Source organism: Mauremys reevesii, linkage group 10, assembly GCF_016161935.1.
Source record: "Mauremys reevesii isolate NIE-2019 linkage group 10, ASM1616193v1, whole genome shotgun sequence".
Classification (NCBI taxonomy): Eukaryota; Metazoa; Chordata; order Testudines; family Geoemydidae; genus Mauremys; species Mauremys reevesii.
The window spans coordinates 69,112,884-69,216,154 of NC_052632.1; the positions used below are offsets into that span (position 1 = coordinate 69,112,884).

The 103,271-nt window shown below is 42.8% G+C and overlaps 4 protein-coding genes and 1 long non-coding RNA gene across 17 annotated transcripts; 2 read left to right on the forward strand and 3 right to left on the reverse strand.

Moving 5' to 3' along the window:
- Positions 1–14,176: 14,176 nt before the first annotated feature.
- LOC120373864 lies at positions 14,177–19,178 on the reverse strand. The gene is made up of 3 exons (XR_005585763.1): positions 19,062–19,178; positions 15,634–15,681; positions 14,177–14,276 (listed from the first exon to the last, which is right to left on the reverse strand). It is a non-coding gene; the product is annotated as an uncharacterized LOC120373864 (long non-coding RNA).
- A 13,915-nt stretch (positions 19,179–33,093) lies between these two features.
- On the reverse strand, positions 33,094–38,678 carry THUMPD1 (THUMP domain containing 1). 2 transcript variants are annotated; one of them, XM_039490926.1, is made up of 4 exons: positions 38,366–38,678; positions 36,931–37,105; positions 36,033–36,281; positions 33,094–34,745 (listed from the first exon to the last, which is right to left on the reverse strand). In XM_039490926.1, the coding sequence occupies exons 1-4, from the start codon at positions 38,588–38,590 to the stop codon at positions 34,426–34,428; spliced, it is 969 nt and encodes a 322-aa protein (XP_039346860.1). In that variant the 5' UTR covers positions 38,591–38,678; the 3' UTR covers positions 33,094–34,425. The 2 variants fall into 2 exon arrangements, with proteins under 2 accessions (XP_039346860.1, XP_039346859.1); XM_039490925.1 differs by having other exon boundaries at positions 36,931–37,108.
- Positions 38,679–39,016: 338 nt separating this feature from the next.
- On the forward strand, positions 39,017–64,145 carry ACSM3 (acyl-CoA synthetase medium chain family member 3). Of its 5 annotated transcripts, none has more exons than XM_039490919.1 (14): positions 43,246–43,303; positions 47,311–47,586; positions 50,616–50,826; positions 52,183–52,390; positions 53,625–53,768; positions 54,648–54,804; positions 55,632–55,711; positions 57,158–57,281; positions 57,815–57,895; positions 58,996–59,097; positions 60,381–60,508; positions 60,646–60,745; positions 61,320–61,439; positions 63,456–64,145. In XM_039490919.1, exons 2-14 carry the CDS (start codon positions 47,365–47,367, stop codon positions 63,540–63,542), a joined length of 1,764 nt encoding a protein of 587 aa, XP_039346853.1. In that variant the 5' UTR covers positions 43,246–43,303; positions 47,311–47,364; the 3' UTR covers positions 63,543–64,145. The 5 variants fall into 5 exon arrangements, with proteins under 5 accessions (XP_039346856.1, XP_039346853.1, XP_039346855.1 ...); XM_039490920.1 differs by lacking the exon at positions 43,246–43,303 and adding an exon at positions 44,182–44,264; XM_039490922.1 differs by lacking the exons at positions 43,246–43,303; positions 47,311–47,586 and adding an exon at positions 39,017–39,125.
- Positions 64,146–64,686: 541 nt separating this feature from the next.
- Positions 64,687–72,635, reverse strand: ERI2 (ERI1 exoribonuclease family member 2). 5 transcript variants are annotated; one of them, XM_039490917.1, is made up of 9 exons: positions 72,506–72,635; positions 71,518–71,595; positions 71,355–71,438; positions 70,619–70,746; positions 70,263–70,419; positions 68,396–68,496; positions 67,515–67,596; positions 66,814–66,902; positions 64,687–66,605 (listed from the first exon to the last, which is right to left on the reverse strand). In XM_039490917.1, the coding sequence occupies exons 2-9, from the start codon at positions 71,552–71,554 to the stop codon at positions 65,244–65,246; spliced, it is 2,040 nt and encodes a 679-aa protein (XP_039346851.1). In that variant the 5' UTR covers positions 71,555–71,595; positions 72,506–72,635; the 3' UTR covers positions 64,687–65,243. The 5 variants fall into 5 exon arrangements, with proteins under 5 accessions (XP_039346851.1, XP_039346849.1, XP_039346848.1 ...); XM_039490915.1 differs by having other exon boundaries at positions 71,525–71,595; positions 72,506–72,564; XM_039490914.1 differs by lacking the exon at positions 72,506–72,635 and adding an exon at positions 72,276–72,322 and having other exon boundaries at positions 71,525–71,595.
- REXO5 (RNA exonuclease 5) lies at positions 72,622–99,969 on the forward strand. Of its 4 annotated transcripts, none has more exons than XM_039490911.1 (22): positions 72,622–72,792; positions 73,217–73,390; positions 74,586–74,692; positions 79,481–79,646; positions 81,773–81,894; positions 82,331–82,457; positions 83,936–84,023; positions 85,790–85,939; positions 86,154–86,242; positions 87,139–87,254; positions 87,874–88,012; positions 88,786–88,880; positions 90,241–90,343; positions 91,027–91,166; positions 91,552–91,660; positions 91,992–92,102; positions 92,214–92,351; positions 92,874–92,966; positions 94,169–94,388; positions 95,067–95,269; positions 96,054–96,163; positions 99,784–99,969. In XM_039490911.1, the coding sequence occupies exons 4-22, from the start codon at positions 79,500–79,502 to the stop codon at positions 99,851–99,853; spliced, it is 2,370 nt and encodes a 789-aa protein (XP_039346845.1). In that variant the 5' UTR covers positions 72,622–72,792; positions 73,217–73,390; positions 74,586–74,692; positions 79,481–79,499; the 3' UTR covers positions 99,854–99,969. The 4 variants fall into 4 exon arrangements, with proteins under 4 accessions (XP_039346845.1, XP_039346844.1, XP_039346846.1 ...); XM_039490910.1 differs by having other exon boundaries at positions 73,220–73,390; XM_039490912.1 differs by lacking the exon at positions 73,217–73,390.
- Positions 99,970–103,271: the final 3,302 nt, after the last annotated feature.

The window sequence follows — 103,271 nt, forward strand, 5'->3', positions numbered from 1 at the left end:
GCTGTTGATTACCTTTCAGTAGAATTAATTCAGTTACTAAGGGTATGGCTACACTGGCGATTTGCAGCGCTGGAAAGCCTCCACCAGCGCTGCAATTAGTAAGTGGCCACACCTGCAAGGCACTTCCAGCGCTGCAACTCCCTGGCTGCAGCGCTGGCCGAACACCCCTCTCGGCATGGGGAATAAGGATTCCAGCGCTGGTGCTGCAGCGCTGGTCATCAAGTGTGGCCACACACCAGCGCTGTGATTGGCCTCCAGGGTATAAGGTGTATCCCAGAATGCCTGTTCAGCCACTCTGCTCATCAGGTCAGACTCTACTTCCCTGGCCTCAGGTGACCCGCCCTTTAAATGCCCCGGGAATTTTAAAAATCCCCTTCCTGTTTGCTCAGCCAGGTATGGAATGCAATCAGTGAATCTTTACAGGTGACCATGCCTCCACGTGGCAAACGAGCCCCAGCATGGAGCAATGGCGAGCTGATAGACCTCATCAGTGTTTGGGGTGAGGAATCTGTGCAGGCACAGCTGCGCTCTAGCCGTAGAATTATGATACCTTTGCCCAGGTATCGAGAGCCATGATGGAAAGGGGCCATGGCGTGACGCGGTGCAGTGCAGGGTAAAAATAAAGGAGCTGCGGAGTGTCTATTGCAAAGCACGCGAGAAACCGCAGATCGGCGCAGCCCCACGACCTGCCGGTTTTACAATGAGATGGATGCGATTTATGGGGTGACCCTCTGTAAATCCAAGGACCACAATGGACAGTTCAGAGCCGGTAGAGGAGGGGAGGGGAGGCAGACAGTGAGGCTACTGTGGTGGGGAAGCCAGCCCGGAGGAGGCATGCAGTCAGGAGCTCTTCTCAAGCCAGGAGGAAGCTAGCCAGTCGCAGCCCCTGGAACTTGCTGCAGAAGAATCACAGGAGCAGGTCCCAGGTAAGCAGCTTTTTATTGCAATGCAAAGGTTTTGGGAGAGGAGGGGGATGGTATGGCTGCATGCCTAGACATGGAATATCCCATTGATGTGGTCTATCACGTCGCAGTAATCTGCCTCTGTAATCTCTTCAAAAGTTTCTGCAAGAGCATAGGCAATTCGCGTGACCAAGTTTAAAGGGAGAGCCATTGTGGTCCCTGTCCCATTCAGGCTAACGCGTCCGCGCCACTGTTCCAGGAGGGGTGGGGGAACCATGCTTGCACAGAGGCACGCTGCATACGGACCCGGGCGGAATCCGCATTGTTGTAGGAGACCCTCCCTTGCTTCTTTGGTAACCCGCAGAAGGGAGATATCTTCCAGTATTAACTCCTGTGGGAAATGGAGGGAGTGTTTCAGTGCTGGTTTCCCCAACTGCATAGCGCGGCAGGCAGTAACCCCAGGGTTAACAAAGCCCCGAAACAGGCAGCCTAGCCATGAAGCAAGAAGCACCCTGCTCGAGCACACCGCGGAAGGCAACCCCAGGGTTAATTCCTGAGGGAGATGGAGGTGCTGCATTTAACAAATCAGCAGCGCCCTGCTCGAGCACACCGCGGAAGGCAACCCCAGGGTTAATTCCTGAGGGAGATGGAGGTGCTGCATTTAACAAATCAGCAGCGCCCTGCTCGAGCACACCGCGGAAGGCAACCCCACGGTTAATTCCAGAGGGAGATGGAGGTGCTGCATTTAACAAATCAGCAGCACCCTGCTCGAGCACACCGCGGAAGGCAACCCCAGGGTTAATTCCTGAGGGAGATGGAGGTGCTGCATTTAACAAATCAGCAGCGCCCTGCTCGAGCACACCGCGGAAGGCAACCCCAGGGTTAATTCCTGAGGGAGATGGAGGTGCTGCATTTAACAAATCAGCAGCGCCCTGCTCGAGCACACCGCGGAAGGCAACCCCAGGGTTAATTCCTGAGGGAGATGGAGGTGCTGCATTTAACAAATCAGCAGCACCCTGCTCGAGCACACCGCGGAAGGCAACCCCACGGTTAATTCCTGAGGGAGAAAACCCCAGGGTTAATTACCATTACCATTTCTGGGAGGCTGTGAATTCTCTAGCAGTTGCTGAAATGTGTGAGGAATGCTTGTGAGACTTTAAAATAACTTCAGATTATACACAATGGAAGCTCTCTTAAAATGTATCGTTTGCTGCATTTTTACAGTGACCTTGAGTAGTCCTGGGCCAGTCTTATCAGTGACTGAAAGAAAGCTGCAAAACCTGAGGAGGAAACCTAACAAGAGCAAAGAAGAACTGTTGAAGTCAGTAATGAACCAGTGTGCAACAGAGAATAAAAATGCGCAGGAATGGAGAGAAAAGATGCATCACTGGAGGCAAACAGAAAGCAGGAGAAAGGCGTTGACGCTGAAGAAAACCACGAGGCAGCTTATAAACCTCATTGCGCGCCAAACAGACTGTATGCAGTCAATGGTAGCAATGCAGGCAGAGCACTACCGTGCCAAACCCCCAACCTCCCAAACCTCTTTCCCCTATGCACCAATGTCAGCTCCAAGTCCCGTTCCCCAGCATCCAGGTTCTTACCTACACCATCACCAGCTGCCCCTGACACCTGTACGGTCACCTATGAGCCCAGAGAACTACGACCCTTACCCTCTGCACTCAACCCCCATCACCATGCAACAGTACAATCCTGAGGTGCACAGCACTCCTGGCAGTACATATGAAAAACTATGAATGTACAGTTCAACAACCAACCCCCCTGCCCGTGTACTTCCTTTTTTTTAAATAAATGATTTCTTTGATTATGAATCAGTTTTTATTATTGCATAAAGTGAAAGATAACAAACCCCAATGAAAACACAGGTAACAAACATCAAGGAAAACACAGCCACTTAAAAGCACTGTAACCAGTGCACGTCACTCCTGGTCAAGGCAAAAAAACATTACTGTTGGCTTTCAGCCTCAAATTTCTCCCTCAAGGCGTCCCTAATCCTTGTTGCCCTGTGGTGGGCGTCTCTAGTAGCCCTGCTGTCTGGCTGTGCAAATTCAGCCTCCAGGAGTTGCACCTCGTTGGTCCATGCCTGGCTGAATGCTTCACCCTTCCCTTCACAAATATTATGGAGGGTACAGCACGCGGATAGAACCGCAGGGATGCTGCTTTCCCCCAAATCTAGCTTCCCATACAAACATCTCCAGCGAGCTTTTAAACGGCCAAAAGCACACTCCACAGTCATTCGGCATCGGCTCAGCCTGTAGTTGAAACGGTCCTGGCTCCTGTTCAGCTTCCCTGTATATGGTTTCATGAGCCAAGGCATTAATGGGTAAGCAGGGTCCCCAAGGATCACAATGGGCATTTCAACGTCCCTTACTGTTATCTTTCGGTCTGGGAAAAATGTACCTTCCTGCATCTTCCTGAACAGGCCACTGTTCCGAAAGATGCGTGCATCATGCACTTTTCCAGGCCAGCCTGTGTAAATATCAATGAAACGCCCACGGTGATCCACAAGCGCCTGGAGAACCATAGAGAAATACCCCTGCGATTAATGTACTCGTAGGCTAGGTGGGGTGGTGCCAGAATAGGAATATCGTCCCATCTATTGCCCCTCCACAGTTAGGAAACCCATTTCTGAAAAGCCATCCACAATGTCCTGCACGTTCCCCACAGTCACGGTTCTCCTCAGCAGGATGCGATTAATGGCCCTGCAAACTTGCATCAACACGATTCCAACGGTCGACTTTCCCACCCCAAACTGGTTCCCGACAGACCGGTAGCTGTCTGGAGTTGCCAGCTTCCAGATTGCAATAGCCACCCGCTTTTCCACCGTCAGGGCAGCTCTCAATCTTGTGTCCTTGCGCCGCAGAGTGGGGGCGAGCTCAGCACACAGTCCCATGAAAGTGGCTTTTCTCATACAAAAGTTCTGCAGCCACTGCTCGTCATCCCAGACTTCCATGACAATGTGATCCCACCACTCACTGCTTGTCTCACGAGCCCAAAAGCGGCGTTCCACAGTGCTGAGCATTTCCGTTACCGCCACAAGCATTTTCATGTCACCCGCTTTAGGAAAATCCATATCATCATCAGACTCCTCACTGTCACTTTGGAGCTGAAGGAGGAATAGCTCAACTGCCAAACGTGATGTGCTGGCGACAGTCAGCAGCAAATTCCTCAGCAGCTCAGGCTCCATTTCACAGCGTGCTGAACTGACAATGGCAAGAAACGTGGACGGCGAAACTGAGACTGCTGGGAAGTGAAGCGATGCACCACGGGGCGTTGGAACAGGAAGCGGAATGACCCACACACTTCCTTCCCCTTCCCACAATACTCAGCGCCAAAACGGCGCCAAAACGGGATGAGGTGCTCTGTGGGATAGCTGCCCACAATGCACCTCTCAGTACAGCGCTGGAAATGCTGCCAATGTGGCCACACTGCAGCGCTGGTAGCTGTCAGTGTGGCCACACTGCAGCGCTGGCCCTGCACAGCTGGACAACCAGCGCTGCAAACTACCAGCGCTGCAAACTACCAGCGCTGCAAACCGTAAGTGTAGCCATACCCTAATTGGCAAAGAAACACCGATCCCAGCATAGTCTGTGCCAAGAGGTTTTCTGCAGGTGGAGCTAACCACTTAAACATCCTCAGGCTTTCAAATGTATATTGCTTTGCTTTACTACTACTAAGTACTTAATTACCACTGGTGGAATACAAAGGACTATTCTCCCCTCACTATATCGGTGTAGATATACACTCTAATGAAGGGCCTGATGCTGCATGATTGAAGCCAATGGGAGCAAAATCAGACAGCAAATGAAGACAGACTTGCAAAATATTTACATGCTGTAATCACTACAGTTGTTACAGAAATGGGGGTGAAGCATTTCTGGCAGAGACTGACAAGGAAAGGGGGCTTTCTTTATTAATGAGTCCCTTGGAGTTGTTACATACTCCCCAGATAAGGTGTTTGCTGCCTAGCCTGCCACTTATCCAAAGACACTGTATTTTAAGTAAGCAACACAAATGACAGATTTGGAAGCTTCAGCTGCATGGGGCTGTAATATGCACTCAATAGCAGCCCTGTAAAATCCTACTTACCAAGGTCAATAATTATGTTTCAATGAGCAAATTAAAAAAACTGTTTCATTATCACAATCATGTCAATAGAGTCTCTGCATGTGCCAGCAAATATTGATGGCAGTTTTACAAAGCTGATGTAGAATGCTCAGTCCAACACCAGGATCATGTTTTTGGTTTTAACTCTTTGGAACAGTGACTGTCTCTTCCTATATGTGTCTGCAGCACATAGCACATTTTGCACTATTGTACTAGTCAGTGAATAAGCATTAATATTTCCTAAATATCACAGCTAGGGTGTGTGTCTCAAAATTTACTTGTCCAATGAAGTGAGGGTCACACAGGTTCTGGTCAATGGACCTTCATGCAACCCCCTGAAAATTATTACAAATCTAACCAATGCCACTCTGGGGATGGAGGCAGGGCAAAGACATAGCTTCCTAAATCCATACTCACGATTTTCAAACACTCCAAGCTGGTTTTGATTCCTGATTTCCACACTATTGCATTTTTATATGTTAGGTATTTCAAGTGGCATGTGAGTGTTTGTGTTACAGCTCAGAATTCACTTAAAGCAACCACTGGGAAGACCCGCTGCAACACACAGTGTGTAGTCTGAAGCAAGTAGGGGACAGAAGAGCAAGAAGATGTGTTTACCCTTTTATGTGGGCATGCAATTCCAGGGGAAGTTTCTCTACCTTATTGTATTGAGCTAGCCCCTTGAGATCAGCTCCATCTGGATCTCAGAGCACCCTCTCTCCTAATCCAGGCAGGAAACAGAGTCTTTGCATTTAAAGAGCTGTTGCTCATACAATATATTGTTCCAGGCTTTAATTGAATCACAATATCATCATCTAATATATTTTAATTTCTTTGAAGTCTGTGCCCAAGGACCTTTAAGCACCTTAACCAAAGTGCTAAAACATAATTAACCTAACTAGGCATCTTGCCCAAATAATGTCAAGAGCAAAAGCAGAACCAATAAAATACACCAGTCAAGCCAACCAATGGGATAATTCACCTTTTCCTTAAGCCAGTTTAACACCAATATAACTCCAGTGATGCAGCAGAGGTGATTGTGATTTGAACCAGTTTAAGTGAGAGGAGAGTCAGACCTGATATCTTTAGATATGATGAGTCTATAGTTTACTGTACTATTGGATGTACGGAGTTCTCAGAATAAGAGAATAGGTATGTCTCATTGGTACTGGCTTTGTGATGAGTTAAAGGGCATAGGAAGAATCCAGGAGTCATGCCTTACTTGTGCACTTACCTCCTGACATTTTTCAGGTAACATTGTCAAAAGCTTTCATGCATAAGGGGGCTTGGCTACACTTGAAAGTTGCAGCGCTGGGAGTTACAGCGCTGGTCGTGCAGCTGTGTAGGGACAGCGCTGGTGTGTGGCCACACTGACAGCTAACAGCGCTGCAGTGTGGCCACACTTGCAGCATTTGCAGCGCTGTATTGAGAGCTGCATTGTGGGCAGCTATCTCACAGAGCACCTCGTCCCATTTTGGTGCCGTGGGTTGTGGGAAGGGGACGGAAGGGTGCGGGTCATTCCGCTTCCTGTCCCAACGCCCCGTGGTGCATCGCCTCAGATCCCAGCAGTCACAGTTTTTCCGGCCACGTTTGGCGCCATTGTGGGTCTCTTGCTGTGTTTTACGCTTTCTCTGTGAATCGCGATTTCTGTGGGAAATGGAGCCCGAGCTGCTGAGGACTGTGCTGATGAGTGTCGCCAGCACAACACGTTTGGCAGTTGAGCTCTTCCTTCAGCTCCAAAGTGACCGTGAGGAGTCCGACGATGATATTGAGTCGCCTGCCGCGTGTGACACTACATTGCTTGTGGCATTCACGGAAATGCTCAGCACTGTGGAACGCCGCTTTTGGGCTCGGGAAACAAGCACTGAGTGGTGGGATCACATCGTCATGGAAGTCTGGGATGACGAGCAGTGGCTGCAGAACTTTCGCATGACAAAAGCCACTTTCATGGGACTGTGTGCTGAGCTCGCCCCCACCCTGCGGCGCAAGGACACAAGATTGAGAGCTGCCCTGATGGTGGAAAAGTGGGTGGTTATTGCAATCTGGAAGCTGGCAACTCCAGACAGCTACCGGTCGGTCAGGAACCAGTTTGGAGTGGAAAAGTCGACCGTTGGCATCGTGTTGATGCAAGTTTGCAGGACCATTAATCGCATCCTGCTAAGAAGAACCGTGACTCTGGGGAACATGCAGGACATTGTGGATGGCTTTGCACAAATGGGTTTCCCTAACTGTGGAGGGGCGATAGATGGGACACATATTCCTATTCTGGCACCCCTCCACCTAGCATCCGAGTATGTTAATCGGAAGGGGTATTTCTCTATGGTTCTCCAGGCGCTTGTGGATCACCGTGGGCGTTTCATTGACATTTACACAGGCTGGCCTGGAAAGGTGCATGATGCACGCATCTTTTGGAACAGTGGCCTGTTCAGGAAGATGCAGGCAGGGACTTTTTTCCCAGACAGGAAGATCACAGTAGGGGATGTCAAAATGCCCATTGTGATCCTTGGAGACCCCGCTTACCCGTTACTGCCTTGGCTCATGAAACCCTATACAGGGAAGCTTGACAGGAGCAAGGACCGGTTCAACTACAGGCTGAGCCGATGCCGAATGACTGTGGAGTGTGCTTTTGGCCGTTTAAAAGCTCGCTGGAGATCTCTGCATGGGAAGCTAGACTTGGGGGAAAGCAGCATCCCCGCGGTTATATCCGCGTGCTGTACCCTCCATAATATTTATGAAGGGAAGGGTGAAACATTCAGTCAGGCATGGACCACTGAGGTTCAAGTCCTGGAGGCTGAATTTGCACAGCCAGAGAGCAGGGCTACTAGAGAGGCCCAGCACAGGGCTACAAGGATTAGGGATGCCTTGAGGGAAGAATTTCAGGCTGAAAGCCAACAGTAATGTTTGCTGCCTTGCATGGGAGTGAAGTGCAGTGGTTACACTGTTAGGATTCTATTATCCCTAAAATGATTTGCAGTGCCTGTTTCTTTACTGAGCTAAGGTATCTTTCACTATCTGCAATAATAAAGACTGTTTTCAAAGCCAAGAATTCTTTTATTGAAAATAAAAAAACTTCCTTGACAGACACACAACATTTCAGGAACCTAAAAAAGCAGGGGGGTGGTTTGGTGAACTGTACAGTCACAGGTTTGCATATGTCCTGTCTGGAGTGCTGTGCAATGACTGCTGCACTTCAGGGTGCATATACTGCATGGTGATGGGGCTTGAGTGCAGAGGGTAAGGGTTGTAGTTCTCAGGGCTGGTTGGTGAACGTACAGGTGTTGGAGGCAGCTGGTGGTGGTAAGAACCAGGATGCTGGGGAAGGGGGTTTTGAGCTGACATTGGGGCACAAGGGAAAAAGCTTTGGGGGGGGGGGTCGGGGGAGTAGCATGGTAGTGCTCTGCCTGCATGGCTACGAGTGACTGGATAGAGTCCGCTTGGTGCGCCAGGATGCATAGCAGCTGCTTTGTGCTTTTCCTCCTGGCCACTGCGTTTCTCTGGCGGATCCTGCTTTCCCTTTCTCTCCAGTCCTGCAGGTTTTTACTCTCTCTAGCAGAGTGATCAATAACTGTTTTCAGCATGTCTTCCTTGGTTTTTCGCGGCTTCTTCCTGAGATTTTGTAGTCTCTGTGCAGTGGTGGAGACGGGCAGTCCAGCAGTCAAGGTCGCTTTTGGAAAGGCAAAAATGGCAACAGTTAACAGGGGTAGCATTGTTCATTATCTCATCCAGACAGTAATTCCCACACACTGAAGGAGTTTACAGTCTTCACTTTAGCATACTTTTCCCATACCCAAACAGAGCACACATAACCCAACAGGAGCCACGAAATGGTGAGTAAAGGGGACGGATTGCTTCAGGGCTGTGCAGGGGTTTCTGTGCGTTGGGGACAGCAAACAGCTACAGGGGGGATCTGCACTGAACAGTCTCCCAACATTTTCCACAGGAGTTACTCCTGGAAGATATCTCGCTGCTGCGGGTCACCAGGGAAGAGCGGGAAGATCTTCTACAGCAATGTGGATTCTGCCCTGGCCCCTATGCAGCAATGGTCCCCCCACCCCTCGCGGCACAGTGGTGCGGACGCGTTAGCCTGACTGGGACAAGGACCACAGTGGCTCTCCCTATAAACCTGCGCAGACACATTGCCCACGCTCTGGCTGAAACTTTTGAGGAGATTACTGCAGCCGATTACCGCGATGTGATAGACCACATCAATGGGCTATTCCACATCTAGGCTGGCATGCATGCAGCCCTAACCCCCGCTCCTCTCCCGAAACATTTCCACCCTGAAAATAAAAGCCGCTTACCGGTAACCCGCTCCTCTGCTTGTCCTTCACCAAGTGCTGGCTGCTGCGATTGGCTACCTTCCTCCTGGCTTGAGAAGAGCTCCTGGCTGCATGCCTCCTGGGACTCTGGGGTGTCTTCCCCCATCCCAGTAGCTTCACTCGCGGTTTCCACCACCCCCGCCCCGCTGCCTCCTCCTCCTCCTCCTCCTGCTGCTCCTGTCCCCCACCCTGCTCAGAAGTGTCCATCGTGGTTGTCGGATTGGCAGTGGGGTCACCCCCAAGTATCGCGTCCATCTCCCTGTAAAAACGGCAGGTCGTGGGGGCAGTGCCGGAGTGGCGGTTTCCCTCGCGGGCTTTGTAATAGGCACTCCGCAGCTCCTTTACTTTAACCCTGCATTGCAGCGCGTCCCGGTCATGGCCCCTATCCAGCCTGGACTTTGATACCTGCCCAAAGTTGCAAGACCTCCTGGTCAACCTCCTCCTCGCCCTGGCTAAAATGGCCATCTATGTGACCAGGGAGAGGCGGTTGGCCAATGGAGACTCCTGCGACTGTGGGGCTTGTTTCCGATCCTTAGTCCGTTCACGTCTCCGGGCGGAGTTCCTCTGGGCGGCGTCCGCTGGCTCCCTTGACACCTTCGAGGCATAGTCACCTGGAAAGATTAACTGATTGCACTCCACACCTGGCTGAGCAAACAGGAAGGGGATTTTTAAAATTCCCGGGGCATTTAAAGGGCGGGTCACCTGAGGCCAGAGCAGTAGAGTGCAAACTGATGAGCAGAGTGGCTGAACAGGAATTCTGGGATATCTCCTAATACCCTGGAGGCCAATAACAGCACTGGTGTGTGTCCACACCTGACGAGCAGTGCTGGATCACCAGCGCTGCACTCGCTACACCCCAAGCAGACCAGGTGTTCAGCCAGCGCTGCAGCCAGGGCGTTGCAGCGCTGGATGTGCCTTGCAGGTGTGGACGGTTACTAAGTTGCAGCGCTGGAAAGCCTCCACCAGCGCTGCAACTCTCAAGTGTAGCCAAGCCTTAAGCACTTGGCTTACAAGGAAACCGAGGCTCCTACGTGTCTACATCATGTTTGCAAATGAGATTTCACCTCCTTAGGGGCTTTTCAGAATTTTTACCTAGGATCCTTTCAACTAACTATTGAATGAGCCAGTCATCCAGTGTCTAGATGCTGGATCTCACAAGAACTAGGTAATATATTTGGTTTTCCTAGGGAAATACAGCACTAAGGTCAAGTAGCAAGCCATTTCAGTGACTGCTAATCTTATTAAAAAAACACGAGTAATTGTGGCACCTTAGAGACTAACAAATTTATTTCAGCATAAGCTTTCGTGGGCTACAGCTCACTTCTTCGGATGCATAGAATGGAACACACAGACAGGAGATATTTATACATACAGAGAACATGAAAAGGTGGAAGTATGCATGCCAACTGTAAGAGTCCAATCAATTGAGATGAGCTATCATCAGCAGGACAAAAAAAACTTTTGAAATGATAATTGAGATGACCCATAGAAGGTGTGAGGAGAACTTAACATAGGGAAATAGATTCAATTAGTGTAATGACCCAACCATTCCCGGTCTCTGTTTAAACATAAGTTAATTGTATCTAATTTGCATATTAATTTGAGTTCAGCAGTCTCTCTTTGGAGTCTGTTTTTGAAGTTTTTTTGTTGCAAAATTGCCACCTTCAAGTCTGTCACTGAGTGGTTAGAGAGGTTGAAGTGTTCTCCCACTGGTTTTTGAATATTATGATTCCTGATGTCAGATTTGTGTCCATTTATTCTTTTGCGTAGAGACTGTCCGGTTTGGCCAATGTACATGGCAAAAGGGCATTGCTGGCACATGATGGCATATATCACATTGGTAAAATTGTTAGTCTCTAAGGTGCCACAAGTACTCCTGTTCTTTTTGCGGATACAGACTAACATGGCTGTTACTCTGAAACCTGCTAATATTATTGTGAGCACAATTGCAGCACCGTGCAAGTCATACGGGGTGGCTAGAGCAACATTATCTTTACTCAGGTAGTTTACAGTGCACGATAGACAATGCAAGATGTGGCTGTAAGAAAGCCAATCTCATATAGTGAGTCTTGCATTCTCAGTCAGCTCGTGTTAATATGTCTGAAACTCAAAACTGATCAAACTCAAGGGGCTGGTTCTTGGTTAAAAATAATCACAATCAGTAAATCTCAGACATTTACTGCTACTACTGGAAGGATCATAATTATCTTGGTGCCTGCTTTTCAGGAGAGACAGATCCCCTTAAGAATTAACCAAAGCTTGCGCCTCATTCACAAACTCCCTTAGATTTACAGTGCAATGAGGCTGCTGGGCTCACCAGATTAGTCACTGAAAGGCTTTTGGTATCTTAAAAATGTACCTAAATTGGCTTGATGAGTAGCATATTATCGAATTGTTGTTCTACTGTAAAGTAAGATGTCCCTGACAAATAGCAACTTACAGTACACTGGCACCCATCATGGTATATCTGTACTCGAAAAGACAGGCATCAGTTTAGCAACCATTTGCATAATCCTCAGACTCTGAATGCAGTCTCTTGCAAAGTAAACTGAATGCAAACAGGTTCCAGCTCTGCAAAGCATTTAAGTATATTCTTGAATTAAAAGTGCTATGTTGAGATGGTTTGCTGACTCATGACCACAGAGAAGAAGTCAGAATATTAAATAATGGAGCAATATTTTTAAGGTTAATATACAAACAATAGGCCAGGTTCTGATCTCACTTCCACCAGTGTAAATCTCATGCTGCTGAGGCATATGCTACCTACAGCAATCCTACACACCATTTGGCACATCCAACACCTCATTCAGGGCCTCAGTATGAATATAGGCCATTGATATCTTGTGTTGCTGTACTTGTTATACCAATATAATAAAAACCAGCAGGATCTTATTAAGAGGGATAAGGCAAAGATGCCACATTTATTGTAAATATAATAGTAAAGCAAAAGACAAAAGCAAACAACGTTGTTTTACTATTTATTTCTTATACACACACATTATATATATATATATATATATATATATATATATATATATTCATTTACACAATCATTCATTCAGGTTCTGTATAGGTGTTATAGTTACCAGCCTAGACGTTGCTCATGCCAAGTTACTGGCCAGGTATCTTGGTCATGAGGATGGAGCCGAGTCTGTGTCAGATGCATCTGACGCTCCTGGAGGCTGGCAGCAGAACCATAGACTCAAAGTCCTCAGTCTTCAGAGTCCAGTTTTATAGGAATTTATTCCTATGTCAGTCCATAAGAGTTGCTTCATTCTGCTGTTGCTAAATCAATCAGCAGGTGGCTGGCTCCATGTTATCAGATGTTTGTTTTTCCTTCCTTTGAGGTGTGGTGGGGTGGATTCCAGTTTGCCCTCCGGGGGGGTCATCTGGTTGATCCCACTTGACACCTTCTTCAGCCGACACTGAATTCTTCAGGCTGGTAACTCCCTAACCATTCATTCATTATTTAAACTAGGCACTCATTCACATACATTCTCTATCTTAATCACATCTATTTTACTATCTCTTTACCTTTTGGGGTGTTACCAATTTATGTGAGACTCCCTGTCTTTTAACAATTAAAAATAAGGTGAGATGAAAACTTACAGAGGGTGGGGGTCTCTATCTATATACTATAACAGACACTGTTTTGGCTTACTTAGATTTTAATTAATGTTTAACAAGTTTTATACAAAGTATTTCTTTGAGCAGGCTTCACACAGACACAGCTGGTGGCTTGCAGGTTAGAGGCTAAATCTTGGGAATCACATTTACTTCTAATATAAACCTTCAATTATAAAGTATCAATTAACAATACATCATTTCTAACAATAAATTATTTTTCATATAAGCCATGTCTAATATTAAACCTTCTTTAATATCCCTACATAATTATGTCCTCTAAATTCATATTCTGCAATTCTTAACACTGGTCTGCAAATTTCTCTCCCTCCAACCTCTCCCCCACCCTCAGGATCATTACACGATCGTGCCTTTCTCACTTACTTAAACACATAGAGAAATGAGCGCTTTTGGCATAATAGTTAGATTATTTAAGCTTCTCTGGAGTGAAAGAGCACTTCTTGCCTTCTGGTAACATACAAAAAAGTACCCTATAGAAACCATCCCCCTTCCTTATGACTTGGCACATTTATGAAGGATTTAGGGATACTGGGGAGACGCTGTAGTTTTATGTTTGATGAATAGAACACAAGTGGCTTCTCTACAGGTTAATCTAGTCTACGATGTGATGCTCAGCTCAATAGAGGAGGTTAAAAAAAATCAATTTTTAATGAGAATTTATGGTGTGGTCTGAAAGTGAGTTTTGCTGCCTGATTTGTGTGGAACTGAAATAAGAAGCAATATGTTAAGATGATCACACAATTACAAAAAAAGGATAGATTTTTTTTTAAACGGCTAAGGCTGAATGCATAATGTCGCCCATGATTTCATCCATAGTCACTGCTCTAATTCAATTCATTCTTTGCAAACTGCTTTGAGGAGAACTTGCGTATGAAAGATGACTTATGAAATCAAATTCACCTGTATATTTAGTGCTAAGTGCAGATGTGGCAAAAGCACTAATTCAGTAAGCAAAGAGAAGACATGGAAAAACACCCAAGAGTTATTCATGATGCCTTGTCATTGGACAAATAAAATACAGCAAGCATTCGAGGGTCACAGCCTTTTCTTCAGGCCATGCAAAAACAGTGCCAGGGAAAACATGAACTTCTAAATACATTCCCAATTATAACATAATTCACCTTTATAAATGATGCCAGTAACAATAATTATAAGATTCATTTAAATTATATTTATTATTTCTATTGCTGTAGTGCCCAAAGGCTCCAGTCAGGATCAGGGCTCCATTGTACAAAACACTGGACCACCACATAAGATCCAGTCCCTGTCCTGAAGAGTTTTCCACCTATTTAAAGACAAGAGACAATAAAGTAAGTGTAACAAACAATGGGAGGAGATGGGGGTCTGGGAGGTGTGGGAACAGTAACAAGACTATGGGGTTTCTCAGGCTAGCTAAGGCCTGGTCTACACCTAAAACTTAGGCTGACCTAGCTACATTGCCCAGGGCTGTGACTAATTCTGCACCTTGTGTGATGTGGTTAGGTCAACCTAACCACCACTGTAGACACAGCTTGGTAGATAGAAGAACTCTTGCCTCAACCCAGCTATGGCCTCTCGGCGAGGTGGATTACCTATGTCAATGGGAAAACTCCTTCCCTCAATGTGGGATGTGTCTACACTACAGTGCTATAGTGGCACCACTGCAGTGCTGTAGCCGTGCCACTGTAGCTGCTATAATGTAGACAGCCCCTAAGTTCACAACTAGATGGTTCCAGATCAATTGAACATTTTTTTCTCTTATGAATAATCAAATAGTTTGAGGGCAGTGACCATTTTTTGGTCCATCTTGGTACAGCACCTAGCACACTGAGGGCCAGTCCATGACCGGGGCTCCTAGGTGCTACCACAATACAAATAATAAATACTAAAATTAATAACTTAACGATACCAGCTCTTCCCACTGATGCTCAGTCTAGCTACTTTTTTGCCGCCATCACAGAAGCAGTGGGCTAGGTGGGGACATTTGAAGCAGGAGAGGGCAGTATCTATATGGACGAGCTCAGAGAAGGCATTCATGCCTAAGGGGCAGCATGAGAGGAAGCACTGGAACATTTGTGGAGGAAGCAGACAGATGTGAAAGCATTGTACAAATACTAGTAAATTATCTTCACAACCCTTCTGGGAAGCAGGTAAATATTATTATCCTTATTTTACAAATGGGGAAACTGAGACAGATTAAATGCCCTGATCTTGTGCATGTGCTTAATTTTATGCATGTGATGTCAGGGGGCCCACTCACATGTAAAATCAACATTTCAATGCATGTTTGTGCACTCAAGGGCTAAGCGAACTGTTCAAGTCAGTTAACAGAGGCAGGACTGGAATGCTGAACTCTGGGCTCTCAATCCTGTGTCTTTAACACAATTGCATCCTTCCTCCTCTCAAATCTTTGGAGAGACAGTCCTCCTGGAAGCAGATTGCTCTAAGAATCTTAGTTTTCTGTGCAGGGATTTGAAGCATTAGTGCCCATAACAAATTACGTTTCTTTACCTTGAAGTGAAAAGTTGCAGCCCTCGAATGTGCTGAGCTGTACTTCATATTGGTGCCTGTAATTTAAATGAGGGATAATGGCAATTTAGCCAATGCATGTCATCCTCCTTTTGTGGGAAGTGAATACAAAGTTTTCAGGAGAAGTTCATTACCTAGTTGGAGTGCAAATCTCTCATTTAAATCTCCTCCTTATTCATAACCTGAAAGCAAAAAATAATGAACAGCTGGACTTGTCTCAAGCGGAAAACTATTCTGATCTTAGAAATAGCAATATAACAATGTTGCTGCAGGCTTAGCTATTGGAATAACTGTTTTGTTAAACTTCAAAGAGGAAGGAAAGAAAAGTTCATGATTTATTGATGTGTTGTTCCTTCTGTTTTGGACTTAATGGTTTGGTACCAATCTTTGTATTGAAGATTTATTAGTACTAGGAAGAAGGAGAGTATAAGGGTTATGGATGGGGCTGCTCAAAGTGATTTAAAATATTCTGAGAAAATCTAAGTTTCTTTCAGAGTAATTTCAACTGAAAGACCATAACATGTGTAATAGAAAATACATGCAGCCAATGTGGTACATGGAGTTTCTGTTCTCATTATCAGTAGGAGCATTCACAGAAATCAGAGGATCTAAGGGGCTGACAATCCGATTGGAACAGAACTGTATTTCAGTTTAAATTGTTAACTCCTGCCCTTAACACATGGAACTGGGATTTCTCAACACGGACAGAAAATTAGAGGTGCAAATAGAAATCCAAAGCATAAACCCAATCTAAAACCACCAAACTCTTATTTAATAGCCATAGAAATATTCATCATTTTACCTAATCCTGTCTTTTTATGCTTCATTCTGTCCAGGGCAGCCAAGTTATTGAGACTTTTGCACCAATTCTCAGTTTTCTATATAAGGGAAGATTGCCACTCCTGGGCTATCCTTGTATGAGGAAGGGGAGCAGCTTTGGCCAGTTATTATCTGATCTTTTTTCAACAGGAAAATTTAACACACAACCTGCGGAACTCATTGCCACAATGTGTCATTGAATTTCATAGGATTCAACAAGGAATCATCCATTTATATGGATAATAAGGACATACATTAGATTACATAGACCATAAATCATTTTTCCCCTTAAGAAATTTATAACCCCTTACACTTCAGGGCATAAACCAATCACTACCAAGTGTGTATTAGGGAAAAGTTCCCCTATTGGCAAGTTATGAAATCATAATTGTCCATGGCTTTATTTCTTCCACCTTTCTCTGAAGCATCAGAGACAGGACACTGGTCTGATCTGAGGATGGCTGTTCCTGTGTTGTTATTAGTGCTGTGGCTACTTTGGATGTTTGTTTCTCACTTTTCAACTGCTGTTAGTACAGATTCTAACAGACTTTCAGGGATGATCTGTATAGAATTGAAAGGTCATCAGTGCATCAGAACACTTGTATTTCAATGTCTGTGTACAAACTGGCCTTAAAGCTTAACCATATATTAGGACAACTTTAAGCTTTTTAATGCACATCTGAATCATATCAGTTTTCTTCATGTGTAGCTCTCTTTTAGAACAGTCTCCATCTGCTATTACATTGTATCATAAAACAAGACATCAAAAGTAGCTCTGGAAATTAAAACTCCTTTGTCCCTTGAGTACCTGCCTCCAAGCCTGCTGCATGCCACCATAACCTTTAGTGTGCCCCCTCACTATCAGCAGTTACCTGTGACTGAGTGCTGTAAGAGAAGAGAAAAGGGCCGGTAGGAGTGAGGAATAAGATGGAAGATCAACAGCAGTGCTGGGCTGTGTCTGGGTAATGAGTTGAAGGATGCCATGCGGGAAAAGGAGTGGGAGAAGGAAAAAAAATGCAGAGGAAGGATAGGTACAGCAAAGATGAGGAAGATGCAAGCCCAGAGGGGGGGAGAAAGTGGGGCAATTTGCCCCAGGCCTCCACGAGAATATAGTATTCTATAGCATTGCAACCTTTTTTTATGGACGGGCCCCCCCACAAATTGCTTTGCCCCAGGCCCCCTGAATCCTCTGGGCGGCCCTGTGCAAGAAGGAAAAGTCTTTGCAAATCATAGATGCCAACTCCATGGGTGCTTCAGGGGGAAAAAATGGTAGGTGCTCAGCAACCACGGGAAGCCCTGCGGATCAGTGCCTTCCCCTCCCCCCACTGCCCAGCAGCCCTGCCAATCAGCTGCTCCCCCTCCCTCTCAGCACCTCCAGCCCACCGCAGATCAGCTGTTTAGTGGTGTGCAGGAGGCACTGGTGGGGAGGGGGAGGAGCAAGGGCCAGGCACATGCAGGGGAGGGGATGGAACTGGGAAAAGGCAGTGCGGGGCTTGTGGGAAGGGGTGAAGTGGGGGTGGGGTCTGGGGTGGAGCAGAGGGTTGAGTACCCCGCCCCCCCAGGAGTGCAGGAACTTGGTGCCTATGTTGCAAATAATGTAGCTTTGTACATCAAATACAGAGCAAAATCTTAGGAAGTGAGGTTTAATCAGAAGTTTCAGGTGATAAGGACCAAGAAAAAGATGGGATGGAGAAAATGGATTACAATGAAAAGTTTATGTGAATTATCAGAATACAATGTAGAGTTGACATAGTGACCACTTGACTTCCATGAGTTTATCCTTGAAACAGCAAACAAGTAGCAAAATTCAAATGCACAGATGCAAAGTTTATTAACATTCTTAACTTCAAAAATCTAAACTAACATTCTTTAACCTCTAGCTTGTGTTTGTAAGTCTCCATGTAATCTACAAAACAAGCCAAATTTGAATCTTCTAGTTCAAGTTTTTTTTTAATAATCCAACCGCAATATTACCAATCAAAATATTTGTGAAGTGTCCTTGTTTGGTGAAGGTGGTTTTCAGTGTGTTAAGGTGTACATCCCAGACTTTCTCCTCAGAGCACAGATATCCAGGGTTTAAATTCTCAAAGAGTATTTCCCAGAGCCGTGGGACTTGGGGCTTCAACCCTACGGGGAGCGCCGGGGCTCAGGGCTTCTTCCCCACAGGTTTGAAAATATTTACCAGCGTTCTGATCCGGACCGTTTGGGCTGAATGTAAGCCCAGGTGATATCGGAGCACCTGGTTGTAGCTAACAAATATCTTGGTGTGTTTGGGGTGGTTACTGAATGTATTAAGGTAGGTGTAGTGATCTGTGGATTTCTTGTATACAGTATACACACACACAACTATATATATATAGTGACAAAACTCCGACCTTCTCTCAGGGGCCCTGCGCTTCCTGTCGGATTACGCTAGCCTCAGGGCTCACTGTGACCCTCCACGTAGCCCTTCTCCCTCTAAAGACAATGGTCACAGCCTACTGCGTCATTTTCATCATAAGCCAGCAAGGGAGATAAGGAGAAGTTATCCTTCCTCACACAGTCTCTGTTGTCTCCCAGTCTCAGTGATTAGTCAGGGAGGGAAGGGGGGAGTCCAGGCCCACCCTCTACTCTGGGCTCCAGCCCAGGGACCCTGATAGTAGCAGCTCTTGGTAGCTGACTGTTTGGAAACAGGACGAGTACAATTTCCTGGGCCACTTCCCCACAGCAGCCCCCACTTCCTCAATATCTTCATCACCCTTACCTCAGGGCCTCCTTTCTTATGCCTGATAATGTTTGTACTGCTCCCTTTCTCCAGCAGCAGCATGGCTTCCTTCTACAGCTCCACGGACGGACGGACAGGTGGGGGCGCACGCACGCACGCACGCACGCACGCACGCACGCACACACACACACACACACACACACCCCACCTGACTAAGTGAGAGGCTTTTAACTAGTTTCAGCCAGCCCCTGATTGGCTTCAGGTGTCCCAATCAACTTAGCTGTCTCCACTGCTTTCTGGAAGGTTCTTATATTGGCCCCAGATGTCTTGATGAACCTGGAGCAACTGCCATTTGGTTACCATGGTAACGGGGATTTGTTTAACCTGGGGCTAACATACCTGTTTTTCACTACTTTCCTATAGCCGTCTGGCCTTGCCCCGTCACACTATATATTCACCAAACAAAGGACACTGTACTAGACAAGAAGGTCACATCATGTAATGGGCCATCCAAATACCCCAAGAGAACCTGCTTCAATACAGAAATAAAACCCTCTCTGACCACACACCCATGTTGTCACCTACCACACCACACTGGAACCCATATGGGATATTATCAAATAACTACAACCCATACTCGATGGGAATCCCACTCTGAAAGAAATCTTCCCTGAACCCTGACTTCTGGTCTTCAAACAACCCTCCAAGTGCATCATCAAACACAAGCTCTCTACAGACCAGGACACACCAACTCAAAGCAGCACCAGATCCTGCCAGAACAACAGGTGTAAAACCTGGAGACATATCTCCACTGCTACAGTGATCAGCCCCTCCTCCCCAAGTCCCACAAACACATCTTTGGAGACGTGTGGGTCCTACACATCCTATTACAACATGTGATGTACCTCATCCAGTGCACTAAATGCCCCAATAACAACTATGTGGGTGAAACCAGACAATCACTCGGCTCTTGAATGAACTCATGGAGGAAAATGATAAAAAACAAAAAACACCCTGTCGCCTGTGGGTGAACACTTTTCACAGAGGGAAAGGGTAAGTGGGGTCGCCAAGGATCACAATGGGCCTTTCGACTTCCCCTACAGTAATCATCTGGTCTGGGAAAAAAGTCCAGGCTTGCAGCTTCCTGAACAGGCCAATGTTCCAAAAGATGAGTGCGTCATGCACCTTTCCAAGCCAGCCTGCATTAATTTCAATGAAACACCCACGGTGCTCCACAAGCGCGTGATGAATCATAGCGAAATACCTCTTCCAATTAACATACCCTGAGGCTAGGTTGGCTGGTGCCAGAATTGGAATATGCGTCCCATCTGTTGCCGGCTCAAAGGGCCCGAGACGGAGCAACAGCAGGGTTCGTTGCCCGGTGTGCATCGCACTAATTAACACACCAGGGTGGAGAAGCAAACCACGTTTATTTGAGCCCAAATAAGGTGCCAGGGAGAAAAAGCATTCTCAAATCCTGCACACCCGCTCGCAGGCGGGGTCCCAGCATTTATACCCCCCTTGTTTGGTTTTCCCCCTCACCCCTCCCTTCCCAACAGCTGTTACTTTAAACATTACATCTCAGCATGTTAGAAAAGTTCCCATTCGCATGCTTATCTTTGGCCTTGTCAGCCCAGGCACATGTAGACTTTTCTCCCCCCTCTCACCCTCCTCCCCGCCGCTTTTGCTGTTTCAAATTCCTGCATCTGCAAGCTGAGACAGCTGACAGTTACACATTTTGCTTGCTGTCTGTTAGCATCTTAGGCTGGTTAAAGTTCACAGCATGGAAGACCTCTGGTTCACTCAGGCCTGCAGTCACAACTTTGGTTTAGTTAGGCCTAGTGACACCAACACATCTATCGCCCCTCCGCAGTTGGGGAAACCCATTTTTGCAAAGCCAGCCACAATGTCATGCACACTACCCAGAGTCACGGGTCTTCTGAGCAGGATGTGGTTAATGGCCCTGCAAACTTGCATCAACATGATTCCAACGGTTGACTTTCCCACTCCAAACTGGTTAGCGATTGATTGGTAGCTGTCTGGAGTTGCCAGCTTCCAGATTGCAATAGCCACCCGCTTCTCCACCGGCAGGGCAGCTCTGAATCTTGTGTCCTTGTGCCACAGGGTGGGGGCGAGCTCATCACACAGTTCCATAAAAGTGGCTTTTCTTATCCAAAAGTTCTGCAGCCACTGCTCGTCATCCAAGACTTGCATGACGCTGTGCTCCCCCCACTCAGTGCTTGTTTCTCGAGCCCAAAAGCGGTGTTCCACGGTGGTGAGCATGTCTGTGAATGCCATAAGCAATCTTGCGTTGTATGAGTTACTCGAATCGATATCGTCATCGGAGTCCTCACTGTCAGGTTGGATCTTAAGGAGTAACTCGACTGCCAAGCGTGACATGCTGGTGAGACTCGTCAGCATATTCCTCAGCAGTTCGGGCTTCATTCCCGCACCCAAAAGGGAAGCCAGAGTGCACAGTACAAAAACCATTGAAATGTGGATGGAAGCACAAGGATTGTTGGGATGCGAACCAATGCATCATGGGACATTGGGACAGAACCCCGAATGCCCTGCAGCCCCCACCCTCTTCCCACAAGCCACAGCGCCAGAATGGGAAGAGGTGCTCTGTGGGACATCTGCCCATAAGGCACCGCTCCCAATGTTGCTGCAAGTGCCGCAAATGTGGCCACGCCAGTGCGCTTGCAGCTGTCAGTGTGGACAGACTGCAGCACTTTCCCTACTGCGCGCTCCGAAGGCTGGTTTAACTGAAAGCACTCTACAACTGCAAGTGGAGCCATGCCCTTTGAGAGTTTCCCAGCCCTGAAGAAGAGCTCTGTCCAAGCTTGAAAGCTTGTCTCGCTCACCAACAGCGGTTGGGCCAATAAAAGGTATAATCTCACTCGCCTTCTCTCACTACTATCCTGAGTCCAGCATGGCTACAACAACATTGCATATAAATATTAATAAGCAAGTGAACGTTTCTGACACTCATGCAGCTATTCCATTGCTGGCTGACAGCTTTCCTTGGGTATTGTACTTTCTATTATAATGACTGATTTTATACTCATTTCTCTCCTGGCAGGAGAAGGAGCCAAAAAGAACATTTTTGCTTCATCTCCAAAAGCCTGATACACCTTTCTATGAGCTATGATGATTTTACTCAAATTTCAAATGCCAAGGTCCATTTGGAACCCCAAATCATTCTGCAGATTATTCCACAAAGATCACAGAGTTTTTTTCCCCTCTGAATCTTTCAGATTAATGGAAGTGAACAGGAATTGCCAGAGTACTTTAATTTTGCAAGTGACATGCTGGACATATGGCTTTAAAAGGAAAAGGTAGCTTTTCTTTCACTTTATAGACTAAATATTTTGGGTGAAATCATGGTCCCATTAAGTCAAAGGTAAAACTCTCATTGACTTCAGTGGGGTCAGGATGTCTCCCTTTCGTTTTTAAGTCATTTTCGCTTTAGCAATTGGCTGCAGCTTTGGATGTGCTGAGACATAGCAGAGAAGGCAGTTCTTGTCCTATTACCAGGCCGAACACAAGCAGGAAGCCCTAAGGACGTGGGTTCATTAGACTAATGTCCCTTTACAGCACGCTGGCAATGTAAAGGGCTCTTAGTGTAACTGCAAATGAGGCTCTAGGGAAAAAGCCAGATCTCAAAAGAGTTCAACCGTTTTGCAGAACTAGGAAATTTGCACAGATCAAAAAGTCCTCCAGATTCAGAGCCGTCCCTGGGTGGGGTGCAAGGCCTGGGACAAATCAGCCTGGATAGGGTCCCCTTAACATTTTTTATACAGGTGAAATCTGGTGTGGGGAGGGGACACCAGTGCTGTGGGGCGAGGGATGATGGAGCATCACAGGGTGGCTCCTGTGCTAGGGGGAAGGGGGTGCCCTGTGCTGGGGGTCCTGGAAAAGGGAGGGGTCCGGGGAGCAAGAAAAAGAAATACAACGCGCGCTTCCCACTGGTGAGAGCAGGATAACCACTGCTGCTGGCACCAGGTCCCCCACTAACCCCCAGGCCAGTCTGGCCCCCCAAACCTTCAGGTAGATGAAGGTTACTATCAAATCCCCCCTCACTCTTCTCTTTTGCAGACTAAATAAGCCCACATCCCTAGCCAAGTTCCCAGCCCTGTTTGTGGAAAAATACAGGTACTAAAATGGAGTTTAGTATCATGTGATCTGGTCACATGTCCTTGCATGCCCCCAATGAGTCATAGCAGGTGTAGCCACATTTGAAATACAGATAGTCAATAGTCATAATTTCAGATACAAAAATGATACATGAATACAAATAGGATAATCATATTCAGCAAATCATAACTTTTTCACATGACATATCTTGTAAAAGATGCATCATAATCAGACCACTATGATGAACATGGGGTGCAGTATTACAGTGGGATTATGAGCAACATTCCTTTGCATGTAAGTTGCAAGACCTCTTTTCAGGGTGCAGCTCGCTGGCTGGTGCATAGGGGCATGGAACCATGACTCCAGCTGTTCCTTGCCTTGCTCATTCACTTGCTTGTGGGAGGGAGTATTGGGTAAACAGTCCTTCCTTTCCCACTATGCCCCATCCATGAGTCAGGTAACCCTAATACAGACATGACAGGAGGTGGCAGGAGCTGCCTCAGGGCTAGTCAAAATCTAGCCCAAAAACTTTTATACATATTGAACGTAATGAGAAACACAAAGCATATCTCCTTCTGCAGCATAGCTTTATGTGTCTATACTCTACCAGCAAAAAGTAAATGACAAATAATGGTGGATGAACTAAACTAAATGACAAAGTTCATATCTGAATTTCCCCAAAGTCTGTGAATTGTTCAGATCTGGATTTTTGTCTATGCCCATCATTAATAATGAAAATCCCTGTCTTGAAATATTGAATTAAAAGTGTTTAGCGTGCAAAGGAGGGTGGAATGGGTAGAAGACAGCTATAACCTAATCCAGATTTCTATAACCTGAACTACGCCTCCGCCACTCAAAGAGGGTGTATTCACAAATACCACAATATGCAAGGCAAGAGGAGTGGCTGACTCAGGAGCCTGGTAACAGAATAATGACTTTTCCAACTCTAAATTGCCCGTTCAAATCCAACCCTTACACTGGGGGTAGTATGGCTGTAGAAATGGGAGATCCAGGAGCTGGGAAATGGGTTCTCTCCCTGCCTCTGCCAGTGACCTGCTGTGTGACTATGGATTCTATTCCTGGCTCTATTCATTTTCCCTCCCTGAAAAAAACAGAAATAAGCACTTACTGATCTTCAGATTTGAACTGATGGTTAAGTGCAAGTGGTGGTGTTTGATGAGCTGCGGATGCCTGTAGATCTATATCTGTGCCAGCTAGACAGTATGACTTTTCAAAGCCTAATACACTTTTATAACTAGTTAAGAAAAATAAGCTCACGTAAGAGACTAGTTGACTCAATATATGGATATCTTATTATGCAAGTTTTGTTTTGAAAAGCTTACATTTTGTTTCCCTATGATACATTTAACCAAGCTATAGGGGGATTAGATGTGACAATTCTGGAAACATTTATGTGAAATGAGTAGGTGGTCTCACTCCAGGCATCCATACCACTCTCCAGATCACCAATAGACACCAGCCAATTGGCACTTTAGTCTCCAGCCCCATTCATGGCTCTTTCCTTCACATGGGGATGGGACTTGGACCATGCTGGCACTATTAGTTCTGGTCCAAATGCACAAAACTATGGATGTGCTCACCAGGGGTGGCTCTAGACATTTCGCCGCCCCCAAGCACGGTGGCATGCCACAGGGGGCACTCTGCCGGTTGCCAGTCCCGTGGCTTCGGTGGACCTCCCCCGCAGGTGTGCCTGCGGAGGGTCCACTGGTCCCACAGCTTCGGTGGAGCCATGGGACCAGCGGACCCTCCATAGGCACGCCTGCGGGAGGTCCACCGGAACCGCGGGACCAGCGGACCCTCTGCAGGCATGCCGCTGAAGGCTGCCTGCCTGCCGCCCTCCTGGCGACCGGCAGAGCGCCCCCCCGTGGCATGCCACCCCAAGCACGTGCTTGGCGTGCTGGGGCCTGGAGCCACCCCTGGTGCTCACATGCTGGCGGTTTCATGCCACCAGTACTAAAACATCCTTAGATTTTTCTAAATATTACAGTTGACAACTTCCTAACTCACAAACCATTCCAACCAACACAGGGGAAGTCTATATTAGACCTAGTCCTTACAGATTAACAGGAACTGATCACAGAACTAACTTTAGGGTATAAGTGATCATGACGTATAATGTACAAACAGAGTCAAGTCCAGACCAGTAGTGTATATACAGGGTGCTTCACAAGGGCCAGTTTCACAAAGCTAAAAACAATTATGAGCTAAATCAGTTGGGAGGACAACTTTAATCAGACAAATGTAAATGCAATTGGGAATTGTTTAAGACCACTTTACTAGATGTCCAAAAAGCCACACTCAAAGAAGGCTGGATTGATTTAAAAACAAACAAACAACAACCTGGGTTTGAGGGGAAGTAGAGGCAGCTATAATATAAACACAAAAGGGGAACTTGGTAATATAAATCAAAAGCTAGGCATTATAGAAAATTGATAAGGAAAACAAAGGAACGCAAGGAGAAATCTAGGACTAGCAATGTTAACGACAATAAAGAGGAGGGTTTTTTTAAGTAAACAAAAAGAATCCTGACACTAAATCCCATATGAGATGGCAATGGTAGAGTTATCAACAATAATACAGAACAGACAGAAGAATTCAATAAATAAATCCGTTTTCTAATTGGGAAAAAAACAGATGTTGGCTCATGATAACACTTTTTTCCACTTCACCAGTCACTCGGGAGGCGCTTAATCAACAGCTACTAAAGTTAGACATTTTAAAAACAGCTAGTTCATATAACTTTCATCCAGGAGTTTTTAAAGAGCTAGTTGAGGAGCTTGCTGAACCGTTAATGTTGCGTTTCAATACGTCTCGGAGCACTGAGCACGCTAAGTTCAAGAACACTAGAAAAAAGCTAATGTGACAATTTTTTAAAAAAGTAAACAGGAGGATCCAGATAATGCTAGGTCTGTCAGTCTGACCTTGATCCTGGGCAAGATTATACAAGGCATTGGTGGGACCTCATCTGGAATATCTTGTGCGATTCTCCCATGTTTAAGAAAGCTGACTTTAAACTGGAACATGTGTAGAGAAGGGCTATTAGGATGATCAGAGGAATGGAAAAAATCTACCTTATGAAAAGAGCCTGAAAGCGTTTGGCTTGTTTCGCCTAACCAAACGAAGGCTAAGGGGAGCTATGCTTGCTCTCTGTAAATACATCAGCGGGATAAATGCAAGGGAGAGGAGTTATTTAAATTAGGCACCAATGGTGAGACAAGGACAAAGGGATCTAAACTGGCCAGCAACATGAAATTAGACAAAGGTTTGTAACTCTCAGAGGAGAGAGAGTCTGGCACAGCCTTCCAAGGGGAGCAGCGGGGGCAAAAAAATCCTAATTGGCGTCAAGACTGAGCTTAGTAAATTTATGGAGGGGATGGTACGATGAGACACTGGCATGTGGCCCATCTACAGCCACTAGTAGTGAATATCACCAATGGCTGGTGATGGGATGCTAGATCAGGAAGGGTCTGAGTTACTACAGAGGCTTCTTTCCCAGGTGTTTGGTTGGTGGGTCTTGCCCATATGCTGTCACACCCCAATGACCCCCTCCCTCAGGGAGTCCCTGGGGAAGGGAGATCAGTATTGTATGTGGTTAATGCTGTTGCAAGCATCGCAAAGCATTTTGGGGAGGGTCAAAGTTGTGTGAGTGGGGAATGGAAGATTCCTTTGCAGGAGTATGAGAAACCAAGAGATGGGGAGAAGAAAGCAGAGAACGGGTTAACTCAACACTGCAGCTAGCAAGCTCAGTCCGAAAATAAGATGCTGGCCCCCGCCCAAGAACACTGCTCACAGCCGAGACTTGGCTGACAGCTGAGAAAGACGGGGACTTGAATGTGCCCGAGCGGCCGTGAAAAGAACTAAGTGAAACACAGAGCTGCAAAGATAACAGTGACACCAGTGAAGGCCAAGACAGAAAAGAAAACAGTCTCTGGAGCCGGGATGTTTTGGGAAAGGGAAAGAGACGACAGAAAGCTGCTTGGACTGGCACAAAGAACACCAGGAACAGAGGTCGCGGAATGGAACACCCCACAAAGGAGCTCAGGACTTAAAACCCTCCTGAGAGCTGGAGCAATTTGGAGATTACAGCAGATCCCTGGATGACCTGGGACCAGGGCAAGAACTCCCTTCCACCCCTTCCCCTCGTCTTCTTACATTACACCCAGGCCTGGCCAGCTTTGGGTAGTGCATGTGTGAGTATGAAAGTGGGTTAGGGCTTGGGGCTCTAATGCTTTCTTTCTTCCCCTGAGTGACATGGGAGCATTCCCAGCCCTCTCTGCTGTATTTTTTAATTAATAAAGCTTTAAAATTTAAACACTTGGTGTGTTACGTCATCTCCTCACCAAACAATCCTGCAGCGTCAGCCTGATCCCCTGACACTCCAGGCAGATTAGTAACAAAAATCTGTCACAATGCTGAGTCTATAACTGATCACCATATTTGGGGGTCAGGAAGGAATTTTTCCACAAGTCAGATTGGCAGAGACCTTGGGGAACATTGGAAGTTGGAAACTCCAACAACTAGTTTATCAGGTACAGCAATGAAGAAGCTAGACAGTGCTAATGGCCCAGCAATAAGGACAATGGACCGTGGAAAAGGTTTGGCCTCACCTGGGAATGTTTCAGCCAGCCTATGAATAATGGCTGCTATGACTCAGCAAGGCACGCAAGGGCATGTGACAGCCCACACGATACTGACCTCCATTTTGGTACCTGTACTTTTCCACAAACTGGGCTGGGAGCCTGGCTTGGAACAAAGGGCTCCCCCATTTTGGAAAAACTATATAAGGGGGAAGTGACTTCATGACTGGAACTCACTCCCCTAGAACACCTGGAAACACCAGAGAAATAAAGACTGAACTGGGGAGAGGGTCCCAGGTAGGAAAGAAGCCCTGCCTGTGTAATGAAGCTAAAACTTGCTTGTATCATCAGTCAGGGTGAGCTATTGCTGATTCAAATCCTATGTAGTTTGTGTGAGACTGCGGGTCTGTCTACACTGGAAACTTTCAAAGTGCCTCCATGGAAACGCTCTCGCGGCAGCGCTTTGAAGTGTGAGTGTGGTTGCGCGCAAGCGCTGGGAGAGAGCTCTCCCAGTGCTCCTGGTATTCCACCTCCACGAGGGGATTAGCTCTGGGAGCGGTGCTCAGAGCCTGTCTATACTAGCGCTTTAAAGCGCTCAGACTTGCTGCACTCGGGGGTGATTTTTCACCCCCCTGAACCAGCAAGTTAGAGCATTATAAAATATAAGTGTAGAAAAGCCCCTAGATTGCAATTTTGTTTAATTTCCTAGGTAATCTGCTTTGATCTGTTTGCTATCACTTAAAATGTATCTGTCTGTAGTTAATAAACTTGTTTTATGTTTTATCTTAACCAAGAAGTTTAAGCTTTGTTGTAACGTGCGTTGTTTGCCTGGACTGCTCAAGCCCTGACTGCTTGTGTAGGAGGAACTCTTTGAGTTGGCTTCTTAAATACCTTCATGCTGTTTCACAGCTGATGCTCCTTGATGAAACATACGAGCCTTGTCTTATAACAGGCTCAGTCAAAGCGATACAAGCTACGAAAGTGAGATCTTGGAAGAGTGTTGCTGTTTTCATAATGTAATAAAAATACTGTAATGATAAATAAATAAATAGTGTGTAATAAGCATGTCGTAAAAACAAATTTCCAAGATCACTGCTTTTATCATTTATAGTCAGGTAAAGGAGACAATCCCTGGAAATATTCATTTTTAGGAGGGGGGGTTCATGAGATTTGACATTTTAGTGAAAGTTTGGGAACCACTGGTTTGGGGGCACAGTGGTTCCAATGGCTTCCAGACTTCCCTCCAGGGGTGACAACCCGTCACAGTCTGCATGGGTCATTTGCTGGCTTAATCTAGTGTATATGGTGGTTTCTCTGTAACCTGAAGTCTTTAAATCATGATTTGAGGACTTCAGTAACTCTGCTGGAGGTTATGGATCTATTACAGAAGTGGGTGGGGAGGTTCTGGCACTTGCCATGCCCACGTGGTCAGATTAGATGCTCACAATGGTCCCTTCTGGCCTTAAAGCTAATGCGTCTAAGATAATGAAGCAGCTGATACAGGATTCAATTAAAGGAGTATAATATAATTAATTCTGATCAACATGGATTTCTGCAAAATATATCCTGTCAAACTAATTTGATCTTTTTAATAAGATTACAAATTTGGTTGATAAAGGTAATCTCGTTGATATAATATACTTTGACTTTGTACTATGACATTTTGATTAAAAAAACTAGAATATAAAATCAACGTGGCACACATTTAAGTGGATTAAAAACTGGCTAATTGATAGGTATCATATTGTAAATGTCAACAGTGAATCAGTGTCAAGTGGGTGTTTCTAGCAAGGGATCCCTTCTAAGCCCTATGCTATTCAACAGTTTTATCAATGACCTGGAAGGAAACAAAATCATTACTGATAAAGTTCACAGCTGACACAAAAACTGGGGAAGTGGTAAGGAAGAGGGAGAAGTTACTAATACAGAGCCGTCTGGATCACTTGGTAAACTGAGTGTAAGCAATGTATATTTTAGTACAGCTAAATGTATGTTTATAGGAACAAAGCATGTAGAGCAGGCTAACAGGATGGATGGGGAGGCTCTATTCTGGAAAGCAGCAATTCTAGAAAAAGACTTGGGGGTGGGGAGGATGACACATAAATAATCAGCCTAACATGAGCTCCCAGTGGGAAACTGTGGTCAAAAGGACTAGTATGATCTATAGATGCATAAATTGGGGAATCTTAAGTAGGAGTGGAGAGGTTATTTTACCTCTGTATTTGGCATTGCTGTAACTGCTGCTGGAATACCGCGTCCTGTTCTGGTGTCATAGAGTATCAGGGTTGGAAGGGAGGTCATGTAGTCCAACCCCCTGCTCAAAGCAGGACCAAGCCCCAACTAAATCATCCCAGCCAGTGGATGGGAACCTGGTAGGCAAGGGTCAAGCCTGACCTTAAAAACCACTAAGGAGATTCCACCACTTCCCTAGGTAACCCATTCCAGTGCTTCACCACTCTCTGAGTGAAAAAGTTTTTCCTAATATCCAACCTAAACCTCCCCCACTGCAACTTGAGACCATTACTCCTTGTTCTGTCATCTTCTACCACTGAGAACAGTCTAGATCCATCCTCTTTGGAACCCTCTTTCAGGTAGTTGAAAACAGCTATCAAATCCCCCCTCATTCTTCACTTCTGCAGACTAAACAATCCCAGTTCCCTCAGCCTCTCCTCATAAGTCATGTGCTCCAGCCCCCTAATCATTTTTGTTGCCCTCTGCAACAAGGTCTGGGAGCTGACCTTGTTCGTGAAGACAGAGGCAAAAAAAGCATTGACTAAATTAGCTTTCTCCACATCCTCTGTCACTAGGTTGCCTCCCCTATTCAGTAAGGGGCCCACTTTCCTTGACCTTCTTCTTGTTGCTAAAATACCTGAAGAAACCCTTCTTGTTACTCTTAACATCCCTTGCTAGCTGCAACTCCAAGTGTGATTTGGCCTTCCTAATTTCACTCCTGCATGCCTGAGCAATATTTTTATACTACTCCCTGGTCATTTGTCCAGTCTTCCACTTCTTGTAAGCTTCTTTTTTGTGTTTAACATCAGCAAGGATTTCACTGTTAAGCCAAGCTGGTCGCCTGCCATATTTACTATTCTTTCTACACATTGGGATGGTTTGTTTCTGCAACCTCAATAAGGATTAAGAACATAAGAATGGCCATACTGGGTCAGACCAAAGGTCCAGCCAGGCCAGTATCCTGTCTGCCAACAGTTGGCAATGCCAGATGCCCCAGAGGGAGTGAACCTAACAGGTAATGATCAAGTGATCTCTCTCCTGCCATCCATCTCCACCCTCTGATAAACAGAGGCTAGGGACACCATTCCTTACCCATACTGGCTAATAGCCATTTATGAACTTAACCTCCATGAATTTATCTAATTCTCTTTTAAACCTTGTTATAGTTCTAGCCTTCACAATCTCCTCAGGCAAGGAGTTCCACAGGTTGACTGTGCGCTGTGTGAAGAACTTCCTTTTGTTTTAAACCTGCTGCCCATTATTTCGTTTGATGGCTCCTAGTTCTTATATTATGGGAACAAGTAAATAACTTTTCCGTATTCACTTTCTGTACAACACTGCTCTATAACAGTGGTCCCCAACCTTTTCATCTGGCGGGCGCCAGACGAAGGACCATGGCAGGGGTCGAGCATCCACCAAAATGCCGCCGATGCTCGACCGCTGGCCAGGATGTGGGGGGCGCCCACAGGCACCGCATTGGGGACCCCTGCTCTATCATATTTCCCCCCATCTCTTTTCCAAGCTGAAAAGTCTTAGCCTCTTTAATCTCCCCTCATATGGGACCCGTTCCAAACCCCTAATCATTTTAGTTGCCCTTCTCTGAACCTTTTCAGATTTCTTTAAAATCCAGTTCTCCTGGACTCCTTTCCCCCTCATGTTATTCTCTCAGGGGGATCCTGCCCATCAGTTCCCTGAGGGAGTCAGTCTGCTTTTCTGAAGTCCAGGGTCCGTATTCTGCTGCTCTCCTTTCTTCGTGTCAGAATCCTGAACTCAACCATCTCATGGTCACGGCTGCCCAGGTTCCCATCCACTTTTGCTTCCCCTACTAACTCTTCCCTGTTTGTGAGCAGCAGGTCAAGAAATGCTCTGCCCCTAGGTGGTTCCTCCAGCACTTGCACCAGGAAATTGTCCCCTACACTTTCCAAAAACTTCCTGGATTGTCTGTGCCCTGCGGAATTGCTCTCCCAGCAGATATCCGGCTGATTGAAGTCCCCCATGGCTACCAGGGCCTGATCTTGTAACTTCTTTTAGATGCCTGACGAAAGCCTCGTCCGCCTCATCCCACTGGTCTGGTGGTCTATAGCAGACTCTCCCCACTACATCACCCTTGTTGCTCACACTTCTAAACTTAATCCAGAGAGAGACAGGTTTTTCTGCAGTTTTATACTGGAGCTCTGAGCAGTCATACTGCTCTCTTACATACAATGCAACTCCTTGACCTTTTCTGCCCTGACTGTCCTTCCTGAACAGCTTATATCCATCCATGACACTACTCCAGTCATGTGAGTTATCCCACCAAGTCTCTGTTATTCCAATCACATCATAGTTCCTTGACTGTCCCAGGACTTCCAGTTCTCCCTGCTTGTTGCCCAGGCTTCTTGCATTTGTCCACAATTCAAGAAGGATTTTGATAAACTGGAGAGGGTTGTGTCACAAAAATGATTAAAGGTTTAGAAAACATGCCTTGTAGTGATAGACTCAAGCTCACTCTACGTAGCAAACAAAATATTAAGGGGTGACTTGACTGAAGTCTCTAAGTATCTAAATTGGGAACAAATATTTAATAATAGGCCTCCCACAATAAAACAATCCCCATTCAATCTATCAAAGAAAGATATAACACAATTCAATGGCTAGAAGTTGAAGCCTAGACCGGTTCAGACTGGAAATAAGGCATACAATTTGCAAAGTGAGAGCAATTAACCACTGGAACAATCTCCCAAGGGTCATGGTAGGTTCTCCACCATGTTAATTTTTTAAATCAAGATTGGAGGTTTTTCTAAAAGATTTGCTCTAGGAATTATTTTGGGGAAGTTCTATGGCCTATTATACAGGACGTCAGACTAGATGATCACAATGGTCCCTTCAGGCCTTGGAATCTATATTCACATATCAGAAGAACAGCACTGGCTGTGAGAAAGCAGAGCTTAAGTCAGTCAGGATGAGGTGGGGAAAGAAACACAGGACTAGGAAAGGATTTATTTTAATTTTCAAACTTAAAACAGTTTTACAAACACTAGAGATCATAAAACAAAACTCGTAAGAGGCTCACCCATGTCCTTTTTTATCAAATCACAATCAAGCCCACTGGTGTTATCTGGAGCAAATGCTTTTCCATTAGTGACACCAACAGGTTTAAGTTGTAAGTGCATCATGAAACACCTAAGCCATACACTTGTACAAAAAGTGTACAGGAACAATACTATTGGAAAACAAGCTATAGCCACACTATATTAAAATAGGGTTTTTTTTTAATCTGGGTTTCTAGTCTTTGTAAAAATGATACCATAACTTATCAGTGAGACGTACTCTTCAAATGTTATAGGAAGAGAAAAAATTCAGATGCTATTTTCAAACTGAGGCAGAACACTCATTTTGTAAAATTGAAACCATACAAAAAGTTAAACTTTTTCTATTAGATGTTGTGTAATACAGAGAGCCGCTTTCACATGAAGTTTAAAAACCAACTCAAACATGAGCACAGCTAATAAAAAACCAATGAATGAGACTATTTAATAAAAACATCAAACTTAAATAAAGGAGTGCCTTTGGAATAGGTATCCTTAGAAATGGGTTCTTCTCAGATAGTTAATAGATAACTATATATGCTCCTGTCCACTATGTACATTGCTCTTCTTGAGAGACATACCACAGGGTGCTTTTGCCAAGATTATACACGACTTCCACACTGGCATCTGTCTGTTCTAGAAAATTACAGGAATTTGAGGGAGAAGGGTGAGGGAGAGGTTTGCTCATAATACTGAGCTATTGATGGTGGCAATTCCTCTCCCCCCCCACACACACACATTTCAAAGACATGTTAATATGTTCTAAACTAGACTTTGTAGACATCTGAACAACATACAGAAAATCGGGTGCTTATGGCTCATTCTGTGTTTAATAAGACGAGGTTTACATAGTATGCAAAGTCATGTCACCAAAACAAAATGGCACAGTTTTTTTTTCCAAATAACCCGCCTTGCAAGATCCTGTCCTTTTCCAGACCTCTCAATCCTGCCTCTGCCATTGGCTTCTCAGAATGTCTAGAGGCAAAGGGGTTGAGTCAGCCCAGCACCCTATGGTAGTTATTTACATGTGGTAAGTGGGTGTAAAATGCTACCAGATCAGACTGGTAACAGTTTACCTACACGGTGCACAGATCTATGACCACACAAGATGGAAGGCATTGGAGAATCAGGCTGAAGAGTTAAGTGATAAATATCACCATTCTCTCTGACACTGCGTGCTGCAACACTGACTCCTATAGCAAAGACAGGATGGAGCATTACATTTTTTTTTTTTTAAATACTTGGATATTTTAAAAAGCAAATTTAAAATAAAAAATTAAGCTCTCCTTTAAATGCCCATTTCAAAACTCTAAGCCAGTCTATTTTTACAGTGATCTTTGTGTTTGTCTTCCCCTTCCATCACATTCTCTATGCCTGCTGACTGTCGCTCTCATTGGGCTTAGCTTCCTCTTCACTCTGACCTTTGTCTTCCGGTTTCACTTCTTTAGAGTCCTCTTCTGCCAGGTTTATTTCTTTCAACTTCTCCTCCTGTGAAGCACTCAACAGGTTTTGCTGTACCAGCTCTTCCTTGTTGCTCTTCACCACCTCTTGTAGATTATATTTTCTGAACAAAACATAGTCTCTCACCACACTCAAGCAACAGACATTTTTTATTATTTCTACCACAATGGTATACTGGGGGTTATTAAGATCCACTTTGTTTTCTGGATTTAGGCTGCCCACTATTCCTACAAAATAAAAGGAAACAGTCTTAGAATCAGTGGGGAAACTGGAGGAAATGTTTTTCATAGAAAAGAGTGTAAATGAGGTGTCACATTCATCAGTTGAGCCCTCACTTAAAGTGCAAGGACTTTTAATAAGATGGAAATACCGCAAATCAGATAGAGGGGATAAACTTACTGCCAAACAATGAGAGAAACCTGCTGTTGTTGTAGCAACACGCCAAAATAAGCACCAATTTCACAAGAAAACGGTTTCCAAAAATATTCTGAACACTCAGTTCTGGAAATAAAATCTCAAAGCACAAACTGCACCACAAAGCAGGGGAAAACAAGGCACCTTACTTTAGCTATGGCAACTGCAATCAAGAATTTTCAGTCACTGAATTGGTCAAAATAGCAAGACAGATTGGGACGCTTAGAAACACTCTCTCGAACCAAAGGACTATTCCACAGCAACTATCAAGGAGAAAGCTGCCAAGTGAATTTATAGTTATTTCATTAAGGCCACGTCTACACTACAAAACTAAGTTGACCTGATTTACGTTGGCATACAGCTGCCACCGTAATTACATCTCTTGTGCATGTCTACACTTCGCTCCTCGTTTCGGTGGCACATGTCCTTACCAGGCGTGCTTGTATCGATTGTACCGTCAGTTGGAGGCATTGTGGGACACCAGTACAGTACAGTCAACATAAGCAAAGCAGTGTCTACACTGACACTGCATCCACTTACCTACATCAACCTTGACTCTGCACACCTTGACTCTTATGAAGGTGCAGTTATTAAGTCAGTGTAGTAGGGCAATCACCTTAACGGGAGTGAAATTCAAGCGTAGGCATTTCCATAGTTAGGTAGACGAAACAGTCTTGCATTGACCTAACTGTAGTGCAGACCAGACCTAAGTCATAGTCTAGGGACACATCGACAAGCCATTGCCCAATATAATGTTCAGTATTCAAAGGATTTTTAATACAATCCTGGAAGTTTGCAGGAATGGTATTGTCACAGTGAGTTATACCCAACGAAGTTGGACCACACACTCTTCTGGTTTATGATTTGTTAAGATGAAAACCTCTGATAGCAAAAAGGAGTGTTGTTCGTGTCAGGTTACTTTCACAGAGCTTAAGAGAAAAAAATTGAAAGACTTTTCATAATTCAATATACTTGAGTTTTCTATAACGCAACATTTATGTCTACTAAAAAAATTTTTGCTTGAATAATTTGCTTACACATGCAGTCTTAGGTAGCTTATACACTTGTCTACAATCATGCTAGGTCAGATATGTACATACCTGCCAATTCTTTGATTACTTCTTCCCTACTCATGTGACTGTTATTACGAGCTTTGTAAACAATCTGAAAAGTACCCTTATTAGGGGCTTTAAACCAAGGCTCAAAGAAGGTCTCTGAATACTTTTTCATATCTTCCACAAAAGCCTTGCAGGTTCCAGAAATGGGCAACATACGCAGAATCACTCTTGTTTTCTTCTTTTTAGTAGTGTGCAAGTCCTTTAATATATGATGCACGAGGTTCTCAGGTTCTACAAGACAAGACAACAGAGTAAGAGCAACAAACAGAAAGAATTTCCTTTTAAAAAAGCAATACAGCATCAAATCTTACTTGCTTACAAGTACAAAGAAACTGAATCATCAAATTCTACAGCAGCCTACTAAATTCTATAGGGTTCCTACAAAAGGGTAGGGCGTTTGAAAGCATGGAGAGAGTATTTCCACAATTCTGGCTTATGAAGCACAAGAGAGAGTAGGTGCAACACTGGAGGTCTACTTCTGAAGTTTTTTACTCAGGCAACAGGAGTTTTGCCTGAGCAAGGACTGAAATATCAGACCCTACTCATGTCTGTCAATACACCAGCTGTTCTTCCAGCTCATATTTGTTTTTTCACAACAAGGCTGAGGATCTGGGAACATTAGCCTTTTTGCACGCTTTCCGAGTTCAGCAAAATACCAAGCCCTTTTACATTTACAAGGGTCAGATTGGTTCTGCTTGGGCAAAATAACTACCTGGCTGTAGTCACTAGAGTGTTCAATGGGAACGCAAAAGGAAAAGAGGAAGGTTGCATGAACATTCAGCATGCTTCACTTCTTTGGCAGTCACACCGTGACACAGTCTAACAAACTGCAAAGCAGCTAGTGTGTGTTGCATTATGCAGCAGTTATTTCAATACACACCTACACCCAGCGTTCTAATAAAGACCACATTGTTAGCTCCACTCTCCACTGACTGGAATCTTCTCAGCTTCTGTTCAGTCGAAGTGCGAATCTGATCAACTTCTTTCTTTAAGGCAGCTTCAACATCATCTTCCTCCTCTTCACTTCCTGACAACCTGCCATCTTGATCTGTAAACTGTTGGAACAAGAGGATGCATCTTAAATGAGATGTTAGCGAAGGGTTAAGAAATCTCATCTAATGCTCAATAAATGAAAGTCACAACCACCACTATACCCCTGGCCTAAAAAACCCAGAATTCAAGCAGTGATACTGTAGACAGTTAATAAGGCATTTTAGGAGTAGGCACACTGCGTTAAGACAAGCACCAGAAATTATTGCAGTGGGAATCATTTCATTTTCTCTATCTCTGTGGTGATTTAATTTTAAAGCACGTTACATAAAATTTGTCTCTTGCACCATTAGGTAACAGGTGGATGATCAATCATCTTTAAAAAAAAAACCAAAACTCATCACCAGTTTGGAAAGCAAACTTTTCAAGATTATTACCTATAGCAATTTATAAATGGGAGCAGCGAGTAATAGGCAAACCTTAGGCCTGGTCTATACTAGGAAATTAGGTTGGTATAACTACATCACTCAGGGGTGAAACTGACCTAACCCCCAGTGTAGACAGCACTAAGTCAATGGGAAAATTCTCCCATCAACCACCTCTCAGGGAGGTGGAGTACCTACACCAACAGGAGAGGCTCTCCTGTTGGCATAGGTAGCATCTTCAGTGAAGCATTAAGTGTAGACAAGCCCTTAATCTGTAGACAAAAACTTAGAGCGATAAACAGGCCAGCTATGTTAACCAGAAGGAGTTATTAAACCAAGTCTGTATCCATCACTGAAAGAAACACATACTGATTTGCAGAGCACTTTTAAATTGTGTTCTCCTGTGGCACTTTAACAACATCAAAACATTTAGATGGCCTGTTTAACGTTAATTCACTTCTTGCTCTAAAATATCCACAAACCAGAACATTAACATGCTGCCTTTTTTTTGTTGCTTAACATCATTATTTTGGCCAAGAGAGACGCCCAAATTATCCAGCACGGCCATTCTTGGGCATCCTTTAGGGGCGCCAGATCTCAGCAGTGCAGCGCGCAGGAACCACAGCCAATCGCAGGCCTCTGCTGGTATGGGGTTCACTTTGGTGCTGCCACAAACAAACTGCTTACAGATGACTCTGCCCCCACTGGAGCCTGTAAGCTGCTCGGGGCAGGACTAGCTTTTTGGTGCGTGCCCAGGGGTGAGGAGGGGGGTCCCGAAGTACCATGCTAATAATCGGGCCCCCTGCTGCAGCAGCCCCCGCGGAACGCACAGGGCAGCAGAGCCAGGCCAGCGGCACCCCGCCCCGGAGGGGCCCCGGCCGGCCGGCCGGCCGCACGCACCTTCTCGGGCCCGTAGAGCAGGTCCCCGTACTCGTTGAGCAGGCTGTAGGCCTCCCCCACGCACTTGCGCTCGTTCATGTTGCAGGTGATGAGGATGCCCTGCATGCCGAGCTCCAGCTGCCGCGGCCCGCCGCCGCCCCGGGGCCGCTTGGCCTGCTGCCCCGGCACGTACTGCGCCTTGTGCCGCCGCTTCATCGCCGCAGCCGGCTGCTCCGAGGCGGCCATGGAGGCAGCTGAGCCACGAGTCCGGCCTCCACGCGGGCGCTAGAACCACGCGTTACCTCGCCGACGTGCGGCGCGAGGCGATGACGCCACAGCAGCGCGACGGAGAGGGAGCTGGTACCAGCAAGTCCGAAGGGCTTTCCGGGTCCTAACGCCCGCCGGATACAGCGGCTCTCCCGGGTCCTAAAGTCACCCCTCCCGTGCCTGCCGCGCGCCGCCTGTCCCCGTAGCACCGCGCTGCTCGTGCCGCGCCAGCCAGCTCCGGGAGAGGCGCGACCCAGGAGCTGCCTGTGCTACCGCCCTGGCTCCCGCGGGCCGGGCCCTGCGTGCGTGGGGCCGGGGCGAAATCCCAGTTGTAGCCGATGCCCCGGTGTGTTGTAACGTTTGGCAAAGAGCGGCCACTGGGGTAGAGAGAGAGCCGGGCGGTCAGCCACAGCCACACAGCGGTGAGCCAGAGCTGGCTGTGTTCACACCAGCGTCTTTACCAGCCCTTATTTATCTGTTGCACTAAAACTTTACCCCCGCCCAAGCAAAGCAGGTAGACAAGAGGGTCAATTTGGTTTAGCCTACAACTTTAGATGACTTTGGGTCAGGGACTGTGTGTTTCATTATTATATAGAGGGAAAATTGCCAACTCCCACATTCAGAAATCGTATCAGGCCTCAAAAATCCTGAGACTAATTCAAAAATCCTGATTTCCCCCCCTCAAAATAATATTTTTTGGGGGGAAGGGTGCAATGCTCCCCGGGGTACACAGGCTTGTGAAAAACCTCATCACCATCTGCCTTCACTATGAAACAGTTTTGCCTCATATCTGCTGTACCTCAGCTCCCTGAAACCAACAGCCTCAGGCCATAGATAGACACTGACTTAACTTCCTGGTTTCTGCATCCCTCATCTTTGTGATACAGGCTACTGATAAACACACAGCAACCTCCAAGGATAGGTTGCGATGGTCACATAAACACCACGCTATACCGAAAACCTACTGACTGCTACACTTGCCTCCAGCTTTCATCCAGACCACACCACACAATCCATGTCTACAGCCAATCTCTAAGATAAAACCGATTTGCTCCAATCCCTCAGACAGAAACAAATACCTACATGATCTCTATCAAGCATTCTTAAAACTACAATACCCATCAGCTGAAGTGAAGAAACAGATTGACAGAGCCAGAAGAATACCCAGAAGTCACCTACTCCAGGACAGGCCCAACAAAGAAAATAACAGAATGCCACTAGTTGTCACCCTCAGCCCCCAACTAAAAACCTTTCCAGCGCATCATCAAGGATCTACAACCTAACCTGAAGGATGATCCCTCACTTTCACAGATCTTCGGAGACAGGCCAGTCCTCGCTTATAGACAGCCCCCGCAACCTGAAGCAAATACTTACCAGCAACCACACACCACAGAACAAAAACACTAACCTAGGAACCTATCCTTGCAACAAAGCCCATTGCCAACTCTGTCCACATATCTATTCACCATCATAGGACACCATCATAGGACCTAATCACATCAGCCACGCTATCCGGGGCTCGTTCACCAGCACATCTACCAATGTGATATATACCATCATGTGCCAGCAATGCCCCCTGCCATGTACATTGGCCAAACCGGACAGTCTATGCAAAAGAATAATGGACAGAAATCAGACGTCAAGAATTATAACATTCAAAAACCTGTCAGAGAACACTTCAACCTCCCTGGTCACTCAATTACAGACCTAAAAGTTGCAATTCTTCAACAACAAAAAAATTAAAAAACAGACTCCAACGAGAAACTGCAGAATGGAATTAATTTGCAAACTGGACACCATTAAATTAGGCTTGAATAAAGACTGGGCATGGATGGGTCATTACACAAAGTAAAAACTATTTCCCCATGTGAGCAAGACACGAGAAGTCATTCTTCCTCTCTACTCTGCGCTGGTTAGGCCTCAGCTGGAATATCGTGTCCACCTGTTCTGGGCACCGCATTTCAAGAAAGATGTGGAGAAATTGGAGAGGGTCCAGAGAAGAGCAACAAGAATGATTAAAGGTCTAGAGAACATGACCTATGAAGGTGTTACTCACACCTTCTTGTCAACTGTTTGAAATGGGCCATCCTGATTATCACTACAAATGTTTTTTTTAATCCTGCTGATAATAGCCCACCTTAATTGATTAGTGTTGTTAGAGTTGATATGGCAACACCCATTTTTTCATGTTCTCTATGTATCTATATCTTCCTACTGTATTTTCCACTGCATGCATCCAATGAAGTCGGTTTTAGCCCACGAAAGCTTATGCCCAAATACATTTGTTAGTCTCTAAGGATGCCACAAGTACTCCTCGTTCTTTTTGCTGATACAGACTAACACGGCTACCACTCTGAAATCTTACAGAACAGCGAACACTTTGGCAGTTGGTATTGAGGAGTTCTTAAGGTAACAGGGAGGATTTACCTTCTGGTTTCTGAGCCTTTAGGGTGCGTGCATGTCACATTTGCAAGCTTTTCTCTGCCACCATGGAGGCTAGAAACTCACTTTAAAAAACCCCAAAAAACCTGAGATTCTGAAGTAATCACCAGACTACAAAGCTAGGACTTTCAGACAAATATTAAATATCAAGATACTCACAATACATCTGTGGCAGTTGGCAATACTTCCTATCTGTAGCGTGTCTAGCACAATGAAGCCATGCTCCCTGACTGGAACCTGTATACACTGTAGCAGCACAAATAGTAAATAACAATAATAAATAATAATAGACCTGGCTTCTCTAGGCTTTAGGCTAAACTTATATACACAAGCAAGTGTCTGTTGTAAAAAAAACAAACCCAAGAACCCTTCTCTTATTGATATGAAAAATATTAGGAGAGAAATTGGCCTTTAAAATAGTGATTGATCTGACTATTAATAGTTTGGTCTGAATGTAAAATACTTTATCCTGCTATAGTGATCTGAACACAAAATGAATTGGCGTTCTGATAGATTAGAATCTTGTTGATTTATGCTTTTGTAGAACTTTGGCTCTCAGAATTAAAGGTCAAGAATTTGAGTTAATAAATTGCAGAACATAAAGAGAAGCTAACTTGGGGCCTGATCCAAAGCCCATTGAAGTAAATGGAAAGATTCCTAATTGTGCCCATTGGACAGTCTGTATTTTAAAGGCACTTACAAGTAGCCCCATACTATTCAGTGTAAGGATTGCAGAATCAGGCTCTTGGTTTGGAATGTATCCTTATTTTCCTAATTAATCACTTAAAACATTACTAATTTACATTTACAGAGAGGAAAAATAGACATTCTCTATGGTACAGGTACTTTGGGGTATAAAATAAAGGCCATCCCTTGTCAGAAGAAGCAGATGAGCTGTATGATATTTGTGATTGGTTAGGATTGCAGGATCAAGGCCTTAACACAATGCAGCTGTCAAAATGCTGCTATTGCAAGGATTTCAAATGTGCTTAACTTTAAGCATGTGAGTAATCCCCTTGAAGGCAACCAGACTACTCATAGTGCATAAAGTAAAGCAGGTATGTAAGTGTTTGCAAGACAGGTTTTTAATAAAGGAACCGCTTCACTCTGTATCGAAATGCAGCAGCCAGCTACCTCTGGAGTGAATGGTGATAGATGTCTTCTTAGAGCACATAGTAACATTACAAAACAATTGAAAAACACAAAGCGAAGAATAATTTCTCCAGATGCTGCTGCTTGGTGAGTTTTAGGTAGGCAGAATTGAATTAGCCAATCTGAATTTAACTAGGACACTGGGATTCAGGGCCCTACTCTTGTGAAAAGTGCCATGAGATTTCAAAATGACAACATGTAGCCCGGAAACCAGCTTTATGGCTCATCTAAAAGAACGATGCACAGAAACAATTTAAAAGAGATTAGGTTGTCACGGAGAGTATAATTTTATTCCTGAACCACAAAAGCTTCTCATCCAAGTGTTCTCAGCACATTTGCTGACCATGTTGTCAAAAAAAACAAAAAAGAGTTTCTCCATCATTTTCTATTAACTTTCATGCATCTTTTGTGGCAATTTAATCTTTCATTTGAGGATTCCTTAGGACGAAACTTCTATGCCTCCTCAGATGAAGGATTTTTCTGAGTACATTTCAAAGAAACATTTAAAATCTCACTTATGCAGACCTGCTGCATGTCTCACTAACTGTGAGGGAGAGAGCAACTCCCTTATTTGGAGGAATCTTTCTAGAGCCGTTTCTTTTAGACACTGTGGAGGTTTCCGTGCGACAGTTAACATCTATTCTCCCCTGATGCAGGTTGCCCCAGTCTGGCATGGTCAAAAAGCAGGGCAGCTGATAGTTCTTGTGGAGAAAGCACATGACATAAATGCTAAAATGTATAAAAGCGACATCAGTTTTCTTTCCATGTATCCTGCAACCACAGAATCAGACGATCCAAATATTTCTGATGAGTGTTTCTTCACCACTTGGGGGCTAAGGGTTGATCGTCCAGCAGCAGGAGGAGTTTGCAAACCCTGTGTACTCCCTGGGGCTGAAGCGAGAGGCTGTGAGTGCTCCAAGCAGATCAGAGAGGGTGTGCCTTGGCTCTTAGCCGTGCTTTATCAGTGCACAGCCGGAGTCCCTCGGGAGTTGTTGGGTGGGAGGGAACAGGATATCCTGCACTTTCCACCGCGCTTCGGAGTTGTGCAGAAAAACATCAGCTTCTTTCCTGTGTGTGCAGGATTTGGCAGCCCTTCATGTGAGTCTGGAGCATTCGTGCCACGTTCAGTGTTAGCAGCGCACTGTTATCCATGTGTCTCTGAGGGACATGGTGCGTAGCACGGACCCCAAACAAGGGGCACTAGGCACAGTAACACTGTGTGTGATGTTGTGGGAGTCATTACTTTAGCACAGTCAGTGTGGTCTATTACATTAAGTCTAGTTAAAGGCTGATATGGTTTAGTTAAGGTTTCTGATGGAGGTCAGCTAGGACAGCTCTGAGAGGCCCCTCCAACTGTGTGAGGCAGTGGGGCATTTGGGTCTGAAATGACGGGTGTCTCTTATAATGAGGATGATTGAAAAAGGTGCAGATCAGGTTTGGTTCTGGGGATGGCAAAGGGGGACTGAACCCCCTGGGGAGCTGCCAGGGACATTTTTGGTGTAGTGCCAGTATTAGTTTTCCTCTCCTCTGTGTTTCTCTGTCTCATTCATGTCGGTCCTCTTTCTCCGGCTTTCCCACTCTTTTACATAGGTGAGTCTCTCCTCTGTCTCTTTGTAGCTCAGATTGAATGCCGCAGATCAGTTTTGTCCCAAACCGCTTCCTTTTCCTTAGTTGGTGCCTCTTTATTCAGTACAAACATCATTGAACAAACTTGGCATTGCATACTGTGTTTAGCCGTTGGGTAAATATTTATCCAATTAGAAGCTTCCAACGTTTCCAGATTTATTGTTAGGTTTTGCTCTTTGGATATTGGCGAGTCCTTCACTTTGGATCGATTATCAGGAAGTTTTTAAAACTTCTCCCTCTTGTGAGGATGAATTTTGCTGCATGTGTTTCAAGGAGACATTTTAAATCTCATTGCTTGACATCTCTGCTGGCCTCATTGAGGAGTTGTGTCCATCAGAAGCATGGCCAAATGTTATTATGCTGTGCCTGGCAAATGGGACAATGCTTCTCCTTGCAGAATACAGGAAAGTTACTAAACATATTGCTGTACCAGGTAATGTTCTGGCTAGGCAGTAACTCACATAAAACTGTTGGTGCACTCTGCAGAACAATGTGTTCCCTGTTATTTTTCAATCTCTTACATTCTGGCTTTGCATTGTCTATTATTTATTCAGATTACACTCAGCCAAAAGCCATGGTTAATGTGACTGGACTGTAAAGTATGTTCATGCATTTGCAAGAGCATAGCAATACCAGTGCCTCTCGATTATACATTGCAATTGAAATATTAGCAGCTGGAGTATGTTTTTTTAAATGTGAATATTAATACCCATGAATGGTGCCACATTGACAGCTCTGGAGACTAGAGTTTCAGTGCTCAAGGGATGCAGAATCAGGTCCTCAACTGCAAATTCACCAATCAGTATAAACGACTCCTAGACAGTTTTGTATCCAAGGTTTAAACACGTGGTTGTTTCAGATTTTTCATGCTTATATTTTCCTTCTGTCTCTGTATACTGGTCTTTATTAGTCTCTCTGTGATGGTGTCCCATGGGTCCAGGATTTACAAGACACTGCTGTAGCAATCCCAAGGGTGGAGCATGACTATCTCCAGACTGTGCAGCAGACATAAATGAATTAAAAAGTGCATCCTCTGTGGCTAGTCCCCTCTCCCCATTCTAATTCCTTCCTTCTACCCGGTGGTAGAATTGTTTTCATGTGCACATTGAATCCCCTAATCTATTGCTAGGTATTTTTATTGTGGTTTTCAATTCTAAAGCAGAACCAGAGTTTTCTCTTATCACCACTGTTGCCGGCACAAAGGCCCGAGGCGACAGCAACAGCGGTTCGTTGCCCGGTGTGCCTCGCTCCAATAGACACACCAAGGTGGAGAAGCAAATAAAAGTTTATTTGAGATCTCAAATCTCGTGCTCGGAGACAGACAAGTCTCAAATCAAGCACACTCCATACAAGCAGCTCTCTCTCTTTATACATGATTTCAGCTAAGCATCTCTATTACCCCCACTGCCCAGCCCCCCCTTTCCCCCCTCTTCTTCCCTCCCTTCTAGTTCTCATATAGCAGATACATTATAAAGTAGCAATTACACTGAACAGGTTAAATCATACTTGGCAGAAAACAAATTATCTCGTTAGTAACTTTTTCCCGACCGGTTATTTTATTTCACTCCCTTCAGCCAGGTGCAAGCAGGCTTTATAATTGCCTTCTGGTATCAGTGTTGCACTGATAACTAGTTGCCACACATTCCATTCTTTCCATCTGGCCTGTGGGGTTAATTAAAGTCTAAACATGGAAGCGGTTCGGGCAAGCAGAGGCCTGATACAGGGAGCCTACATTGGCACTGTTGTTTTCCACCCTTCTGTTAATACTGGGCCATTCCTGGTGCCACCAACACCACTTTGATTCCAAGTGCAGGGCTTCAAATATATAGACCAGGGGTCGGCAACCTTTTGGAAGTGGTGTGCCGAGTCTTCATTTATTCACTTTGATTTAAGGTTTTGCATGCCAGTAATACATTTTAACGTTTTTAGTAGGTCTCTTTCTATAAGTTTATAATATATAACTAAACTATTGTTGTATGTAAAGTAAATAAGATTTTTAAAATGTTCAAGAAGCTTCATTTAAAATTAAATTAAAATGCTGAGCCCCAGACCGGTGGCCAGGACCCAGGCAGTGTGAGTGCCACTGAAAATCAGCTCATGTGCTGCCTTCGGCACACGTGCCATAGGTTGCCTGCCCCTGATATAGACACATAGCACAATCTAGGGGCAGAGAGAAAGAATGACCACAAGTGACAGATGTTAGTAACGTTGCTTACTGCAATACTGGAAGGTGCACTTAGCTACTACAGTGATGAGGGCAGTATATGAACCTGTTCAGAATAGATTTGTTACTTAGTTCTGCTTTCCATGAATAGCTACTTCAGCTTGTGAAATACACCTCTACCCTGATATAACGCCACCCAATACAACACAAATTCGGATAGAACGTGGTAAAGCAGCACTCCTGGGGAGGCAGGGCTGCACGCTCCGGTGGATCAAAGCAAGTTCGATATAATACAGTTTCACCTATAACACGGTAAGGTTTTTTGGCTCCCGAGGACAGTGTTATATCAGGATAGAGGTATACTAAAAAGAACAATCATTATAGCAAGGATGCATTGATCTTTTTGAGTCATTCCACCTCTAGACACATGCTGGGGACTGAACACTGATCACATTTACCCTGGAAAGAAGATAGTATTCCAAAATCTTCCCCACTCCACCTGATTTTGTGCTCACTTACACGAGTTTCCCAACAGTGCAGTTACTCATGTACCCTGGTGTGAGATGAAACAGTCCCTCTATTGCTAAAAACCTCTTACAAGTGCCATCTTTACTTGAGGTGCCGCTGCCTATGCATTGGGGGTTTTGCCATGACCATATATTCTTCTTGACTCTGAAATACCTATGAATACATGGTTCATTGAGGGGCTAAAGGTGTTTTATATAGGTGGCAATGGTTTAACCCCTGCTTTGGTGACTAATGCAGAATGCTACTTTATGAATCTTCTCCCACTAAACACTGACACACTTTTTAAACACAACCAGTGCGGTAGGGGGTGGCAGTTATCATGGACAGCTAGAGCCTGTGATAGGTGATCTTCAGCCCTACTTGTTTTCTGGTTGTAGTGAAGCAGAACAGTTGCAGTAAAAGACCCTCATAGCACAACCAGATTATACATTTGTAACAATATTTTAACAGTTCAAAGTGAGGAGCATATGCTAATCCAGGGTTTTTTTAATTAAGAAAGTGCATTATAATGTCCAATTACACCGCTACCTCGATATAACGCTACCCGACATAACACACATTTGGATATAACGCGGTAAAGCAGCGCTCCGGGGGGGCGGGGCTGCGCACTCCCGTGGATCAAAGCAAGTTCGATATAACGCGGTTTCACCTATAACACGGTAAGATTTTTTGGCTCCCAAGGACAGCGTTATATCAAGGTAGAGGTGTATTTCATAGCTGACCTATAAGGACATTTTCATTCTATTTTGAAACCACATGGCAATTGTTTATTCTGTGTGTATTTCAGATAGCTGGTCCACAAAGACTATCCTGAATACAGAATAACCCGAAAGGACCCATTATGGCTTGTGCTGTCATGCAGTTTTTACGGAAAACCCAAAGCTTTAGGTTCCTGTGGACTCCCTTGACCACATCCTTCCGATTCTCTAAAAAAGGCTATAGGGTATTAGCCCCTCAGAATTTTTTAAACTATGAATCCTTAAAACAACAGTACAAACCAGAAGTGCCAGAGTACTTCAATTTTGCAACCGATGTGCTGGACAAATGGACTGAAATGGAAAAGGTAACATTCCTTTAACTTTCTTCTGCTAAGATTTTCAGGTTGGGTATCAGAGGAAAAACATAGTTGGCAGAAGCAAGTGATATTACTTTCTGGCTACAGATTGGTAACCCTCTCAGTTCAGAGAGGCAATGCCACTGGAGTATAGGACTAACAGCCAGGAATCCCCAAGTTATAGTTGCTCCACTGCTTTTGGGCCCACTCATAGCTCTTGCTTACTTGAATAGCCTCCCTGAGTGCAATGAGACTGTGAGCATGAGTAACAGAGGAAAGAGGGTCTTGTGATTGCGACACTGCCCTGAGACTCAGAAGATCTGAGCTCTGACACTGTCTTCCTGTGTGAGTTTGAGTAAATCACAGAGGGCTTGTTGACACTTACAGGCCTGCGCTGGGGCAGCTGCACCGCTGTAGCACTTAGTGAAGATGCTACCTACACTGATGGGATTGCTTCTTCTGTCAGCATAGGCACTTCACCTCCCTGAGAGGCAGTAGCTATGTTGACGGGAGAAGACCTCCTGTCAACATAGTGCTGTCCACACCATGAGATAGGTCAGTATAACTGCATCACTCAGGAATCCACAGAATCCACACCCCTGAGTGACACACTTATACTAACATAAGTTGGTAGTGTAGACCAAGCCCTAACCTCTCTGTGCCTCAATTCCCATCTGCAAATTTCACTTGCTACCCTTCATCTTTCTTGTCTACTTAGAATGTAAACTCTTCAAGTCAGGAATTATCTCTATGGGTATGTCTACACTACAAAATTAGGTCAATTTTATAGATGTCGATTTTTTTAGAATTCGATTTTATACAGTCTATTGCATATGTCCACACTAAGCACATTAAGTTGGCGGAGTGCATCCTCACTACCGCAGCTAGCATCGATTTACAGAGCGGTGCACTGTGGGTAGCTATCCCACAGTTCCCGCAGTCTCTGCTGCCCATTGGAATTCTGGGTTAAGCTCCCAGTGCCTGATGGGGCAAAAACTTTGTCATGGGTGGTTTTGGGTACATGTCGTCAGGCCCCCTCCCTCCTTCCTTCCATGAAAGCAATGGCAGACAATCGTTTTGCGCCTTTTTTCCAGGTCCCATCCTCTGTACCCGCTCAGCCCGCTGCCTGCCTGGATGATCGGAACCCCAGGCAGGCAGTGGGCTGAGCAGAGCTGGCAGACAGAGCCCCAGACTGGCAGGAATGTTTTCTCTAGCTACAGAAGTTACCTAATGCAATGTCTATATCTATGGCCTTCCTGCTCACAAAGCGGTCATGCCCCCGCCCAAGGCTGACACAGCGCGGAATGCATGTGACACAGTGACCTGCCTTGGGCAGGATCACTAGCAAGGCATGATACTTTTGCTGTTAAGCAAACACAGCAATTCTTTCCTGGCCTCTGCCACTGAATGCCTCCCTGCATTACGCTGTGCCCTATCAGTGAGGGAGGACTGCATGAGCTCAGAAAACATGTCATCGCGAGTGCGTTTTTTTCACCTTCTAATCTGCGATAACCTCAGGGACGGAGATGATAGCGGGAGCGTAGAAACATTCTAGGGGGATTGCATGGTCACCTGTGCTGCTGAGTTTGCCATGCTGGCCAAACAGGAAATGAAATTCAAAAGTTCCCGGGTCTTTTCCTGTGTACCTGGCTAGTGTATCTGAATTCAAAGTGCTGTCCAGAGCGGTCACAATGGAGCACTCTGGGATAGCTCCTGGAGGCCAATACCGTCTAATTGCACCCACACTACTGCAAATTCAACCCGGTGATGTCGATGTCAGCACTAATCCCTTCATCGGGGAGGAGTACAGAATTGATTTTAAGAGCCCTTTAAGTCGACAAAAATGGCTTCATTGTGTGGATGGGTGCAGGGTTAAATTGATCTAATGCTGCTAAATTCGACCTAAACTCATAGTGTAGACCAGGGCTGTGTGTATGTACAACACCTAGCACAGAAGAACCTCAGTCTGGATTGGGGACATGACTATAATACAAATATTAGTAATAGGTAGAAAAGATGCCGGATTAGACCCATAGACATCACAAATTGTGTCTCAGTCTTTCTGTCGGAAAAATGGGGGTGAATCATCACTATTGCATAATATGAGGTTATCATTCTTGGGCAGAAAAGACAACTTTTTACAGGATGCAAGCACAATTTTCAAGGCTCAACATCTGAAGAAAAGGTCTGTGGCCAAGGAAGGAGGCGCAGGATTTCTCCTTAAAATGCACAAATAAAAATCTACTCACCTTGTTACCAGTGCCTGGCGATTACACATTATATTACTTTGAAATGGAACTTGTTCTTAGTATGTACAGATCTCTGTCACACCAGTGAAGATCTCAACTAGCATGCTACGCATTACCTACACTCTATTCATAAATAACACTTGGTCCCTCAATAGCAAGTTTTAGCCAAGGATTTCAATGCACCTTAGAAGCATCAGTTAATTTATCCACACAACACCCCAACACACACAGTAATCTCTGCTGACAAATGGAGCATCAGACTCAGAGAGGTTTAGATCTGCATTTTCAAAAGGCGTTTCTGATTTTGGGTGTTTAGATTTTTGGACCTTTGGTCTAATTTTAAGAAGTGCTGAGCACCTCCCACTGCAATTGAAGACAGTATGAGCTGCGGGTATTCCACCCATCTGAAACCCAGGCTGCAAGTATTTATCTGTGTACAACCCCCCAAACTTTGAGGCATCCAAAAATACATGGCACTTTGGAAAATATAGGCATGGCCAGAGCCAAAGTGACCCTCAGTTTTCTGCATTAGCCATTGTGCAGCATTTTCTCATTATCTAATGTGTTAGCTTCAGGAAAGGAATTTGACATCTATTGACTATTCTAAATCTGGGGTGAAATCCCAGCTCCGTTGAAGTCAATGGCAAAACTCTACAGATTTCAGTGGGGTGAGGATTTCTGCCTTTGTGTATAAGTAATGAACATTCCTCTGTCTTGGAAAGTTGGACTTGAGGGACGGTTACATGCATATCAAGCTAAGCACTTACAACATACCGTGTCGTTCATTAGGAAGGAAAGAGGCCTACAAGGCTAGCCCTGTGGTGGGTAAACGATAAAGGCGATGAGGTGAGGTGGAACTTTGAGGAGCTTGGATTCCACTCCAGAAAAGTGGCCAATGTACTCTCTGAGGTATGTGGTCTGCAGAAAGGAGACAGAGTTATGCTGATGCTACCCCGGATACCAGAATGGTGGCTAATAAATGTGGCTTGTATGCGAACAGGTTAGTAAAAATAATAGGAATTATGAATGAAATAATGAATAATCAGTAATTAATGAGGTCAAAACTACAAACATCCAGGATGAGAAACACCAATGCTGTACGGCTAAAAAATGCTTGTAACATCAAGATGTGTCTTCATTTGTACTATTGGATTTTCAGCCACACTTTACTTCTCCCATTAACAAAAACCTACTATCTCATGTGCCTGTATCACTGTCCTTCTCCACTGCTCATGACAAACTGCAAATGTACCCGTCATCTGCTTGCAAGAGCAATAGCACACATTTAAATTTGTTTGTCTGGCCAAGTTTTTGCCAATGGGATTTGTTAAATATTTAGGCTTTTCTAAGTCTGAATATTTAATAAAAGCCAAAGTATCTCAGTGCCTCATGGACATAAATAACTTATCCTCACAACACCCCTGTGAGGCAGAGAAGTATTATCCATATTTTACAGATGAGGAAGTGGGACACAGAGAGTTTAATTATATCAGTGGGAGGCATGGGTGCTCAGAAAATCAGGCCCTAAGTGACTTGCCTAAGGTCATAGAGAAAATCTGTGCTAGAACTGAGGCCTTGTCTACACTATAGGGGAAATTCAATTTAAGTTACACAATTTGAGTTATGTGACTAGTGTAACTTTGTCTGCAGTCAATTTAGCGGGTCTTCACTAGACCCGCTAAATCAACCACCAATGCATTGATTGCCACTCGTTGATCCCCAAGTAAGTGTAGACAAGCCCATCGGATCTCCTGAGTCCAAGGCCAGACCGTTATCCACAAGTCCATCCTCCCTCTCTAGTACAACCAATCATATATCTAATAATCTGTATATATATACACATATATACATATAGACACATGCTGCTTGTAGAATAGGGTCTTTTATATAGGACTTGAAGTTTTCTTATGTTGCTAATTGGCTCCCATAGTAAAACATGAGATATATGATGAAGAGTAGGAATGGAAGCAAGAGACTGTTTGAAGGAGGAAGGTGAAGCTATCAAACTCCTAAGAGACATTAACCCATCGACTCTTATTAATAAATATTCAACCCATCATTCTTACAAGTATATCACTTCCATATGAGAGAAATCTTTCTATTACTAGTTTCTCTTATCCCACTACGCTAAAGACATTTTGTGTGATAGTACTTGCTAATTTATATTGATCTTAATTTATAATTCAGTCTGTGAAAAAGCAATATATGTACAAACACAGACCCAAAACCTATTCATTTATTCACAAACATAACTTCTGAAGCCAGTGGATCTATTAGTAAGAGTGAGGTGGGAAGAATTTAATAAATAGATTTGTACAATCCTATTATTAAATTTTAAAGCTGGCTCCTCCTTTAGGAACTATCCTTATTCCTGGGACAACACAGTTGACAGCAAAAGATATTCTCCATAGAGTACAAACATCAAAGGCAAAGTGTATTATCACTGATGATGTTTTGGCACCAGCTGTAGATTGCATTGTGTCCGAATGCCAGTCTTTGAAATTCAAGCTAATTGTGTCAGAGGACCAGAGGGAAGGATGGCTGAACTTTAAAGACCTATTTACGTGAGTAGCTGCCACTGTCAAAGTGCTGCAGTAACATGAAAGAAAAGCCGGGTGGCTGGTTTGTTAATAATAAGTGTTAATGTCGAATATGGTGAAACATTTTCATCTCTTTAGAAGGGGGAGAAATGAACATTGGAAAAAATACCAATGAGCATGTAATTCTATTGACGGTTAGGAACCAGAAACAGGCCAGTGCCCGTTTTGTTTGTATTTAATGTGTACGAACTAGGATTTAACCACAAAATACATGTTCAGGCAGCATTTCCCCAGGGGTGGAACACCCCCCATGGAGGATGCAAGGGACTAGCTGGGGGTTGTTGACAAAGAACATTGGCAATGCTAGTTTTCCCCATGCTGCCCTGCTAACATAGTGGGGCTAAAATGGGGGCACGATTGGTTTTATTTTCCTAAAAGGGTGGGGCTCGGTTATTAAAGGCCTGGGAAATGCTGTGGTCAGATAATAACATTGATTCTGCGGTCCCAGTTCACAAAGGTGTGAACATACTGATCAAAGGTTCACACTCAGTTCTTCATAATTAGGCTAACGCTTTCCCTGGTATAGCTCACTGCCCCAGCTCAGCTGTGCTTACTGGTGTTGTGGGTGGCTGGCGCCAAGGTACTCTCCCACTTATTTCCTTGGCATATGGCCAGGCTCACTACTGGGTGTGTGATCCCCAGCTTGAGGACACATAATCGCGCTAGCTTTCATCAAGCTAGAGTGCTAAAAATAGAACGCAGCCACTGAGGCACAAGCAGTGAGATGGGCTAGCTATCCCAAATAAGTGCTCATCAGAAACCTTAGACACATACTCAGGGCAGCTAGCCTAAAATTCTATTTTTAATGCACAGAGCTGGGAATCACACCCCTAATTCCAAATGTAGACATCCCTTGTAGTTGATTACTATCCCAAGATTTTCTTTTAATGTAGAATTTTAACTGCAGATGGTGAGAGAAAGAAAAAAGGGGAAAATTGAAATGTAAAGTTTGCAGATTTTTTTTTTAAGCCAGATCTCATGCCCTCTGACCTGTTAATATGCAGCCAAGTTCTGCATATTATCCGTGATATGTAGTCACACTTCTCTCAAGATAAACCTGGGAAAAAGCTACTCCCTTCAGTGCAGATAAGCACCGTCTCTTGTAACTCTGCAAGAGTTTTTTATTTGATCATCATCTGGGATCCATAAGTTATATCTTTTTTTACTTACTTTATTCACCATCTTGTATTTTTTAAAGAAACGCTAATGCTGATCACAGTTGTGTGACCACAAGGAATCAAGATCCAATGACCATCTTTTTTACCAGTGGAACAACAGGGTCTCCAAAAATGACTGAACATTCCCACAGTAGTTATGGCATTGGACTGACTGTAAATGGAAGGTATGGCTCATAACTGCTTTAAACCACATGGGTATTTCTTCAAAATGGTCACATGGCAGAAGTGAAGGAAGCATAGCACTTCACTAATATCCCTCTGTTTCAATACACTAGAAAATATCAAAGTTCCATTTAATTCATGACAAGATTATTTTTCCAGGAGACAAGAATTAATTTGAGTAATTCCACTAGCCAGTTATGGTTACCGTGAATCAGAGCACTGGTATGTAGTTGCTTTTCTTATCCTTAAAACAAAAAATCCAACACTCTCTATTAAGAAGGGAACCAACCTCTCCTACTGGATATTCAAAGAAGATCAGATGATTTATAAAGCATCTGTAAGGACCTTTATAAAGAGGTTTTATAAGGTTTATAAAGGCATGGGTTTATCACGGCATATGAGAAATGCACTGAACCCCTCCCACAAAAATAAGATAACTTTATGAAAGCTCAGATTTGCAAATGGGATATTTTATCTTGGGAAAATAACATTGATACTATAGTACATTCCACTATGACTGGCAAGTAATCATAGATAAGAGAACACCAAATAAAAGTAAAGTAAAATGAGAAACTCTTACCCCCTAAAAAACAAACTAAACAAAATCGCCTCCAAATTCACAAATATGAATTCAAGATGCTCTGTTTTGAGACATCATAAGCCTTTGTACTGGTACAATATTTTAATGATAAAATGCAAAGCTAATCTATAATAATGACACAGTGGCCATGTTTGGTGGCTTACTCTTGTTTGGTGTTTCAGCTGTTCGCTAATCTCAATTAAGACAAGATAGTGACTGTTTGTCCCAGTAATATTTTTGCTGTCATCATTTTTATATTCATTCTGTTTAAAAAAATTGTTCACAGATTTTTCTTTACCAGGTACTGGCTGGATTTAACCTCCTCTGACATACTCTGGAATGCATCAGACACAGGCTGGGCAAAGTCAGCTTGGAGTAGCGTTTTTGCACCATGGATTCAGGGGGCATGTGTGTTTGTACATAGCATGCCACGTTTTGACCCAACCACTGTCCTAGATGTAAGTTACAAGAACAATGGCATTTTCCTAACAGCCTGGTTTGCCTCCCTTGCTGCTCTTGCCCAGATGTTCACCTCTCCCACTGCACAGCAGATAACATGCTGCAGCTCTTCACTTTAGGATCCTCTGCACGTTTATTATTACACAGTGAACAATAGTAGTGGCTACATGAGCATCTTGTATAGCATTTCAGTCAGGAACTGCAATATTTCAACACTGAAGAGGGAGATGATACAAGACTGAGTTTTTTAACCTTATAAATTGGCATTGGTATTATATTTTATAATATCCTGCACATACAACTTTGGATGCTATGAGAAACAGCCACGCATCATTCACTGTACATGGGATATTCCACATCCCTTCTACTATGGTTTCCTTACTGAAGCTACACTTATAAGGTAGCATCCTTAACATTGCATATCCTTTTGTTAATCTGATTGCTGGAAAACACTAGCTAGTGTCAGAATATTTGGGGAATGTTTTACGGATGATACTTTTGTTTCCAATTGTTTTCTGAGTAATAAGAGCTTTAACTGTAAGGAAATGCTTTGAGAATGCAAACCCTTCTGTGACAAGACGCTTGGAATGTGACGCTAACTATAAAAGCTATTTAAAGATGAAAAAGTATTTATGACTTCAACACTAGCTGTATTTTCAAGGCTAGTCAACATAATGTTCATGTGTTTCATAAATTGGTTGGAGCCATTACACTCATAAATACATAAATATCTTACATTTAGGTTTCCTTGGGAGTAAAATAACTGTGGGAAACATTGTTATTTTTGGTTGCAACATTTAGATGGTTTTTAATTTAAATTCTTTAGACTCTGTCCAGATTTCCCATCACAACCTTCTGTTCTGCTCCAACTGCTTATCGAATGCTTGTGCAGCATAATCTGACCAGGTAAACAATGATCAAAATATTTTATCATATTAGATCATCGTATTTTACCAAACCAGTAGCCAAATTCTGCTTTTAGTTTGGTTAAGTTACTCAAGGTTTACAATGGTACAACAGAAATTTGGCTGTGTATTTCTCAATGTCTTTGACTTTATTTCTAATACGTAAAATTCGAGTTCCATAATATGATACACGGGGATAATATAAATCCCACAAATTTAGCAAATTACAGTGAAATGGGGTAAGACTTTGAAAAGCAGTTTAGCAGCACTGACAGTACTTTGAGTTTTAGTATTGGAAATATACTTTTATAATCAGATCTTAAGCTTTGTTTTATAGTCCGAGTTTGCAGAAAGACCACTTTGGTAGGGCAATCAAAATATTTTTCCCCATTACTGGTGTTCCTGGAATACAATAACTACAAGGGTATTTTTGTATCAAATCAGTTTGACTGAAATGTACAAGGATTGGTGATTATGACAATGCTACTATGGCATGAATAAGCTTTTGATAATATCATTAGGGCTGAATGCCAATACTCTTCTGTGTTTTAAGATCCTACTGAAAGCTTAGAATAAGACTATTTTACCTTTAACATCTTGTAAAATATGGAACTTGCAGTTTTATGTGCATTCTTTCACAATGAGCCAAATTTATCTTCAGTTTAACTTCATGCAATTACATTAAAATGAACTGGGCTCAATAAATATTTTATGTATATTCTGTAGGAAGGAGACATGATAAAGGGATACAATAGTGAATGGACAAAAAAGGTAGATCAGCTAATTCTAGTTACCCTTTCTAGAAATACAAGACCAAGAAGCCATTTCACGAAACTGGAAGGCAGCAAATTGAGATTCTGATCATGTAGGTGATTCCACACAAGTGCTATACCGACATGGACCCCTACTGACTTCAGAAAAGCTGTGTGTGGGTTTAGGGGTCTGCGTACACAGAGCTCCAGTGAAGTCAGTGTGGCTCTGCATAGGCACAGGAGTCTGCTCATGTGGAGTCACTTGCAGGACTGGACCATTAAAACTAACAACAGGAACTACTTTTCATGCAGTGAACAATTAGCCTGTGGAACTTATTGCCACAAGGTATCACTGAGGCCAAGCGAAGAAAAAAAAAGACCTTATATGAATATGAGAGGCTCCACAGCTACAGTAGTGAGGATTTAAAACACACACACAAACAAAAAACAAGAGTTCTGGAAGGATATAAATCCTCATGCTTCAGGGCATAAGCCAACTCAGCAACTCATGTCATTTAAGATCTGATTATTCTCCCCCCGCCCACTCTCAATTCCTCTGCAGAATCAACTCCTTTTGACACATTTCTACTAAAAGAGACACAAAGAATCTAATCTGCCTTTTATATGTATTTTCTTACTGTGGCAGTTTTAACCCCTTTAAAACTCTGATCATCCTTTTTCCCTTTCATGCAAAGCTATAAATTCAAGAGCCTGAAGCACTGTGTGAGTGCAGGGGAGCCAATGAACCCGCAAGTGATGGAGCAGTGGAAAGAGCAAACCGGGCTGGATATCTATGAAGGTTATGGTCAGACAGAAACGGTACAGTCAAATGCTTTAAAAAACACAGAAGTAAATTCCATTCAGACTACTAAGAAAATACCTTTGAAAAAATAATATACAGTCATGTCATCTTTCAGAGGGAAAAATCAATTGTAATAATAAATGATGATGGAAAAATCTAGTTTTAATAAGTCACTCAGAACACTAAGGCCTTTATCAGAAACCCTTTAAATCAGTGGAAGAACTCCCACTTCAGTGGGCTTTGGATTGGGACTTAATACAGCAGAAGCATATTCCTCTTTATCACAGGTGAAATTCTGCCTGTTAAAGATTTACATTCGCAACTCACATTCATTTCAATTGGAGCTATAATCACAATTCTGAGGGCAGAATTTGGTCCCTAGAAGTTTACTCAGTGAATGTATGATTATAATGAAGCATTCATTGTTGTTTCTCAGAGAGGTTGCTATATACTGTAACTTATTTGCCAGACTAGTTGAGTATATTAAATATAAATTAAAAACTGAATACATGAGATTGCAGAGTTTACTTTTAAAAACCTTTTGGTGTAGGTGCTGGTTTGCGGAACATTCAAGGGAATGAAAATTAAACCAGGTTCAATGGGAATGCCGTCTCCAGCATATGACGTTAAGGTATTGTGCATCAGATCTATCAGTCCTATGGGACCTTTTTCTCCCAGCAAGAAGGTTACTGATTTCTCCTCAGGGAGGCTCAAGAAAGCTTAGGGTAGACAAAGAGAGGATTTCCCCCCGCTGCTGAATCATTTTCAGTTTAGCTCTCCAGAAAGTCAGATTCCTCTTACATTATACAAATTTTCATTAGATAGTTTGTGAAATTTCTTGCTGGGTCCCAGGTAGAGATAAGTAGGGGAAGATAAGATCAATAGGGGAAACAAAAAACAAAAACAAGCCCAGGCTGCATTCAGTAGTTACGTCATAGGGAAGGATGATATGACAATGACTGAGAAACTCTCTCTAGAAAATTGCATATGATGATACATTGAACTCTATATATGTTATCTGAGTGATTCTACTACATCCCTATACTAGTGGTTCTTAACTAGGGGTATGCACCCCTGGAGGTACGCAGAGGTCTTCTAGCGGATACATCAACTCATCTAGATATTTGTCTAGTTTTACAATAGGCTACATAAAGGCACTAGCAAGGTCAGTACAAACATACAATGACTTGTTTATACTGCTCTATATACTACACACTGAAATGTAAGTACAATATTTATATTCTAGTTGATTTATTTTATAGTTATATGATAGAAATGAGAAAGTAATGAATTTTTCAGTAAACAAGACAAATCAGCCTCCTGAAAAGGGTACAGTAGTCTGGAAAGGTTGAGAGTCACTGCCCTACACCAGTCTCAGTGGAAGAGTTAGTTAGAGGATATTGGAAAGGACTTGCTAATGCAGGCAAATCTTTGGGCAACTTTCTGCACTTCAGTTTTCCCACCCGGTCAATTGCTATATATCTTTTTGCTCAGTTGGGTGTTACTAAGTTTAATTAATGTTTGTATAATGCTTTGGAATCTTCAGGTGAAAATTTATTCTTCTGTTTCATTTAGGAAGGGAAGCTTCTCTTGATGGTTACAGTTACTTCTATTATTGACTTTTTAAATTCAGTATTTCCAAATAAATATGCAGGTTTTATTAGTTTAATGAAAATTATGGCTTAAATTAAACACCAAGGTAACACCACTCTGTATTTTGTTGGGGTTTAGATTATAGATGAACATGGCACTATTCTGCCTCCTGGAGAAGAAGGAAATATCGCCATCAAAGCAAAACCTACGAGACCTTTTTGTCTTTTCACTCAATATATAGTAAGGAACTTCACAAACTTAAATTGCACACTTGTTAAATTCCTTATAAACACACAAAAAATATAAAATTCAATTACTATTCAGCCGCTGAAACTAAACATTATTATTTGTATTGTGGTAACACCTAGAGATTCCATCCCCATTATGCACGGTGCTGTACTAACACATAACAGAACGATGATCCCCGCCTGAAGGAGTTTACAATCTAAGTGTCTGCAAACTCTCTTTAGTACAGACTACACCCCACAAGTTTACAAAGCTAAATACCAGAACTAAATGGATAATAGCAAAAGATGGAAACTAAGATGAATTGGCAAGGGAAATTTGTTTTCAGACCAGATTTTCACTAAAGTGAAAAGCTACAGAAAGGCTGTTACAGATGGCAGGTGCTGCAAAAGTGAAGGCTGTCACACTAACAGAGCCCACACTCTAGAAAAAGTGAATATGATTCATTATATGGTTGAAAGGAAAGTAATACTAGATAAGAAGCAATGCACATGTACTTCCTCTTTACTACTATTGCAGACTAAATTAAAGCTAATAAGTCTTTTCATTTATTAAAACCAACTGTGACCATGCCATCCCAACAGTGCAATGAGGGAGGGACAGGAAACATCAATGTTTAAATTACCCTCTCTAGCCAATCCAGGAGTCAGTTTAGTTAGCTTTAGAGGGAGCTACATACACCCCCTTTCTTAGCTAGGATTGGTCAACCCAAAACACATCTTTTTTTTTTTTTTTTTTTTTTTGACAACTAGGGGGTGGAGGGAAAGGGAACAGCAGAGACAAAAAGGAAAATAAGAGCTGGGAAATCTTCCCCCAAATAAACTTAATACTACATAACAGACATCTCAGCCCATAATCCTCAAAGGTTCCTAATACGATGGGCCAAGATACATATTTTGGGTAGTTCATTATGATTAAAAACAAGTCTAAAACCTAGTCAAAGGCATAACCCACAACAATTATATTAACTCCACATCTGTTGAGTTTTGCTGTGTTTATTTCATACATTATGGGCTTTGTATTCAATCCACAATTATGAATATGAACAATGTTTGAAAAAATGTTTTCCATTCATGTTGTTCATATCTGCTGGTATTTTATTATGTATCACTATGATATGGACTACTCAGCAAGGCTGAATTTTTGCATGCTAAATTATGTTGTAATATAAATTAAATGCTGGAATAAAATGAGATCAGTTTCCTGCATACATTAGAGTATAATCTTTTATTTGCAGAAAGGTTAATGTTTGTCAAATACAATTTAATGTTTACTAGGATGATCCAGAGAGAACTGACTCAACATTACAAGGGAATTTCTATATCACTGGGGACAGGGGGATTGTAGATGAAGATGGATACTTCTGGTTTGTTGGAAGAGATGATGATGTCATCAATTCTGCTGGGTAACAATTTATGTGTGCATTCATTACAATGTTAGGACTCAAATAATGCAGATGATGCCAACACACCGTTGTTTTATATGCACACTTCACCAACTAATAGATGTATATAACAATAAAAGACTTTTCTTCATTTAAAGATATCGTATTGGACCATTTGAAGTAGAAAGTGCACTGATAGAGCACCCAGCAGTAGTAGAATCAGCTGTTGTCAGCAGCCCAGACCCCATCAGAGGAGAGGTAAAGGACTTAAGATATCTTATGTGCTTGGATTTTTTATAGAAATATGTATTTTTAAAAAGCCTTAAACAGAATCCTGAGGCAGCTGGCTACTCCAAACGATTGTTGAAACATTCCATTCACATCAAAGCCCTCAGCAAATTCTTAATGTTCATCTAGACATAGGGGTGGCTGACGTGAGGCCATCGCTGCATTGCAAAGTAACTGCAATCTTCGGTACAATGAATATAGAGAGGTGCAGCCCACAGAGGCCCCACATTCCAACATGCCATATCTTCATTTGAGCATCCATACTGCTTATATAATTTTTCATACTGGGACTTGTAGTCCCTATAGGTTGACATTGCAAATTAAAAGATAAGGATGGCTGCAATTTACTCCACTTCCTGCATATTACACATATAAGCAGCTGCTGGTCTCAAATTGTTAATGGGGCATTCACCTTGGTAAAGTTTTTTGTACCTGCACTGTAAATTAGTTACTTTGTAATGGGCCAGCAAGTGAATTTTGTTAAACATTAAGACCTTGTACTGTATTATGTGCATTTTGTTTCATCAGCATTTAATCTTTTAAGGTCGTGAAAGCCTTTGTTGTTTTGGCATCTGATTATGTTTCACATGATCCAGAAAAACTGATTCAAGAGCTACAGGACCACGTTAAAAAGGTCACTGCTCCATACAAGTATCCTAGAAAAGTAAGTGATTAACCATAAGTATTTTAGATAATTACATTACATTTAGTCAACAAGTGGCATAAGAGAACTTTCATGTACAAAAGCTTTATTATACCCTCCTCCTCCATACAAATCATAAGCAGGCTTGAGAGGTTTAGATTTCTGTTAGTAAATGTCAGTGAACATTGATTTTACCATACACATAAACCAAACCAAAACCAAAATATTTTCCAATGAAAATAATCTAAATTTAAAGACCGGCAAAGAAAGAAAAATGCTGCTTGAGAACGAGTTTGATTTAAGCATATTTACTTTGTATATTTTGACATGTGATGTTGACAGTTTGTTCTTAAGTTATAAAGCTTTAACTTTTTGAATCTCAACATCTACTGTCACTAAATATTGTCCAATCCCCCCATCATTTCCCACAGCTGTGAAAAATGTAAAAAGAAAAAGCTTAAAACCAATACTCTTGTGCCCTGTGAAAACTGAAATTGATAAATATTGAAAAAATGCTTAAAACTAAGCATTGATATTACGTCAAAATTATAAAAAATACAAATAAAATTCTGCCATGATTAATCATAAGAATCTAACAGAGGACAGGTGAGTAAATATAATTATTCTAACATCTCACATTTTCAATGTTTATTTTTTGCAAACATATGATGTACTCTTTGTAGATGTTCATATACCAGAGTGACGAGGATAGTACAGAAACCCAGAAAAATGGATAGGAGACGAAGGGAATTGAGAGCAGTAGGACACACAACCCTGAAAAAATATACACTTACTTGGGAGCTGTGGTTTCAGTGTTGCCTCAGAATGCATTCCTATCTTAAATAGGTTCTCTTCAAATTATCCTTTTGTCTTCTCCAGACTCACAAGATTTCATTTTTGCTCTACTGTAAGGGCCAATGGATGTTTGAAATAGAAATCCTCGCTCTTTGCCCTCTCTGCTACATTTAATAGCAAGTGAACAGCAAATATGTTTGTTTGAATTTCATAGCTCTACGTGTCTCCACTTTATATTAAAGAATTTATAGCGATGCTAAATTTGATTCTATGATATGGAAATAGTGCAGAGAAACCCTGTGCTCGAATCTTACTTTTCCTGCAGTGTGCATAAGGCTCATCCTTTAGCATTTCTGTTGCATGGAAGGGGCAGAACACTGAAAGCCCACATAGATTTGCCAAGACTCCTGGATGGTGGCATCAAGTGATCTGTCATAATACAGACTCCCCAACCACAGATGCAGAGAAGCTGCAGAGGTTACTGAAACATGAGGCTGAAAAGCAGCTATACAATGGCCCACACTGACACTCAGTGACTTGCAGTGGCTAGAAAGAGATCCTGTCCCAAAGAGCTTCCCAACACAAAGTTTAGTTATTCCCTGTACTGAGCCAGAATAAGAGTTGCCCCTCAAAGAGCAAATTACTAAACAAGGAACATTTATAGTAACAGTGTCAGAAAGATGCATAAACTAATTATTTCAAGATGCACTGAAATATAACTGGTTGATGTTTTATAACTATAAAATCTACCGATTGTTAATCCAGTTTTGGAATTTCTTCAAAAAAATTTTCTATGCAAACTATACATTTTTCTATGGTGGAGAACCATCTAGCAAAATGTTTCCAGCATAAAGAATATGACATTGAGAAATTGAGGAACAGAATCTTTAAGAGTTTGACACTAAAGTTTCAGTACATCATGAACATCAGTTTATTTCTCATAGTGATGGGCCTACAGCAGATTTTTAAAAGATAAAGTCAAGGATTTTTAATACTCCAGAAAGAATCTATTTATCCAAAAAGAACCTGTTTTTCCTTTGCTAAACTTTCTGTTGCTGATACTTTTATCCATTTAAACTCCTTACAATAGATCTCATGGAAAATGTCTTCCTTTTCCATAACTGGACTGATTTAATGTCTTCCATGTCCGTACAAGAGAGCAAATATTGTACACACGTAGAGCAGATTATCTACCTCTTACTATATATTGTATTAGTTGTAATTTCTTCTCTTTTCCAATAGGTGGAGTTTGTTCAACAGTTGCCAAAGACAGTCAGTGGGAAGATCAGAAGAAATGTATTGCGCAAGCAGGAGTGGGGAAAAGCTTAGAGTTATCTAGTGTTTATTTTCCATAATTTGTTCATCCAAAAATATTATATATTACTGATATATGGTGCAATTTTTTGTTCTCTTGACCTATTATACATATTACAAATTTAGAGCATCATCGTGCATTGTATGCACAGCTAAAACTTCATGGACTTTAGTGAACATTTTGGCTATGCAAGCAATGCAGGGTTAGATCCTCAAAGTGCTTATTAAACACTGAAACTTGCTATTCAAGCTAGTCCACATTTCCAGGCCAGGTCACTAAACATGTTAAGTTCTGACAGGATGATACCAGGATCCATGATTGCATGTCTGGCCTAAATCCTACTCCTGTTTAAAAATTACTATCTGTGGTAGTGGCTGGATATAAGAATTTAATAGCAAAGTTTGTGTGTTCTTGTGCATTTCAATATCCAAGATGCTCCTCCAGCTCAGTTATTCAACAGGGTTCATGTCCAAGCTCCTGGAGCAAACAAATTTGAGTGTACTTGCCTGCATTCAGTTCCTCCTGTGTTCTGGGCAATCAAGTGTGGTGCAAGGCTTTCCTCAGTTTAAGTGTTAATATATTTATTAAAAAAAAATCATAAAGAAAATTAACCCGCATAAGTAGTTTTCCGCATCTGTTAGTTTTAAATAATACACATGCAATAAGCATCTCTACTCACCGTTTGCATACTCCTGGTTCACAGCTCTCAGATGTTTTTTGGTTCATCCTTTCCACTACAACCGTTTCTCTTTCTATCATACATTTTTAATGTACCCATAACCCTGGTAAATTGGTAATCTAGGGCTTACGCATAAATTTTCCAGTCAATGACTATGCTTTTGCTTCTCAGCATTCATATTTATGTTCACAGTAAGCAGTGGTTGGAACTGATATATAAAAATATTTTCCCTAAAATTTCCTTTTAGGGTAGGAAAATCTTCCCAAAATTGAGTTTTCACTTATGAAAATCCTGGAATTTAAGTATTCATTTTGTGAAAGTGGGTGGAGTTACAAGGTAGTCTCTGTTATTAAATGAAGTGCAGGTATCTAAATATCCGCCTTGACACAACATTTGACTGTCCCAGACACTGTGTAATGAACATGGTGTGAGAATAGAGATAGACTGATAGAAAAATAAATGTTACATCAACTGAAGGGTTAACATTTTTGCTATGGTACTTTTAAGTTTATTTACTCAAAATGTCACAGGAATTTACGTTTATCTTTATTTCATTTCAGTAATGAAGACTATATAAAATAATTTTAAAACCATCATTACTGCTTCAAGTATCATTTCTTAGACAGAAAGGGTTAAAGATATATGCATACATTGTAAAGAGTTAGTTACATACAGATGTATTTTTAGAAAAACGTAGTCGCAAACAAAATTTGTATCACTAACACTGATATTTAAGGATTGGGCTGGTAAAAAAAATCTAAAATACCTGATAAGAGAATAAAAATATTAAAACTTGAGCTACTAGCTGCTTATACTTTTATGTTAGTCATGCTAACCTCTTCAAATTTTCTCAAGTTATTAATGTCTGTCTCCACTTATGCTTCATGAGTTCCATTTTGATTTGAAGTAAGCCCAGCAATGTCACTTATGCCCAATCCTCATAAGTGGAATCTGTGGCATCATTTGCTTAATTTTTTTTTGTAGTATCAGTGAACACTTAGCATATGTTAAGATTTGGACAAAAATTAACTAACATTCAAGTTCTCATAGAAGGTCTGAGACCTGGATATTTCCTGTGAGAATTTCCTGAAGAATCTGAGTTTATTCCAGGAGATGTTAAACCAGCTGCAGTGGGGGAAAGAGTAGAAATAGCATTAGTGGATTTTTCCTTTAGAAGTACATGCTCCCACTTGAAATATCCACAGCCTCTCTTCTTCCCTTCATGTTTTCCAACAGGACAACTGTAGAACACTTTGCCATGATTTGGACCAGCACTGGACACATTTAGTCTTTTAGCCCTTCGACCACAATTACATAAGGGTGGAGTCAGTTTGTCACTTTTCACAGCTTTTAAAGATTGGTTCAGGCTGACTGTGGAGTTTAAGAGAACAGTAGGCACTTTGTATGAACTTGAATTTCTCAAAGATAGGGGCTGATCAGAAGATGCAGCTTCATCTTCATGTACAGTGAATGGCTGTTTTTTTGATGGAGGTAAAGTTTTTGGACTAGACGGTTTCCTCTTAGAAGTCTGAGAGAAAGGGGTGGAATGATTTCCAGTTGAAACTGTACTTGATAAAGTAGCATTTACCTTCGCAGATGGTAACTTAAAAGCAGAACAATTTAAGGTCTGCCTTTGGGCTATTCCTACATCATAGATAGTAGTATTAGGACTTTTGTACACAATAGACTTAGAAGCCTCCAAATGTTCATTATGTTGCCCCAAACATTCAAAGTCTGAATTCTTCATAGTTGGTTCTTTCAAAACCGTCCCTTCTCCAAAGACTGATGAAGTCTTTGCATTTGGGTCATCTTTAAGCTTCATCGAGTCTGTATTTTCTTCATGCTGTGATTCTGGTATTAAAGCTACATCTTCCCAATCGGTCAACATAGATAAACAATCAGAACTGGTACTTATATCTACATTAGAGATATTAACAGAGGAAATAGTAGTGGAGACAAGCACTAGCCCTGAACCAAGTACTGAAGAGCTATACTTGGAAGTAGAAATAAGATGTCCATTATTTAATCCATTCTGGATGCCCGGCAGTAAATTACAATGAGAAGCCTGTAGTTGTCCAAAGGGAACAGGAAGTCTGCCAATATGTGGAGATAAGGAGCTTTCGATTTGACCACATCCATCAATCTTTGTGCAGATTCTAGACCCAACACGGACATTTGCAGAGGAACTTGTAGAACTGGACTCTTGCTGGTCTTTTCCCTTTACATTGGCGTTTATAACCATTTTATCAAGTTTATTGTGTTCATTCTCAGCTAGACAGCTGCTGTTGCAAATTCTATCTTTATCTGAAGTTTCAGCACCATCATCACTTCCCAGTGGATTCTCTTCAGTGGGGTTCACATTCAAAGACCTGGACACTGAATTCTTCTTTGGCTGTACCTAGCGATTCCATAAGCAAATCCAAGATTTTGAAAATTGGATGTCAACAGGTTTTAGAAATCAATGTATGAGACAAATGAGAGAGTCTGCGAAGGATGCTTTAACTCAAATTCAAGCTTAAAGTGTTTGTTTTTTCAGTGAACTCACCTTTTGTCTGTGCTCTGGGACTTGAGGCAAGAAGAAAGGAAGATATGAAGAAGTCACTAACCTTATCCAAAGATCTAGTAATTTTCATCACACATCCATCACAGATCATCCTCCAAGCAAGACGGGCAGTATTCCGAGAATCATCCAACCCTTCAGAAGACATGTTATCATAAACTCTTCGTTATTTTAATGTACTACTGGCAACAGTAATGAAAAGTAGCCTAACTTAGGGGAGAGTTAAGAGAATGTAGTGCTTGTTAAAAGGGATACAGACAACACTGAAAAACATTCATTCACAGTACAGGTACAGGATGGCAGTTCACGCTCCTCTACATGACACTATGAGAGTTACAATCTGTGTGGGTGGAAACTTCCATGATTATTCAAATCTTTGGCGATCTCTCTACTGAGCCATTTATCATGATCAAACAATGCTAATAGTTTTTGTGATGTGTATTAACTGCTACCAGATGGCACCAACTTTTGGTTCTTTTTTGCACTAGTAACTTAGAGCCCAATCTTATAAAGTCCTCTACACAAAACACTGCGATTGACTTCACTGAGAGTTCTGTGCCTGGAGACCTTGCAGAATCAGATCTTAGAAATGAAAAACCCAGTGTCCTGAATCATCCAGTCCCTCTTATTCAGATTTTTTTGTAATGCAGAACATTACATAACATGGAAATAATTAGGGTTATAATTGCTGTATTTTGATTAGCTTCATGAAACACTCTCTAACAAGAACTGTCATGTTATACTCACCAGAATGTTCCCGTCCTGCAAATTCTATCCCCAGATCCTGTAAAGCACCATTTAGCCCTTTTGGCTTTCTAGTGTAGAAGAGCTAAGGAAAAGAAAAACATTTCTAAAATGTTATACTATATTAACCAATTCACTGTTGCTGCCTTACCCTGTCAAATTCTTCAGTTACATATGTACAGTTTGCATCTAAGACAGAAGTAATTGAATAGCCTATTGGGAATACAACTATAAATTGCATCATACTGTTCATTTAAATTGTAGTATGTGATGTAAATTTCTTTTAAATGGAACACAGAGAAAGTATTCCAAGAAACACCTAATATTTCTTGTTTGCTGAGAAACACAGAATATGCATTTTGCTATGGCAAATGAAAAGTGACTCTATTCAAATAATTTTAGACAAGTCAAGAGTATTTTATCATCATTCGTTTTTACAATACCAGTTGTGCTATTTAGAATGCACTAACTGGGAAAACCCCAATTCTTGCGCTAAATTCAGAAGTGCTATCTAAGCAGAGGACGCTTACTGTGTTTTAGCTAAGGAGGGAAAGCAGTAATGGAAGCATGAAAGACCAGAAAGGGAAGAAAGCAGGAAGAGCAAGAGATAGAAGGCAAGTCAAAACAGCTGGAACATTTCTCATAGGCCTACTGACAGTATAACAAGTGATACAGATTTTGTCGGTAAAATCAAGCCTTCTAGAATTAAAATATGTATAGTTCTGAAGGATACATTGTTCTTTTCTATCCATCAATAAAATGTGTGTGAATGTATACAAGGAACAAATAGGTAACCCTAGTTACTTGTACATTCACTATCTATTCTTAATCCTTTGAGGTGGAGGTGAAACATTTTTACCCATATAATCTATTGATTCTCTCACCTTGTATGTTGCTCTGAGATCAATCCAGGAGTTTAAAATATCAGGTTTTCGCAGCTGCTTCCTTTTGCACTCATACTGCAAACAAACCCCCAGATCCCAGTCTGCACAAGAGAGAAAAACAACAAACTTTTCACTCTTTATTTTCATGATTACTAAGTATGTGTATTGATCAAATAAGAATAAACTAGAATTTGATAAAAGCAATAGATCAGCAAAATAAACTAACCACAATGGTTTACAAAATAATCACTGCAGGCAGAATGCTTCGCTTTCTTTACAGGGGGAACTGATTGGCCAAGTAATTGAAGGCACTAAATCAGGGGTGAGCAAACTTTTTGGCCCAAGTATCAGAGGGGTAGCCGTGTTAGTCTGGATCTGTAAAAGCAACAAAGAATCCTGTGGCACCTTATAGACTAACAGACGTTCTGCAGCATGAGCTTTCGTGGGTGAACCCCCACTTCTTCTTCAGTCTTCTTCAGAAGAGACTTGCATCTGAAAGACCCACCAAAAGTCATGCAACTCTTGCCTATGCTCTATAAGGTATAAACAGATGCTTTGGCCCAAGGGCCACATCTGGGAATAGAAATTGCATGGCGGGCCATGAATGCTCACAAAATTGGGGTTGGGGTACAGGAGGGGGTGCGGGCTCCAGCTGGGGGTGCGGGCTGTAGGATGAGGGTGGGGATGAGGAGTTTGGGGTGTAGGAGGGTGCTCCAGGCTGGGACCGAGAGGTTTGGAGGGTGGGAGAGTGATCAGGGCTGGGGCAGGGGGTTGGAGTGTGGGGGGAGGCTCAGGGATGCTGGCTCCAGGCAGCGCTTACCTTGACGCTGCTTCCGGAAGCAGCGTCATGTCCCTTCTCTGTTTCCTATGTGGAGGCGCATCCAGGCAGCTCCGCATGCTGCCCCGTCCGCAGGCACTGCCCCTGCAGCTCCCATTGGCTGCGGCTCCCACGGCCAATGGGATCTGCAGGGGCGGCACTTGGGACAGGGGCAGCATGCAGAGCAGAGTCCCCTGGCTGCCCCTACATGTAGGAGCCGGAGAGGGGGCCATGCTGCTGCTTCCAGGAGCTGTGGAGAGTGGCCCCCAACCCTGCTCCCAGGCCGTAGTTTGCCCACCACTTGTAGTGATGACTCAAAAGGGATGAAATACTGTGACATTTCTGTACCTGGATCATAGTCACTTTTAAAAACTAGCTGAATTTGATTCTACTAAACTAAATATATCTGTCAAGAACTAGCTTCAAAGTTGACTTAAATCATATGTAAATAGGACATAACACTGGCCTGTTAGTAGTGTCCTGCAGTCCCATGAAAGAAATACAAACTAAACTGTTAATGTGTAGTCTTGTTTTTAGTCCAAGGTATTAGGACTGCTGCAACTTGGCATCAGAGAAAACAAGTGATGTATGTCACTTCACAATGACTTGATTAAAGAATCATATTGGATAGGTTCTGAAGGACCTCCCAGCCAGTTGTCTTAACCTAGAAGTATGGTGACATGCCATGGTGAATATAAAGCAAAGGAAATGTGGAATGAACCTCAGAGCCTGGAAACAAAGACACAGCATAAATAATCACAAATTAAATGGACTTTTTTGGTCTAGTCCCAACAATATATATTGTCATCACAGACACACAGCAACAGGGTACAGATCAGAAATATATGCTCCCGGAGACTCTATAGAGACAGCACGCTTGATGTACAACTGAGGCCTGAAGTTAGGACTGTGACACACTGCAGAGCTGTGGTACAAAAGTTTGCATTTACACCTGCCTATACTATGCCAGAGTCTAACCCACACCATCAGTGTTTCACTTTTATGAACACTAAATTCAAGCAAAAAAAACAAAGAAAAACTGTTCTTTACCTGACCAAGTAACAAAGGTACTTGATTTTGCTTCAGAAACAGAATGGCTTGAAACATCTGAATTGAAAATAATTTTCTTCTCCTTTTGTATCTTTTGAATCCACTTAGAAAATTGTGATAAGCAAATATTTAGAGGAACCCCTTCATCAACTTGATTCTTGATAGGATAGAACAAAAAGTACATATAAACACCTGTTAGTGTGCTCATCTCATGTTTAAACAATATATGCACTTTTAGACTGTCCGAAAAAATATCTTTCTGCACAACTGTAAACAGGACTGTTTCCAAAATTAAGATCCTAAAAATTCTTAACTAAATTATAAGCCTCCTGTAATGTATAGTATAAAGATTTTACCTGCTTTATGCCAGTTAGTTCAGTACAAAATTCAGAAAGAATTGGATGTTCCTGAGGCTGGACGTACATGTGGAATTCAGATTCAATCTCTCCAGTTGAAGTGTTTAACAAAACTGCTGGAAATTCAACTAGATTAAAAAAAGGTTATTTGTATAAATGATTCAAGTTGCTTTATATTAGGATTTAAATTACATGACTGTTAAGCAAACGTAGATACCATACATAAGGCAGACTGTGCCCCCAGATAGTGATTTTATATTAATGGAAAATGTCTCCATTTCGTATGTATCATAAAATATACAATTCTGAACAATACTTATTTCAATATCAGAGCACGAATGTTATTTCATAGCAAACAAAGTGTATTCTAGCGGAGTGTTAAATTAAACTATTACATCAAAGAACACTTACTTATAGAAACATAAGATTAAATTATTTAATTTGCAAACTATCAGTGCAATTGATGGCCCTATCTAATTTTAATGCAGCTGGCTATATATATAGCATTCCATGATATAGCATGACATTTAATAATCTATATTTCAAGTTGCAAAAGGCTGATAGTTTGGATATACAGTTTCTGACACTTCATAAAGTGAATAATGACACTTCTTTCCTGTTTTCCTTTTAAGAAAAAAATTCTGCACTTAAATTATTCCTATTTTACTTTTAACTAAATGAGCCAAACTTTTTTTTAAATGCAATTGCTATCAGACATTATTACATTTCCACTTACTTATTTCCTGGCTGTAATGACGTTTACCATCTTTCCAACATGTAGACTCAAAGTCAATAATAATTAAATAGTCAAACAACTGCCCTGCAACACATAAAAGCACCTTGTAAATCTGTATCACTGTTTATAAAATTAAAAGATTGACATTAAGAAGGAAACATACCACTTACTTGACTTGGTTCTAGTCTGATTCTTGCCATTTGAGGAAGTTATGGAACTTTTTCTAATTAATCCAAGTTGCCTTAAAAACAAAGAGAATCATGAATAAATTAGCTATTACAATTGAACTCAACAATGTACACGATGAACTGTTTCAACTGATGAACTATCCATCAGTCAGTGGGATTGGAATCTCTAATCACACTCAAGGACAAAGTGATTTTCTTTTAAGGGCTGATCTCCTTGGGACTTCTCTCCCTGTCAAGGTACACCAAAAAGTATGTATTAGAGTAACAAAAACATGCACCCATTTACTTAAGCTTCTGGGTACATTTGCAAACCAAAACCACAAAAACTGACTGTAATGGCAGCATCAATTCATCTCTACGTTGGCTGCATCTCAAAAATCTTTAGGGACAGTCTGAACAATGCATTTCCATTGTAATCTTAGCTGTATATTGTTACTACATTTAATGCCTCACACTCACCCCCCTCCCCGCCCCCTTCCAGGCGGCAGGCTGACAAGGGGGATTAGTGGTTTAGCTCAGTTACATGTTTGTGTTTTATGTGTATTTTGTTAACAGCTTTGGGGACACAAAACAATGACGTCATAGTGGCGAATGTACCATTTTCAGTTACATTCTAATCAGCGTCAGGAACAATTCGCCCCAATCAAACCATGGCATGAAGCATAAGGAGTTTCTCAAACAGAAGTGTTTAAAAATTGGGCTCAATAAAGTGGACCCCCTGCAGCAGCCTTACCTAGCCACACCCCTCCACATACAGTCCCTCATTTCCCTTCACACAGAGGTGCTGGGGGGGGGCTGCCACACCCCCTGGTTTCCAGCACATCCAGGGTTTACAGTTTGTTCAATGGCTCTGAGTACCCCGCTCTACACACTGCTCCAGCACCCCCCAACCGCCCTCCAATTCCCTCCCCAGCGCCTTCCTCCCATTACCCCCGCCCCCAGTGCCGCCTGTAGGGTCCGCACCGGGCCAGCTGCTTGGTCGCCATCTCTGCCCTCAGCACCTGGCAGGAAGGAGCCGGCCGCTCCGGGGCGCGGAGCAGCGCAAGCGCTTCCGGCCATTTCAAACCTCCCTCCGCCTGCCAAGAAGAGCCCCCCCCCATCGATGCTATCGGCGAATCTACTGCTCCGGTCTGGCTCCGAAGTCGCAGTTGCCCGCCCCTGGGGAGTCGGGCCGTTCCGCGAGGGCCTAGGAAGAACGAGTCGATAGCCGAGGAAACGGTTGAGCGAGCAGCCGACACCCGCTGAACTGGGTGAGACCCTGGGGCAGCTGTGAGAGGCCTCCTTCCTCCCCGACGGCTACGGAGGGGGCATCCCGGGGAACCCCCCTTTCGCCAGTGGGGCACCGGGGGGCATCCTGGGGAACCTCCTCCAGTGGGGCCGGGGGGATCCCGCCCCTCCCCTCGTGTGGGGCACGTGGGCGGGCATCGTGGGGAACCCTCGAGAAAGGCCATGTTTTTAACCACCATGGTTGTCAAGGTGTAAACCTGTTCTCTTTTCCTGAGTCTGCAGCCAGCTGGTACCAGTGCCTCTGCTGCTGCTCAGGGCTTTGCCACAGGGTAGCTGAGTAAAATTAATATAACCTCAGTCCGTTTCACAGCTGCTCTTCCCAACCTTATCGGCAGCAGTGAGCCTGCCAAAAATAATCCTGTTTTCATTCTGCTGCTGCTTGGGAAGCAGCTGTAACTATTACAGGAGAAGGGTATTTAACAAAACAAAGTATGAGGTTGGAGTAGTGGAAACACCCCCAGGTCCTCCAGCAGCCAGGAGGCTGTGATGGAATCCTCCCTTCCTACAAAAACCAGGAGGCTTTGCTGTGGAAGCTTCAAAGAAAGAAGCCAGATACAGATGGTGAGAGAGAAGGCTTCATGTTTTTCTGACTCACTGGTTGATATAAAAGATGGAGCCTCTGAGTGGAGTGTAAGCAGGGCCAGCTCTAGGTTTTTTGCCACCCCAAGCAAAAAATTTGCCGCACCAATCTCTGAGAGTGCAACTGCCCAAGCAAAAAAAAAATAAAAAAAAAAATGGCCGGCATACCACCCCTGGAATTGTGCTGCCCCAAGCACGTGCTTGGTTTGCTGGTGCCTAGAGCCGGCCCTGAGTCTAAGAACAAAGTTCTAGAAGAAATTCCACAAACTGAAGCAGGCTGGTATGGGTGGCCCGTATCACTCAGACCAGGGGAGGCTGAGCCTCCCCAAACAACCCAGCATGGCCCCACCCGCACTCCATCCCCAGACTGCCTCCTGCCTGTTTCCAATTCCCACTCTTCCCCCATGGCCTGGGCTGAGGCTGGCAGGCCTGCAGCAGGGACTTGGGGCAGCTGTGGCCGGTGCTCACTTCTGCCCAGCATTCTGGTGCTGAGGCCGTCTGCCTGGTGCTCCAGCAGAGGAGAGGGGGCGGAAAGGGTGGAGGATGGGCAGGGCCTCAGGTAGAAGGGGGGACTGGCCTCCCCCACAGAAGGTTCACGTGCTGTCATTTCACCAGACTGTTGCCATCTGCCCTCACTCATCTTTTGACCTCTGGGCAGTAGGAGTCTGGTAAAGTTTCCAAGCCTGGAGATAATCCTGCACTGGGAGGAGGAGGGTGGACTAGATCAGTGGTTCTCAGCCAGGGGTACATGTAGTCCTGGGGGTATGCAGAGGTCTTCCAGCGAGTACATCAACTCATCTAGATATTTGCCTAGTTTTACAACAGGCTTACATAAAAAGCACTAGTGAAGTCAGTATAAACTAAACTTTCATACAATGACTTGCTTATACTGCTCTATATACTATACATTAAAATGTAAATATAGTATTTATATTCCAGTTGATTTATAATTATCTGGCAAAAATGAGAAAGTAAGCAATTTTTCAGTAATAGTGTTCTGTGACACTTTATTTTTATGTCTGATTTTGTAAGCAAGTAGTTTTTAAGTGAGGTGAAACTTGGGGGTACTCAAGACAAATCAGACTCCTGAAAGGTGTAGTAGTCTGGAAAGGTTGAGAGCTACTGGACTAGATGGTATAGCAGAGTTATTGTTTTTTATATATTCTAATTTTTGCAGTTCACCTCTTCTGTGCAATAGCTGGAGGAAAGTCACTAAACAAGAGCAGCAGGGTTATGTGACTGAAGTACTGACAGGCAAATTTTAGTACCATCACCAGTTAAAAGGTAAGGAATAAGCTCCTGCACCCTGAGATGCTGTGTGAGGGGATCTCTGGGGTGCAGCCTGGAACCGTGTGACCCTATTACACTGGGCAAAATCTAGATTAAGCAGTTTTTCTCACCCCACTGGATATTGCAGTCCTTAATATACAGGTATGTGTGTCCCTTAAATGTGGGCCAGTCCCCTGTGTTGGAGTCTTCTGAGTGTCTTTGTTGCTTGCAGCATAGGTGGGGGCAGGAGAAAGTGGCCATGTGCTGGGCCTGTGTTCTGTTTTATACCCTTGGCCTTAGTCCATGTCTGGTGAGTCCCCAGGCAAGGTTGAGCAATTCCCCTGGTGTGGCCTTATGCAGATGAGTCATTGAATTGTAGCTCCCTTGCTTGACAATGGCTGGTAATGGTGGTTTGACACCTGCCCAGACGTTGATTACTTTCCTTGGCATTGTCTCTGGAGAGCTAGTATTTTGGCGCTTCCCAAACCCACAGCATATTTTAGTGACAACCAGGACATAGAATATCAAGGTTGGAGGGGACCTCAGGAGGTCATCTAGTCCAACCCCCTGCTCAAAGCAGGACCAATCCCCAGTCAGATTTTTACCCCAGTTCCCTAAATGGACCTCTTAAGGACTGAACTCACAACCCTGGGTTTAGCAGGCCAATGCTCAAACCACTGAGCTATCCCTCCCCCCATACAACACAACACAATTCTTATAACTTCATATGCATTAATGATATACATATTTCGATAGAACAGTGACTTTCAGCAGATCATAACCTTTCTCCTGATACCTCACAAGGCCTGCTTCATATGCAATATCATAATTATATATAAATGAGGAATATGGGGTTTACCGGGTGCTCCCCCAAAGTATAGAATGTCACAGAGGTCAGTACAGGAGTTTAAATAGAAGTTAGGGTTTTCAGAAAGGTGGAATGAGAAACCATTTCTGTTTGAGTTCATCATCATAGCTTGTCCATCCAGAATTGCAGCCAAGACCTAGTGGTGTCAATTACCTTTAATAGTTCCTCAGAATTACAGAATGTGTTTGCCTAGGCTCTCAACAATCACATTTGGGTTCATTCTTCAGCTTCCACTTGGTCACATTGTCACCAGTCTTTGCCACTCTAGCTCTCTCTCCATTTAGAGCACATCAGTATTGTCATTTGAAGGCAGTGTCTGGGGGAGTTGTTCTGAAGAAACCGGGTTCCCCAACATGATCGGCATTTCCTGCCATTTTGTTAGACCATAGCCTTCCACAGTAGTATTTTGGGGTAAGGGACTTTCAGAGGCAAAGCTCTTTCTGGACTTAAGCCTCTTGCATGGTGAAATGTGTCTATGCAGTATATGTTGTGGGGAGCCAACCAGGTGCATGATCCTTTTTATTGAAGGCATCCCACTTCACTGATGAAGTTGCAGTCCCTGCAAGGGTAGTATAGCGACAGTGTGGGAGTTGGTTTCAAAGTTCCTGTGATAATCCTACAGGATTAATTGAGTTGAGTATCAATTTGGTGTGCATGGTTTGAGTATAACTAGGCTGGGGCACAGTACTCTGCATTTGAGTAACAGGATGAAACAGATTGCTCGGAGTGTTTTGTGATCAGCGCCTCATTTTATGTTGGCTAGTTTCTGGAGAATACAATTTCGGGAGTTCACTTTCTTTTTCAGTTTCTTGATGTGCTCTTTGAATCTCAGTATTTGGTCTAATGCAGTGGTTCTCAGCCCAATCAGCATACAACTGCGGCCCATGTGACAACCTCAGGGCCATATAGGTAGTATATATATTGTGTGAATGCGGCCCACATAACACATAGAGAGCTCAATATGCTGCCCACAATGGCAAATAGGTTGGGAACCACTGGTCTAATGTGACCCCAAGATATACCAGATGTTCATAGTGCTCAAGGATTGTACCATCCCACAATATCTGGAGTTTTTGTTTGGCTTGACGGTGTTTTGGGTGAAAGGTGCACACCTGTGAAAGGTGCTAGGGTTGTCGTTCAGGAACCATGAGCAATAGTATTTTTCAATGGAGACAGAATGCATTCAGTATCCTCAAATCTTTCCGTTTGGGTGGCAATACAAAGATCATCCGCATAAGTAAATCTTTGCATGTTGGGGAATTCTAGCTGGTCATTTGTGTAGACATTTAACAGCAAGGGTGATAGCGTTGAACCTTGGGGCAATCCATTCCATTGAGTACACCATCGACTTGTTCTTGCCAAGATGGATGGCAGAAATCAGTTTGAGAGTAAGGAGATGACTGTACTATCTTGTTATTTCTCAGAATTCTTGCCAATTCAGTAGACGTGCATAACGGTTTCCAGTGTCATAAGCAGCTGATAGCTCAACAAACACAGCCGCTATAATTTAGCAAATTTTGAAGCCATTTTTGATGTATTGAATTAGGTTTGCAACTTGGCTGCAGCATGAACGTTGTGGGTAGAAAACTGGCTTAATCTTCAGTCAGTTACCCTTCCACCATTGTATGCTATTCTACGCATTATCATCTGCTCCTATAGCTCGTAGGTTGAGCAGAGTAAGGATATTGGGAGGTAACTCTTTGCAGAGTGAGGGTCGTTATGTTGTTTAAGTAGTGCAACCACTTTGGCCTGTCTCCACATCCTGGGTATATGCATTATCCCCATCCAAGAGTTTAAGTCAAGCAGCCATTTCTGTACTCTCGTCCTGAAGTGCGTGTAGTAATAATAGTTCATTAGCTATACCATCGAGTCAAGCTCTCTTTCTACATTTCAGGGTTTTCATTGCTATTGTCAACTCCTCAGTGTTGAGCCGCTCATTGTGGACTTTGCTGTCTCTGAGGAGCGAGCAAAGTTCCTGCTTGACTTCTGTCATTCCGCACCTTGCTTTGTGGCCTGGTTTACCATTTAGGATGAGCTGGTGTGCCACTTAGTTGGGAGAGACTGTGGCGATGTGCTTTGCTTGTTGTCCATCAGGGTTCAGCTAGCAAATGGTAGCCTATGCCTTTTAGCTATTATGTCACAGGTTTGTTATTTCACTCCGTTCCCTCCAACGGTTGCGTCGCTTCTCTCCAATCTCTCTCCTAAGCATTTCCCCAAGCCCAGTGGTTTCTTCACCATTCTGAATATTTCTTATATTATTGACTTGTCTTTTCTGAAAGCCCAGGTAAATATAATGTCCAACATCCCCTAGGGCTGTGCTTTTGGGCAGTCTTCCGCATCAAGGGGACAAATTCTCCATGGTGCTCGTGTGCTGGAGTAACATTACATATGGATTCATCCAATCCAGAGAGAAAACCTTCCCAGTCAGCCTTTCTGACGTTGAATCTCAGCAGATTTTCTGTTCAAGCTGAAAAGCAAGAGTCATGGACAAAACCTCTCCATTAGTAGCAGCAGTGCAATGAAATTGAGTTTTGAAAATCAGGCTGCTGCACAGTTTGCTTCTTGCTGATCCAATCCATTGTTGTGCTTAACCCAAGAAATATCAATGTTTAAATGGGAACCAAGGCGTGCTTACAACAATGCTATACTCTGTGACGGTTTTTGGGGTACCCAGGATTGTGAGTTACCTTGTTCCCCCTGCCCCCAGTGTGAGGGGAACTTGCTTGTAGTTAGAGTGTTTCGTCCCTGAACCCACCAGCTTGTTACCACCCAAGCATTCTCCTCTGGGCAATACGGGCCCTTATTTTGCTTTGTAGGTTAATAGCGGGTACACCCCAGTCCTTGAGTCCCTTTGAAGCATTTCCCTGTAGTGCCCAGCCCCTTATCCACAGAAGTACCAGGTCTGCTGTCCCCAAAGGAACAGTGTATGCACCAGCTTGTATGATTCAGCTCAGGATCAGTAACTAACTTAATACTACAGCACTGAGATAAACTTATCCTTGGTTTCACTTTATTACCAAAGATTCAAGGGGTAGTTAATAAGAATATTGGAAACAAATGGGTACATATAAAACAAAATCATAACATGCTCTCTAGAGGCTAAATTTAGCTAAGAGTTTAATGCCCTGTCTAAAGAAATTTATCTCACCCCAAAGTCCTCTGCAGCATTTCAAGCAAGGCTGGCTGAGATTTCATATTCATGAATGTAAACGCACTGCCTGTTTAATTCCTAGGTGCTGAATAAGGGGATGTTGTCTTTGCCTTTTCAGAGAGGTTATCATAGAATATCAGGGTTGGAAGGGACCTCAGGAGGTCATCTAGTCCAACCCCCTGCTCAAAGCAGGACCAATCCCCTTTTACTTATACTCCCCAAAGTTCATTGTCTGAACTCACAGAAAGGATAACCACCAGTGGCTTATTTTTCCTGCATGCTGCTTCCCTATGGACTACACATCTCTTTTTTGATTTGGTATATACACATAGGTTTCCATTGTGTTAGCTTACAATGCTTAATTTACATCCTGACAGAGACACAAGTGAATAAATGTCTCTTGTCTGACACTAATCTGTTGTTTTATCCTCTGCTGGTGACTCATACCTTGATACAGATGCAAAGAACATATTATCAGTATATATGCATAATTCCCTACCTAGTAGCTATACATACACTGCACAATGATTTTAATGACCATTGTGACCCTGGCTTTTATTTAAAAACCCTATTGAATAGCTGTAGTGTAGCTGTTCACACAATATTCTTTGGTGAACCAGAATGTATGTACCAGAACCAGAACATTCCAGCTGGCATAAACAAGTTCTTGGGTCACACAGTTAAATTCACATCATATTACAAATGAAATTATGACTGGGCTTGTTTTTAACTGTAAAACCCATTATCAAGAGTGTGACTGATTTCTGTTTTTTTTTAAATGTAGGCACAGTCTGTTCTAAGCAATGTTTGCAAATGAAATGGGTGAGGCAACCTGCATAATTGGACACAAACGGTCCCATGAATGTAATGAAGAAGTGGGAGAACCCCAGAAAACTAAAAAGAAAAGGAAGGTAGATGAAGACACTTGCCAAAACCAGCACCAACGTAAGGTAATCAGTGGAATCAATAATTTGTTATATTACACATGTATGTAGGTGGAGATCCATCATAGTTATATCTATTAGCTCATTTTCAACTCATGATCGCTTCCTTCTGAAGAGGTGTTTTTGCTTTTATTCCTCATGAATGGTGTGGCAAAAGTCAAACTCCCTGCTATTATATATTCCATATTATATATGACTCTGTACAGATCTTTTTTACAATTACTAGTCCAGAGTGTATAATTCCTCTCTACTCTCCTGCTCCTGGTTTCTCCCAGGATGAGCCTGCAGATGAGACCTTTGAAAGTGGAGCGGGAGGAGGGATAAGAAGGTTTAAGAATTTAGGAGAAAAAAGCACACAGCTCTCCCCCCCTTAAAAATACCTATCCTGTTTTCTTTTCAAGAGTCACATCCCTTTTCTCCTAAGATGTTGCATGTTCCTTTCCCTTCTCACCTAGCTGCTTTAGGTGGCCTGATCTGCAAGCTCTGTTTGAGAGAACCCAGGAGTAGGCTAGGTGGCTCTAGCCAAGGCCTCAGCCCAGCCTGCCTCCAAAACGCATATCTCCGTATCAGTCAGTCAGTCACATCTGCATCTCTCAGCCTTTTCTCAGCACATGCACAATACATGCTAAACTCGTGGAAAGTTTGAATTCCACATTTTTCAGGGAGATTTGTAATTTTTCACATCTGTGCCAGCTGTGAAATAACACAGCTGTTCAAAAGTTATGGGTTTTTGAAGACGGTTGAGGGTTTGTTTTGTAGAATGATGATATGATAAATGTAGGCGGCTGGCTGTTCGAAATGATTATTTTAATGCTGCTGAGATTTTATTGTATTACTAATTTCTTGTTAGGGCACCGAGAGCCTTGTATAGGCATTTTAGTAGTAGTAGTAGTAGTAGTAGTAAGAATTGACTATAATAATAATAAAGTATGTGTTGTATATTATTAGTTGTAGATGTAATAATAAATTTTGTTCCTGCTGCAAAAACTTGAAACCTTGAATCTCCACTTTAAAATCTTCTGCTAGAAAATACGAATGTTTTTAAGAAAGTTTCATAAAAAATAAACATGATCCACACCGAACAACTATATGCTTTTTAAAGAAAAGTACATCTTTGAGCAGCGTTGCATCAGATTACATCAGTAATTTTACATAGCACAAGGTCATATGACACAAGTCAGCCCAAAGCAATTATTGCACAATACATTAGATACTCGAGCGTAGTATCCACTCTGGGGAAATTATAAGCATATAATTATAAGCATATCAGACATGAGCTGAGTCTTACTTGCACCTGATTAGAGACTGAAGTGTCTAAATACCTGCTAGTTGCCAGGTAGACTTTGTTAATGGAAACTGCTGCTGGACTATTTTGTAGCTCTTTCATTAGGGTTCATTAAAAGTGTCATTACATATTTGTCCAACCTAGCATGATAGATGAGAAACTATTATTATGAACCGTAATAACTATTATTATGAGAGAGGTTTAAACAAGTAAACCTGCATGAAAGGGACACAGATTTAGCCCTGGTTTACATGAGCACAACTCCACTGATGGCAATGAGAGATGTGGAGAGAGGGCAGAATACCGCAACTGAGTTAACCTAGATTGCGTGCTCTATTGAGCAGGGAAAGTTTCTTAATTGTATATTTGTCCAGAGCTAGAGAGCAGAGTCCCTGACTGGGGCACCTAAGCTACTGTAACTAGTAACTAGTGGGGAGGGATAGCTCAGTGGTTTGAGCGTTGGCCTGCTAAACCCAGGGTTGTGAGTTCAATCCTTGAGGAGGCCACTTAGGGATCTGGGGCAAAAATTGGTCCTGCTAGTGAAGGCAGGGGGCTGGACTCAACGACCTTTCAAAGTCCCTTCCAGTTCTAGGAGATTGGTATATCTCCAATTATTACCTATTTAACTAATAATAATACCATGTGATCCAAAAGGAGACTGTTGCCTAATGATTTAGGGAAACCTAGCGATAGGAAATAGTGTTTTAAATGTTCTTGGTCCTATCACCCCAATAGCATTAAGATTCCCTTTTGCAATACAATTGGCTTCATTTTTTCCACTGAACCTCTACATTATTTACTTAGTAGGGCATGTAAATAGTTCTTTGCTTGCACTCACTTTTTGCAGGAGAAGAAATCCCACTTGTCAGCTGGGTTGTTTGGTGAAGATTGTGAAATCAGCCATGAACAGGTATATGAGTTCCTAAAGTACGCAGCTTTGGGAAAACGTCACAATGCAGCTCAACCCAGGTATAGTATTTGTTTATAGTCTGGACACAATCACGTCCCATGCTACTGTACATATGCTAACCTACCTAAAGGCATATAAGTACTGTTTTTAAATATCCTGATTATTTTTGCAACATCGATGGCCAATATGGTGACAATTTTATAGATAATTAAATTAAATAGCTAGATTTTGATTGTGTACTCATTTTGATGAACATGTTCATGAGGCAGGTTATGGGGATGAATACTACAGTAAAGCTCAGAGCTCTGTCTTCCCCATGTACGTTGTTTACATGATGATGTGCTTGTATGGACCAATACATAAGATAAAGGGCTAGATTCTGTTCTTACGGAAGTCAGTGGGAGCTTTGCCAGTGACTTACATGGGAACAGAACTGGTCCTATGTTTGTTTAATTTTAAAGTATTGATAACTATATTGCTTTGTTTCTAATGCAGCTGGTGCCGTATTTATCACCGAAGACACCTGGCTAAGGTTGTGGTTATTGTTCTTCAGGAAGTCAGCCAGCTCTATTTCTACAGGTTCTATTTGCAGTTCAAACATCTCAGAAGGGCATTTCAACATGTAAGTCCCCAAACTGTTGCTACCAAGTAAGCTTTTTTCAGCCAACAGTGCTCCAGTGGTTTAACTGCTACAGTGAACTTATTCTCCTCCCAATGGGAAGTGGACATCCCTGAATCCCAAGGGGCAATATGAGAGATTCCCTCCCTTCCTACCTGCTGTTAGCCCAGGACAAAGGATCAAGCTCTGATATTAGAAGCAGAGTGATTAAAGATTTGCAGTTTTTGAAGTCATAAAATGTGAAATAAAATACATCAACAGTTCCACACTACATGTATAATAATTTCTGCATCTTCAAGAGGGTGAGGATATTCTAAATATATCTCAGGAGACTTAGGACTTGCTGTCAGCGGGTATAAATTGGCAGAGGTTCACCAGCTGAGGATCTGTCCCTTAGTGTTTGCAAACAATGCTGTGTTTTATGGTAACAATTCCTCCTGTTCCTTGAAGAGATTATTGCTGAGGCAGGATGTAGTAAAGTTCTTTTAATTTGCCCAGCTACATTTAATCCCCTTTATATGTCTTATTTATTTTAACAGTGTGCTTTGAATCAGTAAAATCTTAGGAAATTCTCCCTTAGCTGCAGCAAACATATGTTTCTAATTTAGAGCAGTTTCCTAACTTTCCAGGAACAAGGAACCATCAGTTCTGCTTCTGCCAATGAGATGCTGTACTGATTGCCTCTGGAAAGTCAAGGCTATAATATGATAATTGAGTAGCTAGAAGAGAGTCCTGTATTATTCAGCTAAATCATTGTGATATTCCCTTGAAAATGTATTGTTCTTCATAAATGATGGGAGAAACCCAGAAATAAGTGAATAATGAGACAGCAGTATTTCTCGGCAGTAGAGGGAAAGGGGTGGTCCATCTGGAACAGAGGTGGAAGCTTGTGACAGGAAGATTGGGTGGGATCAGGCAGCTGCAAAGCTAATTATGATCATATTTTTTTAATAAAGGTCACTTTAGTTTTCACTGCTGCTTGTTCCTTAACTCTTACTGCTTTAACAATTAACAGCATTTCACTTAAGAATATGGTGTGCAGATTGTGGATTTATGGAGCATCATGTCATGAGCAAAAACAACGAGGAGTCTTTGTAGCACCTTAGAGACTAACAAATTTCTCTAAGGTGCCAGAAGGACTAACACGGCTACCCCTCTGAAACATGTCATGAGCAGTTTCTCAAGAAGTTAGTTAAAGTGAAAGAAGTTAGTTGCAAATCATACTGACTTAAACACAAAAAATTGCATTGAACCACTGAGCCCCCTCTGTCTCTAACTTAAGTTAGTCTTGTATACTTACCCTTCTTTGACTTGAGTGGAATTACACTAGTGGCAAATTTGGCATGGGGAAAGATAAAGTGTCAGAATTTCCATAGTAGTAGGAGGTACTGTTCCTTACTTGTTAATTTAATTTTGAAATATTTTACTTTTGTTTGTGCAGCAAAGTCCTTTAACATGTTTTCTTTTTTGTTCGATAACAGAGATTCAGTTTACCGCCTACTTCAGCTAATTTTATAGCTAGTGTGTGTGGAGAAGGCATAAGTATGAAACATCAGAACAGCATACCAGGTACCTCCCTTTGCACTGTCAGTTTCAAGAATTGTTTACCCATTTCAGAGGATGTTTTGAGTCTGTTTGTATCCTATGCAATCAATTTTAAACTAAATATAGTTTATGCAGGATTACAAGATACAACTAATCACAGGTTTAACTCTGAAATAAATGTCTCTAGCTAATTTCTATTAGTCTGTTTTGCTTATTATCAAAAGTAAATGTGAAGGAAGTTTACAACAACAAAATTGTGAAAGGGATATTAAAGCTGCAGATTTTTCTCTTCTGAAGCTGTTGTAAGTTTACACTATCATTCTAAAATGTATTTTATAAGAGAAAGATCTCTGAAATAGATTCAGGCTCGTTAGGTATTCATTTATTGACTTCTGCATTAGTCTCAGTAATAATTCTATGTTATGCTGGACAGTGAACTAGATAAACTACAGTGTGTTGACAGCTGGCTTCTCATTATTTATATTCCTTGTGATCCTAACTGTAATTTTATGGATCGGTCTTGCACTGTTTACACACTCAAAACTCCACTTAAAGTCAGTGCAAAGTGAAGTTCTCAGTGCAAAGAATACTGAATCGGGCCCTGAATGGATGAATTAGCAAGTTTTACTTTGTAATGTATTAATAGGTAAAGTTTTCTAAAATCTGGACAATAAGCTATAGTCACAGACTGGAGTTTCAGATAAGTTTTTCCTGAAGTTATGCTTCTTTATGTGACTTCAAACATAACGACAGAAAGGCTTGTTTTAGTCTGGTAATCTGGGGACTGGACGGGGTGTCAGGAGACCTAGGTTCAGTCCTAATTTACAGGCTTCCTCTGTGACCTTGGGCAAGTCATTTAACTTACCCTGTGCCTCCATTCCCCTTTAAAAGTGGCAAATACCGCCTTATTTCCCAGGGGGATTGTGTGGATAAAATCCATTCTGTTTGTCACGTACTATGACAATGGATAAAAAATAACTTGGATAGTTCAATAGACACTGTAACAAACACCTTTGTTAGAACTTGTATTTTCCTAGTGTAACACATATCCTTAGTGTCACCTAGTGGAGTTATCCCCAAACTGGGGTGCACAGGAACTTTGGGAGTAGTGGGGGAGAGGTGGTAGGGCCGGGGCCAGTCCCCTCAGGGGCGGGAAGGGAGCACCATGCTTCCAGCCTCAGTCCTCCCCAGAACCTGTTCATCCTCCCAGTCCTGCTCTGCCCTCACTCCTTCTCCGCTCCGGCCCCAGTTGCAGCTCCACTCCACCCCTTGCCTGGCTCCGCCCTCATTCCTTCTCCATCTCTAGCCCCAGCTTCACCTTCAGCACAAACTCCGCCACTGAGGAAGCCTTGGCTGTGCACTAATGGAGGAGCGGAGGCGACTGAAACAGTTTGAGCAACACTCACTTAGTGGAAAGATCTCTCTTTCTGCTTGTTTTGAGGAGTTAATAGCAACAATACTTTCTCACAGATGAGATGAAATTTTAAATAATTAGAATACTTAGCATGTATCAAAGCAGGGCAGGATCATTATCCCTATGTTAGAGATGGTAAACTGATGCAGAGATAGAAGAAGCAACTTGCCTAAGGTTACCTAGCAAGTCAGTGGCAGAGCCATGAATAGAACCCAGGTCATCTGAGTCCAGTCCAGTGCTCTGTCCGCTAATCAAGTCTGCCACCCCTCAAAGTGAAATGTGATAGTGTGCATGTTAAGTACAGTAGCTTATCCACTCTTAAGAAATACTGTATGAACTTGTTGGCAGCTTTTAAAAGTGCAATTTCTTATTATAGGTTCAGCTTCTGCCTCTAGTGGACATATTTCTAAGAACTCAGACCTGCAAAAAGATCCGATCATTGAGAAATACGGCGAGGAAAAGCATGGTCTGACCAGCTATATTCTAACCTTGGAAGAGATGAGAAAATACAATTATCCTTTAGAAGGTCAGGCCATATACATTTGGGTAAAAATCCCAGCCTAAAACATTTAAAAAAGTCAATAAATCCTATTGGATTTCACTGGGAGTTTTAGTTGCACAAGGCAGGCTCTTTACCAAAGTCATTTGAGGCTTTCATTCTCCTCATCTATACCTGCTGAGTCACACGAGACAGATTTCTTCTTCTTCTTCTTCTCAGATCTCTCTATTTTTCTTTCTAGGATCCCCTGGGTGTGAGAATTATGTCCACACACAATGCGAGAGCCCGAGGACAGACAGCAGCCCCCTCTTTGGGCTGGATTGTGAAATGGTATAAAAAAATACTTCTTGTCTTAAAGAAGGATAGGAAATGAGTTGTACAACCTCCACTGGCTCCAAAAATAAAGCCAGCCACCCTCTGTGTGTTTTAGAGCATTTCTACTAAAAAAACACAGTTGTAAAGACACCAGCTGGCCATCTGCACCAGCAATTCTTCTATCAGTAGCACGAGGGCAGCCTCTCCAGTGAGAGTTCTCAAAAAAAAAATACAGCATAGCCAAGACATATGCGTTAATGCTCCCAGCACGACACTCAGCTCCGCAGTGGTTCCCTACATACCATGCAGGAGGCAGGACAGGCGGATCCACTGCTATGCAGAATGGACATGAGGAGGATCATGGGGGCTGTTGCAGCCTTTGCACACTAGAGATGGGGAAGGAGGAGGATTCCTTCTCCTTACGCATTTCCCCAGCACCAACACAGTTGTTCAGGCTCTGTGCTGAGCTGAGGATTGCCCCTTCATGCGCATTGGTCCTTGAAGAAGGGCCTTGTTTTGGCATCACCTGCGCCCTTTTTAAATAGGTGGGCCCATCTCTTGCTTTAGCACTTCTTGGCAGAGCAGTTGCAAAATTCAATCAGTTGTGGCGCTCTGGGTGTAAAGTATGAAGTTATTCTGAGATCAGTTCTTCCTCTTAAAGATTAACTGTGTGTTACAATTTCATGTGCACCTGCTACATTTGTAATGGGCGTCAAATATTAATCAGAACTGTCTGCACTATTAAAAACTAGTAATAGATGGTAAATCTTCCAGGTTAGTAACATTTTTAGTGGTGATTGCAATTACTGTAATCAAAGCAGATTTTAATCTGCTGGTATTTTGAGACAACCGATTGGCAATAAACCCAGTGCTGATTTCTGATCTGACTTTTCTCTTTTTATTTTTGCTAGTGCCTCACTGAGAAAGGAAATGAAGTAACTCGAGTCTCACTGGTGGATGCAGAGGGTCGGTGCATCTTGGATGAGCTTATAAAACCTGAAACCCAGATACTGAACTACCTCACCAGGTATCCGGCCTATATACTTCCTCCATGCCTCTCCTGTAAAAGTGAGAGCCATTCAGACCGAGTCTGGTCCATGTGGCCTTTCAAGAATGTCTGATGCACTTAGCTTTCTGCACTGTTCCTGGATTACAGGTTAATGATTCAGCACAGGTTACTCTTTTACTGCTTGTTATAGAAGACATGGTGTAGTAAGAGCATGAGATAGCAATCCAGGCCTGTGCTCTATAAAATGAGTGTATCATTTCACTAACTTTCAGAGGTACCAAGAGCCAAGCTGTGAGGAACTTTCATAATGAAACCAGGCACAATTCAAGCTACATTTCATCCCCAAAATTTTAAGATTGGGCCCAATTTCACACTTTTGCACATCTGGAAAATCCCTTCTGCTACGTTCAGCAGCCTTCTTTCACCCAACAGGCCCCAAAACATTTCCTTACCAGTTTAATAAATCCCCCTGTGCTATGTCCTCCTCACAGCAGAATAATTTATACAGGAAGCCACAGTTATAATTCAGACATGGTCACATTTGTAATCTATGTATTTTATGTGTCTTGCTTGAAATGATCTCTAGTAAATGAAGTTGCTAATATGTTGGTTTATATTTGCCATTTTTGTTTTGAAGATACTCAGGAATCACAAGGAAGATTCTTCTTCCAGTGAAAACAAAACTCCCAGAGATTCAGGACAAGCTAAAGAAATTGCTTCCCCGTGATGCGGTATTAGTGGGTCACTCCTTAAATGCCGACCTCCACGCTTTACAAGTGAGCATGCTCTTACGAGGATTTCCCCCAGCCCTGTTGGACCTGTTTGGTCTGGTGCTTTTCATACTTGAACCAAAATAATTCTGGTTCATTTATTTACCAGGCTTTTCTTGAGATGGCCTAAGGGTGTAAAAATGTGTAAATTTAAAACATGAGGTCTTCTAAAAAAAAACAAAACACAGAAGTCAAGAAGTAAGAAGGCTGTAAAAGTCTTCACCAGCAGCCTTAGCTCTATATCCTCCTTTCCCTTCAGTCATTGCTGGGTACACCTAATTGTGTTGTGGTAAAGACAAATCTTTCGTATGGTAAATTTAAATGACCATAATGTATCATCCTACAACTGAAGAGCATAATCTGTGGCCATTTTGCCAGTTTATATTAAGTAGAGGGGGATTTCAGACCTGTCTTGTGGTAATGTGTAGGGTATTTTGTTGGGCACCTATGGCCTGTATGTACATGATGAACATGCAAAAAGCTGACCTCTTATGTCTGGAATCTGGGCCAATAGTCAGAGGGTCTGTGAGGAAACAATTGGGGAACCCAGCACATAGGAGGATTTACCTCTGCATTTGCAACCTGTTCTCCTTGTATTTCACTACATGGAATTCTGTCAATTCTTCCTTATCCCCCAGGGAACATAAGAGGCCATCATGGGGTTAAGAATGGGCTTTTAATGGAAAGCCCATCACAGTGTTAACTGTGGTGTTACTACCCCAATTCCATAATACTGATGTTCTTTACTCATATTATTGGTGATGTTCTCTCTTCTCCAGATGATACACCCCAGTGTTATTGACACCTCATTGCTTTTTGCCAGACACAAAGGTCGACGGTTCAAGCTGAAATTCTTAGCAAAAGCTGTTTTAGGGTACGTTTTTTTACCGTGTTGTCATAGTTTATGCCAATGGATAACCAGTACTACTATGTAATATTTTACCAATCACGATTATTACACCAGGTGCATGAGTGTTTATCTAAAACGCAATATGTTTTGGAAGAAATCAGATTATATAATGTACATGAAATAACACATGTAATGTGAATTATAATAGTAGTAGGTGATGTATGTATTCACAGTAAAGGTTTGTCTACATTGCACGCTCCTTATGGCAGTGTGCTGAGTACAGGCATTACAAGCCCCCCAAGCACAGGTATAGATAGCAGTGTAGATGGTGAGGCACTGCTTAGGCGAATCGAGTATACCGTACCCTACATGGCTCTCTCCACACCCAAGCAGTGCCTGCTGCTATTTTAGCAGTGTAGTGACCCACTGCCTCCCTGCTGCTGGAGCCTCTCTCTGGTGTGGAGAAAGGCTCTGGCAGAGGGGAGGCAGTGGGGAAAGACTCCACATACCCTACATATTGCTGCCAGTGAGGGTACAGTGTAGATTTACCTTAAGAGTCCTGCCCTGAACATTAAACAGTTGAAGTGGACAGGGATTACTATCTCCATGTTACAGGTAGGGGAATGGTAGCAGAGAGGTTAAGTGACTTGCCTAAATCATACAGTGACTATGTAGCCTAGCTAGAATTGAACCCAGATCTCCTAACTCCCAGTCCAGTGCCTCAACTACAAGACCATGCGTCCTCTAATTCTGTTAATTGTGAGCTGCTGAATCTTTCATCTAAGAGGCCAGGATACTCTTTTTCAACACTTTGTTGTGTCTAATTCACACACATGACTAGGAGACTCATTTCAGATTAGCAAGAAAGTGAATACAGCAAGTAAGGGTAATGTTTCAGAAATTGTGCTTTGACAAGTTTATTTTGAGTTTTTAAATGATATTCCATAGCATGCCAGCAAACATTCTATAGTATGTTTTGTAGACATAATGTATTCTTTAGTAGTAATGGTTTGGTGAGATGAGAGGAGAGACTGCTGTACTACATGCAAATTATGAGATGGGGAAACTAGCCGAGTGTAGCTGGTTGAAGATAAGGATGGCTAAGGTCTGTCAAAGCACAATATAGTCCAAGGCATCTATGAAATCTTTAACAGTTATAAGCAATATTGAACATTGCAGAAATTCTTTATATATTTCAATGGCTTTTGGAACATTTCAGAAGAACACGGTTTCAAAGATAATTGAAATACAACAGTCTTTGAGCACAGGGATAAATATACCACCTGAAAAGAACAAGCTACGAGGTTTCTGAAAAACTAAGTACTATATCATTTAGGGTGTGAAAACTGGTACCCTTTGTGTATGTTTTACTTTGACATTTTAGGAAGGAAATTCAGTGTGAAAATAAAGTTGGTCATGATCCAACAGAAGATGCTGAAGCTGCAATTGAATTGCTTCAATACTTTATTGACCAGGGACCCAGAAAGGTATGTAACTTTGTAGGATATTAATGTATTTTCATTAGTTTTTATTAAAAAAGAACTTAAAAAGCTCAATATATATAGTTTGTAGCCCTCTTAAGGGGAAAAAAAAAAGTTGATTGTTTCATCGTTTCTTTTTATTAGGATAATTGTGCACTTGGACCCTGATCCAGGAAGATAATTATGCTTTAAGCATGTAAGCTTCCTATTGACTTTAGTGGGACCATTGATGTGCTTAGAGTCAGGCACATGTTAACGGGCTTTGCTGAACCAGGACTGCTATCGTCTCTGGGAGCTGCATTCCCTACTTGTGGAGTGTACAGGGACACTATCAATCTTGGTAGAAATTGGCTGATCTTCAGGAATGCTCCAAAATATATCCTGGGTGGTTTTTTTTTAATCCCTCTAGTTTCTCTATTATGCTCATGTTATTGGTCTTTTCCCTGTTTTCAATATTACCCATTTTGGTTCCAGTTCTTTTTCCATGTCTTTTGCTAATTTAAGGCACTTGTATGCTTTCACAATTGCAGGGGATTGGCTATTATGCACAAGTCTATCTCCCAAATCCTTGGCTTCCAATTCTAAATCAGAGATGACTTTATGGAGACACATTGCTAGATTGATGCCCATGAATGCTGTGTGCTTGAAAAGTACCTTGAAAAGGAATTAGTGTGTTTTTGTCTTTCTAGGTAGTAGAACTAAATTTGGAGACGGTGCTGTCAGCCCCAAATCGGATGGAGTTATCACAGCAAAAATCTGCATTACAACTGCAACAGAATGGAATCCAGAAGCAGTCAAGTGAACCTCCAAGCATACACCAACCATGGCGGTAGGACTTCCTAATGCATACATAGCCATTTCATTGGCGTCAGTTCTTTGTGAAATCATAATAATACATTGTTTTACATCAAAATGATATTTCTCTCTTCCCCTCAAAATATATTACTTGCTATTGAGTTACACCTAATCTAACCATTTTTAAAAATTAAAAGGCTTAGATTACTTCAGCAGTGAATTTTATGTGATTCTCTTTTTTTAATATATTCAGGACACAAGATGAGTATTTTCAGGCAGTGGAAAGTTTGTTAGTTTTAAAAATTCTCTTCCAAGGAGAACTAGCATTTAAAAAAAAATACTTTCTCAAAGGTTTCTAATTCAGTCTAAACTAAAAGTTAGTTTTAAAGATGAGTTAATATTTACCATGACTCTGTTAGTTTTTTAGACCATTTGAATGCTACTGGCCAAAAAACTCTCCTTTTGAGCAGAAAGGAACTAGCCTCTTCTGGCTTGTGTCAGAACAGTCTGAGCACTTCAAACAAACAGGTAAGTGAACTTAGAACAGATTGTTCTAAATATGTATTTAAGAAATAGAAGTTCTACACATTCTTGAGTGGGTTTTTTGCATTTAAAAAAGTTGAGTAACCTAAAATGGTAAGTTTCAGCAACAGTCTTAATGCTTCCTTGGATGAATCGGTTTTGTCATCTTTGAAAATACATTTTGATCCTGTATTGTCCTGAAATATGCCCATTTTATGGGCAAATGAGAGGCAAAGTTGGGAATTAGAAGCTAAAAGTTCTCATTTGCAGTCCCCTGCTTTAACCACTTGACTGCACACCTTGACCATCATGACTGTGTGAATTTTTTCCCCCGTAGATACTTAAAAGAGCTATACAAGAAGTTCCTCTGTCCTCATTCAGTATCATTCAGTTCGCTTTGCGTTCAGAGCATGTTGCACCAGACCTTGTTGCTGAAGTTTGTGAAAAGGTAACAAAGCTATATCCTAGAATATTCTTTAAAGCTGAGCTTGGAGAGGGACCCAGCACTTTTCAGATTCTTTGTTTTGTAAAATCCCAGCATTAACTTGTATTCCTACAGATGAGAATCAAGCTAGCTGATATGCTGACTGTCTATGCAGGTCCATTTGATAAAGACTTTTGCCTGAAGACTTTAAGAAGAGAATTTAAGAAGTGTGGTCCTATCCACTCACTCACTGTGCTCACTGAAACACACCAGGTGAATAACAGAGAGAATCCTTTTAACTATGTTAACTTGCTGACATACAAAGTCACTGTTTAGTTTTACTAGGTGATGGGCTCAATGGAGGGGTGGAGATGGTACAGTTTAAACATTGATTGCTCATTTGGCAGTGCGGTCAGCACCGCCAAGAACTCATTGTGGAAAAGCTATGGTAAACAGCCAGTATGGTGTAACTCCACCCTTGTTGTGCTACTAGCTCAAACAGTGGTCTTTCAAAGAAACTGTCCAGGATAAGAAGCCTTATACTGGGGCAATGGAAATTTTCTCTCCTTAGTGGAGGGAAGAGTATTAAGGCCCTTAATGGCAAAACAATGGGTTGTGAGTTAAGTTAAAGCAATGAAACATCCTATTTAATGCTGTGTCTTTAATGTATTACATATAGACTATGAAAGGCTTCTTAGGATATCTTCCAACAACCTGTTAAATACTTATTTGTGAAAGGAGAGGGGTACTGTAATTGTAATAGAAGACTCAGCTTAATATTCTTCCTTTTAAAAGCCCCACATCTGTATCCAGTATGAAGTATTAGAAGCTGCTCAACTTGCTATGGAAAGTCTGAATGGAGCTGATGTTGCAGGGTCCTGCATTAAGGTATTATAAGCATGTGCTAAAAGCCTGAATTATATTCAACGTAAGACATTAAAATATGGACATGAAGTACTTTTATAGCCTCTTTCATCTGAGGATCTCAAAGAACATTACCAGCATTAATGAACTAGGCCTCACAACACCTGTAAAGTTTACAGAAGTAATTAAAACCATTTTACAGATGGAGAGATTTGGTTGCGACTTCCCCCAGATTGTACAGCAAGTCAATGTAAGAACCAGGAATCCTGGCTCCCAGTCTTATGTTCTGAATGTAAACCCTCCTTAGGGTTCAGGGTTACTAGATGTCCTCAATGACTATTAGTTAAGGTTGCCAGGGTGCCCTGGTCTCAATCTTGCTATGTCTAGATCTGGCCATCTATCAAGATGGTATATAGTCAGTAATTCTTTGTACTAGATTCTTACCATCTAATTATAAGTGATGCATTTAAGATTATCTGCCCCTCTTAAGGATGACGCCTCCTGGCTGCTCTGGGGAATTAGCTCCTTCCAGGTGCTATGTGCTGCTTTGGTGGTCGCTCAACCTGTCTCTGCAACACTAGCTGCTCCTTCTTCATAATGTGGACCTCTGGGAAGGTCACTATGCATGTTCCCCCATTCTGGGGTATCAAAATCTTCAGCACAAACTGTCCCAGGCAGTCTGCTCTCCACTGCCTGGTCTTTGCCACTTCCCCAGTGACTGGTAGGGGGACCTAGGCCTGCTCTCTACTCTGGATTCCAGTCCCAGGGCCCTCTTATCAGCAGCCAAGGTCTGCCCTAACCCATAGCCTTTCCATGGCTCTCTCCCCCTCTCCAGCCCAAACTCCCTCCTTCCAGGAAGTAACTGTGCACTACCCTCTATAGTGCCAAACACCCTCCCTTCTCCCAGGGTTTGACTGTATTCTACTTCTCTGCAGCCCCTGGATTTTGTTCAGGCCCTTTCTGTTCCCATCCAGCTGAGCCTCATCTAATTAATCCCTGCTCCCTGGCTCCTCCTCCTCCAGGTGCAGCTGGGGAGTTGATTGGCTCAGCTAGCCCAAGGAATGTTTAGAGAGCAGCAGACGCACTCATTTTCTTTAGACGAACTTGTCTGTCAGATTTCTGGGGGAAAATGTAATTTGTAAGTCGAAGGTAGAATTCCTGAGACCCATAGTCCCTAAAACAGCTCAGACTGGCACGTTACATGTATTTCCATTTGATACACCCAGGTTCAGAGACCCGTCACTGTGATGATGCTAGACTGTGACATGCTGATAAAAGAGCTAGAAATGGATATTGAAAACGAAGGTGTGATTTATGTGGCGGGGCTGAAGAAAACCCTAACTGAGACAGACTTGCATGAGAAATTCAGTCATTTGAAAGACCTGCAAGCTCTTTTCTGGCCTAGGGATCTCAAAAGAGGGAAGCACAGAAATTACTGTTTCCTGAGTAAGTAAATGTAGCACACAACACCCAATAGGCCTGATTTTGCAGAAACTCCTCACTTGGGCCTCCCATTGAAGTTAGTGGAGATTATACTCTCTGTAGCTCAGAGTAAGGTGACACTATGCGTTGTCATTGGATCGTTTCTAGCCAGCTGCCTAATCCCAGTCACTCATGTAGCTACATTTTGCTTTAAACATACAGGAGTTTATAAAAAATTAATACTAGTTTAGATATTAATAGCTTCTGCATCGAGGGGAGTTCCGAAGTGCTTCACAAACTATATCCCCACTCCAGCACTGAAATTCCCCGAGGGTGGAAGATGGCTGCCATGCAGGCTGACAAAGTGCCATGGCTTGTTTGTCAGGAACTCTGTTTCTGGTCTCATCTAAAAAGACATCCAGCCAGTAAGCTGTGTAGAATTCAGCTGCCCTACCCCGGGATGGCTGAAATGCCGAACAGACTCCACTGCAATTTGGACCTGTGGCTTTACAGAGACCGATGCTTAGATTGAAGCAGAAGATGATGATCCCCTTGTGAGACTGTGCTACGACAGTGACTCTAGGCCTAGTCTCCCATATGCCATAGCTTTGCCCTCTGGGTGCTGAGAATGCAGAGTCGCTTTCTGAACTACGACTGCTGACCTAGGGTACTTGTGGTGTTTTTTTTTTCTTTTCTTTTAAGAGTTTCAAACCTCAGAAAGTGCCCTAGAGGCTCTTCAAGATATAAACAGGCAAGGAGCTGAAGGCAGCCGACTGCAAAGTAGAAAAGCTCTCACTCCTAGCCACCTCCACAGATGGATTTGTCATATGGCCCATAACGATGGGAAGCCTATTCAGCTGGCACATCACATCCTACATGGGAAAAAGGAACAACTATCTACCTCTGTGAGTTAAATCCCTTTGTCACAGTAAATCATAAGGCAAGGTAAAGTGGAATGAATACAGCTCTGGGAGCTGGGAAATCAGACTTTCCAATCATAGGTCAGACACTGACCTTCTATGGCTTTGGACAAAATGTTTAACTTCAGATTCCTGTCTATAGAATGGGTTTACCTTATTCTGGGGGCAGAGGGGTGGTTAAGAAGGAATTAATATTTGTAAAGCAGCTTGAAGATGGAATGTATTACATGTTTTGGTATAGAATCTGCTCAACAGACAAATTCAAAAGACCAGTGCAACTGGTTTCAGCAGAATACAATGCTACACAGGAATCAGAGATCTACATTTTTCAAAAGCAAAAATACCCACTGTTAAAATAAAATATATGGGGAGAAACATGAAAAGGAGGAGGTCACACATTAATAAAGAGTGTAGATTGATGGGGATCTCCATGGTTGAGTACCTCAAAGGAAAGAACAAATAATCTTTACTGGATAAAATTGCAAATCAGTTTGCAACAGTCCTGTGATTCCCCACAGCTTCCCAGGCACCATGCTTCAACTCCAGCCGGGAGAGACCCCCTAGGAATGACAAGATAAAGTACCAACCATCTATCCTGGTCACAGAGACTGCCAACAAAAGATTGCTAGTTTGCATGTTGTACATTCACATCCAGTAAGAACGGTAGTGAGTCCAACTGCTTTCAAGGCAGCAGTCATAATTGGATTGCTGATAAAACCTAGGACAATAGGATCTAATAGTAGTACCATTCTGTTCCTATTCTACCCAGGAGCAAGACCTAAGGAAAAAGCTGAAGAAGTTAGACCACGGTATCAAAAAGCTCTATAGAAGTTTGGAGAATAATACACTTTGTGTCGTTCTGTTGCCAGGTGTGAACAGGTAATATTTACAAATAGTTTTCAAAGTGGTCAGAGAACAACGTATTGCCAAGCAAGTTAGTATTTCCTGCATTACAATGAAATTTAACACTGGACAAGGGGGGTGAAGGGGAGTCTTCATAGAATCATAGCTTGTAAGGCCAGAAGGGACTATGAGGATCATCTAGTTTGACTTCTTGCATAACATGCATGCTGAATAAAATTGTATCCAGTAAACACTGCCTCAGGCCTATAACTTCTAGTTGAGCCAGAGCATTGAAACAGATTGTGATATGATGGAGGCTCAGATTAGGCCTCCATACCTCAATTTGCTAAAAACTGCCAAGGAAATTCTTCTCATTTCAGTTGTCACCCTTCCCTTGCCTTCCTGTCTTCAATACAGATTTCTCCCCACACCCCCTCCTATTTTAAATGAATGTAGTTTCAAGCACTCACATAAAGGGGCAGGTTGGCACTAGAGAGGCCAACTGATCTCTGAAACTGTAGTTTTGCATTTATAAATATAACAGCTACAGCCCAGGCAGCAGGTGTGCGCACTTCCTTACACAGTCCTTACCTATATGCTTCATCTTTGACTTGATCTCATCTGGTGGGAAGAGGAGGGTGATAAATTGTTCTCCTTAATCACCACGGATAGGACAAGAAGCAACAAGCTTAAATTGCAGCAAGGAAGATTTAGGTCAGAGTAGACATTAGGAAAAACATACTAGTTAAGCACTGGAACAAATTACCTATGGAGGCTGTGGAATCTCCGTCACTGGAGATTTTTAAGAACAGGTTAGACAAACTCCTGTCAGGGATGGTTTAGATAAAATGTAGCCCTGCCTCAGAGAAGGGGACTGGACTAGATGACATAATAAGGTCCCTTCCAGTACATTTCTGTGATTTTATAACCAGCGTATTCTTCCTAAGCCATTGAATACCCATTGAGTGGTAACAGGACTTACTGAACTTGAAAGGCTCCATGTGTTCTCAAAGCCGGTTTGTTGGATGCTGTTAGATGATGGATTTTCAGCATTCTAAACAGGCTATGTAATTTCAAACTACTTAGAATGGTAACTTGATATTATGAATTAGAAAAATTCAGGTGCATTCAAACTTCACTTTTGTTAGCCAGAGACCTTGCCCTTGGCTATGTACTTATTTCAGTTAAATCTTCCCTCTACTCCAGAGCTAATTCAGCAGTCTCCCTATTCCATTCAGATAGAGATTGGATCATTTGGTTCAGTTATGTTCTTGGCTTTCATTCATCTTCCAAAGGCATGATCATTTCATGGAGATGCAGAGAACATTTAATATTTACCTTTTCTTGTATAAGAAAAAAGGGCATAAGGTGAAATTAAATGTGTCAGAGGCTTCTCTGAATGAGCTCTTGCCTGACCACATGTGCTCTTTGCCGTCTGTGAAAGGGGTTTTGGAAGTAAAGAGATCGGTGTGCTGTCAATGAGGTGTTTGCACCATCTTCCATACCAAACAGAGTTGTCTTTGAAGGTTATTCTCTGCCAGAGTGAGACTGGGACAAATACATACTTGGGTTTAACTTGGACTTCAGATGAATGAATTTAGATCAGGGCTGCACATAGTTGCAGCTTAAGGTACTTTTATGGCCCCATCACCACAGTATCTGAGTGTCTGACCATCTTTATCTTCACATCACCACTGGGAGGATTATCTCCATTTTACACAGAGAGGCCAAGTGACTTGCCTGAGGTCCCATAGGAACTCTGGGGGGAGCAAGGAGTTGAACCCTTGTCTCCCAAGTTCTAGGATAGTGTCCTAACCCCTGAATCTCCTCACTTGCCTGAGCATCTTATGCAGCTCATGGATTGCAGTTCTGCTGGTGTTTGCTCACTCCATTGACACTTAATGCAGGGTAAAAGAGAACAGACTACAACAGTATTAAAAAGTTACTCTTGCTTCTGTTGACTCTTGTTACTTGTCAGGATGGATCACATGGGTCCTGTTGACATTGCTGCTCTATCTCGCATAGTCTGTTGATTCTAATCAGGTTCTTAACCAGAAGCACAGATGCAATTTACTTTAGTCCATCCACATTTGGTATGGCCCTATGCTCAAGTCAGGACTACGTGGGCATTAAGCTAAGTGGCTTACCTTGTCAAATAAATTGACTAATAATATATTGGTTGTTAATTCAGCTACAAGGTAACAGTAAGGAGGCTGGCTAGCTCTAATGATACCTTGTTTTAGTTTAGACGCTCGGTTTATTGCATGCAGATATCCTGCATCACCTTGCTGTAACATCAGGAGTTAATTTTTCAATTGCTTATCAGCCCCTTTGTGTACTAAATAGACTGGTTTGGCTGTTCAGAGCTCCAGCAAGGGATTCACAGTGCAGTGATGCTACAACAGTTGCTATATGCAGTCTAGTGCAAGTGTATTTTTTGCTAAGCTCCATGTGGAAGACTGCCTTACCTAATCAGCCCCGGGGAAGCCTGAACTGGGATAAGCTGCTGTAGGCTCTCTTTTTGAATTCTCTTCTCTGTCCTTTGAACATAAGCCCTGGGTGTAGAATCATGTTTGAAGGAGGTTTTATGGGTATATGCAGTCATTTTGCTGCAGATAAGTCTGAGATTGTGGAGAGCACCTGTGAATTAATTGCTGTATTTTCCCCTACATGTGATTTGCTGATGAAGACCTCAGCTTTTTTTCCCTAATTACTCAGAGCTCAAGTGGGAGAGTGTAGAAAAGAGCTCTTTGTGCATGGGCCCCCCTGAGAAACCCGCTGTAGGGTCCAGACTCGAGGTTGGATTCACTCTCCCTATCACATTTCCCCTCATAACCCTGCACATAACAGTAGTCTCACCACTTCCAAACTGTTAGTTCCTGCTGAGTCCCATGCACAACGAAGGGGGAGGCAAGCAATGGGCCTGAACAAGGGTGCCTGCTGCAAGGATCAGACCCATTGGCAGAACAGTCTGTGGGACATAGCTGCATCAGCAGGGACCGAATGGCAGCCTTAGGCTACGTCTATACTACCCACCCGGGTCGGCGGGTAGCGTTCGACTTCTCGGAGTTCGATATATCGCGTCTCATCTAGACGCGATATATCGAACTCCGAAGGCGCTCCCGTCGACTCCGGAACTCCACCACCGCGAAGGGCGGTGGCGGAGTCGACAGGGGAGCCGCGGACTTCGATCCCGCGGCGTCTGGACGGGTGAGTAGTTCGAACTAAGGTAGTTCGAGTTCTGCTACGCTGTTCGCGTAGCTGAACTTGCGTACCTTAGTTCGACACCCCCCCCCAGTGTAGACCAGGCCTTAGACCATGACACTCAGCGTATCCCCTGGCTCAGGAGAATGGAGCCACTGTCCAGTCTTGGGAGAAGTTTCCTCTCATAGCAAGAAAAAAGGAGTATGAACCCTCCTGTGGCTTTCCCACCTAAGGGAGAAGCTAGTCCCAGATACATTTTATTGTTATAATGAATACACTACAACCTTTCTTGGGTAAATCCACCTACTTCCTTACAAGACCATAGCCTAGTTCTTCAGCCTCTTGAAGCTGGATGGTGTCACCATGATGAATGGTGATTAGCTGCTAACTTACTGCAACTGACCATTTGCTCTGAAGAACGGAGTAACAGATTTCTCTTCTTTATGTTGCAGTGTTCATGGATCATTCTCTGGCCTTGGTCTGATGGGAATAAAGGAAGAAAGCAGGAGTAGTGCCTGTTAGACTGCCAGGTTTTAGAAAAAAGTCTTAAGATTTTTTAAAATTAATTCTATACCCCAAGAACAAGAGGCTCTGCCAGTGTACTTTAACATTTAAAAATAAAAACAATTCAAAACTGTTAGTGCAGCAACCCCTTCTTCTATTGACACTTCTAGCTTTGGTACTTTTGGCAGGCTCGTAGCCAGCTCAGTGCTTAGGGAGCTTTGTGTGTGTGCAGAGACTGCTAAGGCAAAACCGGTAAGCTAGGGTGGTCAATTTTTCTAGAAGCTGAATGGTCCCTATCTGTAAAGGGCTTGTAAGGACACTTGTCAGCTGGGCTGTGTTCACTTGGCCGATCCTTGACAGACAGACTATGCAAAATTAACGTACATCTGTCCCCCAAGAAAGCTGCTTTGAGGTTGTAGGAACTCTATACCGGTGTTGTGGAGTCTCTGGAAATTGGGCCTCAATTAACATTTCATGTAAAGTCTGTTATAGATGGTGTGTTATGCTTTTCAGTGTCAATGAAGTAGCTGTGCACTTTACTTTGCCCTGGGGAAGATGGAATTGTGATTCACATCTTGGGCCATTTCCACTTTTTTTCCTCATAAGAGGAAAAATTACAACTCAAGCTGCAGCAAGAGCACAGAAAAAGTACCTAACAGGTGAAATTCACACAGGCATAATGATGAAGTTGCACTGGGTATAAGATAGGAAACCAGGACCTCACACCTACATAAAGAGCAGCAGGCTTCCTTCCCTAGGCAGGAGCAGCAGCATTGTAACCTTTTGGGTTAGGCCCAATTTCGGAGGTAGGTTTCACATCCAAGAGCAGAGGATGTTGGTGTCTTTAGCAGGATACAAATAATCTGTCTCATCCCTTTCCCCCCACCCAATCAGGGCTTGCTTTGTCCTTAACTAGATGCTGCTAACTGTTAGTAAATCAGGACCCCCGGAAAACTAAACAAGCTCTCATTGGATAGTGAGCCAGTAATGCTCCAGTTGAGAAAGAGGAACATGTTTTCCAGTAAGAGAAGGCAGTTCTAGAAAGAGGAGAATTAATCAGACTGAACTATCTCGCAGTCCTGAGAAGAGGCATTCAGTTGTCAAGCAATGATTAAGGACAGGCCAAAATAATCAGTGGAGATATTAGAACACACCTCCCCCCCCCACCATATCCCACTTACCATTTTCCCACAGGGATAAAGGAATTCAAATTACTCATCTGGTGAGTTATACTCTACCTTGAGCCATCCAAGGAAGTTCCCAACAAAAAAAAAAAATGAATGGAGCCATTGTCTGTGCTAAGGGGTGGGAAAAGCAAGATTCCCACTGTCCATTAAGCAACTTAGCCCCCTTCTGGCTATGCAGTGCTTTTATTGGTGGAACTCCTGTGGGTCAGCTGAAAGCATTCATACCATAGAACTATAAGTGAAGATACCTGGGATGTCAGACATACAGACAGGATTTGTTGAAGGAAAGAAAGAGAGTGGTGGCCTAAAGGGGAAGCAATACTGAACTGTGACAAAGGTATCAAATAAACAGCAACAAGTGTAATTACGACAAAGACCTTACTGTCCTCAGTCTCTATTACAAAGCTCTCACTAATGTCAGTGGGAGATCCGCTGTGGATTGAAGGGACTATGACCTCCTGAAATATAGCCCAGCCTAAGGACCATAATTGAACATGGAACGCATCCCTCCTCTCCAAATGAGTTGCAGCCCCAGGCTGCCAACACTACGCATCTAGATGAACACACAGATTTACACCAGGGCAGCGGCAGCATGAGAATCAGATGGCTGGAACTGGCTCCCTGCCTGGGATCCCATCCCCCACTCCAAGCAGACCTTGGCCCAGCTTCTCTGCTGCATCATATTTTAATACAGGAGGGGAAGACGATGCTAGGTGACCAATCTGTGAACGACTGGTCTAGCTCCCCCTGAGATCAATAGCAAGATTCTGACTTCAACGGGAGTTGGACTGAACTCTTTGGAAGTAGAGGCCCCACTGATGGCTGGCTGTACCCAGCACGGCTCCTTGCTTTAGTGTATGTCGACACTCCAGCTAGGATAGCACTTCCTAGCACAGGTAGACATACACACACTAGCTGCCCGAGTACAAAGTGGTCCAACCCATTGGGTATGTACTCGGGCAGCTAGCCTGAGCCACTGCCTGTCCCACTGCGGCCTCACTGCAGTTTCAGCTCTGCTCGAGCTAGCGTGCTAACGCCTGGTCTTGCTACTTGTGCTGGAAAGTGCCCTCCCAGCTGCAGCGTGGACATAGCCTTTGATTCCTGCACTGCAAAGTAAAGGGCTTGTTTCCCCATCATGCGATTAAATGCAAGCAGTGAAGACGATGTTTAGTTGGTAAACGTCCAGGATCCTGTTTGAAAAAAAGTTATGGAGGTGACAAATAATGCTGGCAACAATCCTAGTTATAGTCATTAAAAAAATAATTAAAGTTTCCCCTTTTAATTGAAAATTTATGTAAAAAGGACTTCAGCTTTAAATAAGACATTTGTACAAAGCTTTAACACAAAAACAGTGAACACCAACCAAAATGTGCATTATGTAAACACCAAAATGTTCTTCATTTGTTCAGTAATGCACAGAACAATGCTGCAAATTCCCTTTCCAGTGGATTGAATTTCTGTAGCTATCCCCCCCACGAATCTTACTGGAATACAGGAAATCCAGAAGCTTTGAAACATTTACAGAGCTACAGTAGTCAAAATACATTGTAACTAAAGGATTTTTTAAGGGATAGTTTAAATACAGAAATATTTTTACAGTCTCACAGGTAAATGAACGGCAGATCAGATTAGAAAAAAAGCACCAAAATATTTAATATACATCTGGCACAAGGTCTACAAGAAGTCGGTAATGGACAAACCAATCCCTTGCTTTTTAGAGAAAGGAAAAACCGGACTGCATTTAATGCTCTTATTTAGTAAGGGACACAGCTTAAAAACAAAGTCACACCCAAGACTACTATAACCAAATAGAATCTTAGTTTGTTTGCTTTGTGCTTTTGACAGCACTTCGTAGAGCACATTCACTGTTTCCACTCTGGGGGACTTGCACACAGTAACAACTGGTGAGAAAAAGTGTTACTGTAAAACCACAAATATTGGCAAGGGGACTCTAGTTCCAGGTACTATACCTGCTTCTTTATGTTATAAAAAGTTTCAAATGGGCTCTATCCCTTTAAAAAAAAAAATAAAGGAACAGGATGCACCCCAACCAATTTCAAGCATTGAAATTGCAGAGCACATCTGATACTGTTACATATATATGAGAAAGCATGGCCCTGTAGAGACACGACACATTAGTATTTTCCAACACTGATAAGACAGTGCATTGGGATGGGGCATTGGGCATCTTTTAGGTAAATCCAAAAGGCAAAACATGAATCCTAGGACTATTCCCAGCTGTGTAACTA

What these genes read in the sequence shown, in the direction of transcription:
- THUMPD1 (XM_039490925.1), bottom strand. Translation starts at nt 38,590, where the DNA reads ATGGCCGCCTCGGAGCAGCCGGCTGCGGCGATGAAGCGGCGGCACAAG. An exon ending in TATTAGAACGCTGGGTGTAG is followed by an intron (nt 36,282 to 36,930) that starts GTGTGTATTGAA and finishes CTTGTCTTGTAG; the next exon opens with AACCTGAGAACCTCGTGCAT. An exon ending in AGTAATCAAAGAATTGGCAG is followed by an intron (nt 34,746 to 36,032) that starts GTATGTACATAT and finishes TTTATTTTGTAG; the next exon opens with GAATAGTGGGCAGCCTAAAT.
- ACSM3 (XM_039490919.1), top strand. Translation starts at nt 47,365, where the DNA reads ATGGCTTGTGCTGTCATGCAGTTTTTACGGAAAACCCAAAGCTTTAGG. An exon ending in AACTTTAAAGACCTATTTAC is followed by an intron (nt 52,391 to 53,624) that starts GTGAGTAGCTGC and finishes TATTTTTTAAAG; the next exon opens with AAACGCTAATGCTGATCACA. An exon ending in CAGACCCCATCAGAGGAGAG is followed by an intron (nt 60,746 to 61,319) that starts GTAAAGGACTTA and finishes TAATCTTTTAAG; the next exon opens with GTCGTGAAAGCCTTTGTTGT.
- ERI2 (XM_039490914.1), bottom strand. Translation starts at nt 72,307, where the DNA reads ATGAGGGACTGTATGTGGAGGGGTGTGGCTAG. An exon ending in ATCTCAGAGCAACATACAAG is followed by an intron (nt 67,597 to 68,395) that starts GTGAGAGAATCA and finishes TCTTTTCCTTAG; the next exon opens with CTCTTCTACACTAGAAAGCC. An exon ending in TTACTAGATCTTTGGATAAG is followed by an intron (nt 66,606 to 66,813) that starts GTTAGTGACTTC and finishes TGGAATCGCTAG; the next exon opens with GTACAGCCAAAGAAGAATTC.
- REXO5 (XM_039490911.1), top strand. Translation starts at nt 79,500, where the DNA reads ATGTTTGCAAATGAAATGGGTGAGGCAACCTGCATAATTGGACACAAA. An exon ending in TTGGGCTGGATTGTGAAATG is followed by an intron (nt 86,243 to 87,138) that starts GTATAAAAAAAT and finishes TATTTTTGCTAG; the next exon opens with TGCCTCACTGAGAAAGGAAA. An exon ending in CTGTTGCCAGGTGTGAACAG is followed by an intron (nt 96,164 to 99,783) that starts GTAATATTTACA and finishes TTTATGTTGCAG; the next exon opens with TGTTCATGGATCATTCTCTG.